The 123523-nt window shown below is 42.5% G+C and overlaps 1 protein-coding gene and 1 long non-coding RNA gene across 5 annotated transcripts; one reads left to right on the top strand and one right to left on the bottom strand.

Annotated features, from left to right (window-relative positions):
* Positions 1-10432: 10432 nt before the first annotated feature.
* LOC130593856 (uncharacterized) lies at positions 10433-94909 on the bottom strand. Of its 4 annotated transcripts, XR_008970897.1 has the most exons (5): positions 94177-94909; positions 50059-50205; positions 48921-49036; positions 41698-41776; positions 10433-10712 (listed from the first exon to the last, which is right to left on the bottom strand). It is a non-coding gene; the product is annotated as an uncharacterized LOC130593856 (long non-coding RNA). The 4 variants fall into 4 exon arrangements; XR_008970898.1 differs by lacking the exons at positions 10433-10712; positions 41698-41776 and adding an exon at positions 33172-34149 and having other exon boundaries at positions 94177-94903; XR_008970896.1 differs by lacking the exon at positions 10433-10712 and having other exon boundaries at positions 40865-41776; positions 94177-94903.
* On the top strand, positions 84206-110450 carry LY86 (lymphocyte antigen 86). Its single transcript, XM_057399300.1, has 5 exons — positions 84206-84481; positions 98345-98431; positions 99886-100014; positions 106757-106809; positions 109707-110450. Exons 1-5 carry the CDS (start codon positions 84361-84363, stop codon positions 109800-109802), a joined length of 486 nt encoding a protein of 161 aa, XP_057255283.1. The 5' UTR covers positions 84206-84360; the 3' UTR covers positions 109803-110450.
* Positions 110451-123523: the final 13073 nt, after the last annotated feature.

The following is a 123523-nucleotide window of genomic DNA, read 5'->3' as shown; positions in this document are numbered from 1 at the left end:
GGGCACATTTCTCTCTGCAATGGACTTTGGATGATGGACAGCCCTTCCTCCCAATCCCCACAGAAAACCCCTTAAATAGCTGCAAAGCTTGCACTGTAAAGGGTTATCCAAAATGCAGTTTCCTGTTGTTGCCAGCACCAGTGTTGCTCTGTTCCAAGTTTTCCCATGGCAGACAAGAGCTTGTGGGGGAAAAGATAAAAAATCCCACAAAACACAAGCGTTGGTAAAGCTGTACAGGCAGAGGAGAGGGCGTGCCAAGAACTGTCACAAGCAAACTGATCAACCAGGTGCTCACATATATGGGTTGCTGTGCTGTGTGCCAATGGCTGGATGTGAAAGAGATTTTGCCTACCACTATTGTAGCTACAAGCACTGCTCAGCACTAGCTGAGCATTGTAGAGCTCTGCAACAGGGTGGCTTCCTTTTTTTTCCTTTTTTAAAATATTTAAATATTTTTTAAATATTACTTTTTTGCCGCTTGCAGTGTCAATGGATATTCAGATGCACTGGGACATTATACAGCAGCAAATGCCTTAGTGTTCCTGTGAGGACATCATCCTCAATCCGCACACACAAGATACTTTCAACTCTGATCTCCTATACATAATAATATAACATTACCTCTCTCTTGTCTTCCCAGAGCTTCACACAGGAACCTGCAACCCTTTTTCAGATGATCAAGTCTGTCTTCTCTCTTCATCTGCATCAGTGCTTGTCTCCCAGAAACTGATGTTTTTCTTCCTACGATGCACTGCCTCACCAAGGCTGCAGGCAGAGGAGAGCAAATTCTAGCAGAAAACACGAAAAAAAGTTATTACTTTTAAACATAAGCAAAGTTCAGGAATGTTCATTTGATGGTTTTGTTTGCATGTTTTGCTTTCACTTGAAAAAACAAAACAACAAACCAAACAAAAACCCAAACAAACAAACAAACCCCCCAGATAATATATCTATCTGTGTGTAACAGCTCTGGCTACCACACACAGAGAAGTATGTTTTGAGTTAATGCTGAAAATTCAGGAGGCCTAGCTCTGAAGCATGGCATGGATACACATGTCTGCATGTGTGAAAGAGGGGCAAAGGCAAAGAGAGATAAAATGGTAGCTCTTCAGATGGTGGAACATTTGGAGAAAGGGATATAGGGCTAGATTTCAAAATATATTGTTGCAAATGTTTCTGTTGCGGAAAGAAAAAAACCATATATATATATTCATACACACATTCTGCAGGAAAATGTGGCTTAGGAAATTTAACTCTTTGAAAAATTGTTGTTCCAAACTGCAAGCCTAAATTCAGACTGTAGATCTGTATATGCATCTACATCTGAGCTAGCCATCTTAGGCTCCCTTTATCCTCCGCACAGATCTAGTCTAGGCAGTGATTCATCTCCTCCTACAGCAGACATGTAAATAGGTCAGATGAATCATGGCCTAAAAAATGCCTGTTCCCTGTATTGACTGCAAAGAGAGCTTGGTGATGGGTCCTACCATATGTGTCTATGCTGCCAGTGTCTACAGTGAGGTGAGATGAATCCTAGCCTAGGCACAGAAAACGAAAAACATTTTATTTTTGTTTTGAGGCCTGGCTTTCAAGTGCTAAATTATCCTTTGCTTTTATGGAAGGTTCTTCTGCAAATCATTATCAATGATACAGGTTATACACAGTTTTTCTCTCAGAATATGTGGCTGCCACTACCAATTATGCAAAATATATTTCTTATAAGAAGAGTCAGGTTACAGTAAAGCACATACAAGCTCATGAGTTCAGACTTGGGGAAACACATGCTTTTTTTTTTTTGTACTCTTCTGTGAAGGCTTTTTGCTTCCTCAGGCAGAAATACAACTGTGTGTGTAGCAACTGCAGCAAAATAAGAAAGTAACTGTACTGCCTGTTATGAACATGCAATCCAGGTTCCCACTCCTATTCTTACTGACATCTGAATCCAAAGCATTCAGTTGGTTGTGCACAGAGGGATGTCCTAGTTTCTTACAGGAAGAGTAAAAGAGAAGCCGAGCTGCGATGTTTATGGCAGGACAGGCTTGGGAAACTCAGGGAAGGGAACCTTAAAGTCTCTGCAAAGACCTAGCTTGAGTTTAAGTAGCTGCAGCCCAGTCCTGCACCAAGACTGGCTGCTTCAAAGTTGCATCCCACAGGTCCAGAGGGGCTCACTTGTCACACACAGCATCACATACAAGCAGGGTCATCCATTTGTGCTGTGTCCAAATTACCATGGCTCCTGGACAGCAAGGAGTTGTCTTGGATACATCAAGGCCAGAATCGATAAACCCAGGAAGACACAAACCACCTACAAGCACGAGCACAGAGTCTGTGCCCAGCATCCCTGAAGGACTCATGCCGAAAACCTAGTAAAATACACTTGAAACATCCCTACATAAAGCCATTTGGGCTGAGCAGGGTTTAGCAGGTCCAGCTCTACATCATACACAGATGAATATCCTTGTGTTAGTGGTAGGCTGAACAGCAGTGTTCATGGAGCATTACACCTCAGCCAAGAAGCTAGATCAGACCAGAGCTCTTCCTGCAGCCGGGGTGTGGGTAATACACAACCCAGGCAGTCCCAGCATGCTTAGTTCACAGTTGGTTCTAATTAATTTAGTAACATATGTGGACATGCAATGTTTCAATCTTAATACCACAAAGCGTTTCAACATTACTGACACACCATGTTTCAAGTACACTCAATTACAAGATTTCTGGAATTAAAGATTTCCTAAATTTCATACCAGGGTAAAACTTCCTGTTCCAGTTCAGAACAAAAAATACATTTTAAAACACTAGAATGTCTTGTAGAACAGATTTTCATCTTAATACAAACACAGATGTAGTGTGTAGGCCCATACACAACAAAACACTCAAGCAGATCTTAACTTCAGTCCTGTAAGTAATTCCATCTTTAGGCATATGCCTGAATCCTGTAACAGTCTTAGCTCAATCAAATCAAGGCTGTACTGTATCTGTTTGTACAGAAACACTGAAGCTGCCTGTTGATGTTGCACTTCTGCAACATGATGTTGCAGCTTAACAAGTCTAGAGCAACTGCTTCTCGACTTCTTTCAAGGATGGCTGCCAAACTGGGTTGTTGAGCCATCTTTAAGTCCCAAGACTGACCTTATCTTTGTGCATATGAGCTGAGTAATTGCTTATTTAAGGAAGTGTGCAATGTTTTGAGAAGTAGGTTCAAATATGGATTGTAAAACATCACAACTGGTTGGTTTGTTAATAGTGGATGTTCTGGAGGGAGAAAGGAAATTGAAAGGATGAATCATTATCCAGATGAAGTTCAAAAGCAATTTAAAAGTAATTTCATAATCACAGATGTGTGCCAAATATACCCACCCACCACAAGCTGTATGCTTTGATTTTTGTGAAGTCTGCAAGTTCTTTCCTTTGCTATTCCCACTATAACCTTTTGCAGCGTGGTTTGAAAAAGACCGTAAGCCAAAATTAAGGCCTTCTAAATGCTCCATATACCTGTTTCTTTCTATAGTGCTTTGCTGTATCCACAATATTACTGTCAATGTGCACAGTGGAATACAAATACTTTTCCCTTTGTGGTTGTATTGAGCTCGTGGTTGGAGTAAAGATAAATCAGATCAGCTGAGACTGCACCAGGATAACTCCAGCACTCACAGTAAGGTCCCTGGCTCCTCGGCTAACGTTAAAACCCTATATTACAAAGAACAGGCATGCGCAGTATTTGTCTCACATGCCCAGAGGCTGTGTACATTCTGTCAAAGTTATACAAAGTTCAAGGTAATAACCACAGACAAGAGATGCCCTCTCCATTTGACACTTATCCATCCTCTCCCACCCTGGTTGTGTGCCCCTAACAGGTCAACCACTATAAAGTTTTAGGCTGTGAGCCTGAAAGAAGGCATGCTAGGGCAAAACTCTGCAGGCAGATATCTTCTCCTTGGCTCCTTGGTCTCTCTCTGGCCCATCACTCTCAACTCTAATCTTCACAAGATCTTGCAGCCTCTTAAGAATGGTATGATCTTTCACTCTTTTGCTTTCAAGCCTTTTTTTTTTAACAACCTTGTACAGCTTTTGATTTTCTTTCAAAACATCAATGGTTTGTTGCTAGGGGAGCACTTACTACTTCACTAATAAATTGGAAACTCATCTGGAAAACAGCAGTGCAAAGAAAACGGGAATTGATCAATCTATCTCTTATATTAAATGATCATTTTCTCAGAAAGGCCCTTGGAATTTTTAATCTTCAGACTTGTAAAAAATTACAGTTTGTTCAACTCACACAAAAAGAAGGGACTCACTGGCCGTGGCTCAGGTGTCTTGACCCAAGAGCCTTGTTTGTCTGGGATTCCTCCTGAAACTCTGCAGTCCCTGTAACTTGGATAATTCCCTGGAGATGTGCATGAAAATGGGGTACAAGCAGCATGTTAGGAAACGATAAGGAAATTGGCAGTAACATTAGCTTGAAGAAGTAGCCAATGTATTTTCAAGTGAGAGCATAAACATGCATCAAAAGCATTCAATGGAATACATGGATAGAAATGGGCTCGTCCAAAGTCCTGTTGCTTAAAAAGTTCCATGTCACCATCTCGCAGTCTGCTTTCCCACCTCTTGCTTTCAAGTCAGACAGCTAATGAATGACCAGAAACAGTATCATAACACCATAAAAGCCAGTTACTAGTTCAGAATAATGAGAAACAAGTAACCTTGAATAAATTACTTTTGAGCAACCAATTAGCTGATTTTTTTGCATTATACTACAATAAATTCTAATCAAGAGCATGCATTTATAAAAAGCAAAGTTGATTTTCTGATATCTGAAATAAAAATTTGGGGGAAGTTGTAATGACCCATTTGTTTAACTTTTCTCATAGGTAAGGCCATAGCCTACCTAATACTTCTGTTCCATACCTGCTGACAATCATGTTCAAATGTTGAATCTATAGCTAACACCACTGTTGCCAACATTTTCTATTGCATACAATGGTAAATGTCATTTCTTGTGTCCATTATTTGAAATAGCAGTAGTGCCTCTTTAAGAATGTGACTCAAAGTAAAATAAGTGATTTCTGGAGATAAAAATCAGAAAACCCTTGGAATGCCTAGAAACGCTGTTGTTGCATGTCTTATCTAATGAATGCTACTTTAAGGTTGTGTTTATTTTCAGCAAAACCACAACCTTCCATGAAGATGACTGAAATACACATGCAGAGCTTCAGGAATAACGCAAATTATGATCTAAACTCACTGTAGTCATGATATTTTTTAGAATGAACTCCCATCAGAACTCTTCATCTTCTTCACAGCTCTGAAGGCTGAAAACATTACACCTTTTCAAGACTTTAACCATGCCAAAAAAAGAAGTGCTATCTCACTGTAATAATGTTGTCTTAATTATGTACAATACTTAGCACTAGTTTTACACTAGATGAGTCATAGTAGAAGCTTGTACTTTGCTGTTTGACTAAATCCCACAGCACTTATAACTCCCTGCAGTGAATGCTTACCAGCTTGTGCTCAGCTCTTCTCTCAGACCACATCTGTTGGATCCTGCAGCAGATACTGGTTTGAAGGGTGCTGCAATAGGATGAGCAGACACCATAGTTGGAAATTAGGGCTCAGAGTCATTAAGAATATGCCAGAGAAATGTCGTGAAAGCTGCTCAAGCGTTTGTGCTTCTCCAGTCATGTCCATTTTAATTAACAGGGATCCTAGAAACCATAGAGCTGTGTTTCATTCCTTTCTTTTTAAAGGCATTTTATCTTCTGAGTAGAAAGGTAATTTTTTGTCATCCTGTGTTGTGTGTTGTAACAATTAAGACAATGCCAAACACTGGAAGAAGTTCTCTACTGTCAGGGCGGTGAGACATTGGAACAGGTTGCCCAGGGAAGTTATGTCTGTCCCATCCATGGCAGTGCTCAAGGCGAGGTTGGATGGAGCTTTGAGCAACCTGGTCTAGTGGAAGGTGTCCCAGCCTATGGCAGGGGGCTTGGAACTAGATGATCCTTAAGGTCCTTTCCAACCCAAACCATTCTATGATTCTATGATTTGTGCAGATTTCTTTTCCTTCCTATGTGTCAGGGCTTGTTGAGCTCAGTAAAATCCCTGGTAAGCACTGGATCTTCCCCCAGGTCCCTCCATGTGCTTGTCTTTCTGCAAAACTTTCCATTCTCAAATCAGTTGTTACCTTGACAATTCAGCTCTCCATCTGAAATACGTGAATAATGTCATTTTCAAGCCTTCATAAATGGTGTTGGAAACTTCAAAGGAAAAACACTACGAGATAAATCTTTTTAAATGTATTTATAAAGTTCAAGAGCAGATGGACCTGCAGCAGAGTATACCGCAGTCTTCATTCCCAGTCAGCAGGAGAGGTATGCTCCAGCTTCAGGTTCTTTGAATCTCTGTCTGAAAGACCACATAGGAAACCTAGTTAGACATTCTGAAAAATTGCTCCCATCTGCCTCCCCACCTTCACCCAACAGATATGCAGAGTGTCTAAGTACCTGGCTATCACAGATGACTGGGAGGCAGTTGCTGAAGCCTCTTGTTTATGCAAATAACAAATATTCTATTCATTAAACATCCAGGTAATGAATGTCTTGCTATGGCACCTTCCAAGAGACTTTTGATTAATTGAAAGAAGTAAAATACTTTGTGTTGAAATAACAGCTGGTTATGGTACATACCAGTATCAGCTGATAATCTAGAGGAATATACTTCACCAGGAAGCTGTCACTCCTACATGTTATTTAAATAGAAGTCAGTTTTTGAAAACTTAGCACCTCTACACCAAAGTTTATTACATCTGGGTAGTAGGGTCTTTCTAGTTAACAATCAGTGTTTTTCAAAGTGCAATACCTGCCTCACCAAAACCTTTACCCAGAAGGAACCATGAAGTGTGGTGTGCACGCTATACTACTGTATGATGCAATGAGGATGCATCCAAGTGGAAGGACAAACAAATCAGTCTGCTCACGAAATCATTTCATTTCCATTTTAGCCAGGAATGCACTAAATAATGCATCGTTCCTCAGCTACTCAAAAGGTCACCTTTTGGTCTACAAGCAGCTGCAGCAGCTGTGTTCCCCTGAGACCCTACTGTGAGCACAGAACAAAGCATGAGAGCGGATGACAAGCTCAGGGATTGCAGACATGGGACAGGATTCTGGAGGCCTTCCAGCAGCTCCAGCTGAGAACCACTGCTAAATTTTCTTTCTCTCATTTTTTATTTCAACCCCAAATAGCCTCCTCCTTTCCCATTCCCTTCCTAAGTAAATTAGTTGCATGTGAAATATGAGAAACTAAACATCCAATTCAGATTTTGACACCATGCAGGGACAAGTATCCATGGAGATTAGGGATCTCCTATTCATCATTGATTTCCCATCACATTTGACAGAAAGGTACAACAAGGAGAATAAAACAGTCCCTCAGGAAGGCACTCTGTGAGGCTGAGTTCAGCTTAGAGGCTTCTGAGTCTCTTATTCCCAAACTATAATGCAAGCAAGCTGATTCTGTGACAAAAATACAGACACAGTACAAGCATCTGACCAGCAGCTGGTCTAGATATAACCCTGATATTTGAGACTTTCATCCAGTAGATCTGGATTAAAGAAATTGGTAGCTTCTTAGATATTATCACATTATCAGGTATACAGATAGGAGGTTTGCAGCCAAAAATCTATTCAACTTTCTAGAGCAGACTGTTGGGTATAATATAAGGTCCCTTAGTTTGGATGGAGGGAGTTTGAAGGAAAATCAGTGTGGATTTTCATTTAATTCGGAATCTGTTCTCCTAACAGGTAGGTCAGGGTGGTACAGAGGAGACATCCTGAGCAGGCCTGGCTTTCATTTGATGGTGGGTGAAGCAGCATGTTGTTCTTGTAGGATTTCCTCAGTGATGTCTTCCACAGACCTAATCCTGTTCCATTTCCTGAACACCTAAATCAAAATCACCTACAACAAGAACAGATTTATTTCAAATTAAATCAAACAAGCAAGGAGAGAAACAACAACTACATGAGAGAAAAACAAGCGTGTAACTCACTGTAAGGGCCATCTTGCATTGATGCATAGCAACCCCTCCTAGACTACAGCCTAGGGAACACTTTATTTTTAAAGTTCCAGCACACAATAACAGAATCATAGTAGGCATTCATCTAACCATATGCACTACTCATGTCTTTCCTTACCCAGAAAAGCAAACAGACTTTAAAAAGGGATGGGGGGGGGGGGGGGGGGGAACCCTAATGCACAAGCATCGAATTAAATATAGCACAAAAAAAACCCTCCAGTGTGTATGTATTCCTCAGCCCATCCAGATGTGCTTTCATTTCCCCCAGTCACTCACACATCAAGGCTGCCACAGACCTCCATAAAACCCCCCTGAGCTCTTGGATTTCCATCCCTGTTCCTGTGTGATGTAGGATTCACTAACTCCAGCTGCTGCTGTTAGCTTTTCCCCACTGCAATGGTTCAGCGTCACTGTCAGCCAGCACAAAACCCTGCCCAAAAGCACATGCCATGTGGCAAGACTCTGCAGTTCAGCAGGCTGCCAGCCTTGCAACCACAGTGGGCACAGCAAGGTGGCAAATACGAAAGGACAGGAAAGAGAGCAAGGGGTAGATGGGCCCATAGCATCCTTCAAATTAAAAAAAAAAAAAAAGAAAGAAAGAAAGGAAGAAAGAAAAGTACAATATTGCAAAGCAACCAATTTTGCCCTAAACTGTTCTTTACAATAAGGTGGACGTAGTGACAGTGAAAGCAAGAGAGGCTCTGCAGCTGTGATCAAACAAACTTCCTGCTTTTCATGTACACCTCTGCCACTGGCACCCAAAGACCCTGAAGAGTACTGCAAGTCAGGAGAAAGCCCCATACGCTTCTGACAGCAGTCATCTTAGCCATTTTTCAGGCACATTACCAACAGGTATGGTTCATTACAGGAATTCAGTCTGCACCAACATTACAGTATATGCTGGACCCACCATTTGGTAGATGCTCCAGTTGGGGCCAGGATACCACTGGGATTACTTAGCTCATCTGAGCCCAGTCTGCACTGGCTTAGAAAGAAAACTAAGAAAAAAAAGCAAGTCTTCTATGAATAGGCTGAATTTTTTTCAGCAGGAGCATGAACCTCCTTAGCAAAACATCTGTGAGCCTGGAAAGAACAAAAGGCTGAAGACACAGACCCGTCACACTCTGTTTGTTTAAAATGTGTGATCCCAGAAAAACTGAAGGCTGTTTCTAGCTAGAAATCCAAGCCAGAAAGCAATGGCAGCCCGCTGGCTGGCTGACAATCCAGAGTTTAGTACCAGACCAACAAAGAGCTGAACAAGTGTTCTTCCTAATAGCAAGAAAGCCAGGAATGGAAGCACACAGCCTTTGCACTCCAAGCTTTACCTTGAATTCCTGTGCTCAAAAGCCACGTGCTTTTGGGCTTCCCTAACTCAGCTTTAAAGTCGTTGATGCATTCTGAATTTGCTAAAGATCTTGACATCATTACCACTATCCTGTGTCACGTCCTTTCCTTGGGTTTTGCCTCTAAAAAATCCAGCTTCTTTTTGTTGACCATATAGGAAGCTTGGTAAAAGGAGTCTTCCAGTGAAGATGCCTGCACAAGGTGGGTAAAGCCAAGCAGTGACAACATTTCTTCTGCCCCCCTCCCCACTTTTACCCTGTTTTTCCCTTCCTGGATAATGAGACAATTTTCTTTGGCAAAGCAAACTGTGACCAACACAAAAACAACTGCCAGCCTGAAGTAAGAGTGAGTCTGCACTTCTGAATCAGGATGAGCATATTAGCCGTTTCCTGGCTTCACACTGAAGCAGGAGTAAGAGAGAGCCTGTGTCCTCCATCCCATCTCCAGGCCCCCAGGGGCAGGTGAGCCCAGTCTGGCAGCTGGATGGGAAGCCCCCAGTGCTGCAGTGAGCACCACGCTGCACATGATATCTGCTGGTCAAGTAAGGTACAACCATGGTAATTTGTAATTCTCTTGGGCGTATTTTCATAGCTGTCCCCTTTGACATATGTATTTAACGGGCTGCACACACGTGCATACTCTCACTGGCACCCAAGTACAAAGAGCTGATTACACACAGCTTTCCTTACAGATCTGATAATCTGGATAATTTATTCAGGTTGGCAAAGTTTGAGTGTTTTTCCATTTCTTCTGCAGAAGGGGAGAAATGTGACTGTTGCTGTGGTGATCCTTTCCTTAATATTTTTAGCCATGATCTGGCTTAAAGTCATGACTGGCTCTGGAAAGTGTTATATTATTAAGGCACAATATTAAAGTACTGGTGAATAGGCTTTTGGTTTTAATGCAATATTATATGTATGTATGTATGTATATTCATTGAAATTCAATGGAAATTGAATTTCATTTTTACAAATGAAAACATATAGATATTCCTTTATCATAAACAGGGCTGCTTGGCCTTTATTTTGTAACCTATGTTCTCCTCCATTCTGTTGGTCTAAATCTGCATAGTCAGAACCTCTGCTTGCCTGGGATATGTTTTCAGGAGGGCACATGCTTATTCAGAAACATCAATGCTGACATAAAGAGTAATTGCATGTATAATCCCTCAGGCATGGGGCTTAAAAAAAGCACCTCCTTCCTTGTTAGCGAGGTTAATGACTGCTCTGCAGAAGGGAGCAAGGTGATTTCATTTTTTCCCTTCATTCATGAGGTTGCAGAGCCAGCATTTATCTTTCTGGGGAGAGGACAGCAAATGTCAGCTCCCTGCCTGCATTTAAACCTTGATCAATGAAGCTGTTGGCAGGGAAAACTATTATGCACAGTAAGAAAAGAAGTACAAACCTTCTCCTACCAATGGAAGTGGCTGATGACAAGTTATTCCCATTTGTAGCCTGGGATGTAGACGTTCTTGCATGGCTCTATCAAAGTAAGGGTGGTAGCACCCACTCCCCCAGCCCAAATCTAAGCTCTGCCATTGTATGCTGGTGGGGGTAGAAGTCCAGCCACCAAATATCCTGTGCTTGCCTCCTTCACTTGGTGTAGCAAAATAGCTTTGTTTTAAAAGATGCAAAACTGCTTTCATTTGACTGTTTCCCTGTAACCTGCCTCATACCAAGTTCTTCCCTGGGATTAATCACAGAAAAAGGGTACCATGCTGTACAGATGAAAATAAAAACTGAACTGGGCCGGTGGAAAGCTGTCCTCTCATTTAGTCATGATTTTCTGAAAATTATTGTCTGAGATGAAATTTTGTTTGTCTAGTTTAAAATCCAGGATTAATCATTCAGGAAAGTTGACAATCCTGTTTCTCCATTTTGTATCTCCTATGAGTGTTTTCCAGCATTTAAAACAATTTCCAGATTCTTATTGTTTGAGGTGGGAGTGAACAAGGGGCTTGTTTACTTTCCATTCAGGCAAATAAAAAGTGACATTCTAAAAGGTTTTGCAATTTCCATCATTGTAACCAAATGTGCTTGGTATATTTGAATAAACCATATTCACATATTTGTTCTTGAGATGCACTAACAGAAGCTACTACAAAACTTTCTCTTGCAATGGGATTGCAAATACAGGTGATATGAAATAAAATATTTTCTTCATTTTTAACAAGAAAACTCCTAGGATCATAAGTAGAGGAAGTACTTAACAAACAGATGTGTATTCACACACACACATTTATTATGAACTACATTAAACATGATGACAGAATACAACAGCATGCATGTGCCTATGTCTCTTCTTTCTAACTGCTTCTCTAGAAATGTCAGGATTTTTCTGATTTCATCCACAAGTTTTCAGTAAGTGCTAGAAACTCATGCCTTTCAAAAAAGCAGTTCAATCCCCTGTGGTCTTAACACTCCCTGAATAGATGCTGGTAGATTCAGCAGCCTGTTGAGGCAGCAAATGACGTCAGAGGTGCAAAAAAAAACAACCTGTGCCTCACTGGTGGAATTAGAACACGTCTTCCTAACACCTCTCCAGTCTTTTCCAATTGTCAACAGCCTGGTGAGGACACTTGGACTCAGCTTTCCCACTGACCCCTAGAAGCAATGCACCAGACATGGATGACACACATGTAGCTGTACCTTGCACGATACTTTGGGGATGCCTGGGATTCTACACAGTGGCTGAAGAGGAAGGGTGTGCTTGTGTTCATCTGCACAATGCCAGCAGGCCTCCCATAGTTGCAGCCAGCATGTCAGTGCTCCATGCCAATTCCCTCACCAGGTCATACAAGGCACAATCCAGCTTGTGTTCTTGATTTAGCACTGACATGGGATGTCAGGATTTGACAGCTGGTTTGTTTTCATCTTGACCCTTTCCATGCCCTATCACATACTGTGATGTCACCACTACCAAAGTAATCTGCAGGCATGCATTTATATGCATTGTATACACCTGTGTTCTTGCTCACACTGTACCTTAGAAATTACACAATTCTGCAAAGAAAGGAAGTGGAAGCCCTGGAAACTGGGAAATAGCATACAGGGTCAGCTGAACCTCTTTTCTGGGTCATTTTAAGAGAGTCAGACTTCACTCCATACACCCACTGTAATTTAAGCCCAGTTCCACTGTAAGAGAAAGAAACCAAAGCAAAACAGACTGAGGGATGGAGCCCAACCTGCCCAGAACTACTTTTGACCCCTTTAATTAGCCATAAATGCCACGTCTTGCTTCCCATGCTCAGCCAAAGGTGCTGGATTTTGGCTCACTTCCCCTTAGCATGAACTAGGCCTGACTGAACTGAAGGTTCATGGGACCAGGCTAATCCTTCTACATCCCGCTCTTGCCACACTCAGCAACATTCCCTTGCAAACTCTCTGCATTAAGGCAACCTTCCAACACATACTCCAAGCAATTAGAAGATTTCCTGCTTGCTGTAAGGCAGCCTTATTGTGAGTGTATATCATAACACAGTTTTTTACGTGGTATTCCACACCCGGATTGCTGCCTTTGTTGCACGGGGCTGAGCTACAGCCCCTGCGGGAGCTATGAACAGTGCATTTGCAAGCAGAATGTAGGTTTCTGTGCTATTTCTGAAGCTCTGCAATTCACTTCCTGCCTTACACGCGGACTGGGGTTTTGCTTAGATGCAGAGCTCAGATTGAGCTATCAGTCACAGTATACTTCTCTTTTTCCTGTTTTAGAAAAGGGATTTATATCTGTAAAAGATGCACTCAGCTCAAAATCCTTAAATACTTTGGCTCTAGAGCGAAATATGAGAGATGAAGGTATGTGATAGAATTACGTCTGTGCTATAAAGCAAGCCTAACTTATGTCCAAATCCCAGCCTTCCTGAAGTACAGTCATCTCCTTTAGCTGTACTGGGCTTGGAATCAAATCCTCACAGAGCTTGACAAGAAGTTGTGCAGGTAAAAACAAGCTGAATTTTCTAACAGTGTATCTCCTAGAAATTTCAATGATTCCTGCTGACAGTTTAGTTTTAAGGACCAATTCTCAGACAGTAACTCATGACCCAATTCTGAAGTCAAGACTACAGTTCACAGATAATTTTCTTCATACATCCCTCAGCAATTTTGGAAGGAGAGGCTGCTAAAAGAAGGCTATAGTAAGCACAAAAGAGACAAAACCTGTTGGCCAGATACTTACACTAAATAAACTCAAGTTAGTAATAAATACAGATTTTTGGCAGCAGTTTTTGCAAACCCACAGAGGGGAGCTAAACGGCTTCTAAGTCAAGGCAGGTAAGAAGTTAGAGAGTCTTAACTAGTTACTGCCTTACCACACACCACCTGCTCACCTCCACCCCATGTGAAATAAGGCAGAAGGAAACTTGCAGTTAAAACGAGGCTGAATGCCTTCATTTCTGACTGCAATCCTCCTCCTTCCCCACTACCAAAAGGTGTTAAGATGTTATGTATCTTTAGTCAATTTGGTATCATAAAAGACACAGGGCGAGCTCAGTTTTGAAGGAGGGGAAAATAAAAATAGCAAGAACAGGATAGTTACTGTCTCACCTTTCTCCAGAGCTTAATTTTGAATTAGCTTTGTGGCTTGGCTAATTAGCCTACACATTGATATTTTAAAATGATGATTAATTGTTCCAGCTCCTTAGAATACAGGCTTAATTCTAGTAATCACAGCTGCTCATTGCTGCAGCTTGCTAATGCTTATTTAATCTTTGAGGCCTCAACTTCAAGCCTTTAAGGAGGAGTTATATACACCTCTGTTAAGGATTATGTCATTATAGCTGCACTTTCCTTCAGATGGAAAGATGCTTTAATGATCTCTCAAAGTTGTCTTCAGGGCTAATTTTCCATGACAGAGTCCAATCCTAACACAACCTAATCGCACTATTTCAAGGGAAAGTTACCCCATCCCAGGCTCCCGAGGACCCTCCTGCTTCTCTCCTGTTCATGTTTTAATAAACCCTTTCTCTGTAGCATGGTCTGACCATGAGAAAAGCAGGAAGCCTATCTTTGAGAAGCTACTTCTAGGCCAGACAGACAGCTTTCAGGTGACAGGCAGAGAACCAACAGCTCTGTCTTTCTATTGTACCATCTGTTGCATGTGATATAAAACTAGGATGTTTGATATCGGGAGGAGAGGGGTAAAACGGTCTCACACCAGAGTGTCACAGCAACTGGGTCTCTCCACCAGCAGACTGTTCAACAAGACAAGTTTGATCTGGGCTGGATCTGGGCAGAAGACTACATTTCCATCAAGTTAGTCGTAGGACTTGAGATACAGGTAATATCTGCTCTAGCAAAAAAGTTGTCATTGCCATTTCCAACCTCACAGTCTTTTCACATTTGAACCATATCTGAATGGTACCTGTGGCACCAGCACTCTGCATTGTGTGGCCACTATGTCTACAAACACTCCTGGGGATCTTTCTGTTAGGTTAGCTGTAGTGTCAGAGTCTAGTCTAAAAAGAAACAAGTGCCATGGTCCCCTGGCATTCGTGACAGACTTTTTGAGGCAGGTCTTATAACAGTTATGAATGACTGCAATTGCTTCTGACTCCTTAAAAAAAAAGAAGGGTCTGATATCCCCCCCACCCCTCCAGTACAATCCAATGGATAGTACTGAAGACTGTGGCATTCCTCCAAATGTATATGACCAGCAACAAAATCTGGCCAGATGACTTCAGGAACAGTTTTCCTAGTGGTATGTCTGTGCTGTGACCTACTAGGGGGAACAGGAAATCTCCCTACACTCTTTCGGTACAGCACACCCATTACACAACCCTAGACAGATGCATGGGACAGTACTGCACTAAAACTATGCACTACAGACAAGGTGTCAGAGGTAGGAAAGTAGTAGTGGAGAATAACAATTTCCATTTTTTTGGTCCTCTGGCTGATGTACTGTCGGCACTGAACTTTCCTTACTCAAGGAGAGGACCCACAACCAATACATTGCTGACCTCCCAGAAAGGTGTCCTTTGGAGCAGAGCATGGCGGGAACCAGCCCATGTCCAACTGTCCTGTCACCATTCTGCCAGCATAGTGTTTTAAATGGTAAGGTCTTAATGTGCTGTGTGCCCAAGTCTTCCCTGCAAAGGCACAATGCTGTTTATAACTATCATTTCACCAGGCTTTTGTCTATCTGCGCTGAAAAAATACATGGCACAGTCCCTCAAGGAGTTCAGTTTGGATCTGATGAGATATATCAGTGATGGTGCAGTAGTTCTCCTAGCATTTTGTAAGACCTTTGCTGTTGCTAGAGCATTGCCTGGTTTACATTTAACCAATGATCCCTTTATTCATTTCTTTGGTACCACATCGTTCTTGTATTTTAAAATATTCTATGATATACCTGGGTAGTGTTTTTATGCAAGCACATGCCCTTGTCTATTAACTTTGTTTCAGCCTGAGGTGTTAAGTTTTTCCTAGCATAGCTTTGGTCTCACTACAAAAAGACCTCACATATCCAAACCTAAAGGCTGCAGTATTTCAATGCTGTTTGAAGTCATTGTGTCTGTAACGTCATCCCTCCAAGCATCTGACAAAGGGTGTAGCATATACATCATTTTTTAAGCTGCACACCAGTTAGGGAAAAAAAGACACTACATGGGAAGTGGTGATGTTGTGAATTGGATTTATAACATTTAAAGAACCAACAACTGGACTGGTACTGTGACATGCCCACAAATTCAGATGCTAACTTCTCATGAGAGGGAGAAGTTTCCTTGAGTGCTGAAAATTGAATCTGTTTAGAGAACTCCTAAGTTTTTGCCAGCCTGACAAACAATAAACTTTTGACAAACAAGGAGTTACTGGATTTGTCAAAAATGTAATGGAAATCTGAGTTATCCTGGGAGCTACAACATGTAACGATGAGCTTCAGCCTAACAGCAAATGAAGAATCTGGCCTAAATATCTAAAAATCCATAAAGACAAGAGTAGTCTGGTCAGACTGTGGATGCTATACTATGAACCCACAGCAGAGACAGCCATTTAACAATGCGGTTTTGGGAACCGCAAAGCCACATTCCCTGCCTTGGGATGCCCAAGTACATTGAAATAGATTGGCTTTTGACCCCCTCTAAGCTTTCAAAAGAATTGGGGGATCTCAACTATGCCCCTCTATAATGAAAATGAACAAAACATAAAAAACAAAGCAAGTACATTTGGACTGAGATGCAATTTTGTTTCAATAGGGAGCAGAGCACAGTATGGTTCGGCTGCAAATAAAACCTAATTGCTCTTAACAGCATCCTGCAAAGCTGCTAAGGACCTATACATGGACAGCAGGATCAATATAAGCTAAACTTGCATTTCATAGCTGGAATCAGAACCACTTCATACTGATGAAATAATAAAACAGCGAAAGAACAATGAGACACTCTGGCACATGTGTACATTTTCTAAACCCGTACACAATGAAGGCTTTAGCAATGCAGAACTCAAACCTCCCAGCTCAGTTTTATTGGCCATCATCTCACTGGATGTGGAGCAATGGCTCTGAATGCAGTAAAAGACATTCATTTCTCAAAATATTTGTCCACATAACTGACAAATTTATTATTGTTATAAAAAAGGACAAAATTTTGAAATCCTCAAAGTGCCTGACTTGTAATGCTGCCAAATATGTTTCTCTTTATATTAGCTCTCTTTACATTAGCATTCAGGGATCACTATGCTTAAACCACCCTCGTCTACTTTTTCCACTCATATAGATGCAGCTGATGTTGGATCACCAGCCATCTCAGTTCCAAGGTAACAGCTTAGGACCAGAGCAATCAGATATACTGAGGGGCTGTTTCCAAATTAGAAAGGAAACTGCTAGACATCCCCAGCATAGCCTCCCACTGACCTGTTTCGGTATGGTGTGAACCCTGTGAAAATCTTGTGGCTACCCCACCTGCCTGGTTGAGAATTATAGACACTCCTCTCAGTTTGCAGATTGGGTGCAAGAGTAGATAAATTCAGAAATTCAAATAATGATCAAAGAACTCACAAGTGTTACCTAGAGCTCCTGAATGAATGTATTTTTCAACAGGCTTTGCACACCTTCCACCTCCATGGAAAGGTGAATGAAATGGCAAGCACAACATGTTCCAGGTGGTAACTGTCTGAAGAGGTCATAGGCAAACAAAAAACCCGCAAAACAATGCACAAATTAAGGGAGCATCAAGGTGCTTGGTTAGCCAAATTTTGCTTACACCAGGGAGAAATACTGTCTTCCCTTCATATTGGAATCCCTGTGAAGAAAGTAGGATCTTGGAGCCAGAGACCACTGCTTTCTCCTAGGGCTGTTCAGCTCTTTGGACCTCAGCACAATGACCCAGATCCCAACACCGCATTACCCTGAATTTATCTTTGATATCTTGTCTCTCTCTTTCATGAAGTCATTTTAGGACTAATACAAAACAAAAACATGGTTCCCCTCAGCTGAACATGCCTAAACTTCCCTTCTGGAATAAAGCTTCTTCAGGAAGGCTGAACCCATTTCCTTCTCTGACTTTGCTGATTCTGCTAGCCCTTTGACTAGCTCTTACACCCTGTCCTCTGGGATAGTCAATCTTCAGCAGGCAGTGCTATCACAGCAAATGACATTAATCCAGCCACATCCACACATGACATTTTACCTTACACAGCCTGAAGTAAGGATCTGTCATCTTTATGTCTATTTATCTGAACCCAGGACACCCATTTTCACTGGCACCCTCTTTTTTTTTTTGCTTTCTTTGTCACATACTCAGACCGAGACCCAGCAAGCCAGGGCTGGATAATTCTCCTCTCACCATAGCCACCTAGGAATTTGATATAGCCTAAATCAAATCAGTTGTCTATGATTTCTCTGCAGTAAATGAAGAGAGATGAATCCAGAGGGTTGCTCAGCTCACTGTATTTGGAGAGCAGGAGATTGGGCAACATGCTTTTAGATGAGAAGCTGAACATTTAGATAGCTACAGTTTGGCAGTGCCACTCTTCGAGCATGAATAATAAAGATTTGAAAGACAGACACCAACTGACTGATGGAAAGGTTCACTCCTTTGGAAACCCAGATGTCCTCTCCTTTACACTACCATCTTCAAACTGGGGGGTGGGAATGGTGATTTCTGGTGTCCCCAGGAGGTTGTCAAGACCATAAAGGGCATGTTCAGCACTGATCTGTGGAGCTGATTTCATTTCTGTGCAACACTAGGCTCAATGTTAGGTTATCATTTGGGTCAAAGCCAAAAATGTTTCTTTCAAACTTCTAGGTTAAACCTAGTTCTCCAGGATCATCAGCCTCCATTTAAGGCAAGCAAAACAAAGGAAACAGTTCCTTTGAAACTACTAATGACTGAAGCCTTTAAATTCTTTTTCTGTTAGCCATTAATTTCTACCCCTGTGAGCCTCAGAGCTTGCTGCTTTATCTTCTAAGCCTTAGAAGCCTTGTTTTCCTCAAGGACACCTTGGATGTATGAATATTTCTTTCTTTGCTCACCATGTCCTTCCAATTTTTTTTCAGAATCAGGAAGTCATTACAGCACCAGTTGATTCCCTCTCCTTGCCAAGTGAACCTTGAGTTTGGAAAGTGTTTTCTGTATGCAGGGAATCCTTTCTTAATTATTTCCCAAGTAATACAGAATGCCAATTTTAAGAAATAAATCTTTATATATGCTTACAAAACATAACATTAATAAAAAGAGATAAATCTAGATTGATCTTCCCACCCCAATCTTCAAAACAACAACAACAACAAAAATATCATTATTCAGTGAAAAGATTGCCTCCTTTGTAAATTAACAAATTCACCTTTTCTTGAGCCTGATTCTCCTTAATGTTCACATATATACTTTCCTCTTTGCCTCAATTCTTCTCTCTCTTCCCATTATCATTAGGAGTCTATTTTTACTAGGAATGTAAATGGGAATCTTGAAGACTTTACTGATGCCCACATCTATAGTCTCATTTTTCCTTTATGTCCTTCCTTATGAGACTGACCTAAGAAATGCACAATCAAGTTAGAGGCTGCATAACTTTATTGACAGCAAGTCCTAATTTAAAACACAAAAGAATTCAACCTCTTCTCCTGATTTCTAAACAGATATTCTTTCAGTTTTGGATATGACCTGATAATAGAGTTAAAAGTTATTTCAAGTCTCTCAGTTCTCCTTGCCAATTTGTACAGCATTTCAGGCAGACATTGTCCAAAATACTGTTCAAAATATCTTCTTCTGGTTGTTGAGACAAACCCCAAACAAACCAATTACTGTCTAGCCCACTGAGCAAACATGAAAAAGAGTCTGTATGACAGACCACCAAAATATGTTGTCAGACTACCCATACTGCCAGGGAAAGAATAAGTGCTGAAATGATGAACAAATGCCAGGCTGAGATACCATACGTGGTCTTTAGTAGAATCACGCTACCACTCATAAAGTGAAGAAAGAAAGGTTGCCCTTGTGAACCTCACTGATGTGCTGCGGAAAGCAACGATAAAGCAAAGGGCAGAGCCTGGCCACATGTGTGAGAACGATGGGAGCCCACTTGACCTAGAAGAGTGAGGCATTTCCTACTGCTGCATGTGATCAACTGTGAAAGACAGCCATGGAAGAGGATTTCTAGTGAGAAATCCTTGCGTTTACTAGAAGACTTGAAAGAGAACCAGCCCTTAGTGGGCTCATAATATTGTCAAAGAGTTGGAGGGAGAGTCTGTCGGGGGGGTTGGATAGGGAAAGAAAAAGAAGAGAAACTAAGAAATTCATGAATAGTCCATTTATCCCCAGCTTAAAAGCCCATCTTGCATATTGTTCCAGATCAAAAACCCAAACCTGCTTCCAGTGAATTCAGTGAGAGCCAAGGATCAGGGTCTATTCCAGTTAAGCATTTTACATCCTCAGAGGGATACTTGGAATATCAGCAAACATACAAGTTTCCAGTTCCTTTAAGCACACAAATGGCTGTGCTCTTTTAGACTATAAATATTTTAAAACTGTTGATTCTTGCACTTTGTTCTTACCTTTATTGTCTTCAGAAGCTAAAATATAACAATCATTACCTGCACTTATTTAATTAATTTAAAAACTCATCAGCTTGTCTAGCCAACACAGGTTCTCACATGGATGAAGCTATATTCTTTGGTCATTCTTGTGCTGGTTCTCAGATTTAATTCTTTTGTGTTTATAAGTAGGACTTGCTGTCAATGAAGATGTGCAGCCTCTAAATTGACTGTGCATTATCCAACTTAGGTTGGACACAGAAGGCACAGGATGAGCAGCATCCTGCATCTGAGACCTGTCCTGATCTTCCTGAGACAGCAAGGTATAGCAAGGCAGTGGTATCTGCATGGAAGATCCTCACACAAAAGGATCCTCATGACAAAACCAGTAGGAGATAAAAACAGGAAGAGAAGCAGAGCCCCGTGGCTCTTCTTCCAACAGAGTCCGTTTCAGAAACACAGGAAGAAGCCCAGCCTGAGGTTTAGCTAGGAAGGTCATGGGCAAATACTTGCCAGTTTCTGACATCTGCTTACATGCAGGGCAACCTCTGAAAACTACAGAGTTGCTCTTCATGATGAAACCCCCCACAAAAGCTCTCAAGGCTTACATTTTGTCCGAAGGCCTAGATTTCGTTCAAGGAAGAACAAAACAAAACACAAAACCAACCAACCAAAAGAAACCACCACAAAACTTTTTAAACAACTTTTCAAAGTCAAAAATTCCAAATATTTCATGAAACAAAATCCTCTATAAATATTTCATTTGAATGGTTTTTTTTTGAAAGCCCAAAAGGACTGTTTGGATAAAGTCATTATGTTTTTGACTTTTACATAAATGAATGGAATATATCTGAAATGAAATTGTCAATAGAGCCAATACATTTTTCTGTAAAACATTTCAATTTGTCACATGAATACTGCAACAGAAAGTTTTCCATCTGGGAGGTATACAAGTGGGCATCAGAAAAAGGGATTTTCTGTAACACAATTCAGAGTATTATTTAATGAAAAAAAAGTATTATGAACTTAGATATAGCAGTCAGACACACACTTTTCACCAAAAGGCAGCAAAAACTAGGTCACATGCTCTACCTGTGTCTCCTCCTGAGTGTTCTTTGAGGTGATAAGGAGGTGCAGGAAGGTTACAGCTTTCCTGATAGGCTGGCCTCAATCCTGAATCCACATAATTTATGAGAGCTGAGTCTTATAGGCTAAAAAAGGATGCACAGCAAATAAAGGCTGGACACCTCATCTTACCCTCTCCAGGAGCTTTCATTCCAAGTCACAACATCAATACTAAGTTGTGAGAGACAAATTCACAACAGTTTTAAAGACTCCTAGACAAAAAGGTTGTGGAGGAAATTGCTAACCCTGGAAAAGACACAGCCTATATGAAATTAAATAAAAATAAAAAAGAGAGAACTCAATGTATTGCTCTGAGCTTTGCCAGAACAAATTCATACCATCTTCAACCACTCTATTGATAAAAAAACCCAGGAAGATAATCAAGTCATCTCACTAAAGAAGAAAGTAACTCAGTGAGATTTAGAACAGCCTTTGCCCCAAACATATTTTCTTAAAATATTTTCCTGCAGATAAAAGGAATTCACCTCATAGAGCTTTACTTCCACTTCTTGGGCAAATGTTTGTAAACCAGAGAGAAAAATAGCCAGTAACAGTCCCTTGCAGAATTGAACTCTTTCGTTGTATATTACATGATCCTTGCTACCATGTGAAAATGATGTCCATACCCTTAGCTGTGATCACAACACAACAAATTGCAGGTTTTTAATACCTGAATCAATCCTGTGGCTTCCCCTCTCCTCTGTCTAGTCATCCATCTCTCTGTGATTTATAGGATAACACTTCACAGTTCTACAGGTAAATCCAAGTAATAGCAGTTTATAAATCAACGTAGTAAAGTTTCCCCCCTTTTTGCTCTAAATGAACTGCCTACCCTAAAGCCAAATAATTGGTAGTTTTTTCAGTTTCCTCTTCTCCCATTCTACCAACACCAAAATAAGTGCTCTGTGACAAAGGATACAGGGGAATTTCAGGTCTTGCAGGGAGCAGAAAGGACTTAGTCAAAATCTTGAGGCTTCAATTTAGTACCATGTGGTTACTTAACTTTTTCTGGGATTTTATGGTCACTTTTTAACTCCAAAAATTAGGACTTCTAACTAAAGCATTTGTCTTTATAAACAGATAAAACAAGTTCCTACGTATTTTCCAAATCTGTCTAAAATAGTTCTCAATTACTTCTACTGAGTTATGTTCTAGGAAAATCCATGTAGCTTATAAACTGTACAACTGGCAAAACCACAGCCCAAGTAATACACAAAATCCTACACCAGCTACAGCACCATGCAGTCCCTGAGTGACTGATCATGTTTGCATGCACATACACCCACAGGATAAAAGTACTCCAGCTCCAGCATCAATACTCTTTCCATACAGATCACATACAAATGCACAGCTGGTAACTAAACACACAGTGGCCATGGCTTGGTTTCTCTTTCAGAGTCCTCCTGAGAAATGCCTAGGTGATAGTACTGCTCATGGTGCCTCAGGAGCTCAGGGCACCCTGAGCAGAGCACCCAAAGAAAGGCAGTCACCTTCCTATCTCAGTGGATGCTGCCTATTCCATAAGTCTGCAAGACCTTGCTGCACACATGAGGAAAAAAACCAGCTGTCATACCCCCTAATTGGGGCCACCAAGGAAAAACTACAGGGAACTCAACAGCTCCAGGGACACAGACAGACATTCTTCAGTTGCTTCTCACACAGCCAGCCCTTCAGTAGGACTGTAATGCCCAGAAGAGACCTCAAATACAGCACCAAAAAGAGAACTGAAATGTTGCCCAAGGCAGGTTATTTAGTGAGATGCAAGGTCAGGAAAATCAGCAGTAGCAAATGGTAGCGAATGGGAGAAGTTCGTAAGATCAGGTTCCCTGTAGCTGTGCATGTCTCCCTGGCTTACGGTCAAATGAAATTTTCTAAGTGGAAATTCCATTAGAATACTTCTGCTTTTTCCTTGTTTCTAACTGCAAGGTTTATTGCTCAAGGGATCAACAAATCCAGCAGATCCACTGTAAATCTAGTTAGCACAGCAGCAACCATTATGAATAAGATGAAATTTTATTGGAAATTCCTATCACATTTCCAAAATCTGTGGGTGAAACTACAGGCATCTATTTACAATGTTCAGATTTGCATTCAAATGATCCAACTTCACCACTGTGAATTTTTTGCTTGTATCTTCAGGTTTGGACTGGAGTTCACAGAGATCACCTTCATTGAAGCCAGGTAGCCAGCCTGCCAGAGCCAGAAATCAGAACAGGCTTCAGTGATGACACAACGCAACTGAATCTTGACCTCAGGGCAACAAAATTTTCTGGTATAGCTACAGATCTGTGAAATGAGCAATTACACAAGAGTTCTCAGAGCTCAGGGCCGGTTAAAGGGAAAACACAGAGGTATCTTCCAGAAGTGCACCAGCCCTCTACCCTTACTGGGATGCCAAACAAGAACTTTGACATCAGCTGATATCCTCTTGTGCAGCTGGACTGACTGCTTAATTTCTTCATCATTCATTGAGCGCTTTGCCCTTTAGGATGTGGGGGAAGGAGACTGTGGATAGGTGTGAGAGTGTATGTGTGATGAAAGTGGGGATCATTTCCAAGAAAGAGAGAGATGTTTGCAAGGTTTGTTTTTTTTTAAAACCTCTTCCTTAATAGTTCCTCTTCCAATAGTTACAGTTTTCTCTCTTTATTTTGATCATATCAGCATAGTACTGAAATGTCACCACTTTGGCATTGAAATTCTCTTCAGAATGGAGAGGTGATGGTGAGCGTGTTGCCCATGATTTCAGTTCACCCCTTTGAATGCTTCTTATTCCAAGCTCCATTATCCATTTAGTTTTGAGTATTTCTGCTTCCTGCATCCCCTCTTATGTCTGCAAAAATGAGCATCCTCAGCTGTGTCTGAGACACATCAAGAAATCTGTGTTTAAAGCACAGGAGGTTTGCTCAGGTTTTGGGGTGTCTAAATATTGACTAAGAATAACAGCAAAATTGGAAGTCACCTTCAAGTCACCAAGCAGCTCAGACTCATAATTTTATCAGTCTCTCTCATGGCACTCCACCACTGACAGGATGAAGAGTCCAACTATCTTCAGCTGCTGCTTGTACAGAAGATGTTTCATACCTTTGAAGAGCTTAATCTTCATGATTCATATGAAATGTCTCCATACTTTTCCTATTCCTCCCCAAAGACTCCTTTTGTGAGCCCTACAAGCTACTACATGAGTATTTCTCTCACCACTTCCAATGTTTCTCTCGGGCAGTTTCCCAGAGTCCTACATCAGTGGTGTCTAGCAAGCCCTAACAGCTACCATTCAGGCAAGGATACATTTGAAGACTGTATCCCTTCAATTACACTATTTCAGAGCAGGCAGAGACAGCGTTATATCATAGATCCCCCACATGCAATGAGGTAGATTAACTGACCTGAGCTACTCTTTTTCTTGTCTTCCAGTCAAACTCCAGCTCTGCTCATTTCAGCCATCTTTTGAGCTGCAACTACCTCAAAGGACGTGTTCCTGGCAGCAAACTCCTCTCCAGATTACACCTGAAGTGTGGCTCTCCATTTCCCATCAGTGTCTAAGAAGATCCTTTGAACCACTCACTCTCCTCTGGAGGGTTTCAGGCACTCCTGTGATTTTCCAGCCACTGTATGCTCTGAACAGAGAAATTTCAAAAGACACATAGAAATAAGGAAGTGCTGATTTACAGGTACTCTAAAGCAGGAAAAGTAGGAGTATTTCTTTAGCCCACTACTGAAGCATCTCTCTCTTGCTTCAGGATGAATATGCCATTTTAAATCTCACATTTTGAGTCCATGAGTGTGTCAGAAATTCCTTCCTGATCTTCAGGGCAATGGCTATCTGCTTGCTGCCCTGTTACAAGCCACACATTATTCTCTGATGTCATTAGTCTGCAGAAAATCCTTTTCACACCCCTGATTCCTGTGAGATCAAGTCCCAATCCAGGCTGTGTCCGTAAACCCTCATCCTGAAAAAAAAGCACACTGAAGAAGTGAATACACAGTTTGGGTTTCAAAGAGCCTAATTTAGGACATTCCATTACCATACATGTAATGTTACTGATATCTTGGTATAACATAAAAGTAAATGCATGTAGAATGAATAAAAACACAGTAAAAAAAAAAAAAAAGGATGTCATATCTAAATATCTTCATACCCTTTACCTGAAATCCAAGCAATTTTTGTTTTTCCAAGAAATACATAATATTTAGCTTTTCTTTTGAAGTTCAAACAAATGCATTAGAAATAACAGAATTCCCTGTGGAATTAATATTTCAGTTCCTAAGAAGCCTGGGTTATAAATTTTGTATCTCTGTTTTGCTCGGTTTTCTAATAAGACCAGGTACTATTTAGGTAAGATACTGGATAATAAACAACTTTTGCAAAATAAATTATTAATATAACAGTAGTTGAGCAATTGATAATGATTGTGAGGCCTTTTGAAGGTAACTGAATTTTATATAGCAATCTCTATGCAAAGTAACAGTAAAAAACCAAACATGGCAAACATTTTTATCCCTTCAACTGCTCAATTTTCCAGAAATATTGCCAAATTAGCATTACCCGGTTCTTCAGAATTAGTATAAACAAGCTTTCGCAAAAACTTCTAAAATATAGAAAAATTTCCTTTCGCTTTCTCAGAAACAGAACTCAAACTAATGAAGTGAAATTCTCCTTTTTACCAGTTCCTATTTAGAGATCCTTTTGAATAGGCATCGTTCCTTCAAATGAAGCTTATTTTTCCATTTCTTATTTTCATATGTATGTATGCATGTATGTATAAAGAGGATTGAGCAGGGAAACAGCGAGGGAAAATGTCATTTAAAATAATTTTTCAAATTCAAAATTTTTTTAAGAAAGTCTTTTTTTTTACCTATTCTCAATACAAATACATGATGATATACCAAAGAAAACATTTCAAAATAACCTCTTCTCTTTTTAATTAAAAAAAAAAGAAGGAAAGAAGTGACATACTATATTAACGAAGGCACTTCAGGAAAATACCTGGAATCTGCCAAAAATTTAGAATCTAAGTTAAGGAAACAGAGTCACAAAGAAAGCTACCTAGTCAGAAGCCAGGGTACAGGTGGTATGAGAGGTTAAGAAGGAGGATATGAGAAGGTATGGAGACTTTCTGCCTATGCTAGCACCAGTAACACCTAGTCCCACATGTAACCTAGCTGAGCTCAACCTTTCAGACAAGGGCTACGTTTGCTCTTGGAAGCACAATGGCTTCTGAAAAAAGACTAATATGCCTTTTGAATTGCATGGTGCTAGTTAGAGTTGTGGAAAGCCTATTATGGCTACAGCTGTGGTTAATGTTGCACAGTCAACACCCAAAACAGACGTGCACAAAGGTACCTGTGCTCTGGAGAGGCATAGCAGCACCAGTAATACATTTATTGAGTCAGTAGTGGGGTGCTGCCTAAGAGGACTTGACAAATGGTGCTTCAAAATTATTATTTAAGACACAAGTGTTTCCACAGAATTCCAAAACCCTGGCCACCTCCTTTCACCACCTGCTTGCTTTCTTACAGCTCTTAGAGCTAAACAACTTTTCTACCTGAGATTTTATAAAAATGACTATCGATCACAAGAGGTGATAGAGGTCTGGGTTTTTTTTCTTTCAACCAACCATCGCAGTAATTTTTCTCCATCTGCACAGCACTGTGATATTAAGCAATGCTTTCTTGCAAATTGTGACGGTTGCATTTTTTGCCTAATCTTTGAAGCCTGTTATTTTCTTCACTAAAGTGCCAAGAGATGCAATTTCTTTAGAGATGACTGTTTCCATTAACACAATATTATCTGCTCAGCCAAAGACCTCTCCCTACAAGGCTCGACTTAACAAGCACCATTTGTATGAATCACCTGGAGGCTCTTAGTAACAAACCATATTAATAAATTCACCCCTTGACTACCGGTTTAATACGTATTTACATGAGATGTGAGAAAGAGAACACCAACCTGACCTATTACATAAACATATTTTCCTCACGTGGACCTCCAAGTGGGATTGTTACTGCCATTACAGCCAGCACTATTCAAAAGAGGTGTTCGAAGAAGCATTTCAGTGGTCAGCATTGGGACTTTGGGCTATTATCTTATTATCAGTCTAAGAACTGACCTAATGGTGCTTCCCTAGCTAGTTACAATTTTCTGGAAAAGCAAGAAATACTCTTTTTAGACTTCATACAAGACGAGAAAATTGAACAGGATATGCTGAGGCATCTCAGATGTAAAATTGATAAATGGCAATAAATGCGTTTCTAAATTTGTCTCCTCAGAGAAAATGTCTCTACTTTAAATCTGCTTCTCTCAAAATGATTTATACCCTTCATCTTCAATGGTGCCAAGATCTTTAAAAGATCTGAGACTTGAATTAGAAACTAGACACCATTGAATAGTGGCTATTTGATAGAGCAATGCTGCATGATAATTGTTTGGAGATATACTTAGACCTTCCATGGTTTGTACTACTTAGAGATACACTGCCATGGTGGAACAAGAGCTTGAGAAGGATAGTAATTGTTATCTGCCTTCACAGGTCAGTAAATGCTGGGATTGCAAAAGTCTGCTTTGGAACATGTACAGGGCATTTGCCTCTAACTTGTTCCAGAAGCGCTGCAATCCATCTTCACATCTCTCATCCCCTGGAACTAACTCACATTCCAGTTATGGCCAGAACTCTTTATGCAAGCTATTCATATGAGATTACCAAAAGTATTATCAAGAGATACTATAATTCAGCCCTGAATGTATTGACTCCACCAACTAGGAATCATCCCATTATTACTGTGCTAATAGCAGTCTTCATTATGACAGCTATAACATAATTTGCCTTCACTCTATTTCAGCATTATGCTGAAAGTGGGCTGGATAACCAAAATGGGAATTTGAGCAGGACTTGAGGCTTACCATAAGAGTAAGAGTTAGAAGACAGAATGTTTCATAGAGAAAAATCTTTGGTTTTGTATGTCTAGCATATCAACAAATACTTCAGCAAAGGCTACAGATTCACATTAAGACAAACCCCATGTTTGTTTAGAAAGACAGGCAGTACATAGTTTTTAAGAATTCACCCTTTTTCTCACAGAAATAGTGTAAAGTGCTTCTGAGAAACTGCAAAAAAAAGCCCAGCACAGCAGATTAAGAGGAAAGCTGTGCAGAGGCAGGGTGTTGTACCACCCAGGGAGATCTTGGGTACACATCAAATGAGCCCGACCTTCAGTGTGTGGGTGTGCTGAGATTTGAAGAGGTTTCCAGGGGAGGAGAAAGAGGAGTCTTCATTTTAAGCTAAGTGCCACATTCCGTGTATGTTTAGCAAGGTAAATTCCCAGATTTCAGGCAGCCTGCCCATGAAGCAGCTAAGGTATTTCAAAAGATACAATTCTCTCTCTCTCCATCCTGCATTTAAACTACAAGTAGCTGAGAGACTGACCTCCACTTTACTCATGGTCCTTGATACCAGCAGCATGCAGCACACAGCACAGCCAAAGACTGAAAGGTGAAAAGTAAGGTAATGAAGGAAACTGATCGCTGATTGTCACAAGGTTGGAAGGGACCTCAAAGATCATTGGTTCAATCTTTCTTCGCAAAAGCACAGTGCAGACAAGATGACTCGGTACCCTATCCAGCTGAATCTTAGAAGTGTCCAATATTGAGTAATCCACCACTTCCCTGGGGAGATTATTACAATGGCTGATTGTTCTCATTGTAAAAAATTTTCTTCCTGTGTCCAATTGGAATCTCCCCAGGAGTAATGTATGCCTATTATGCCTCATCTTTTCCATGTGACTCCTTGTAAAAAGGGAGTCTCCATCTTCTTTGTAGCCACCTTTTAAAAACTTTAGATAGGTCTCCCTTGAGCCTTCTTTTCTCAAGGCTATACAAATCCAGATCTCTCAGCCTCTCCTCATTCGACAGGCTTCCCTGTCATTTGATCATCTTTGTGGCCCATCTCTGGGCCCTCTCCAGCCTGTCTGCATCTTTTCGCATAGCAGGAACAAAAACTGAACACAGTATTCCTGACAAGCACTGAGCAGGATGATGACTTCTTTATCTCTGCTGTTGATGCCCTTGTTGATGCAACTCAGCATTCTGTTGGCTTTCTTTGCCACAGCTGCACCCTGTTCACTCATATTGAGTGTGCTGGCCACCAGGACCCCCAGGTCCCTTTCCACAGAGCTGCTTTCTAGGCACTATTAATTTATTAGCCGCACACCTAAATTCAAGAGAAGCTTGACTTTTTGGCATGCAGTCAGAGCCATGCCCAGGCTCCTGCTCGCCTTGCTCCATGGTCTCCCAGCGAACCGCCATGTCCACCTCGTGCACAGCATTTGGCCACAGTTCCTCTGCATGCATAAATGAATGCACAGGCTGAGAAACAAAGTGTGCGTGGAAATACTCAGACCTGTGGCAACATGTTGCTCTGCCAGCAGAGACAGAACACTGCAGCAAAGCTGTGAAAATCATTCTGTGAGCATCCTTCCAGAGCACAGGGAAACCTAGCCCTGCCCTGCCAGGGAGACAAATGGTAAAGCACGGGTCTCAGGCTCCTCATTTTTACACTCAAAGCTGGAATGGCTTTATAGCATTATGTCACACTAAATAAAGATAGGAACATTACTGACTTCCAATCTGAGAGCTATGAAAATGCTTGATAGAAGTCTTTTTTCCCTTGTCTCAGGACCACGTAAAAGTTAAGAAAGGTAAGTGCTTTCAAGTTCTCACTGACATACAAGTTGCGTTGTAACAAGCATACCCATCTATTAAAACTACCAACTTTTCCTTCATAAAACCAAACCATATAGCCATCATTTTGCCCTCAGAAGGGAAATATTCTGTAATATTAGCCAAAAGAGACTCATGTTTCAGGTTGGCACAGAGCCATACTTAGGTAACTTCAAAATAAAGCTGTTGTCCTAAGGTGGTAGAGACTCTGGCTCTCTTCCTCTAAGTACACATATGATCTTCTAAACAATGTTTTCTGGTTCTCATTCATGATTAACCAATGCACCTGATCCAGAATATCAGTGAGAAAATATTTGTGGCCAAACTACCTGTCACCCCAATATCCTACTTGAAAGACATGTCAGATCTGTTCTAAATCAGACTCTGCAGTAGTATTTTTTTAACTCATTTTATCACACAGACTGTGATTATCCACCAGCCCTTCTCTTACTTGTGCAAGTACACACACAACTTCTAGGTTTCCCTTTACGTCAAACTCAAAGGTTTCAGGCAGCAGCTGATTTATTGTCAAGAAGATGTAGTATTTCACAGGCAGTGTTCAGGTGGGAATCAAACCAGTAACAATGCTGAGTTACATCATCGTTCAGACCTCATCCCTTTCCCCATGGGGATGGTCTTGGAAATACAGAAGTAACAGTGGGGAAGGTCCCAACCCTGCAGAGCTTCTCAAGAATATACGCAGTGCTTCACCAACTCCACCAACTCCTCCATTTCTCTGAGGGTTGCTTCCCCCTAACCTAGCACTTTGGTACCTCTATTTCCACATGCATTTTGGTTCCCCACCTCAAAGATGAGTACTGTTCTAGCAAAGGCTAGTACTGATTCCTGGAACCGCATGCCAAGGATGGGACAGCACCCAAGAATGTAGCCTCCTCCACCCTCTCCACTAGTCACTAGTCCATGCCTGCAGTAACCAGGTAACCAAGCAACACAGTTGTGTCACAGCTTTTCCAAGAATGTGTAGAAAAACTGCCCGCAGAGAAACCCCTGTACTTAAAGCATGTGAAAAAATTGTACTTCTACCTGCCAACAGCAGTATGCTAAAATCTGGACTGAGACATCTTGATAAACACTGAATTGGTCTATTTTAACAGCTGTAAAAAGAAAAGCTATTAAAAACCTTAGTCTAAATAAGTGTCAAGAGATATAAAACATGGGAAAAAAACATTTAAAATTCAACAATTAAAAATTACATTTGTTGTCTTGCATCTTCATTGAACAATTACTCGGAAACTTCCAAAAGTTTAGACTGTAATATGAATTTAAGAACCACTTAATGACTTGGCTCCAGCTGAATGTACTGTCATTATGTAAATTTGTCTTCATCTGTCCTGAGTAAGTAACAGTTATTGCTATTTACCACTGTTAGGAGGAACAACTCCTAGGAGGGTCCCCTGTAAAACAGACATGCCAGCTGAACATACTGTCCTCCCCTCACATTGAACGCAGGCTGTTCGACAGGGTCCTTCTCTAATGTCCACAAAATGTTCAATCTGATACTCTGGTTATCTAGAAAAAATCCCATACTCAAAAAAAAATCTCACACCCAAAACAATGGCCCCAGTTGAAGCAAAAGAAACTTCTCCAAACCTGACATCACTGTCAGTAAAGACGATAAAGCAGACAGATATTTTAAAGGCTAAGAAAGAGTTAATCCTCATAAATCTCATTAAAAACCAAGATTTACCTACAAGTAGATAAATCACCAGGAAAATTGAAGATTTCAGTCCAGACCTTATGTCTCGTTGCTCTCACACAGGATAAGCCACAGACCATGAAGGACAGCTCACCGGCATGGACAGGCACTCTTGGCAGCTCTCTATGCAGGAGGAGATGTGCTATAGCTTCCACAACACTGTTATTCGACACAATGATATTACTCAAAATGAGGTGAAACATGGATAATACAGTACGGGATGAAGGCCCTGTGTTAAACTGCCCAACAATGGAAACACCTTCTGCTCTGTTTGCAGAGTGCCATGTAATTTAGAGTCACTGTTGTGAGTTCTTTGTGAGAATATTAATGTCCCCATTTCTCAGTAAGAAATACTAGAATCATTGCTACCATCTGAAACTGTAGATGACAGGCTGAAAAGAAAGGGGGTTCACTGCAAGGACGTTATTTCCTGGTTCAGAGCTGAGTGTAATAACCCTTTTCTTACGCATTTATTGAAATGGGCCATATTCGCCCCAAACTCAACACTCCGGCTGAGTGCCCTATTCACATCTATTCGTCAAAACCATATTGTTTTCTTTATTCATATTTGAAAGTGAAGAAAGCTGATTTAAGAAAAGTATTTTGTACATTTTTTAAAATATATTTGTATTTAAAAAAACTTCGAAGGACACAGACTTTTATTGGAAAAGAAAGTTTTGTTTGAAAACTTAAGATCTTTATCCAGAAACTGCTTTTCTAGCATAAAATAAAGTAAGAACAGAAATAGCTGTTCAGGTAAAGCATAGCTAAGCATGAATTGAGCCCCAGCATTATGGTTTTTTCTTTGCTTTAGTAAGGTGACAGTTTCAGAATCTCATTTGCTTCTGGGCACCTCGATCAACTTCATCAGCCAATACAAGGGGGTTTTGTGTTTCTGGTCAGACATTTCTCTCAGTGAGCAGAATATTACTTAACACAATTCATACCATTTCTGCATGCTTGGCTAGTGTGATAATGGCAACAAATTTGAGAGTGTTATCAGCAACAATGTTCTGCGCTTCTGCAGTGTCACTGGCTCCAGGTGATTAAATTTGGCCACAAGCTCTTGCTAAATGAAGGAGTAAATTTTTTCTTTAGCTTTTTAATTCCAGCTGTAACCATGTGGTCATGAAATGGGAAAGCTAATCAGCTAGGCAGAGCAGCAGACCTTCATTCTGAGGAAACTTTGCTATCTTGGTAACTCATCCACCAACTATACAATCAGAATTTCACAATCCCAACTATTTTATAAAGAAAGGTGTGTTAATGAGGTCTTTGTATTTTATTATGGATGCTGATACACTCACATGTTTAGCCAAGCTGGGAACTTAGTATGAAAAGAGAAATTTTAAGGTGATCCAAAACCAAAACACAAAAAAAAATGTAGCAAGTAAGAACTAAACCAAGTAAGGCTCGTGAAAACTTTCAACGTACGTTTCTATAAAAATACAAACCAACTACATTAACTTGAAGTGTGGGGACCATCCCAGTCCTGGCATAGAGCTGCTTCATATTAATGTGTTAATTTTTGTACTCCATCAGCAAACTGGCCCCAAAACTGCTGGTGTCTCACTTAACAAGGCACTAACAACAAATCAGAGAATGCTGACAACAAACTAATCCAGTGTGGGTACAGGCATTTCTAGGAAAAACTAGAAGCACAGAAGTGAGCCTGGAGTCTTGCTTGACCAAAGCCATGACCTGAGGAAGGAACTGGTGGAAATAGGTGGCTGAGCAAAGTTCAGTGAACAGCCAAGTCTGTACATGCCCAAAGATGGTTTGGACAGGATGATTCAATGTCTTACACAAATTGTAATTGCCAATACAGTCTTGCACAAAGATACTGGAATTCTTCAGAGTTGCAATACGCCACAGTTGACAACAAAAGACATCTTCTGGGCAACTAAAATCTTTACTGGAAGAATGGGCCACTTTGAGTGGCTGACAGCAGCTTTGCAAGACAGACACAAGCCACAATGTTAACTGGGAAATGCAGAAGAGCACTTGTACACAGACTATCATAGGCTCAAACTTTTCACTGTCCATGCCCCATGCTGGCTGGATTTGGAGCAGTAGGGAATATACAGAGCTTTCAAAGTGTGTGCAGAGAAGGTGTGGCTGTCAGCCGAAATTTATTTATGCAATAGAAGCAATTACTTCTGCTCCAACCATTCCAAACTATTTGGAATTCTTCAAGAAGTTTGAAATCCTCAAATTCTGGGGAGAAAAAAGAAGACACAACTGAAGAACCTGAATGTGGGGTTACATTATTCAAGGGTTAAATCTAAGCATTAGTCTAAAAAACTCACAGCCCAGGCGTGGGCGGTGATGGCGTATGTTTTTTTTTTTCTCTCTGAGCTAAATGACAGAGTAGAAATGCCCACTGACCTGCAGAAAACTTGCCTATTTCAGTGCTTAAATCAAGATGCCCGTGACTTCCAGTGACTGAGGACAGAATGAGCATGAAATAAGAAAGCATCAGAGATTTTTTATCTGAAGTTGTTGTGTTGAGGAGTCCTTTTTTCTTCCCACATGGCATAAGATACTGATCATCAAATATGTTTTAAAGGACTAAAATTCTTAAGAGCTTTACAACTAAGGTTTATCAGCCTTAATGTTCCTCTCTAAAATGCCCCTGCAGTGCTGAAGGTCACTTTGTAAATACAGAATTTTTGTGTGACATGCATTTCCCCCTTCACTTCTACGTCAGTTCTGCTGCATTTTACAATGAAACAATTTTAGATAACCAACAGCATGGCCATACCAGTGTGGCTTACCAAATACAACCTAGAAATATACATTTTGTTATAGTCAGAAATATTCTTATGCTCTTTAAAGACCATTCTGATAGCAGAAGAGAATTCCTACTTTGCTATCTAACAATTCAGCTTATTTATATACAGAAGAGCAAGGATGGATTGCAGTCAGCCAAGCAGGTGAGAGCAAAACATATCTGGAATAAATGCTTCAGGAAAAAGAAGCCTCTCCTGGTAATCACATTAACCTGAACTGCCAAAGGGACATTTTGCCTAAGCATCCAGCTGTGGAATTTCTTCGAGTTGTTACTCACCACTTCAGAACCTGTATTCAAGGTTATGTGTTCAAAATCAGTCACCTAACTCCACATTCGGGCTCACAAATAACTAGAATGAATGACAGAACTTGACCCTGTCACATTAACAATAGAGCCCACAGGGTTAGATATAATACAAGCTATAATGATACACTCTCAGCTGAAATATTCAAAAGCAAATTGAAGTACTTAATGACCGTCTTCATTTTCTGTAAGTGCAGAGCACTTGCCTTAAGTAAAACAGGCTTCTCTGAGAGCATAAGTTGAGCAATTGATATCACAGATGGTTTTTAACATGTTGGTCCATAGCCTGAAAAATGCAGTTTATATTTTTAAAACAAGGACGTATCTAATGAACTAATTTAAATATTAGGCAGCATGGCAAATATGAGGTGGAAGTCACAGAAGAGAACGTGATAGGATACAGACATAGAAGCCCACAGTGGGAATGTACTGCAAACCAACTCATAAATTTTGGGCCAAAATGTAGTATTGCCTAAAAACTGAGTTTTCATTTAACCCATTATAAAAATCCACAAAACTACAAACTTCACAATTAGATCTAAACCTGGGAGCAGGGCTAAACTTCTATTAAATTTACTGAGTTTCCAGTTCAGGCCTCTCATGAACACATACATGTACAGTAAATATATGCACACTGTTACATACTCGCTACCCACAACTTTAGCTGTATCTTAAAGAAGCAGAATGCTTTAAAAAATGCATTAAGCTTGACAGCTAGGAGGAAGAATAAAAGGCTGATCTAATATTTCCGAGTACACAAGGTTTTACTTCAACTTCAGAGATATCGAAAGTCTGCCATGGGAGATCAAGACTGTCATTGCCAAGGAATGGAAAAGCTTGTAAACAAAAGCAGAGTGGTTTTGAAATATTGCTAGATTATTAAAACATTATCTATAGTTGACCCACATGCAAGGCTCAAATCTAGAAATATGAGCTGTGTTGCAAGAACGGTATATTTTGTCTTAAACAGGGCTCAGTGTTACCTCTCTCCTTGGGCTGGTAAGTAAGATGCACTGTTTCAGTATGAAAATACTTCGGGGGCCGGTGGAGAAACAGTTCCTACAAAACTGAGGGTTTTGTCATGTTGTCACTTATGAAATCAGAATCTTGCTCTCCCACCCACTGTGAAGTATTCCAGGCACATCACTCCTCATGCTTCCATGGAGTTTTACCCTCGAGGCAGCAGTGGTTTTTCACTCTACTGCAGGGCAATGCAGCCAGGTTTTGCTGCAGCACGTTACGGTCTACCTCCAGAAACATGCTGTGGCAACACATCACAAGAGAATCTCTCATTCTGTGAGGCAAATACCGAAAGGTCTTAATCTCAGGAGTTAGGTCTACTAGCTCATAGCACTGGCAAACAGATTATTGCTTTATTGCCCTGCACAGCAGACAATGTGTTCAGTAGATTTGTCCCATCCTTCAGCTGCTTGTCACAAAGGTGAGCACAAGCTAGTATCATTCAAATCTTCTGATGTTCAGACTGGAGATAAGAGGATTGGAAGTATGGCAGATCAAATTCAGGTAGACTGACAGAGCCTGAAAATGCATGCACACAGCCTTTTACCTTAGGTGCACTCATTTCCAAAGTAAAATTATCAATCCTACAGACACCAAACTCAAAACATGCTTTGAAAAAAATCTAAATAGCAACATTACATCACTGCAGCTATTCCTGGGCTGAGAGATGCAAAAAAAGAACAGAATCAGAAATATCACTATCAAGCCTATTCTTTAAAACACCCTTGTCTTACCTCACCACGCGGTGCCACTTGGGATTAGCAAAAACAGTGAGGTTGACAGGATTAGGACACTCCCTTGGAACATGACTCTCTTGTTTGAGAGAACACCATGCCGTCTTCATTCTCTTTACTTTGCATACAGTTTCTTGGTACATATCTTGGATAAAAGTCTGCTGCTTTTCACATTAGTGTAGAACAGGAGTAAATACACTGAAATGCAGGCATGCCATTTTCAGAACTTTAACCTGTATAAGACTCTCAACTGTGGCATGCCAATTTCACATGCTACTACACCTGCATGTAGCCCACAGATGCTCTGAAGACAACAGCTCATGTAAAAGGAGGCAAGTGGGTTGCTCCTCAGCTCAGTAACTGGTTGTTCACCTTCAGACTGTACCAATACCAAAGAAAATCATGGGAATATGATAAAGGTATCCCACTTGACTTCTCAGAAGGGTATCCAAAACTGCACAAGTGACCAAGTCCACTAATGGTCTCTTGGGATTTTTCGTCAGACTTGGGGCAGATGGCATGGCTAGTGACTGCAGCTCTTTGGGGAACAGCAACTTGTCACTGTGTGAAAACTCAATTCTTTTCAATCATGTAATCACGCCCCAACAGAGCCAGAAGAATCAGTGCTGACTGCCAGGTCAAAGCCAAAGCCCAAAAAGACTTTGCTCATGTTCCATAGGCTCTGGGTGTGATATGAGGGAACAGAATACGGGGATGGAGTCAGTATTCCCATGGCTACTGATCCACCCCTCGCTGACAGACTGGATGAAATTTGAATGGGTAAGGAAGCCATGCTTTTCACCAGAGAACCGAGCCCAACTAGAAAATTAGATCTTACTTGCTTATGACTAGTAAGGCAGACATTTTCCCTAGAAACCACCTTCTGGTAGTGGGCAGACATCTTACTGCAGTCTTCTGCATGAGCTCATTTAAAACAGTACATGATGGGTCCTTTTCAGTATCAGTGTGATTTTTGACCTCCGAGTTTGCTATTTAACAGGTCTTCACAACACGACTTTTCTCCATGTCTGTAATACATGCATTCTAGTTCCACATTTCTGTTTTCTGTCAGTTGCCATCAAACAGCCCTTTTCCTACACCTCCAAAAAATAAAAATAACAAAGCCAACCCCGCTTATTTTAAATGGCAACTTCATGCAAGGTTTCAACCCAAGGTTATTTTTTTCTGCCAGTTGTTTCTTTGAGAACAGATGGCATCTGCAACAGTTCAGGATATATCCTATTTTTAAGTATCATATCTTTTTACTCTTCTGCAGTGGACTTAGCAATCAGAGGAAAATACCCCAAGAGCTGGGCTTTTTTACATGATGAACAAACCACACTGTCTCATGACACTCAGGAAATTATCTCCCATTGCAAATGCCCAGAAGCCAGGGTCTCTGTGTCCACCCTTCTGGTGTAACATTTCCTGCCAGCACTTGATAAGGAACAACCTGCTTCCGGCAGTGCCAACTCAGCAGAGCACTCAAACACTGACTGACACAACAAAACTGGCAACGAAAAAGTTCAAATTAAGGTTATGCACAATGGCCTGATCTCTAGTACATGGTGTCTCTGAGTTCCATTTTGCGCCACAAAATTCAACATGATGGGAATGTCCCATATGTCATTTGACTTTCCTTTTGGGATTTTCTCTTGTACATATCGTATTTTGACAAGGTAGCAGCTTCCCCAGAATAGGAGAAGCAATGAAAAATGAAGTCAGGAACTGCCATGCTATTTAAGTTTGTTGTTTCTTATACTTCAAATTCATAGGATAAAGTCATACTTACTTTGCAAGTAACTAAAGCTCTGTCTGCCTCTATTTTGATCCATCTGCCCAAAAGACCACTATTATAATGGAAAGCCAGCCAGAAAAAAAATCTGATCTTGAGCTTTTAAACTCTGACAGAGAGATCAGGCCAAGTTTTGGACCGCACTAACAAGGTTAAATGTCTGCTGGGTCAAAGCTGGCTTCTATCTAGGAAAGCAGAGAGGGCTCAGACAGGTTTGCAAAAGTCCACATGGATGTATCTGAAGTTAGTATTTGGAAGTAGTCATATGAACATGGAAAAAAATGCTGTTATGAATGTTTAAAAAAGGAAGATGCACAGCCACAGTGACTCATTCACCAAGGAAACACAAAAGCTGACATCCATAATCCTCTGCAAAGGCACCTGGGTTGCCTCTTCCACTGGTACCAGGAGCACCTCCACTTTGGTTCGTGGTCCTGACTGATTTCCATTTTGTTTCTCTGTCAGGCTGAGAGCTGAAGCACTAACAGCTCAAAGACAGCATTCTCTAAAGCAGCTCTGGCTGACTCTCTTAATACCAACCCCTCAAGGCTCAGCAAGCCCTACAGGGATCCATGCTGCAATGACTTGCGTCAGCAGTTTGAGGAAGTGATAGTCAACTACATTGGGATGTATCTCCTTCAGAAAGAATGGAAATTCAAGGGAAAGGAAAAGGAAATCAGTCTGGGATCAGACTTACTATATGAATCAAAGCATAAGGGAAGTGGGGAAGGGGACCTTTTCACACCAAGTCAGTGGGCTAGGGAAGTCTCTGTTTTCCGCTAGTTCCACGATTAAGGTATTCATCAGGGATGCTGAAGAGCAGGGTTCTCCTTCTTATTGAAATAGGAGCAGGATGTGACAATCTTTAGAGACTTTCCCACCTGCTAGACTATTTTGAAGTTCTGGCTTTTGAATTTCTCCTGGTTCCTCTTCTCCTAACATATTTAAACCAGGTGCCTGTTCCCTGCTAAGAGCCCTGGCTGGTATGATACCAAGTTATTCTCACTCTTTGGCCCCATCAATATATACAGTTTGCCAAAAAGCCAAACTGATCTTCAGCTCCGTTTTTATCCTGTCTCACAGAAAAATCTCAGATTTTTAGATGCCTACAACATTTGGAAAAACAGAATGGAAACATTTCTGAGAAATTTACTGTTTGCTTGCTTCTGCGCAGTTTCTTTAAATCAACATTTCTTATAACAGAGAATCTCAGAAGGAAACAATGCCTATTCCTAGAAAACTGAAGCTGAAGCAAGAGGTTTTATTATTTTTGCCTGCAATATTTATGATGAAGCAGCCTTATTTTGCCAACCAACTTTCTACTGAAATAGGAGGATTTGATAATCTTTGGAGATTTTCCCACCCGCTAGACTATTCTGAAGTTATGTCTTCTGAATCTCTCCTGGTTCCTCTTCTCCTAACATACTTTAAACAGGCATCTCTGTTCCCTGACAATATGCCTTATTTTTGCCAATCAACTTACATGGTCCATTCCGTTAATGCCAAAGTTTAATGTTTCTCTCACTAGACTGAGTCCCCAGGGTACGTCACAGTAAGCTTGAGTGAGCACATATGAGATTTGCTAGTAGGATAAATGGCCTTCTGGTCTCACATACACTTATTTTCTTGCTATTTTGCTACAGCACTTGAAACAGCCAGTCTGGCCAGATACTGATCTTCATACTAGTTCTGTTTTGTAGCACATTGCTTTGAACTTGTGAGGCTACTTGTCAAGGAAGGTGCTCAAGTTCAGCAATAAACTCAGTCTTAAGAAATCACATAAGCACAGAGAGAAAAAAAAATAAATCAAAGACTCATTTTCAGGCAGCTTGCAGAGGTCAGTTCCCTCCCTTTCAGAAAGACCAGGCACATAGTCCATTTTCCTCAGTTCAAAGAAATGAAGTGCTGCAAATGCTAGCCTCTGGGAGATGCCTATGCAAACCCTAATTCTTTCCCATGGATTGTATACTCCAGAATCCAACATCTAATTATATAGTATTTTCCCACAGTTTCCAATCTCCTTCAATGTATAGCATGAATTCTTTAGATGCAAAGAGGGGCATGTTAAAGTGGTCTCTGTTCTGACAGGATTCACAGTCACAGAAGTTGGGAGATGTGTGATGCTTCCCTTTAAAGTTAAACCTGGAGAATAAGGTGGATGTACAAATGCAATGTGTCAGAGACTGCCTTCCTGAATAGCCACAGAGCAGCTGAAGGCTTCCTAGTGTAGAGCAAGAGCCCCTCTTCTTGTCCCCTCTTGCAAGACCATTAGGAGTGTGTGGCAAAGCGGGAAGGAAAAAACACCTATGTGCCAAATCCTGTGGGTGGGAACCTCTGGGGCTGTGAAAGGAGCCCACAGGGAAGATACGGAAATTCTGTAGGTTTTGAAGAGAATCTTCCCTTGTCAGGCCCAGAGGTCCTCACCCTCAAACTCAGCAGTGGAGGGAGGGCTGACAGTAAGAAGTGCCCACACTGTCAACATCAGAGGGACGGGCACAACCAAAACACCTGAGCTGGGGACAAGCTGTAATTCCATCAGCAGTTTTGACAGCCAGATTGAGCTGTCTCTCAAATTGCCTTAGAAGGGGAGTTTGTAGTACTGGGTATTCTGTGTCACCCTAGAAAACAAGATTTTCACCCTTCCCTTGGGCACAGCTTTCTTGCATCACAGAGTTCTTTCCTAAGCCAGCATCCTAAATGTACCCATGTTTCATTTCCCAGGTGTCCATTTTGGGACATCTGGTACACGGATAACAAATTCCCACCTCCCACTGAAGGTCAGTGGAAGCTATGCTTTAAAGGCAAATAGAGGAATAAAATGTCAAGTACCCTGGTCTTCCCCACCCCCTGTATCCCAGATACAGAATCCAAAATGAGTGGGCATATCAGGCAGTAACAGCTTTAACATTTGCATCTCAGAGGCTCACATATGAGATGGAGCTAACACCACTTCACTTCAGTGGAGTGCTAGCTGAGGGGAGAAATCCACCCGTGTACATGAACAACAGAGAAACTATGATCAGAGCATTTGCAGTCCCTGAAGGAAGTTTGTATTCAGTGTGGGGTTCAGAGGATGGAGTAACGCAAAGGAAAATAAAAGGAAATGAAAAAGCACCAACCGCCTTGACTGAGGTGAGAAGTCCAAAGTGAGTGTGACCCCTACTTGAAGACTGTCTTAATGGAAACTCACACACACATCTGAGGGAAAGGATGGTGATACAAATCAGGGGTTTGGATGGATGAATTTAAATAAGGTGTATCTAAACATTCAGCTTTTGTTTCACAGGCAACACCACACACACAGAGACACAACCCTATGTTGAAAATTGACCCAGACAACTTCTACTGCCGGCAGTTAAAAATATATATTTATATGATGCCAAATTTGCAGCCCAGGCTACTCTAACCTTAGCTTTTCTGACCTGTGGACATAACTCATACCTGGTACACTCAAATAGCCCTAGGCAGCAAATTAAAAATACTGTTTTATTTACAATTCTGTAGCAAATGATTCACTGTAGATATATGTCAGACTTTTCATTAAATATTCACCATTCAGTTGTTTGCTCCTGCTGCCATAAGGCAATGCAGTGCCAGTACCAGTGCCTAAATAACAGTGACAACTGCCTTAGAATTACTGAGAGTACACTTCTCTGCAATAAGGCAGTAACTTGCAACTTATTTGCCAGGAATATACAATTTGAAATCTGATTTTCATTTTAAGCAGCACTTTGACTTAAAGTTCACCACCAGGTACTGAAGCTTCTTTGATGCTACAGTCATCTAGGCCACTCCTAGGATCGATCAAGTATCAATCTGCAGCAGTCCAAAGAGTTTTCAGGCAATGTGCACATCCATCAGAGATATATGGGCTTTTTCAGAAAAGGCACCACCTTTTTTGAGGGACCACTTTCAATCAGATACTTCCTACAATAAAAAGATTGCACATTTAAAGTAAGTATGAACCCACCCCACATACCATAATCCCAAAATCAAATATGCTCCCATTTATGTAAAACAATAATGTATGTAGCTAAAAACATATACTGCCTCACTCATTACTGCAGTACCAGTAAACAGCAGTTACATCTGAAATCTCACCACAATCAACAAAGAGCTCCAGTGACCTGGATTTTTTTCTTCATAACCAAAATGCCACATACGAGACTTAATATACTGAAGACAGTCAGGGAACAGTTTGTGCTAATGTTCTCCTAAGCAGCTGGGACAGGTTACAAGAAGGTATGGGTTCAGTAGCCACAGCTCAGCTGGCTGATGAGAGCTCACTTGGTCAGCCACAATAAACTAGTAATATGCAATGATACAAAATATCTCTAAATAAAGATGCGTAAGATTGCTGAAGAATACTCTTCCAGAACAGCAAAGGAGAAACTTTTACCTTTTATATCTACTAGAAGAAATTCACTTACAACCCTGTATTTGCCATTCTCTGCTACTCTGCCACCCCTTTCTGCCAGCAATACCACTATGGCAGTATCAGTTGACTGTTGTGACATTAGTAAGAGGAATCTGGGTTAAAAATGGTCAACATATTCCCCTGAACAAATACTTCTTTAATTATGAGGAAAAAAGGGAGGAAGTGTTTAGAAAGATCACCTGAGCAAGCCTTGCCTGGGATGTTTGTTCCAAGCCAGTTACAGTGCCCTGCACTGCCGCTTTCAGAAGTAACGACATCCATCCTACAGCCAATGGCAAAATTATTTCTGGCTTTCAAAGAAAATCTTTCCATTCTGTTCCTGAAACTATTCAATACTTGTGTATCCACACCTGGTTCTAATACAACTGCCTGAAGAGAATGTGTAGGCACTGGGTGAGGATTACCAGAAAATGTCACCTTTCCAGATGGAACATCTGCCCACTTCTGTTTAGCAATCTGCTTCAGACTGTGAGTACACTGCTGGGACTGTACTGTTTCACTAAGAGTCCTTACTGAAGAAAGAAGTCATGAAATTAGATGGTGAAAGTTGAACGCATCCTCCAGAAAGCCACTCTGACCTGATGCTTATGATATGCACAGGGCTCTGTCTCCAGAAATCACAGGGATGTTTCCCTAAGGAAAGAAATTAGGAAGAAGTTCTTTACCGTGAGGGTGGTGAGGCATTGGCACAGGCCGCCCAAAGAAGTGGTAAATGCTCCATCCCTGACAGTGTTCAAAGCCAAGCTGGGTGGGGTTTTGATCAACCTGGTCTAGCGGAAGGTGTCCTTGGCCTTGGCAGGGGGTTGGAACTAGATGAGGCCTTAAAAGGTCCCTTTCAACCCAAACCATTCTATGATTCTAACTCGCTTGCTGCGCAGTTCCAGTGCTGTGGCAGATCATGGAAGACACAACAATTTTGTAAAGGGGAGTCAAATGGTTGTCTTAACTACCAAGATTAATCAGCATGGACAGAGAGGGTCAAAGCAATAAGGAGTCTGTCCAGTCACAAGCAACACTGACTCCAGAATGTCAGGGTCACATCTTTGCAGGCCTTTTCATGAAGTTTTCTTCACATTACATGAGTTTTATGTACTGTAATAAAATTACTTTATTTTCACTTTGAAATTCACTATAAAATGTACTGACAACATCCACCATGTGCTGGAAAATATAACCATCCTGCCCGTACTGCAGAGCTGTCAGAGCTCCAAACTGTATCGCCACATCCCAGTCATGGGAACACCAGGCAGTCATACAAAACTCAGCTCAGAGGACAGAGGAGGATGAGGAGGGTTACTGCCTCCAGCTGAGCTGCCACAGGCCTATAAGCAGGAACATATCAGAGACTCTACCCATGCTCATAGAGGCTACAAGTCTTGCAAGATTTGAACAAGCCATCACAGTTGGTAAGGATTATCTGTATGTTTACTGGGAAAAAGCATCCCCTTAAATCATGACCCTATGCATCTCATCTCAGGCAGCTCCTGCTGTCAGAAGGCAAATTGCCAGGCAAGAGCAGTGACCACTAAAGGCAGCTGGTCTCAGTCTCACACACCCTGTCCTGGCAGCGGCAGCAAACCTGATTTCCCTGGGTGCAGGCAGAGGTAAAGCAAACAATGAAGACATGACCATTTTGCTGTGCCCTTGGCAGGCTGCTGCTGCCCAAGGCAACAACCTACATCACCTATGCTCCCAGTGGGCCCTGTTTTTCAGTCAGTTCTGCTATACCTTCAAATGACTCTATTAGGACCTCAAAAAATAAGTCATTTGGGCCCCACCTAATGTTTGAGAGATTTCAACAGTTGCCTTGACTCATGGATCTGCAGACTAATTGCAAGTACCATCCAGAACATTAAAGCCCCCACACAATTGTGACAACTTTGATATTATTGCTTAGAACAGTGCCCACTTGAATCATGCTTTGATTCAGTCACTAGTATTTTAATGGAAAAGGGCATATTTTCCTCCAGCCCCATTTCACAGAGTGGGAAGCACACAGGAAGGATTTATCCCACATAAAAATAAATTGCTATTTGCTTGTCAGAAAATAGCTCTGGAAAACAGAAAAACATCAATTATTTCAGAGTAGCAAATAAACAAAAAGGGATTTTTTCCAATTTTTAAAAATAAATAGTTTATCTGCAAGCAATGGCTCCATTTTTTTCCCCAACAAAGCAATTCCCGAATCTCCTCTCTATGGAGTTTACATATCAAGTCTGACACACTGGTCTGATTACTGTGAGAATGAGCAAAACAATCAGCTTGTACAGCCAAAAAGCCTTGAATCCAAACAGATGCCAATTCAACCTGTAGATAGATATTCCATTGCGCCGTTGAAAATAGTCTTTCACACTTTTTTCAAGATGGGAAGGGAGGTTTTCTCTTTTAATCAGTGACCTGAAGATGTCAGCTCCACTCTTGCACATTAACATGCCATCAGCACATAAGTTCAGGGCAATTATCTTGGTGAATGTGACTGAATACAATCTAAGACACCACAGTGAGAAAGAAGATCCTAAATCTCACTGTTACATTATTTTTATTGCTGTTGCAGCCAGACATGCCTATTGGGCAGGGATGAGGTTGCTGCCATGTTGCCTACATGCCCAGATTGTGAACAAGGGTCAGTGTCTTGGCCTCTCTGTCTTCTCTACCACTTTTTCCCCATACAATCTAGGACAAATAACCCATCCTGCACCGCAGATGCCCACTGATACACCAGGGCAGTTATTCCACCTTCTGCAATGAATAGGGTCCAGCCTTGACTCAGCCACCATTGTGAGGAGCAACAGCCTCTCTTCTTGTAGACAGAATGAGCTTACTGTGGATTTAGCTCATTTTTTCTTATTCTGGCAAGTTTTAATAAGACTGGGAAAAAATACCAAGCACTGATAATGAAAATGGTGGTTTGTGCATAGTATTAGTTTGACCAGGGAGATAAAATTGCACTCTGGAAGGTGGAGTTTTCTGCTTCATGATCTATTTTTTCTGAAGATGCAACAGCTAGCAAAGTGCTCATTAATGGATAGTGACAAGTAGTTTCCTGTGGTCCTAAAACAAACCATTAATTACATAGAATGTTTTCAGTTCTAGAGGCTAAAAAGCATTCAATACTGCTTAGCTGGTTGCATGTTTTTTCATGCAATTAGGTGATGAGAAAACCAAGAAGTGGAAAAAAAAAAAAACACAAAAGAAAAAAAGGAAAAAAGAAAGAAAAAGAAGCTATTGTACTTTCCCCACACCATCATGCTTCAAAATAGCCGTCAGCTGAGGCCTAGATATTCAATGTGCCTGCAAAACAAACGGCTTTTTGCAGAGATATAAGCCAGATCTTCATTTGACCTGATCATCTTTGTTCAGCAGTTCAAGTAAAGGGTTGGGTCCCATGAAGCAAAGCACAGAGTGGCAAGAAGGCCTTGTAGCTTTACTGGGTACTGCCAAGAAAGTTCATTCTCGTCCCTTTTTTTTCCATTTTAATCCTTATGCACTGACATGTCAAGAGAAGACTTCAAACTGGTTACAAAAAATCCCTGCACTTACAAAAGGTAGGAACTTTTCCGCCTCAGGAGTGGCAGAGAACACCCCATCCTCCTAAACCAGCCCGTTTTTCCTTCACTTGAAACGATCCTAGTGAGAAAACAGAAACTGTGTTGGCAAATGTTACAAGACCTGCTCCTCACCGTAATACTCAGAAAGGGGAACCAGTTGCATCATTGGAAATATGTGAAATAACAGCACCCCTAAAGCTATCTCACAAAACAGAGCATTGTACATTATGGGGCTTTTTATGCCATCTAATGTAAACCAAGAAATCTTCCTACATATCTTTGAAGGAAATTTACTGGATCTCAGGAATATCACAGCTACTGTGTTTAAGATGGTGACAGAAATGTGCTTCTGATCTGTGGGCATACAGTAAACTATCTGGGTGTTCAAGTACATCTTTTACGCAACAGATGTGAGGTTTGGAAAATGTGGCTCTAAAAAAGCACAAGGTCATACCCAAGCAAGGTCTGGTACTACAAGCTTTAGAGAATATTTCTAATATAAGAACTAGTTCTGAGTTCCCTTTCATAAGCAGATTGCAGCACACTATAGAGGTGGTTTGAGAGGCCTCTCCATTAGGCATTAGCTAACACTGTACATTTAGAAAAAAACTTTGACAGCACAACTAGTTTTGTGCATTTATTCTGTAGACCAGGAAACTTATAGAAAACATGGAAACTTATGAAACACAGCAAAAGGTGGCTTTCTGCAGGTGGAAAGCTCTCTCCAGGAACCTGTCTTCTTTTGACAAAGGTGCTTGTTTGCTTGCACTGTTGTGCTCCCATTGCATGCTCAGATGATCCCCCCATCCCAGCTGTGTGTCCATGCCATGACCAATAAAGTAGACCTGTCAAGCCATTTCAGATTCAGACCACCCTTATTATTCATCACAGTGGATATTGTGTCAGTAAGATAGTGGTTTCACAGGAACTGTATGGGTTATCTTGCTAAAGTATAACCATAGTACCAACCACAAAGAAAATATTTCTGCCCATAGAAATAATTAATACAAGCATTGTCTTCATGTAGAAGAAAGGATAGTGGGGACCTCTTTGAGACTATCCTGAAGCACTCTGACTACAACAGTATCTACTCACTTCAGTAGAGATTGTCCATACCTGCTATCTTCCAGAGCCAAGACTATAAGTTTTATGACCTTATTCAGGGTGAGTTTACTGAAGTCAAGAAAGAGATGCAAGGATTCCTATTAGTATGACCTATCTACATTTTGGGTCAGATCCCAGGAAAAAAAATAAAACAAACCAAAACTGCACTCCCTTTTCAGCCATAAATTATGCTCTTAATTATCCAAATGTCAAACTGTGCTTGCAAATAACTAGGAAGGTCAGATCAGAGTGACTTAGACCTTTAAAAGCCAGTTTCAGGAGGCAGCCCTTTCCATGGCAGACATGTAAGAATATTATACTTAGAACTCACTGTCACTTTTTGCAAGTTGCTTTACAAGGGCCATGAACAAGGAGTGAACTCTTCTTCGCACATGGAGCAGTTACGGAGCCTGTGATGCCAGGGTCTGTGCTATGTGCTTGCAAGATGACAGAATTTCAGTTTCAGGACTTTGCCACATAAACATCTAACCATATGAAGTAGGAGGTAACCAACTCTCTCTCATATTGTTCAGACTCCTCATGACTAACTACCATTTACACTCAGGATAATCTCAAGATGGAATAAACCCAACAGAGGATGGATTAAGGCTTAGGGTGTTTTCTTTTAACTAGTAGTCACAGGAGGAAATCGCCAAGTCAGTACTATACTGCAAAGGGCTTCAGGCAGGGACCTCAGGCCATATTATTTTGGCTGTGAACAGAGACACACTGAATTAAACTCATAATTGGAGTAAGCATCAGAGTGCAAGGGAGATGCACCCTAAATTTTTCTCTTTTGTTTTTCATGGCATGTGGCTACAAACAGACTGAGTCCAGCTCCTGAGATGCAGAAGAGCCCTCTTGACAGCACCACCTACCCTCCCCATGCACCCAGAAAAATTAAATCAGGTCTCAGTGAACCCGAATCAAACGCCCCATTTTCAGGTGTTTTAAGGGGCCATATGACTGACTGAAAAGATTTCATTGTGACTCAAAGTGAGAATAACATGCCTTCACCAAGAAAAAGGCACTGTCTTCTACCATTTTATGTGTAAATAGTTGCTGCCTCTGCTTCCACCAAACCTCAAAGCTCATTATAGCTGAAGTGCTAACCCATGAGAAAAGCCCAGAACACAGAAACATGGCATGGAGACATTACAGCTTTTATCCTTCATAGAATTAGTTTGTTTACTTTTGATGAGATAGAAGGGAAAATAAAGGATACACATGAAAAGACACCTTGTTACATCACCTCAGCAGTTCCATGAGTGTCTTTTCTTGTACTTTTTTCTTCCCTTTCTTTTTTTAGCATTTCGAGGGATCTCAAGTGAGTCAAAGTGTCCTTTACTCTCTCACGTACAAGAGGAGCTGCAAAACATGTCACAGAAGTTACATCTTTGAAGAGCCAGACACAAAAAACAGATTCTGCAGCAGCATTAAACATAAATTACACAGCACAAACCCTGAGCTTTCCCTTAGAGCTGGCATCTTGCTTTTCTTGTCTCCAAACATGCAAGCAACACTTGGATGTGCTTTGTGCACCCTTGTTATCCTTTCTCCTGGGGTGGGGGGAAGACAAAAATACAACTCAGCAGAGAAACTGTTAATTTAACAAATGAAGAACAGAGAAGGAACCTGGTGAGAAATGCTGGCATCAGATATGGGAAAATGAGAAGCCAAAAGGGAAACGTTGTGCAAAGCGCTTAAAGTGTTCAGGAGCAGTGAAGAAAAGCTGTGCAAGACCAAAAAGCAGGAAGAAACATGTAGTCTCTATGCATGCATGCATCGGGAGAGGAAACAGATGATTGCAAGGCACACACACAAACTTTTGTTGAGAACAAAGAGACCTGAACTCCTCTTTTTTGTTTTTGTAACTTTCCATTTCCCTTCCCCACCATGAATTTCTGCATGTGTTTGACTGGATCACTGAATCCAAAACCACAATATATGTATATGTGCTTACTCACATATACATTGGAATATGTGACTCTTTTCTCATAGGTGCGGGACATACAACTTTCTGTAATGATAGGCAGAGGATGCAGATGCTCACTATTTGCAAAACCATTGCTTTTCCACTTTTCCAACTAAATTGGTGCTCATCTCTGAAAATTTAACCTAGGGACTTTCATTCCAATCCGCTAGTAAAATGCATACAGTGAAGAGGTTCTTCAAGGAAGAAGAGTGAGGAAAAAAAACCAGCTGAATTTATCACATCCTTCTTCACTTTTTAATTAGGGAAAAAATGGAGGAAAGACACTGGAAGAAAAATCAATCTGCTGCTCTTGATTTAGCTCTTTGTTTAGTGACAATTTGACTCATAAGACCAAATTATCTCTGGGGAAATAATTTCAGTTCAAGGCAATTTCTCTGGTAGACAAGTTGCTTACCTTTCTTTCTTGGGTCTGTGTGCTTCCCCCCTTTGTTCTCTGAACCTGAGAATATCTTTAATTTCAGGGCATTTCTTTATCAGCCTTTCAAATGAGATCTTCAAAGTGAGAAGCATTTTCTCCATACAACTAAACTTTTCTTCATACCTATAATAAGGTTTAAAGCAAATTAGAAATTCCTTTAGCTGCAAAACACCAGGGAAAAGAGATTTTCGAATACACAGCATTTTCATTTGAAGAAAGAGTAAGTGAGACACACTGACTGATTTGAAGTCTATGCGATAGGGGAAAAAAAATGACCTTTCATCAGACCCGTAATTCATTAATACCGTTCCCCACCTCCCATCTGGAAGCCAGTCATATCGCTAAATATATTGTGCATCAGCACAACTGTTTCAGCCCTCTTACCCCAAATCACGATAGAAAAATTGTCATTTATTTCTGCTATTTTTTTTTTTTTACTTTCCCAGGGATTTAATTTTATTTGCGACTTAGGTAAAAATAACTTCTGAGGATCCCAGCTGTGGGTTTGAATCTAAGCTGTTTGGAATTTACGTTCTACTTCTCATTTTCAGCCCTGGTATTTCTTTGCAAGATATCTCACTGGGAAGCAACCAGAAAAACATTGCCTTATTTCCTTTTTTTTTTTTTTTTTACGATTTCAAAAGTCATGTAAGAAAGATAAAATGACCATCAACAGCTCCCAGGGGGAAGACTGGAAATACAGGAGATTCATGAGCAGTCCTTAATGCATTAGCTTCTCCCACACATTCAAAACCCACATGAAAATCAGAACCCACACAGTAAAAGCCCTCATGAATACGTGCACCACTTCGAAATTTAAACAGGCTTCTATTAAAGGCAAGAGTGCCCATCTACCAACATAATGTTTATGCTGCTCAGACTGCTGGGGCTCTCTATTTTGCTATTAAAGCCCTTCCTGCTTTTTTCTTTTGTGTAGCACTGAGATGGAAGCCTAACAAAGGTGTCGTTTCCCAGGAGGGATCCCTGCTTCCTTGCTTGCCTGTATTGAGGTAACAGGGAAACACACTGATGTAACTCCTACGCAATGGGGATGAAATGCTGTCAGCATGACGAAATTATTGGGAGCTGATCCACTGGCATTGCCTTTCATACCTCCACAGTCCTTTCCCATTTGTATTTACTAATCCAATTTCCACTTCCAATGTGGGTAGACCCTCTTCTTCATTTTTTCCTCTGACTATCATCACCTCAAGGCTAACCACAGACCAATTGCTATCTGCAAGGACCAAATCCACATCTCTCTGTACCCTGAGAAATGCCGTAAAGAAATACTCCCATCCATACCAAGGAGATACACTGCTACTAGAGAGCAGCTGCTGTAAGAGCAGTCCTCATCCTGGTGAAATGTGGCTTGAGAAACAGCAGAAACACTCATCTCACCTGAACGTTCAGGACAGTATTTCTGTGTCCATCCACTTTGCATTCCTGAGACAGGCTGAGAGTTTGCATATCGTGAGTTATGATGGCTTAAGTGATGAGTGACTGCCTCAGTGGCGAAGCAGCACAGGCCACCTGAACCCACCCAACATTTTGCTGCCACTGTTGAAAAGGGGAAGTACTACACTCCCCATATCACTCTTAGACATGCTCTCTTGCTTACCTTCCACCAGCTCTGGTGCTTGCTGGGAGCAACTGAGAATTGATACAACCCAGTAATCCAGCAGCAAATTATCTCAGAAAAAGCAATTTATTTTCTGCCAGTATAGGTGCGAAATCGGTTGAGTAAAAAGTTTTACAAGCTGCAGAGTCAGCACAAGACTGAGAGCAAGAGCAGGGGTAGGGAGGACAAGGAGGAAGAGGATCTCTCCCTCTCAGCAGATGTAAGTTGTTTGTAAGACTCAGCCATAACATGCAACTTCACCTTTGGGATCACTCAGATGTTGCCTCCCATCACTATGAAGGCATCCAAGCAGAGTGATGAGAAAGGAAGGGTAAAAATTCTTTGGAGTGCACTTTGACAGAAAAAAGAAAAACGTGCGAATAGAGTTGTCCAAACATACATTTTTGGGGGAAGAAAATTGCAGGATGTGTATTTTAGGAGAGATGTTATTTTTAAACCTTTTTTATTTTTTATTTTTATTCATTAAATCTGCTTAACATTAATCACAAACAAACATTTGGCACAAAGGATAGCCTTATTAATGATTCAGTGCCTTGGTTCTTCCAGTGAGGGAAGCACTGAAATCCAGCATTTTACAGGGTGGAAAACAAGCTGTTAAAAAATAACTGGGAAAACTCCTAACCTTTTGAGGGAGGCATAGAAAAGGGAAAGGGAAAGGGAAGAGAAAGGAATAGGTCATTATACATCACAAAAATAGATCACAGATTTTTTTTTGTTTTAGTTCTTTGCAGGTTTCTTTTCAAGTAAAGGACACGACTTTTAAAAAGCCTTTAACAGCACTACTTTGCACTTTTAATAAAGACTTCTTAAAGACATTAACTTCCACATGGCCCATAGCCTTTTCCTCTGGGGCAGACATGAAATGGCTCTTCTGGCAGCAACTAATGCTCCCACAGCCAAACATCTACACCCCTGTAATCAAGCATAGTTGGGTTCTTAAACAAGGGCAGTGCCCTCAGGGCTCCTCTTCTCAGTCTGACTGCTGAAGCACAGACGATCAATGACTATTACCACCACACCAATGAAGTCCTCAATAGTCATCCCGAACCTGGGAATCAGGCCTGTGAGGGTAGAAACTGCATCATCCAACAGTATGAACCTACCCACACTTAGGGAAAAAAATTATCACAGTAACAGCTCAGAAACAGAGACAGGCAGCCAAAAGTTTCTCCCTGCAAACCTGTTTCATGGGTTTATATCATTAATGGTCTCTTCCTCTCATGGACCAAACACTGCACAAAGTGCCCCCAGTGGCCTTCAGGTATATATTATTTACTGTGATCCTCAGGAGGTCCACGCTAAAAACAGCCTGGGAAAGCAGACTATATTTTATCCACCACATGACCTAGTTTCAGCAGCTCTGTCAAGCACTTCTGTCACCAGCAACAGGGCTGAATAATGTTCAGTGAAGTAGGTGATGAGTTACGTGAAACTAGCTTCCAGAGGAAATTAATTTCCACAGAGAGCTCTGGCTACTTGAACTTTGTTTTAAAAAGCTGTGTTTTATTGCTGTCAAAGTTAATGAAGAAAGGTAGCTGACAGACTGCTGCACAGTCTGCGTTATCTCACAGCCACCTTCCTTCCAGCAGCAGAAGCAGCAGCGGAATAGGAACATCCACTGAAATGAGATTCCATGTGCACCGATTTTACTGTTTTTCTTGCAACTGCCACATCTACTGCCCTAATATTGCCATGAGAGATAATTAAACCGACTTCTAATACAATGCTGTGCATATGGCATCTCTGTCAAGACCATTCTCAAGCAGGAGAACAGATTGCAAAAAAGTACTGCATGCTCAGCCTTCTGCCTGGGAATGTAGGTAGGAGATAACATAAAACTCCCACCACTCCTTACAAGCACACGATCTCCAAAAGAAGCTATTTTTCTGCTTTTATTTTGCCAGACTTACCATAGTGGATCCCCCTCCAGGGTTTCCAACTCTCTGCCCTGCACTTGACCTAGTCTTTGCATGCTGGAAGATTCTGGAGGCCCTTGACCGAGACCTTAATCCATACATTAGCATAAAGGTAGTATTAAGTCCATCAGTCTGAAGAAAGTATCCTCCATATTATATCCACACTGCAAGATTTACCCTAAAATTAAGGACAAACTACTTTGTGGAAACTACGTACGGTTCATTCACACCCAGGTAGGTTACTGCTTCTAATAGTGCTTATCTCAAACATCTCACAACATCTGTTGTCTCTCATCATGTTCAAAAGTATGACTGTCGACATTTCAAAGATACATGGGAAAACGTGGGAAAAATGCAAAAGAATCTTCTACTGTGGAGTGGCTGCTATTCCACACTGTTAATCTTAGCACAGAAAATCAGGCAACTTATCTGTGCTCAGGATCCTTTGCATGAATATTGCTGGAAAAAACACTTTGATGTGATCAGATGCTTCATAGTAGTTCTTCACTGAGTATATCAGGAAACAGCAAATGGGTTGAAGGAAAGACTTAACAAGATGGCATCTGCTGGAAGGACGGTACGGCCCGGCACAAGCAATCCAGGAGGTTCCTTGATTGTGTAGAAGACAACTTCCATATGCAAGTAATAGAGGAGCTGACAAGGAGAGGTGCCATGCTTGACCTCGTGTGCTCGAACAGGGAAGGGCTCGTTGGAAATGTTATGCTCCAGGGCAGCCTTGGATGCAGCGATCATGAGATGCTCGAATTTCAGATCCTCAGGACAGTGAGAAGAGCGTGCAGCAAGCTCACTGTGCTGGACTTCAAAAGAGCAGACTTTGGCCTCTTCAGGAACCTGCTTAGTAAGGTTCCATGGGATACAGCCCTAGAGGGAAGGGGGGCCCAAGACTCTTGGTTGATATTCAAGGATGACCTGCTACAAGCTCAGGAGTGTTGCATCTCAACTAGAAGGAAGTGCAGCAGGAGGGACAGGAGACCTCCTTGGATGGATAAGGAGCTGCTGAGGAAAATTCAAAGGAAAAAAGAGGCTTATAATGAGTGGAAGCAAGGACAGGCGGCCTGGGAAGAGTACAGGGATGTTGTCCGAGAAGCTAGGGACCAGGTTAGGGAAGCTAAGACCCAGTTAGAATTAAACTTAGCTAGAGGTATTAACAGGAAGGGATTTTACAAGTACATAGCAAATAAAAAAACAGACTAGGGAGAATGTAGGCCCCCTCAGGAAGCTCTCGGGAGAACTGGCTACACGGGATTTGGAGAAGGCTGAGGTTCTGAATGACTTCTTTGCCTTGGTCTTCACTGGCAAAGGCTCTGACCAAACCACCCAAGTCTTGGAAGGCAGACACAGGGACTGTGAGAATGAAGACCTTGCGCCCACTGTAGGAGAGGAACTGGTTCGAGACCATCTTAAAAATCTGAACGTGCACAAGTCCATGGGTCCTGATGAGATCCATCCGCGGGTCCTGAAGGAGCTGGCAAATGAAGTTGTGAAGCCGCTGGCCATCATATTTGAGAAATCATGGCAGTCAGGTGAAGTTCCCGACGACTGGAAAAAGGGAAATATAACCCCCATTTTCAAGAAGGGGAAAATGGATGACCCGGGGAATTACAGACCAGTCAGTCTGACCTCTGTGCCTGGCAAAATCTTGGAGCAGATTCTCCTGGATGGCATGCTAAGGCACATGAAAAACAACAAGGTGCTTGGTGACAGCCAGCATGGCTTCACTAAGGGGAAATCCTGCCTGACCAATTTGGTGGCCTTCTATGATGGGGCTACAGAACTGATGGACAGGGGTAGATCAGTTGATGTCATCTACCTGGACTTGTGTAAAGCGTTTGACACTGTCCCACACGACATCCTCGTCTCTAAATTGGAGAGGCATCAATTTGATGGATGGACCACTCGGTGGATAAAGAACTGGCTGCATGGCCGCACACAAAGAGTTGTGGTCAATGGCTCAGTGTCCGGCTGGAGACCAGTAACGAGTGGTGTCCCTCAGGGATGGGTTTGGGACCGGTCTTGTTCAACATCTTTGTCACTGACAGGGACAGTGGGATTGAGTGCGCCCTCAGCAAGTTTGCTGATGACACCAAGCTGTGTGGTTCGGTTGATACCCTGGAGGGAAGGAATGCCATCCAGAGGGACCTTGACACGCTTGTGAGGTGGGCTGATGCCAACCTCATGAAGTTTAACCATGCCAAGTGCAAGGTCCTACACCTGGGTCGGAGCAATCCCAGGCACAGCTACAGGTTGGGCAGAGAAGAGATTCAGAGCAGCCCTGCGGAGAAGGACCTGGGGATGTTGCTTGATGAGAAAATGAACATGAGCAGGCTTCAGTGGGCGCTTGCAGCCCAGAAAGCCAACCGTATCCTGGGCTGCATCAAAAGGAGCGTGACCAGCAGGTCGAAGGAGGTGATCCTGCCCCTCTACTCTGCTCTTGTGAGACCTCACCTGGAGTATTGTGTGCAGTTCTGGTGTCCTCAACATCAAAAGGACATGGAACTGTTGGAACAAGTCCAGAGGAGGGCCACGAGGATGATCAGGGGACTGGAGCACCTCCCATATGAAGACAGGCTGAGGAAGTTGGGGCTGTTCAGCCTGGAGAAGAGAAGGCTGCGTGGAGACCTCCTAGCAGCCTTCCAGTATCTGAAGGGGGGCTATAGGGATGCTGGGGAGGGATTCTTAATTAGAGACTGTAGTGACAGGACAAGGGGTAATGGGTTAAAACTTAAACAGGGGAAGTTTAGGTTGGATATAAGGAGGAAATTCTTTCCTGTTAGGGTGGTGAGGCACTGGAATGGGTTGCCCAGGGAGGTTGTGAATGCTCCATCCCTGGCAGTGCTCAAGACCAGGTTGGACGAGGCCTTGGGTGATATGATTTAGCATAGGGTGTCCCTGCCCACAGCAGGGGGGGTTGGAACTAGATGACCTTAAGGTCCTTTCCAACCCTAACTATTCTATGATTCTATGAATTCCTTGTGGTGTTCTCTATCGAGATTTAGCAGAAAAATGATGAAAAACTTGAAGTTTTTTTACTTTACATGTCTTTGAGGCCCCATGTGCTTGCCAAGAATTGGGTAAAAAAGCATGTGCAAACTGAAAAAAGAAATTTAGAAAGCAATGCTCAAAAATACCAGAAACAGCTGTTTAGGCATATATGTTACCTGAGATGAGATACAGCCATAGGCAAGAACAAAAGGGATCTCCCACCTACCTTTCAGGTGCCCAGGGAGTGCAGATACAAGACTAACAACTTCTTGGTCTTTATCTATCTTTACCTTACACTTTCATGCAGTATTTTACATGTTTGGCTAGACACCATGGAAATGTCCCACACACTTCGTTAGCTGAAAAGCTTCTCAATAGCACAGTCGTGGGGTCTCCTACAATGAAACTCAAATGTGCATCTGCTTTTCTTAACATTTCTAGATCTTCTGATCAGTATTAAACTCAGCCACATCTGATTCATAGGGGTGTATACCCAGCCTTCTCACCAGTGCTCACCAGTCATTAGCATACAAAATTAATGACTCAGTTCCTCATCAGACTGCTTTAGAAATAGAACAGTTTTTTAAACAATTATGAATTTGGAGGAGATTTGTCTTCAGATTTTTTATGTTGATCAAACTCTTCTTTGTAATCACCAATATCAGAATCTTACTTTTTAAAAATAGAAATATGAAAATCATAAGAAAGAGCATGGCTGCAGATGTCCATGTTACGCAGTCAAAATAAATGCATAAAGCTTGATAGCTTCTTTCCACTTGTTAACTTCACAAGCTTTGTAGACAATCTAGAACAACCCGTCAGCACCAGATATATAGACAGCCCTTGGTTTTGGAGGGAAAAGAGGCAGCAGGAAGGTGAGAGATCCCTGCCCTTGAGGGTAGGGAAAGCAGCAGGTAAGAGTGGAAATGCATCTCTTCACATGAGCACCCTGTGGAGGTGCAGAGAAGAAGCTGTACTACTTGCAGCTATAGCATGAGGTCAGTAAGCAGTACACTTGGTCCCTAAGCTTCAATTGCAATGAAATCAGAAGCAATATCTGGAAGTCTAAGTGAAGGACAAAATTGTGATTGTTGTCTTTGACTCTAGGCAGTAGAAATATGCACACAGACCTAAGTCTTGATGTCCCACAAAACACACTAGATGCACAGGCAGTAAAACGCTACCACGTGAAAACTAACTTCAGATCTTGGGAGACCTCTTGTACTATTCTTCCAAGAACATATTCACGCCAATTAATTTATTCCTGCTCTAAGCCCTATTAGCTGCTAAAAAAGCCAGAGGGTAGGGGATACCAAAGCTTGTTTTATATAAGAAAAAAGAATTCTTCTCTTCCATTCCCCTTCTAACTAGGAACATCTGACCAGTGTTGTCAAACTAGACTATATTTACTTCCAAGAAAAAGATCAAGTTGGATCTTCACTGGCAGCAATAAATGGTCTCAGAAAAATGTGTGAGTGACAAAATCAAAGTAAAACCTGAAAAGACACAGAGAGCTAAAATCAAAATGTTTGTCACTTCAGCCTTCAGAGTTTTTCCTTTCTTTCTGCAGGTACCTCTCCATTCTCTCAGCATTTAACTACAATTGCTATTAAACTGGGATCTGTCCTTTTACATCTGATGTGAGAAGAGGTGATAGTCCTGCTGCCTGCCTTGTTCACTATAGAACTGTGGTGGCAAAACAGCTCACAAGAGACAACGCAGTTCCAGCTGGGTACTGTAATCGGGTGGGGTGCTAAGACAAAAATGCTAAAATAGCAGCCCAAAGTGGAGGAGTGAATGAATACCCTGCTGCTATGCCAGATATATCAGAGGGTCAGGAGATGAAAGCCTGGGGCGTGCAGGCATGTGCATAGGCATCAGAAAAGAACATATGTCCTAAAAATAAATTCCCTCTCATCATTAAACTCATCAAAAGTACTTGTGTGTGCTGAATGATTATTTGCATAATCTTACCTGCACTTCTGTGCTGTGCATCAAGTCTGGTCTGCACAGCAGGGGCAGGTCACTTGGATAAAACCCCTGACATTTTCCAACTTTTTTTAAGAGTCTGCATCCACGTAGGGACTGTGACAGCTGCTGGACTGACAACCCTGAAGCAGCATGTTACTGCAGCTTGGAGCAGCTGCGGCGCAGTGGTCAATGCTGTGTGTTCCCCTTGGAATCAGCCCGATGCAAAGGGATCACAGCAGAGGGGAGCTGGACTTAGAGCCGGTGTCTTTTTAGCTTCTCCGCTGAAAGGTGCCAAGTTTTCAGTGTTGATTAATTGTATGCAGGGTCTCCCCCCCGGGAAGGGGCCAGAGCCACCATCTCATGTCACCAGCTGGTGAGCAGGCACCACAGATTTGTACCAACAGTCAAGAAGTGCAAAGGCAGATCCTGCTCTTCGCTGCATGGATAGAGAAGAGATCTGATCCTGAGAGCAGCCTCAGCCTGTCCCTTCAATCCCGGCAGTTCAGAGCCTCTTCTGACAAGACAAATGTTGCATTTGCATTTCCCTTTCCCACGTCGGGTACTGGGAACATATCGCTGACAGCAATCATACAGGCTGTACATCACGCAGCGCTTCTGAGGTCTCCTTTTGTGTGTTCACAATAAAAATAACATGAAAATCCATCGGCACAGGTCATCCTTCAAGTCGCAGTGTTTGCTAAGTGAAGAGAAACATATGCAAGGCCTAATGTTGTCTCATTCAGGGCAGCTCTGACTGCATGCTGGAAGCTTCCTCAGCACAGTAATTGCTAACACCCCAGGTTTTTTTACAAAGTGTTGAAACTGCAGTTTAAGTGAAACACATCTGCTAGTCAAGATATAAGCCATTTTTGAAAACACAGTATATGTTACAGAGCCAGAATATACTGCCATTGTATCACTGCCCTTCTTTGTAAGGTGAGTAAAGGAAAGGGTCAGCCTTCTTGATATAGCAAGTCAGCCATACAGCAGAATCTACATTTACCATGTACCAGCCTCCTACTGCTCACTCAGCCTCCCCCAGCCAGGGCCTCATTCTCAAACACCTTTATGTCTGAGAGTCTGCATCCATCCCCAAACCTCTCTGCATATGAGGGCCTGGAGGACGCCAGCCCTGCCACAGCTCCTGCCAGAGGTGCTGCCTGTCCCCCTAAAAGCAGGCAGAGGAGCCACGCGTTGCTCCCTCACACAGAAGAAAGCTCCTCTGCTGTGCAGAAGAGCTGCCCTTTAATAATTTGCAACCCCCAGGAAGCCCAGAAGCAGCTTTCTCCTCACCTTTGCATTGGGTGCTATTAAAAATAAGCATGGACCATAACTTCTTTACAAATGCAAAGTCTTGATTCTCTGTTTGAATTTGCCTGCAACTCAGAAACCATCCCGTCACTTTGAAAGCTAACAGAGAAACTGTGAAACAGTACAAATATCATACATCTCCAAATATTACCTGTGAGCAGCTAGTTGGAAAGGAATAGAGTAAATGAGATCTCCTGGGCCTGGGAACTTGTATCTGGAGAGCAAAGCAAACAAGCTGCTTCCCAAAGGGCCCTTTGCATGCAAGTTTGAAAGGAAGAGGCTGAAAATCAGCATAGGCAAAGGAATCTTCTTTTTTCAGATTAGTCCTTCAGTTGTGGAAGTGCAAAGATACATTTTCGGAAGTACTGTTGTGGCTTAATCTTCCTAAACACCATTTCACAAGAGGCCAAGCACCCTGCATTTCTAAGAAGAATTCATAGACTGTTTATCTTAATATAATCTCCCACAAACATTTATAGGGAGAGTTTTATTTAATGCAGTCTGTGATCTATATAAACATCACTGGTATTAGGATAACCAGGCTCTGAACCGGACTGGAAGCCATGTGGGAGCTTTATTTGGGATATTAAAGTAGCACAGTTCAATATATTATTTCATTTGCAGTAGACTGCTGGGAATTAGAGGTTAGTCATATGGGGATTTTAACTGTTGTGTAGTTACAAGAGGCTGACTCAATGGTTTTCCTGTTGTAAAATGTCATCCAACTGTCTTGTTACTTCTAATTACAAGATTAAGAAGTTAAATACTTAAGTCCCCAAAGAAAGGCTTGATTTTTTGTGGGACAGCAAGAGAAAAGCACAGAAGGAGAGCAGAAAGGTATCTGCAATAACAGTTCCACACTTTTCTCACAAGTAACTAGAAAAATTGCACTAGTGATTCCAAATTTAATTTTCTCTCCATGACTCTCTGTCAGATTCAGTTTACAAGTCGATTTCCTATGATTAATTGTCAACCTTGAAAACTCCACTTGGGATCCACAAATCAAGTTGTGTCTCTTTATGCCTCCTAAATCACCATAATGAAGATTCTGCCCTTTGTAATTTACCTATTGGTGCTTTGGAGAAGCAGAACAGCATCCATCTTACTCACCCCTGCAGTGCCTGTGCATGCTGGATCTTTTCTGAAGAAGCACTGTATTTTCCATGGTGAGGAGACTAAGACATTTCCCAAGTATCCTCACATTTTTTTTATACTATCTGCAAACAGTCTCTATATATGTTGCATGCATAGTGCTGGGATGCTCAGAGAATCATGAAAGATAGGTCTTCAAATACTGGAAAAGCTGCACACAGTGAAGGATCAGATGTGATTATCTACTGCTTTGCCCTGATCTAAATGTGGACTATCTTAGTAAACGGAACAGGCAGAGGATGAAAATGAAAGGATGGGGAAAATTTGACCACCACAGAAGCATTTCAATATACCCTGCATTCACTAGGTTTTATTTCCTGCGCACACAGGAATCCAGGTTTCTGTGACATCCAAATTCTTTTTCCACCAGTATCGGTAACTACTATTTGTTATTAGCAGAGAGCACTTGTCATATTAGAAGTCCATCTTTCTTAATATTCTGGACTTGGTATTGATTTCACAATCACAAACATACTGTCTATTTAAGCTTGTACTTTTAGGAAAGTGATAGTGCTTTACTTTAGGAAGTGTCACTTGCTAGATTCACATATGGCAATTGCATGGTGAGTTGAAAAAGAAGCAATCAAGGGCTGTGTGTAGGAGTTCCTGATTTGTGCCTCAGAGTTACTGCTTCTCTGCCAGGTATAAAGGCAGAGACAGAACAAACTCTTCCAGCAAAAATAACACTATTTTTGACTGCTCGCACATAACCAAGATCATGGATCAGATTTCTTATGTCAGTCATGCTATCTTATTAGCCAGCTCTAGAGTCTGTATTGAAAATCTGTATTTTACTGCCTGTGGTCCAGTTTCTGCTAATCATTCAGATAGGCCGAAATTATCTGATTCCAGAACCTTCGTATTTACTGTCCCAACCACGAAATCAACTCAAAAATCCATATATCAATCATAAACCTAAAATTTTCTCATACCAATTCACAGGATGGAAAATTGCCAAGAAGTTTGCGATTTTCACTCCATTTGTTCATGAAATTCTTGTGATGGTGAAGCCAGGAAGAAGAAAATAACCATGTAGCCATTAAACAAATGCCAAGGAAAACTACAACCTGTTAAGAAAAATTAGCTATATAAGACTTCAACAAATATTGAATGTGGTCCATTCTCTATAAACCAAGACTCTCCTTACAAAAACACATTTTTCCTCAGCAGTTGCTTGAAAGACAGCCTTTTACAGGATGTTTAAACAGTTGCAGAACTGAAGCCTCATATGTAATGATCTTGGCCGTATCTCATTTTCCCCTTGCCTTTGTTTACAGGGGTCCAAAATAGCCACTGTAATTCAATAAGCAGAGCAATCCTGATGTAACTTTAACCTCAGGAATTCCCGAAGCTCCTGAATGTGGGATGCAGGGGAGGTATGTCAAGATAGGCACCTATCTCTGACACACCACAGCATGTTCTTACAGTCTTTTCAAACAACGGTTGTGATGCTGTTCTCCCCCTGGGAGACTGAGTGAGCAAATACACCTCACAGCCAGTAGCGTTTTGTGTATTTCTCCCTTGCTCTTCAAAGCCTTAGCTTAAGAACTTACACTGTGTAAAATGGTAGTTTTACTGTCACAGGTAGAGAGAGCTCAATACCTTGAATAATCTAGTGGGTTACCCAGTGATGCCAGCACCTACTCCTAGAAGGACAAAGGAAAATAATGTCTTATTCTCCTTTTGAGAGGAATAACCCATCCTTACTTTCCTGATTTCCAAATGCTAAAACCCTAAATCATTGCTGAACTACTGTCAAGGTGATTACCTTCATCCATGTCATCATTTTAACTCCTTTTTAAACATTTAGTCTTGCTCACACTTTGTGGCAATGAGTTCCACTGCTTATCAAGCACTGTGGGGAGAGTTCTTCCTTGAAAACCTTGAGTTTCAATTTCAAACAGCGAATTTCACCAGGTTTTACTGCATTATGGCAGCCCATAGCAGTTCATTACTCACTTTCTCCATGCTGCTCACAACTGACCTCTATGGCACCCCTCAAATGCCTCCCCACAGTCACATTTTTTTCCTTGACTGAAGAATGTGACTTAGTCTCATGATATATAAGCTACAGCATCTATCCTTCTCCTTGCCCTTTTCTGAACATTTCCAAGTCCTACTGCATCCTATTTGAGATGATCAGAACTGCATAGATTTATATAGAGACATAATGATATTAGATCACCGTTCCTTTTCTGATCATGTCTAGCCTTCCATCATGACGTCACGAGAGAACTGAAACAATAGCTGTCATAATGCAGAAGTAGTATCTTCAGTGCCCCACCTGAAACAGCTTTGGTTACAGTGGACCAGGCTCAGATGAATGAGAGGATGTCCCCAATAAAAGCAAAAAAATAAAATGAAATAAAATGAAGCAGTCAGGTTAGAATTTATTTAAAAAAAGGAGATAGTGAGATAATGAAAAATGTATGCAGGCTTTCCCAGCACAGCGCTTTGGAAGGGTGGGAAAAAAATCCTATTTTATTTTCTAGCTGTGGTTTGAAAAAGTGCCACTGAGGAAACCATACCAGAAATTTAGGATATGTCTACGCTGCACAATGCTAATTTACCCAGCTGAGTTCTGTGCTAATGCAGCTATATTGCTTACAGTATTTACTGCTAACTAGTTTAGAGCTCTCTCTAATATCTCTTCACCAAATTGCACTGTACAATGGAGAGATACTTTTTTTAGTCTTCAACAATGCAGGACACCTTGAAAAGGCAGGTATCACACTATCTCCTCTATATGAGCAGAACAGTGGCTGTGGTACCCTTGCAGATATAGAATGTTAAATATACCTCGCAAAAAGACCCCAGGACAACCTTATGCAGCTTAAATGAGCATAGATGAATATGACTAGAGATTTCAACAGAAGTGCTCTCAGGCACAAAATCACATCCAGGCATATGGGTGTTCTGCAGCAGTAGAGCCTAGAATTTGTAAACCCCTCATGCTAGAGAACTAGCTCTTCAGAACCTGTGTGTGATATTATGCTATTGGGTGACAATGCCAAACACAAATGAGTGTTGTACCTTGAACACAGCTCTTACCACACACTTGAATGTATCGTACTGCACACAGGCTTAAAACATAAAAGCTGGACTGTGTCTCGCTGTGTTAGCTCTGATCTAAAGCGAAAAGTTATTTCTGGCCATAACAACACGGCAACATCAACCTGTAGACAGAGGGTTGGTGCTCTGTCCTTGGCTCTTGAGGGCCAAGGTCTTCCCCTGGAGAAGGGTCATATATTGTTACAGCCTTGCTGCTGCTTTTACCTAAAGCCTTTAGCCAGAAGAGATCCTGTGGGACATCCCCATCTGCCTTGTGCTGTCTGGTATGACCCCAAATCCATAAGGAATGGAAAACCTCAGGCTGCTGAGTCCCATTCAAGAGCATGCAATGACACAGCACTGAGCAGAGCCTGGAGGGGATGGATCCAAACATTTCTGAGTAGCTCTTCACTGAAACAGGCGCAGAAGAATCACACTTCCTGGACATGGGGGTAGCTATCTTCACAAGCTGGTCCGGGAGAAACGAGTATTAAATTAACAGCTACCCATGACACACATAACTGACATGATGGCTGGTGTATTTTTGGCCTGATTCCTGTCTGTCAGCTCCCTTTAGTGAATTTTCTCCTTAGCTAATTTTAACCAAATTTGATAGAAGGGCTGCAGTCTCACAGATAATTATGTTTTTATAAGTTTCAGGGATCTGGCAGCTGGAGAGGGAAGAAAGACCAAAATTAGTACTTTCCATTAAGGGAAAGTAGGCAAAACTCAGCCACTATATATTTCAGCTAACCTCAGACAGCCAAACCCATATGTATTCAGTGGCAGACTAGCATCACTGGCGTTTGCTCTTGCCAGAGCTGCCAGTTTCGCACTGGTGTACAGTTTAGGACACAAACTCACAGACATCCAGTTTAATTAGTTCTGCTATTATCATAACAGTTGCTATTATTTTCTTAAGTTATTGGTAACAGCAGAGCATCCACTGAAATAAGGATGATCTGTGAAAGAGCGGGCAAAAATATCTATTTTATTGTAGAAAAAAAAGAGTAACGACAACATCTCAGCTGTGACTTTTACTCTCCTCGAGCAGTGTGTTTTTCAACTTTTAATCCTAATGTTATTAGAAAGTAAGATTGGCAGTGAATTTTGTCATTATTAGAAACAGAATTCAAAGCATCTCAAGCCAATCTTCTGTTATGCATCAAATTAAGGAAAATTGTGTTTTGCCTTTAAATTAAAAAGAAAAACAATTCTTAAGAAATAAAAATGTCACTGTTCAGGGAAGAGTAATAAAGTATGAATGCTTCTCCTTCAGCTGACTGTCTTTGTAAATGAGCAAAAACACTGAAGTCAATAAATTGCCATTACCCAAGCTTCATAAATCCTCAGTGGCTGGATCTCACCACATAGTTTAAGTTACAAGACCTGAGAAGAGGCTAAGAAAGATTCATTGAGTGTATTTATAGGCAGAGACCTGGTCTCCAAACTTTATCAATTGTTACTTGCAGTGTCAACATGGAAAAACTTATTGTGGAAATTGCTGCTTCTAAAACACAGCTCTCTGCATGTGAAACCATAAATAAAGGCCTATCGCTACTCAGTAGAATGAAGGTTTTACCTGGTCATTATCAAGTGCAACTTTGCTTGCAGATTATCTGCAAAAGGTAATAAAAAACGCAATACAAAACTGAGTTAAAAGTAGGGCCAGCATGCATACAAATAGCAAATATCCTTGCAACTTGGAGCTCAGGGTAAAAAGTGGGAATGTTGTCAGAACAGGAGGAAAATATGACCATGGATGCACTAAGTTGCATGAATCTTACAGGGAGCTATCTGGGGATCAGTGACTGCAGATGGATCTCTCTCATAAGGATTTGGCCTCTACATGGAACAACATGCAGAACTGTGAAGGATACGTAGCAGCACAGTTTGAAATGGAAAGATCAGAAAATCAGAAAAAATAAAGTCTACGTTACAAAATTAAATGACTGCTGAAGAGTACTTTGTGCCTTGTGGAAAACAAGTCTAAGCTTGTCTGCAGTGTCCTGTGACTAGAGCGTGGGGGGAATATCTACATTTGAGTACAGCATCCTGGAAAAAACCTGGTAGTCTACATCTTGTTAACTATCAATGGAATTTGGTACCTAAATTTGGAGTTTGTGTCATTTACACGCTTCTGATGATTTTTACTCCGAGCGAAGTAAACTCAGCAGGCTAGGGATTGTATTACATATTTATCTCTTTAGCTGATTCCAAAACACAAACAATAGCTCTCCATCCATTTCTACAACACAAAGAGACCTCTATGGCAATCGACAAATGAAAGAAAGCCACCATGCCTGAGCTCAGATACAGACCAGAAAGGGACAAGGGCTGTAGGAAAGCTGTTGATTAAACTTTGCTTCTACTATTAATAGGCTGGTGGAGGGCAGCATTATCAAAAGGAAACGTGCATCAGTTCCAACAAGCTGTTTCTTGTACTTGCCCAGTTAACAAGGAAGCTATTTGAGTACGTCAGATTAAGATTACTATTATTTGCTGTCACGGGGAGTCCTTGAAAGCAACCTATGAGCTTAACAAAACATGGTATATGAAAGCATTCAGAGCACAGCTTTTACTGTTCCCGTGCCTTTGAACAGCACTTGGTGACCTTGACTATTCTGAGCAGGGACACAGGAGGGCTGTATTAAGAAGGAATTATTAAATTTTTTATTATATTTTTGTGGCATTGGGTATCAAGATAGACACCAGAAATCCATCTGTCTAGCTGAAGCTGACCCAGAAAGGGTGCTTCATCAAGTTCAGGTCCACAGAAAAGGACACAGCAAAAAGTTTCCTGCTTCTTTATCCATCTTATAAAAAAAAAAACTAGGTGGTCTTTGTCAGTGTTTGGAGCAGATGCCTCAAAAAAACTTCTGTAACTGGTGTTAGCTCAGACAGAGCTAGACAGACTGTTCTTCTACACTCTCATCACACATCCATTCACTCATGAAAACTCATGAAAACAGCCCTAACACTGGGACCACAAAAAGCTTGCCAAGGAGAACTTTGCAAGTGCTTAGGCAGTGCTCAGGGACTTTGCTGATCCAAAACCTGGCAGTTGTGTGGCTTTCTACAGAGCACAGGCCTTAATCTTTCGACCAGAAACTCCTGGGTCAAACTCAGTAACTTGTGGCGGCTTTCTGCTAAACTGGCATATGCTGTAATGTTCCCAGCTCACGGCAGCTTCTGAAAGAAGGTGCAAATTTAACATATCACTGGATGAGATCTCAAACAGAAATCTTGCAGTTTGGTACTTTACTGACTGCTAACAAGAGCAATTTCAGCAATTGCTTCTCTCATTCCCACCAGATTAACAAAAAAACCCTCCATGTTCAGCTCTGGATTTTAAGGCCAGTGTGACTTTGCTCAGAACTGTCTGAGTTCCAGGGCTGAAGACAAGGAGGGTGCCAGCGCTTGGGATTGCATTGAAGCTCAGCTGCAACTTGAACTAGTGTACAGTCTTTCTGGCACCTCCAGTGCTACCGGATCCACTTTACAAAGGGAAAGCTGGAGGACATTTTAATGACTTCCTCAAGCTGTAGTCAGATTGCTCACAGTTCTCTGCTGACAAGGCAACATACTCCTTGGAACTAGGGCTTCAGCTTACCGAGGGCTTTTTCCAGAAAATCTGCAAGAACTGACCTCTTTGAAAGAGTCTTAGCCCAAAGAGGTTGTGCAGTTTTTTGCCCTTGAAGGTTTTAAGGATCTAACTAAGTAATCTGGAGTAACCTAGTCTAACCTCACTGCCTATCCTACTTTGAGCAAGAGTTGGGACTACAGATTTCACAAGGTTAATTCCAACCTCAATTATCCTATGATCCTGTGAAAATGTGGAAGACTTGTGGATAAACAGTCTTCTATTTTTTTTTTTCTCCTATGGAATAAGAGATGAGATTTTTTCCAAAACTTAAAGAAAAATTTCTATTTCCCCTGTGTCCTGTTCAGATACATTGGTACAGACTAAACAGTATTTGGCCGACCCAAAGCATGGATCCGCATTTCAACCTTGAGACCGCAGCCAAGTTCTCTGTTTCATTTTAAATGTTGACGTAATGGTTTTGCTCAGTCTGCTAAAGCCTGGTGGCCTAAAGCTTTGTGGGGAAGGGGGAAGAAGGGGAGAAAGAGGAGAGAGTTCAATGACATCTGTTGGTGAAAAGAGAGAAGAACCCTCACCTCACAGGTCCGTGAGTAAGACTTGCCAGAGGAAACAGCTTTCCATGAGAATTTGTTGAGGAGCACAGGAAATACCTGGAAAGCACTGGGCTGAAGTTCTCAGGTGTATTTTCTACCATTTCAGGCTCTTTGTTAAAGCAGATTTTTTTCAACTGGAGATGGGTCTAACAGCCATTTTCACATGCAGGAGAATGCAAATTTCAGTGTACACTGGCAGCCTACAAAGTTGTGGCAAAGCTGCACATGGAGCACAGAGATGCTTACTTGGAAGCCTTTCTAGTGCATTACAAAGGCAGTACAGGTTGTGTAAGATACTTGCTCAAATTCTTGCACAAAATCATGGAACCACAGAATAATTTAGGTACAAAAGGACCTCTAGAGGTCACCTACTTCTATTTGCAAAGCTGAATACCTCCAAAGATGAGATCCCACAGTGTTTCTGGACAGCTTCCTCCAATGTTTGACTACCTTGTTTATAAAGATTTTCTTCCTTATATCTAGCTGAAATTTCTCATTCTGTGACTTGTGTTTGTTGTCTCTTGTCCTTCCTCTGCTTCTCCTTGTATGTCATATGATCCACCTGCCTAACACCTCTTAGTAGAGTCACTCCAACTTGCCAATATCCTTCCTGTGCTAGAGACTCAGAACTGGGCACAGAACACCAGCCATGGCCACACAAGAAGTGCCACAAAGGAATATAACCACCTCCCTTGACCTGATGGACGAGATCCTGCTAACACAGCTCAGTTTGCAGTTGGTCTTCAGTATCACCAAACGCAGGGCTGACAGAGATGAAAGTAGCCAAGAAGTCTGTATGAGTTGGTAACAGGAAGAGAATCAGAGGGAATCCCCCCACCATGTTTCTTTGGGATTCTTACTATCACTCCTGCCTGCCCAACCACTGCCTTGGAAACAGCCAAGAACAGCAGAAGGACTCAAGCCAGTTTACACTAAGGTTTGAAACATATTTTGTAGCACTGGTTATTTTATTCTTTCCAGGCTTTCTTAAGAGATGGACAAGCAAAGACATTAGCTGGCAGATGGACTGACAGAGCACACAGCATCCATATCTGGAGAGAAAACTGAATAATGGAGGACATGGACAGATGCAGCATCTACTTTTTAAGTAAAAAACTAAAATCTCCTATATTTACTTTTTTGTGCAATATCTGGACTGACTTAGCTCATGGCTGAAGTACTGTAAAATCACAGTGTGAAAACTGGGAAATGTCAGCTGTGCTGCTGAGAAAACCTACCCTGAATCAAAATTTAGACACTCTGCCTCAAATAGCAATTTCCATTGTAATTGCCCTCCCTACACCAAGTTTCTCTAGCATGATATTACTTCTTTCTTCTCCTAGAGCATAATACAAGTTCATTCCCTTGCTTTCCACTTTGGAAACCAACGAAGTGTTATTAAAAATGACCATATTTGTTCCTTCTTCAGGTAGAATTTCTGTCACTTGTATTTGTAGTAAGTCATGTTTTGCCCTATGACTAGTCCTATTTATTTCTGGGATGACAGAAGTGGCAAATTTTGGCCCATAATATCTGTGTGTATCAGAAAGAGAGAGTAGAAAAGAGACAGCAAGAAGTGATTCGAGTACCATGTATTCTCAGTAACCACCCACATACGCCTGCACCCCCACAGAAAAGAAGTATCATTCTACAAAAAGTTATTAATTACATTTTAAAGATCTACAGGTTTTGTAAGATCTGGCTACAGAATCGGCCTCATTATAAACACTCAAATCCAGTCATATTTTTTTTTAAATCTACTAAAAAGCCCAATAAAGGCTATGATGGGGTCTAGGATGCCCTCACATTTTTTTCTACACTGCCTGCTTTTATTGCATTTCATGAATATTGGCATCAAGTTCCCATACGCTAACTTCCAAACTATATCCTCCTTTTACAAGCTGGCCAGCCCTTCAACAGTTTACAGTAAGCACTCTGTATCACAGAGTACCAGCCCAAAAAACCATGACGACCTGAGCAAGGTTTAAAGAAGAAAAAAACAAAGGACAAACAAAAAACCTTCCAAAACCTACTCAGAAGTAGAGATGAAGCACAGAGGAGTTTAAAGCAGTTGGATATTCGTGAAGCAGACATATTAGTGAAGCTTCTGACAGACAAAGATTTTTCCAGTCACAATAAGTCCAGACCAGCCTAACCCTTCTTCTACAGCAATGTTCACTGTCCTCACTGAGTTTAGGCCCTTTCTGGGGGGAGAAAACCCCAGAAACCAAAGGACAGCTATGACATTGCACTTAGGATAACCAGACCTTTCCTGGTTGCTTTCCAAAACTACATCAAAACATGCAATAAGAGAAAACATAGCATATATATATATATGTACACACACACACACCGAGGCACAGACAGACTTGAATATCGCAGTGGTGGACTGTCCATCCTATAGAGACTTGGCAGAGACTTCTAAACAAAACAAAAAATACCCCAGAGTAAAAACCCCATGGATCAGATTAAAACTCATTCCAGGTAGTTTGGTGCTGAGGGCCAGCTCAGGTACCATGAGTTCACACCAGACCCCCTTGAACAGCATGACTAGACTGCCACCAGCACAAAACTCCTGCTTGGTCCCAAAAATCCTGCAGACTGGGGATCACTATGCAGAGTCCACATCTGCCCAGTTTCCAGATCCTGTCTCTGTTCTGCATGGTGTATGGCAAGAGTTTCACTCAAAGCAGGGCACCCAACCAAGTTTGCAGGACCTTACCATAGCACAGCATGGGATGGCCAGCTGCATAAGCACATGCCATGCCAGACGAACTGCAGTATCAAGAGCTGTGTGAACCATGTAATACAGACCAAGCTGAGATGGAAAAGTGAAAAGAAGAGGAGCCTATCTCTTCTTCTTCAGAAGAGTTGTGGAACCTACTTCCAAACTGCCAACTTTTCGCCTCTGCATATCAAGATGACCCTCTACTTCCTACACAGCTACTCGATACATTCACAGCTTCTCTCCTTTGCTCTCATTCGGAAGCACCATACTACCTGCCAGCAGTGAATGAGGAACAGTCACATTTTGCAGCCCATCACACTGGTTGGGGCAGCAGACAGAAGCTTCTGAGCATGCAAGGAAAGATAACTTCCGAGTATGTGACTTTCTTTCCCTTTTCTCTGTCTGACACAGTTACAATAACATTTGCTACTGGCAGACCCCTAGAGCTTGACTCCAGCACTACCAAGGGAGAGGGCTGAAGAAAGTTACAGGACCTCATCAGCTGGATTATTTTCTCACTAGTGAGACGCAGTGTGCCCTAACGTTCTCAATAGCACTAGTTATCAGAGTGAGATGACATCCACCATGAAAGATGCACAGCCCAGAAATCCATACAAACTGGTTTACAGGGGCACAAACAACACCCTAACAGGAGAACACCTTCCCACTGGCTTTTCCCCTGTCAGCAGGTGAAGTGGGAGCCACTGCCACCAACACATCTGAGCCATCCAGCTGGAACTTTCTGCTGCCACACCATTGCCATGGTACAGCAACATCCTCCCTCTCAGCTGGCAGCTCCTGGGTAAACTTCCATTATAGACCCAGGCTGCCCACCGTGGTACTCTGTCTCAGCCTCTGTCTTGAACAATAAAATACCTAATGATGCTAATGCCTGAATTACCATGGGAATACAAGACAAATGGCTTGGGTCTCCCTCTGCAGAACTATTGCTCCAGGCTCTTTGGAGTCTCAAGGAGGCATTAACACCAGCACACATCCTCTGCACGCTGTGCCCTGCTTACACCAGGATGTTCTGCATCGAGATAAATCGGTCTCACCACCTACTCTGCTGCAAGTAGTCACTCTCCCTGGCACTTACGAGGGAGTCGCTGAGTCCAGCAGAGCCTCCCTCCAGGAGGTGTGTCACTGCAGGAAGGAAAGCCAGCCTGGCTATTGCTCTTAGAATGAATGAGGAAAGATGGCTGCTCTTGCTATTTATTTCACCGAAAGAGCCTCTCCTCCGAGCAGCGCTGATTCCAGGGATATCTAAGTAGAATCAAGGTGAGTTAAACAGTATTACTGAATCAACACATATATGCATTCCTTTCCCTTTCACCAACTTAACCTCCCCAACATCAGCAATTAGCACGTCTAATGAGAGATGCAGCAAGGAAACAATTTCAAGTTGAGTGCATCATGTACTGACTCACTGCCATGAAGCTCTACACTTGAACAGAATTCCTGGTGAATGACGATGAAATATTCATCAGCTCATATTTGTAAATGGCCCAGCAACATACTGAGTAAATGACCTCTGACGAAGTGCCTTGCATTAAAATGGAAGAGCAGCCAGCAGAAGTGAGGGAGCTAGAAACTATGCATGTTTTGTCAGCACAGACAAGCAGCAAACACAAACAGAAAGATATCTAGCTGGACTCATCATCCTGACAATAAGGAACCAGCCTGTTCACTTCAGGGGGACCCACTGGCTGTGCTGTCTGTGACGGGAGCGAGTGTGGCAACCTGGGCTGTTTTACTCACTGCCAGAAAATGACCCAGGCAAGGCAGGAGGGTGAGTTGTTTTGTTCCCCCCCACATGTTGGCTCTGGTTGTTCTCACTAGTCACCCCCATGCCCTGCACCTAAGCTGCAAAGCACCACACCACTTGCCCTTAACTGAGGGGCTTTGTCCCTGAGGTGGCAAACACAAGCCTATGCCTTCCAGAGCAAATGGGGAGCCCTGCCCTCCCAACAGGCATCTGATGCTGGGTGGGAGCATCCCCGCAGTGTGCATCTCTTGCCTTGCCTGCATGTTTTGATGTGAGCCCCTGCAAAAAGGGAGCCAGGTTTGCAAGGGGGACAGGCTGTGGGGATGGGTATAACCAAGCACTGCTCTGTTTGGGGTGGTGTTACCCAGTGCTGCTGTAGGGAGCAGAAGGGTGGATTTTCTGTCCTGCTTTCAGCTCTCATCATTATTCAGGACGCGTGATTTCCAGGGAGGTTGCCAGCGCTGCACTGCACCGCTTGTGATGGTTAATCCTCGCACGGGAAAGCTCCACAATGGAAACTGTGAGGAGAATACAAAATAAACGAGGAAAACCTAGCAAGCTGTCGTCAGCCTCCACAAAGGGAAGAGGAACCCAGGCCTGGCCTCTCCCAGACCTTTTCCAAGGCGCTCCTCTGAAATAGAGCTTAACACGCCCACCTCTTGTTGCTCCGGGGTCTCACAGAGAGGTGAGCTCCCACTGCCAGAGCCAGGTGGGCGATGCAGACCTTCTTTTATCGTTTATTTATTAATTAAACGCCCTGTGATAAGGCAGATCTACGTGCAGGTCCACAGCTCTGCAGGCTAGGAGGGCCCACCGCGGCCAGGAACTTGAACAAACAGCACCATCAGGTGGCTCGCCTGGAAATGAATGTGCGGAGCCATCCAGGACAGCTCCTGCCGGACCCGGCCATCCCTTCACTCTCCTCTACCAACCTTAAAAGCAGGGTCGGCCCACAGCCCCTCCTGGGAAAATCCGAGTCCAAAACCGTAAAAGAAATCTTCAGGGGCAGAGAGGCACATCCAGGAAAAGCCTAAAGGGAAAACTTCCAATGTGCTCCTTCCCCCCTGCAATGCAAGTCCTCAATGTCTTGTCCATATATATATCAGCTTTAATCAGGTAGTCTAACTGACTTGTTAACAGGCTACCTGCTCTGGCATCCAGAGAGCCTGTCTAAGCAGAATACAAGTCTTCCTTCCCTCCCTCGGCACCTTCAAATTTCGGGAGCACTGGCAAATCAATATTTTCACCTTGAAAACTACTCCCCGTGTACAACCCCCCTTTCAGCCATTGCCGGCGTCCATCTCTTCCTGCCTGTATAGAGAAGAGGAGGGTGCCTTGTTCGGCCTCAAGCAGGTGATATTTCACCAATGACTGCCTTTGAAATAACTTGGATCCTTCGGCATCTTTGCTGCCTTCTTTTGCTGCTCGCATATTTGGTTAGTGCAAACTAGGAGCAGAAGTATTTCCGCTAATGAGGCAGAGCCCCTTCCATCCCCTGAGAGTCACATAGCAGATACAGTCCCAACACACAAAGATAACAGATGAGAACTCAGCTCCCAGCCTCCAGACCTCAGGCGTGTCACAACCTCTACGCTCAGAAGCCTGCCTGCCACCCTTACCTATCCTCATAAAGACAGGAAAACATTGGATGAGACAATCAGAAGGAAAATAAAATACAGTTTCACCCACAGTGCTGCAGCATCTACTATACCCATACTATTGGCATGACTACCAAGGGAGGGACCCGTGGCAGCTGTCTCAATTGCTTTTCTCTCATTATAAAATCCTCATACCTGGATTTTAGAATATTTCCCTTAAGGGTGTTCTCCACTCCAGTGAATAATTAGGTATTTCTAATAATCTCCTAGCAGACCATTTAAATAGAAATGCATACAAATAATTATGTTTAGCTGCGTGTTTATGTATATTTATTTGTTTATACATATTTTAACTTATGGAAGTTGAATATTTATGTGTCTTATATTTATGTAAGATACAGAAACAAATATGCAAATAAACACATATACAGTCATGTTCACTAATTTAAAGGAAAACTATTCAAATGCATGGTTACTCAGTTCCTTTAGGAAACACCACAGCTCAGAGTTGCTGCCCACAGTTAGATCTGAGAGCAGCAACCCCCAAAATCAGGACCTTCCACAGTTATGTCTGTGCTTCTGCATATAAAGGGGTTGATTTACACATCTGATTTCAGGCCTCTCATTTTCAAAACTTTGTGTCCCAAACAAAGTCCCGTGTTTCTAGTTATACCACCCCAAGGGGCACTTCTGTAACAAGGGGCATCATTCAGTCACCTAGAAGGGATGTTATAGCATTACAAGCTGTTGACAGCCCATCTCAAAAATCTCTGCCTTCTGTAATAAAGTTGACTCCCAATTCCCAGATATGCTCAATGCAATAACATTTCTGAACATCCTGCATAAGGATGATAACAGAGCACCTAACACAAAACTAAAAAAGAAGAGGAAATGAGGTTATATTTCCCATCATGGCATCTGCATTAAGCTCAATAGCTGCTTGTTTCTACTATAATTGTGCCAAAGTAATTTTGAATTTGTCTTTTTTTTTTATGCACCTTGCTCTGAAGCAGAGATAGTTTGGGAAAAACAATGCACAAAACGGCACTTAAATGCACACAGCAACATCTCACCAGTTGCTACTAATGATGTCAGAGGAGGTCAGGTGGGCACAGAAGTATGAATTGTCACTACATTTGTACATTTCTGGGGCAAATAAACAGCACCCAGGAGAACCGAAGTCTTCCTAGGATAGTAGGAATACAGAAAACTAAGAAGAAGGAATGTCTTTTTTACTGCCACCTTCATTCTCCTTGATTTCAAGCCCTTCCTCAGCCCTTGCCTTTTATTCTTCTGTAAAAGAAGAGCACAGTGCTAAGGAAAGTCAGCTTGCAGCAGCATTGGTTCATGGGAAAGCCTGCAGAAGACACCTCCAGGCACTTCTGTAAGTACATTTTTTCTATCCTGGGCTGTCAGTTGTGCTGCTCTATTCTAAGCATAGAGCCATGGAGCAAGATGCTTGGGGTGGATTTGTTGGCAGATCGGTAGGGACTCATGATATTCCTGCCAAATTCATTTTCTCATGTGACCTGAGCTTGACTTGGAACATGGATTTCCTACAGAGACAAGTTTGAGCAGTGCCAGGAATTTGAAGACCAGGTGGTCTGCAAAGCTTCTCCCCAGGCTCTGCGATCCTATTTCCTCACGTCATTCTTTCCAGCCGGCACAGAGCTCAGGCTGGGGTGCTCACAGCAAACTGAGTCCTTAAAACCAATGCGATTGCTCCTTCCCACCAGCACCAATCCTCTGGAAGAGACTGCAGCAGAACTGGGAGGAAACATGAGCACGTTTCTGCTAGGAAGCAGATTCAGACAGGCTTTGACCAAGACTGCAAGTGAAACTTTTCTCTGCCAGAGGAAACTCAAAAAAAAAAAAAAAATCCATTTTTTTCATCTCAGTAACATCCAAATTGGGCTTAGCTAGTCCAAACTGTCACATCCTTGCTAACTCAGCCTGTATTTGCCTACCTGGAAGGAAAGCGATCATGCAAAACCAGATACATCTATCTGGCTTTTCTGAAGAGAGCTATTGATAGCCACATCGGTCTCTTGGGACAAGAAGGTCCATACATTAATTTTAGATCTCTGGCAATCTGCATACTAGAAGTACCTTGTGGCTCTGATCCATACTGACTTCTAGTAAGGAAACAGAAGCTAGAATGAGCTGGAAGCTCTCCCAGATGATGCTCTCTGAATATCCATTGAGAAAAAGCAGCCTACCTTAGTATATCACTTGCCCCATCCCTAGAAACATGGACTATTACAGAAAGCAAGTTTGGCTTCCCAAAGAGGCACAATAGCATTGTTACCACTGTAATGTGATATCAGGCCAGGACCTGGACCAGAGATGCTGCTTTTCTCTCTGTTTTGTCTCAGCAGCAACCAGGGGTATTGCACACATTACGATTGTTTGCTTCTGGACATCTTCATCTTCTCATGCCACTAAAGAAGGATCCCTGCTGTCCCACCCTGGACACAGAGCAGTGGCAGTCTCATCCTAAAATGGCTCCTGTCATTCTCTTTAGAAACATTAGAGAAGTGGTAATGGCCCTCCACACATATAATCCCATATCTATAACTGCTGCCTTGTTGGCAAATTCCCATCACAGATTGCACTCAGCTCTATCCCACCCTCACATCAGATGCATTCCACACCAACCTGTTCCTGCTGGAGTGCCTGGCTGATGCAGCAGGGTGGAGAACAGCTCACTGCACTGGCTGCCCTCAGGAAACTGAGCAGAGGACTCTGATTTCAGCAAGTCTGAGCCCCACACACCTTGACTGAAGCCATCCCTAGATGCATCCCAGAGCTAGCAGCTCTGTCCCCTGAGGAAAGCATGGATGTAGCAGGTCCTTTCCGCCACCTAGGAGGAGAAGCCTGTAGCACGCTCTACTCCCTCCTGTCAGGTTTAGATTCAGTTGTAGCAGCCAAGCTCTTCCCTGCACAATTACAAGAACACTCAACACGGAGGAAGCAATACCTTCCATCAAAGCAGTATTCCAAACAACAGCACAAGCCACCAAGACACTGATCCCTCTGTGTTCTCATTGCTGGCATTGTGCTGATGACAAGGGGACACCCTGTGTTTCTACAGTCTAAAAGCAGCAGGATAAACTCAGGAATAGCTTCACTAGGAGCAACTGCAAACTCCCTTAGCAGATATGCTTCTGCTGGAAGAATGTAGCTGAGAGAACGTCAGTGGCAGTTATGAAATTCATTTGCATTAGACAACTTTCTAGCAGTAGGCTGACCAGTCTGCAATTCACTCCTAAAATCCATCAGAAACCAGTTTAGTCCTCCTTCAGCTGTAGTTCCTCCACCTCCGTTTTCCCTTGCATCCAAACAAATCCAATCTCACCACCCAGTAGTCAGACAGATGTGAGCAAATATAGGTTAGGGAATGTTCAAATACCAAAAGGGAGCAAATAGCAAAGATGGTTGATTAAATTCAAAATTCTTGTCTAATTTAAGCCCTACTTTCCTGCATGGAAGGGCCAAGCTGCTTGTTCACAACATCTGTTGCTGGTAAGAGGCCTCTACTTGGAGCTGCTCTCCCTTCTACAGCATTCTCAGTGAACAGACACTTCTTTACGTACCTGCCAGTGTATGATAGTTATAACATTTTTAAAGATTTCATGTCTGGAAGTCAACTGGATCATTTCAGGAGAGAAAGACTATCAGTGCTAGGTGATCCAATAGAACAAGGGCAGCTATTTCTTATGTTTATCCCTGCTTGTGGATTATTATTCAATCCAAAACCCTGCTAGAGTTGCCAAGTTTCCTAAAACACTACTTACGCGACTACGAAATTTCACATCATTCCACTGTGTACATTTGGCTATAGATACTCAATATCAATTCTTGCCCTGTTGAGTCACCTGTAAATAGAATTTGTCTGTAGGGCCAGAAACTCTGTTCCTTACATCAAACATTAACTTATTAAAGTCCTTTGCTGACTCTGCTCCATTACAAGGTCAGAGGGGGTATTATGAAAAGAGAGCCAACACACCACTGAGCATTTCTCAGGCAGCAAACTAAATTTATTCTACAGAATCACTTCCTCATGGACAGAAAACTCCGTTAGCTAGGATGGAGAAACACCCATTTTCACCAGTTACAAAAGCCAACACCATGCCTCAGTTTAACTGTCCTGGTGTGCTGCTCCTTACTGCCTACCCAACACCAATCTGCATTGATCCAAAGTTGCAAACCCGCACTGCAGTGTTGGCAAACAAATTCAGTCCATCCAGTAGGGCGACAGGGTTTTAATAGAGGCCATTGATCCACCGTGATCCTGATTTAAGACCGATTTAAACATATTGCCTGGTCAAAGAGCTGCTCACAAGAGCAGCCATGAAGTAACCCAGGAGAGATTGATTCCTGATATAATGAGACCTGCCAAGTTCATGCTAAGCCAGAGGCTGTTTCCTTAGCTAATTAAAGGTTGCTTAACAAAGCAGTTCCTCCCCATATTGCTCCTGCTGCCATGCACTGAGAGGCCGTTCGCTGAAGGGACAGCACAGCAGCATGAAACACCCTTTCTCATCCCTTTGAAGCTCGAGGTTTCAAAGCTTCTCCCATTCTGAGCTTCATCTGAACAAAAGGAGGCAACCTCCATGGCACCTCAGTGGCTGTTAGCCCAGACGTCAAGTCCCTGCTTTGAATTCCAGCCTCCCAAGAAGTAAAAGTCCCTCAACCTATCCAGGGTTCCTTACTCTGGAAAGGGAGCTTTCTGCTAACTGCAGACCTTGCTCCTGGGCCTGAGAAAACTCCCCTGCTGGCATGCACATTCCCACCATGTTGTACCAGCACTTCCAAAGAAGCTTTGGACTCTGTGAAGTGGTATTTTCTGAGAAGAACAGTGTTCACTAGAAAATTCCCACCCACCTCAAAACCTGTCTGCCACAGTAATAACTCTGCACAGATACTGAGATCAGTTGGTGAAACAGAGGAGGGGAAACGCAGAAGCAGATGAATGCTTTTCTCTTTGAACCAAAGCTCATTTTGTCACTTCCACCCTTACTATGATTTGAGAGACCACATGATTCCAAGGCCAGAAATTCTTTTCAGCCTTAGGCTCACATACATTTCCATCATAAACCTGTAATGCAAACCACAAATAAATGTGCACATGTATCATTTCCTCTGCTCTAAGTGGTGCTAAGTCTGCTTTCTTCCTTTCCATTCCCTTATTCAAAGGTGCACACTGCGGATGAGTCGACAAATGCAGCAACGCTTGTCCAAGAATAACATTCCAAACTCTCAGTCACTCACCCTGTACACGGACATATGTCACCTTAGCCACATCACAAGTATGGCTATCCTCTTTAGAGAGCATCAGAACAAACTTGTCCCACATTTTCTTCTTTCCACTCACTCCTCCCTTTTCCTGAAAGCTTTAATTTTAAAAAGAGCAATTAAAATTAGCAAGGTCTCTAACATAGTAGTCTGCTACTATTCAAGGTGTCAAATTAAAACCTGACCTGTATAAGATCACGTAGGCTCATGCTACATACAAACAGCACCAGTGTTTCACAAGGAGCAGATTCTCCTGAGGAACAACAATTCAACCCTACAGCCACAAAGGGCTTGTGCTGAGACCATGCCTGGGCTCAGGAAAGCTCAGCTTTACAGGACTCGGAAAAAGCATGAAACAGCAAGTCCTGTTTGCACTAAACTTTGTCACTTTGCAGCAGTTTCAGCCCCAGCTCTTGGTTTGGTCCTGGAGTATTTGCAGGAGACAAGGCTGCATTGGCAGCCAACTGGGTTGGTAGGTCCCAGAAACCTTCCACCCCATGGAAGAGAAGCCTCAGGGGCTCATAGCCCCCTGGTCTCTGCTCCTGCTTACACAGTGCATGAGCCCCTCAAGCACGCTGCTGACAGCACAGCACTCCAAAACCCCCAAGCACTATGGAAATCTCATAAAACAAAACTCATCTTCTCTCAGGTGCGCTGGAAAGGGGTGGTGACAACACATAACCTTACGTTGCATTTCTAGGCCTTGTTGGTTTTAACTGAAATATTAAATACACTATTAAAAGCACAGTAGGAAAAGTTGACTTTTCTGGAGAGTGAAGTTATCTCCTTTGAAAAGTCTCATCTGTCTGCTAAGAAATTTCCGCTTACTGTCTTTCACTAGCAGGAGACCCTGTTGAGAAATATGAAGCAGGCGGCTTTTGTTCAGAGAGAATTGCAAGAAAAAGGAAGAGAAATCAGGTAAGGTTTTAATGTGAAGCTTTCCCTGTGGAAACATTTCATTGTATGACACGGGTGTACACAAAGACACCAAAGGCAAGAAAAAGTAAGTTTTGGCTTGAAAAAGTGAACTTGAACTTTGATTAGGACTCACCTTAAAATGGACTTGTGCAAAAGAGGGGAAAAAAAAAAACCAACCCAAACCTTTAAATAAAAGAAACTTCTAAGAGGAAACCCCATTGCTGAGATGAGGTAAAGCACTATCCAGGTCTATGTTTGAAAAAGTTTTGCAAGACACAATTACTTGGCTAGGAGCATTGGAAAAACAACATACCCTTAACTATTTTGGCAAAAATCATAGTGTAGGTGCAGTTGTATGCATTCAGGCGAGAGGCCCTGCTGGAACACTGAGCCTCGTGACTAGCTAAACCTCTGCAGGGAACCCAGGGAGTAATTAAAACAGTTCAAGAGCAAGGATGCTGTGAGCACAAAACATCTACTTGGGGATGGGGTGGTGGGAGTGTGTTATTTGCCGATACAGTTATTTCAGCAATCTTGTATCAGCCAACCCAAGATGTTACAGATATTGATGTATGATTTATTTCCTTACTAGTTTGCTATCTTTGTATCTTTTACTCTTTCCAATTATATTACAGATATAATAATCTTCTTGATAAGGAACAAGAGGCTTCTCACTCTAATACTGCATAAGCATCCAAATAAGGGGAAGAATGCTCTAGATATACAAAGCCACTGCCCTTCCTTAAGTAAGTAACTTCTTTTTTATATGCATTTTTCAGCTGCTTATCTCCATGGTCAAAGCCTTCAATAAGACAGATAAAGAAACACTCTTGTTGGCCAGCTAAGCAACCTGCCAAAACAGAATTCCCACTGCCAGCACTGATACCACTTCGTTTAGATGTGGTTTCTCAGCCCACAGGCTTCGGCTGTTTGAAGGGAAAGCAGTTCTCAGAACAGATGGAGTTGGTAATAAAGCTCTTTCTAGGAGATACAAGGATTACGCAGGGAACGAAATGGTGAAACAGTGTCTGGAGTACATGTTGTAAACTTGAACCAGTCAAAGTAAAATTCCCTTCCCACTGAGAACAACATGGTGGGACAAAGCAGAAGAGACAGCATGGCTTTCCAAAACATTAGCTGTCATGGCTGTTTCCCCTCAGAACACTGGCTACCTAAAAACTACTGGAGACACACTTTCCAGCCTCGCACTCACAAAGAAATCTTATGACTTGTCATTTTGAATCAGTATCAGGAGCACTGCCAAAAGAACGGATAAAGTAGCTGTCTCAAAAGAGCAAAAGAGTCTATGTAGCAGACGGGAAAATAGTGCAGGCACTTGCCTGTGTATAGCAGAGCTCCTGAGCTCATCATCTACAAAGTCATATTTGGTTTCCACTAGATCTACCCCAACCATCCTGCTTCCAGTGAAGAAGGGGAATGTGTCTTCCAGAAATCCAGAGCTGCTTCACTTTCCCAGGCTACTTGTGCTTAGACTGAAATTTCTGCAAGACAAGGCACAGACTACTGGATATCTGCAGAGCAGCTACCACAGAGCTTCTGCAAAGACGAAAACCAGCTTTGAGTCAGCACTTTGAAATCCATGAGCATCAGCAACACTGTTCCAACAGGATGGGTAGGCAAAGGGAAAGTAAAGAACAAGCCCAGGTAAACCTGAGTTTACCAGGTGTCAAGGTAAACCATTCCAGTCCAGATTAAGGCCTCATTTAACCCAGTAACCTGTTCCCAGCAGTGTGGACAAGCAGAGAAGAGAAAGAGCAGGGCAAGTATGTATGGTATTTCTCCTGCTTATTTTCCCAGCTTCCGATGATCTTCATCTCAGGAGAGGTCCTGAGTCTGATTAGATTTGTTTATTTAGTGATCCCCAGTGGGCGTCTCTTTGAAGCATTTGCCCTATCATTTGATTTACTTTGTTCATTGTTATTGAGCATTAAGCTGATATTTTAAATGAAAGACCTTGGTGATGTCATTCCTAAAAAAAAATCTGGAGGTTGTATTCCCACAGTCCTGATCTGAAGTACTTTGCATTTTGTAATAAATTGCTTCATCAAATTTTCACTCTCTTTGTAGATCTTAGCAGGAAGAGACTTTCACTTTATGTGATTACAGTTTAAATGTATTAAAGTAAACTAGACTTGTCTCTCCTTATAATTGCCTTTGCAATTGTGCTTGTTTTCATCAACTATCATAGAATCATGGGTACAACCGAAGTCCAGTCAAATCAGACAGATCTGTAACCCAAATCTCTTTACCTGACTTGTATATGTTCCTTGCCTAAGGACAGTTGCCTGCATTCTCACCCAGGCCCTGGACATATAATTTACTATTACGATAGTATCCAAACCACAAAGCAGGCCTGAGCCTCATTATTCTAAGCAAGGTCTCCTGAACTGCATTGAATTGGCTTTTAAATTTAATACATCATGGCTGAGACCTTGGCCCCTTCTTTACTCTAAGGGATTACCTTCATTCAGGCCAGTATTTTGCCTGAGGAACAGCTCTAATGTTTAGCATTATTTTGTAATTCTCTTGTTGGGTGCTTTCTTGCTTGCTAAAGTATTTAAAGGCTTTCCCCTCTTCAGTTTTACTCAGTGGCAGAGGAAGTGATACTCACACCCTTCAGGTCAAGAAAGGCTGAGATGGCCAAAATGATCTTTTATCCAAATCTGTCATTGGCTCTGTTGAAGCCAATTTCTCCTCGCCTCCAACTCAGAAAAAAACTATTGCAGATATTTGCTCTAGGGCTGAATTTAGCTTAAAGCTTTTTTCCAGTTGGTGCTATGTCCAGAAAAGACCTTTTTGGCAACTGCAGTTTGAAATCCTGTTCCAACCCAGGGTCTTAAACTGAACAGAAGAAGTTTACTGGAGGTGAAGCAACCTTTCTTCCTTTCCTTACTGATCATCCCCTGATGTCTGCAATAGCCACTGACTGCTGCATAAGGCACAGCTTTGAAAAAGCTAGTGCAAATAAACACACAGTGTCAATAGTGGGCAGTTAAATAACCAGGAAGACCAAAGGGAAAAAATTAAGTCTAGGTTTACCTGATTGTACTGTTAAACAGAAATAATTGAACAAGATGAAAGTAAATGTGTTATTTAGCATAGTCAAGCGGAAAGGATTCATTCCTGAAAGTTTCAAGAGTTGCTTTTTTTGGTGTCAGCTTTATCAGGCACACCTCCATTCTCTCTAGCAGACACACTTGTTACTGAGAAGAGCATAGAAACCAAAGTGTCCATCTTGCAAAATTTGGTCTGACTTTGTGTGATTAAGATGGGGTGATTTGGATTGCAGTGTTTTGCAGCCAGAAGGGCAAATTAAGCCTGTCTGAAGCTTTGACCCAGATGCTTTGACTTCAAGAGAAGAAACTGGCAGCAAGAGAAAAACTAAACAGTTTGCTGCATTGTTCCAGCAGGCACAGAGGAACAGCTATGCTGTGCAGTAAGTAGGTATGATTGGCTCATTTGTCATTAGTTTAAACTAACATGAAGCAGAAAGCGGAAGTCTAAACACACGGAAATAGCACCTCCCAATTCTGATTAGCCTCTTGTTTATACCATGCTGTAGTACGGCTGCATTGGCTCACTTAACCCTTCTGCAGGCACGAATGTTGTAACTCCTGTCTCTCTTAGAAAAAGGAAGGAACACCTCCCTCCACAGAGGGTTAGCAAGAGACAGACAAATAATCCTGCAAACTACCACCACCACCATGAAGATATCAAATGTTCTTGTTCTCATCTTAGTCCTGCTTTACATCAGTGCCAGCACAGAATGGCCTACGCACACAGTCTGCAAAGAGGACAACTTGGAAATATATTACAAAAGCTGTGGTGAGATTTTTAAAATTTCCATTTTCCTTTTAGCTGGGCAACAAAGTTGTTCTTATGCAGTGAGAGATGGTTGTAATCCAGGCAGTGAACGGAAGGGCTATGCTCCCAAATGAGCACTGGGTTTCGCGGCTAGAATATTTTTAATCTTTCAAATACAGCTGGCTTGGTTGACACACACACAAATCTAACTGCATTTATATAGGAGATAATAAAGAGAAAATAATGTAACCTAATTCAGAATAATAAACAGCTGTCAAAAATCCAGTTTGTGTGAAAGAGATGACTACGATTTTGATCTCAAAGTTAGGTCAAATAAAAAGAGGAAGACCCTGGATCTTTATCTTTCTTTTTGCCCCAGGATGAAACAGATTCTTCAATGCACTGATCTATTGATTTCCTGATGTGCAGCAAGGCTGTGGTGATATGCTCTCTGTCCTCCTACTTGGAGTGACAAGGGACCCAGCATGACAGTGGGAGAAATTCATGTTCTCCACCATTGCCACTGTGCTTAGTGAGACTTCAGCAGCAGCACTTAACAGAGGCATTTCCCAGGGACCATAGGGTTTTGTTTCTTCTTTGAATCTGTAGAGAAGAAAAGGAGGAAGTGGCACTGGAATGACTGAAAATAAATTCACTGAATGGTGCTTGCTTTCCACCTCTTGCTTTGCTGGCCTTGTGCCTTTCCTATTGTGCTGATCTGCTTTACAACTGGGACAAAGGGAATTAGATTCACAGACGACTCATTCATTTTCTGCACGTGATGTGAAAAGCGATTCATAGCAATTGAGCACCCTAGAGTTTGTTTTTCCAATTCATCCTGATACAAAGGATTTCCCAGGGGGCTTTTTCTCGCTGGTAGATTTCATGCGGTTTTGCACACCCATTAAAATAAAGCCAGTGAGGGACAAGAGAAGCAAATAAATATTTGTAATGGCTTTCTTTACTGGCCTGCTCCCAGGAGACTAAAGTCAGGCTTCACGTATTATAAATAGGTATATTGCATTAGGAAAATATTTAATTAGATATTGAATACACGTTTCATTATTACCTTTATTTTAGTAAGAATTCATTGCATAAGTTAATTCTGTTCCCTGAACAGAAGGTCTCAGTTAACATGAGATGCCTTGACACAGAGGCACAAGCTACAGCTTGAGTCAATTCAAATGATGATGAAATTTATCTGCTGGGCACGTGTCAATCAGGCATTGCTTCTTACCATGCACACCAGTGACCTAGCTAACAAAATGCATTTGTTTAGAGCTTGTGTGTCACTTATTCTGATTTGCCACATGCAGAAAGTTAAAACGTACGTTCATTCAGGAGGAATTCACAGCTTCAGAAGCACAAGCCAGAGATCGTGCAGGTCAGGGCCCAACAATGAAAGAAGATTTCTGTTCTCCCGGGCAAAGCTATAGGAGATAAGATTACACAGACATGGAAATAATGCAAGAATTAAATCAGATTCCTGACTCCCTTACAGCTCTGGCAGGTTCAGTTGTGTCAACACTCCCAGCTTCTGTTAGTGTTCTGCCCTACCTTTTTCTAGAGGCTACCACACCTGCAGCATCAGACCAGGATGTACCATCTGCATCTCTGCTGATGCAGCTCATAGTCTGGTAGCTTCCAGAAAGCAGAAAAATACAAGGTGTTTTGGGCTGAGCCCAAAAACTCTACAGGTTGGGAGGATAAATCTGCATACACTACTCTCATTCCCTTCAGAGAAGGCATTGATCTTACTGAGCCTCCTGGCAAGCTCACAATATTGCCAAAGGTGCAGATCACCTTTTCAGGAATGGGGAAGCTTTGTCCCCACATCATTTCACTGTAAGCCACAAGTAGGTGGGCAGAACATAGCTTCATTCTTCAGCTATGGGTAGGTGGTGTCCCACCTATTGTTCTTAACCCAGGAGAGGACAGACAGGCTAATGCCTAGGTTTAACAAGACCCTTTGCCAACAAACCTCATGACAACTTTGCAATGTCAGCAAGCACAGAGTCAGTGCTAGGCAACTGACCATACTCTCTAGCTATTTCGGGGAAGACTGCTCCTCATTTGCCTCCAGGCTCAGAAATCCCCATGGTATTTCCTACTCACTGAAGATGCCAGAGGATGACATATTTTTGGGAATACAAGTGGCCACAGTGAGGTATCTAGGATGAAATCTTGGGTAAAGGATTTCCAGTTGGATCCAAGAGGGTCAGGATTTCACCTCTGATAGGCTCTATAGTAACTCCATAGAGAGTTACTATAAACTGGTATCAGTGAATCAGGGTTGAATCAAGTAAAATTTAAGGAAGTTGAGAGAATTTTTGCCAAGTACTTGACAACTTTATTTCTGGAGCTGAATGCCCTCTATCAACAGATTAATAGATCAGTCTGAGCACTTAAAAAGGAACTAAGTGTTCATTTTTAGTTTGCAGTTTATCAGATCCTCTCCTATAATGCAGTAAAAATCTGACTAAAGCCAAAAATATGAGCCAATATAACTGTGATAAATGTATCAGAGAAGCTTAGGTGGATAACTGAAGAGAGACAGATAAAGCACATTCCATACTTAGCCAGGAGCAAGTCCCAGTTCCCTGTTATAAGCACTTGCTCTAGCTGCATCCTGCCCCTATAGCGCGTAAGATACAGGCATGCATCAAGACCCCAGCCTCAGTCCATGTTCTGGATCCTATAGATCTGTCCCACCCAGACATGTCAGACTAAGCATTCAGTAACAAGGACACCAAAGTATGCATCAAAAGAAAGGGCTAAACAAAATGCTAGTAATCAATACAATGCACTTGTAAAAAACCCAAAGTAATCTGAAAAAAATCAGACAAAAATTCTCAGCAGCAAATCCATGGGGAGAAACTCAGGATGAAAGAAGTTTGGTCTAAAAGTGAAGCAAATAGACACTATGCTGCCTCCTTTATACAACCACAGGAGACATAACACCGAGACAGTCCATAAATAGCAAGACATTTCCCATCAGCGCCGCTCTTCCTCCAAGGAAGAAGTGACAAAAATGAAGGAAGATCTCAAATGACCATAAATCACTTTAGAAACCTGGGCAGGGGTCCCAAGATAAAAGCAACACAGGTTGACATCTCTGACTGAGAAGAGAGAACCATAATTGGCAAGTCTATGCAGAGACATGAAAAGAACCTGCTACACAAATGGCTGATTCCTATCCCTTTTAATTTCACAGTGATTTTTACAGTAATAACACTTTTGATCTTTCCAGCTACATTTTAAGAGGCAATTGTCTGAGAAGGGAAGGGCGGAAAGGCAGAGGCAGCAAAATGCCCCAAGCAGATTCTACTGTTATTTGAGTGTCAGGCATCCATCTCAAAGTGCAAAGTGCAATGCACTCAGAGACTACAAATTGTAACTCCTCTATGTGTCTACCAGCACCTGCTTCTATTATTCTACCTGCTATTCATGTAAGCCTAATTGTCTTAATTAGCTGTGAAAACATTCTCCCAATATAGTGTTCAAACGGGGCCCTCTTCATAGGCTAAAGCAGGTGATTGCTGCTGCAGACACATGGAAACTATTTTCCAACTATTTTTACAGCTCTTTCTTGAAATGTTAGTTGGGCCTACATAAAAACAGCATTTCAGAACGTCTGTTTTTGTTTTGACCAGCAAACCCAAACCAGCATGCTCAGTGATTAATAAACTTTACTTTTAGATTAGGACCTCAGATTTCAGCAGTACCTGGTGCTTGAAACTGTATGTTTCTTGACAGTGCAGAAAAGGTTACTGATACAGCAGAAGGTTCTTAGAAAGGTTCTTAGAAAGGGTCTGGAGAGCAACAACCATTAATGACTTTGTCTTCTGTGTGAGAGTAAATAACAAGGAATTTTGGGGAGATCTTCAGGAGAATCAAGCTAGTAGTATTTGAAGATGACATCTTGAGCAATACTCGTTGGGCTTTATAAAACACTGTTCAGACACGGGATTTTTTACTATCAGACAAACATTTCCCAATTCACGTCTGACTTCGATAGCTTTTTCTGCTTTTTCCATCTGAAGCAAGGTTAACAGCCATTAGGTGAACTTTCAGAAGGAGCAATCAATCTGTATTAAACTCCAGAACCTAATATGTAAACAGTGCAGCCAGTTTCAAGTTTTATATCTGCATATCCACAGATTAAAAAATGTAATAAGTTTAGGGATACGGGTAACAATTTGCTTTATTTAACATCTTCTGCTACACAAAGAAGCAGGGCCCTCTGGTCATCTAGAGAATTATTTTTACTTGCCAATGTCTCCTCCTAAGCAGAGCAAAGAAAGACTCAACTTACATCCACTGAGCTCCATGACTGCTTGCATAGCTCTATGTCACGCTTCCAGCAGGGTAATTTCTGTAAAGCTTTTTTCTGCCCTACATTGGTACAGTAGGAGAGCAGCACTGCCCACTTCAGTATGAGCTTGCACTGGATTGCACTTACAGGTAGAGAAACTCTCATTTGTGTGGCTTTTCTTTAAACTTGTGAGCACAGGTTTGATTTTCCATTAAAATGGCACCTTAAAGTCGCCAAGGTTATTATGGTACAGAACTTGCTCTGGTCAGATACCACAGTATAGATACCTTCCTTTTAAACATTGCTTTGAGGGAACTGTTTGTGCTTGAAAAATGAAAGAAGAAAAAGTAGAAACTGGTTAGATTGCAATCTTCTGATGATCTGTCTGTCCATGCTGAAAAGCTGCAGTCTTACTCCCCCCCCACACGCACACACTCAGCCCATCATATCCTTCTTCCTACATACTGAGAAATCAAATATTCTATTTATCTTAAAATCCTCTTGTTTCTCTTTTAAAAAATAGACCTGTAACACCCATCCCTGCTCAATCAGCAATACCAACTTGTAAACAGTCCCACTAAATTGTTATCATTGCAGCGCGAATTTTACAGCATATCACTTTGTTTTCTATGTCAACCAATATTATTAGGCCTTTTTCTCCCTGGTCACACACTTATATCCTTTATTTAAAGGTTACAAGTAATCCAATAGCTTCAGCTGGCAAAGAAATGTCTGCAAAGAAAATCTCACCTCGTGCTTCTTCAAGGCAAATGTTCCTTAGACACTTGGTAAAAGAAGGTTCTTTTTCCATTATTCTTTGGGTTTTTTTTGGCAGAAAGATTGAGCCAGATGCTTCTCTTGAACTTATTTATTTCCCTCAAGCAGTCTCCAGCAATTGCTTCTGCTTCTAAATTATTTAAAGCCACACGACATCAACTGCCATCTGATCTTTTGTTGCATAGATCACTAATGGGCAAACAATCAAAGAGCTTAAGAATTCCACTTGAAAACATTTTTATGCTGTTTGCTTGCTCTGTCCAAGCCATCTTAGTGCCATAGCCTTGATGCAGAATTCATCTGCTATATCTCACTTACTCCAGGGGAAAGGCCAGATGTTGACACGCATATTTCTAGCACCAGATCCTAACAAACAGCAGCTATCATTAGAATGAAGGTACCATAGATCTGAGTGCACATACAAATCTTCTTTTAAAATTTTGGTCCCTCCATGAATTAAAACTACCTCATCTATTTCATTCTCTGATTCACTAGAGAGGATTAAAACCTTCTTTTCCTATGTGACTTCTTACTGATGGTTCTGATTTCATTTTACCTCTTCTTTTAGAGAAGGGAGAGTATTTATTAAGCTTTAAAATGTAAATGGTAAAGAGGAGAAGGAGACAATTTCATACCTCCAAGGTAATATGGCAAAAACATTAGGTTCAGCATCTAGACTTTGAACCATTTAGCAAAATCAATATTAATGCTTTCACTGAGACTAGTAGTGGAGAGAATTAACCTTGGCTGAACTTTTCCCACCATGTTTTAAATTTTCCCATATAATTTACTTCTCAGAGGTTTTCTCATAGCGCCAATTTCTTCACCAAATCAATGAAGGTCCTGCATTGTGGACTGCAAAACAGGGTTGTTTATGTGTGGCAGCCCCTCCTGCTTATCTCCAGATGCTAAATCTAAACTAGTAGATATATTTTCCACCTATGACTTCTGCCACATCTTCAGTTGTTGTGGCCACTAAGTCACCAAGGTATTACAAGCAGGAGGAGTAATGGCCCCTGCTTCTTCCCTTTACAAACAAATAGGAGAGGCACACCTAGAAAAATGTATATTGCATTACAGTCCAGAAGTACTGTGGGCAAGGCAGAACTGTCATTTGCTGCTGCATGCTGAATGTGAGCCTTTATGGAGGGAGCAGTCTAATATATATGAAACAGGTGAGTCACAGCTGCATTAACACTTTGATAAAAACTTGAGATTAGCTCCTGTATTTCATAAAGTAGAAATTATCAAAAGGCACATTCATTGCATAAAGTCAGGAGCAAGAACAAACCACAATTGCTTGTAAGTGTTCCAATGTAAAGCTTTCTGAGTAATCATATGAAAAAATTGCTAGATTTCCTTGACAATGCCACATCATCTCATCTAGAGCTGTCATCAAAGCCTCAAAAATGGAACCTACAACGCTTACAGTTTACCAAAGAAAAGAGGCCTGTGTCAGGTTTTTGCAGCCATTTAACATCCATCAGCAAAAATATCCCAAATAATTTAAGAATAATTAACACACCTCAGAAAAATGCAAAAACTACTTTAACATTACTATGTGCTCATGTCACTGCACCGACTTCAAGGAGGCTTAGGCAGCCTAAAACTAGGGAGGAACAATGACCATCAGGGACAAGACATTCAAATCCATGGTACAGAACCACCACATACCAAATCCAAAGCCTTTGATCTGTCCCAGATGCTACTTTAAAACTCAGGAGAACTTTGAGCTGTGAAAAGCCAGGACCTTGAAAGCTACCACAAATTAATCCAATGCACCAGGTTCCTCTTCAGCTGAAGATGGATGGCTCCTGTCAGATAATCCAGCTGTGATCGGGCAGACAGGAACCCAGCTAGTTTCCTCTGCAGAGCAAGCATGCCATTCCAATGACAGTGCACTGCCATGCTCCTGTGGTGGATTTCAACCCATCCTGGGAAAATGGGAACATTTAGCCCATTTGTATGCTGCTGTTACTGTTCTGTATAATCAGTGGTAAAGCCTGCTATCCCAGAGCATGGCATGTGTCTAACAGCGGGGCAGTTTCTAGCAATGTTTGGTTCTATTTCTGACACAAGTGTACAAGTCTGTTATGAATCCCCAGTCATACTGGCAAGCACTGATATCCAAAATATCTATCTCAAGTAGAGCACTATAAAGAATGATTATTTTTTTTTTTAAACAAAAAGCAACAAAATCCCCACAACACATAGAGAGAAGAGACAGATCTGATTAAGAATACAGGCAGTTACTATATGCATCTTACTCATGTAGGGCATGGTGTTTACTTACCCACAGAACTGAAGAACAAAGACTTTCTATCTCTAATACGCTCCCTGCTGGGCCCAAATTAATGCAGGATTTTCTTGCTACACTGCTGTAGCTGTAGCCTGCCCTGCCTGCCTGTCTCTCTCAAGCTAACTAGGACAAATCAGGATTATCAAACACAAATAAAGATCTGTATGTGCTATCTCTCAAAGCTGGCATCTTTCAGTTTTGTCTTCTCAAACAGGCTCAGACAAAGATTTGTCATACCACACAAAGCACAGAAACCCCCCTTTCCAAATACCACTGCTGGCAAAAGCAATGAACCTTCAGACTCTGGGGCTCCCCTTGAGCCCTGGCAAACAGCTCTAACAAGCCTGCTGCCAAGAAACATGGTTCAGGCAGGAAAAGGCAAGGGGACTGAGGTCAAGCCTTCTGCAAGGCTGTTTTGTGCATGCTGGTGGCACTCATCCCCAGACATAGCCCTCCATCTGCAGAGAGCCCCTCAGACCTGCTGTCTTTACAAGGGCTTCCTCCAGCTCATCACACTGAACAGCTCCTTGTCCAGGCCACCAGTAGCTCCAGGAAAATCTCTTCCTCTCTTCTCCATCTGCCACACCTCATGCTCTTTGCTCACAGGCTGAGCCCTCCATCACATATCTGCTCCTCACACGCTGTACCTACTACTGCAGTCAGTGCCCCAGCAACATGTTTGGAGAAACTATCGGCCTTCTGAGTTAGTGAATATCTGCAAATTTGGACACTGGCTATACTCAGCAATGACTTTTATTTGAATAGCAAGAGGCAAAATCTTCATCCTTTCTTTAAACTAATTCTGCAAGATGTTAGAGTCGTCTTGCTCCAAAACTAGGGCCATAAACACCAGCCAGCAATGCCCATACCCTAGTCTGACCAAGCAGCATATAATTGCCCTTTGCATTACCAGTGTTCAATATCCTTGAGAGCAGAGTGGAAATCATTTAAATATTGCACAAATACTTTTTTAAACCATATTTTAAGTTTATTCTGCTAGTGTTCTGGGTTTTTTTTAGCTTATAGATGATACCGAGACCAAATCTTCAGGCTTCCCTCTACAGCCGTGTAAGTTTTATCAGAAAGGAAGCAGAGTTATTCACTCAATTGGACATCTCCAAAAGCTTCAGGTTTAAGCAGACCTCAGAGACTATAAGTTGATAGGGGAAAGGGGAATTCTCACAGTCTGTACCCCCAGGACATTAAGGATATGTGAACTCTAATCTTCCTATTCATCCACCTCCACACTGCCTAATCAATCCAGAAAGGTACAGGCGATAAAAGATGTCATGACCCCTGCAAGGGAGGTCAGAGTGTCTTTCTAAACTAGGCAAAAGCCTGGAGCTGATCATATCCAAGGTGAGCATCCTGAGATAAAGCATCCTCATGAGAAGCTAGGAACAGCCAATATGAGTCTTAAAATTTGTGTGACTTGAGTCTTAAAATTTGAGTGACCTTAAAAGCAAGTCACTCTGCTTTTCCCAGAATGGCGCATAGTGAATGCAGGCCCAAAGGGAAGTTCATTAAACTGAAGGTGCTCAGTGAAATTTAGATGCACAACTGAAAACTGCTAATTCACCTGATGCTTCTTCCTCAGTGCCTTATAAGTAGATTCCAGTGTCAAATATAACCTTGAGCATTCAGGTTAATTTATTTAAACAGACATTAAAGGAAATTGTTAAGTGAATGCATGAAGTCTGAGATACCAAACAGTTCCTCATTCTTTCCCTCTCCTTTCATCACCTTGAATGTTATAAGGACTAATGATTTAATTTTATTAAGAGCTTTGAAGGTGAGAAGTGTTGGGTAATTACTAAATATGCTTCTTCCTTGTTCTAATTTCCAGCTCCTCTAGCACCAGTCTATCCTTGTTTGACCCTAGCCAAGTGCAGCTATGTCATTACCTTCAATTCTATGGCTTATTTTCTCCCAAAAGTGTTATTTTGAAACACCCAGAGCTTACCAGTTTGGAGAGTCTTCTCACACTGCAGGACTAACTTATATGGTCTCCTACAGGCAAAGCTTCCCTGCTTATTGCTCCTTTAACTCATACCACTGGTTTTCACGCTCATATGGAGACCACATGATTTTCAAGCAGATTCAGATGAGAGTAAAGCCAGTAGAGGATAGTTAACAAGGTGTGGGGAGGGAGAGAGAAGAATAAGAGACAGAGGATGTTGTACACCAGCCCAGCAAAATTCCTGTAACAGATGCTTCCCATCTGCCCGTGTAATACCGTTTCTGTAATGCCCAGTTAGTCATGTAGCAGCTCAGGCTCTGAGGGACATATTCCCTGTGGGTTAGCACACTATCGTTTCCAGCTACCTGCTTCATCTTCCTGCTGGACATCACCTCCCAGAGCACAGAAGGCTGTGGGGTGTGAAGGCAGCCCCAGCTCACAGTCCTGTGGCTTGGTGCACATCCACGTTCAGCAGGAGCTTGAGCTGGTGCACCCAGAACTGCAGTAACTGAGGCATCAATGTGTGTTCCCATCTGTTGTTCCTGTTACCAGGGTAATAATCTCCATCAAAGGTACAAGGCTTGAAGCTGGGAGGGTCACTTAGATACATGACTGTAAATGTGTTTGAGCTAAGTTACCTATGAACCTTCTGCCAAGAGCAGGAAAAGAAACCCTAGGAAGAAATGTTCAGGAATTTGTTGGAGCTTTCAGGATGTACCGCACACATCTGCTCAGTCTTCTAGAAAAGCCCATCCAAATTCATTGCTGTGAGCACTCCGCAATAGTAAGCCAGGCTGAAGCCTTGCACTATGGTGCCGCTACAGGTCATGTGCAAGGAGAACCACATACCAAGCCAACATAGCCATAAATCTTCATTAGGATACTTGGGTAAGGGTGAAATGGGAGGTGGGATGCATGGGGTCAGCTGGCACTATGCCATGTAAGAGGCGATCCGTGGCAAGATACCAGGCATTGTCCCAAACTTACATCTCACAAAGCAGGTCTCTACTGCAGAAGCCAGTTTCAGTGGGAGCTGTACGTTCAGCACTAGATACAGTTGAAAGCTCAGCATCAGCCACAGCACCAAGTTCAAATAACAGGTCTAAGAGATCTGAAAGTTCACCGATGATTTACAAAAGCCTCTTTCTCAGAGCAGTTACCTGAAAGATTTAGAGCTGGCTACAGAGAAACTTGAGACAAAACACTGCTCCCAGGCACCTTCATGTTAGCTCTAACATTATGTTGCAGCCCCAGCCCTTCTCACTAGAAACACAAGGACAAAAAAAATGCCCTTTCCTTTCCCTTCCCCCCCCCCCAAGCAGATTTTTCACTGATAAACCTCAGCATGTTTGCAAAATTTCCAGCAACATTGTGAGTGTTGGTGATATATCAAAGCCGAACTGGAAAAGCAGAACTCTGCAACCAGTTGAAGAGTTTCTAGCTTTAATTATGGAAGAGGGAGCAGATTGAAGGGAGTGGGTGGAGGGAAGTCTGGGAACATACAGTACTGTGCACTATGAAACGTTGCAGGGAAGAGGAAGGCTGAAGGGCAGCCCCACGTATTTTAGAGATTTAACAGTAAATGTTATTGCTCTGCACATGTGAAAGACATAACATGTATTTTTTTTCCAGTCTAACCAGCTCAATTCATATTGAGGCAAACAAGGAAGAATAAGTATTAAACCTCCATAAGAGACACACAATGACTCACAGTTGTGTATCTGAGATGAAACAAAAATGGCAGTTGCCTCGAGTTGCCTTTGCCACACAAGGGACTCCTCAACGTTTAAAGCAAAAGATGGGTACGGCACACTACCTTAGTCCACAGCGCACAGCTGAATATACAGACACCTTCACTTATCAAATGGTTAAAAAGAAATCACTATTTTATTTAATTTCCTTTTTGCAGGAACCTTTCTGCCTACATTGTTTAGAATCCAGACCCCCTGGCACCATTGCTTTAGCAACACTGCCATCCTTTCAATTGATTTCAGCAGGAGGCCCCACACACATCACAATATCTAAGATGTTGGATTGCAAAGTCATAGCCTGAATTTCCACAGGGAGATGGTCAGAAAATTAATTGGTGTTCCTTTTGCCAGTGGAAAAGTTTACATTTCTCAGCACCAGAGTTACAACACAAAATCCAAGTGCTCTAATTCACAAATTCTGCTGTAATTTCTCATGTAAGTTCTTCCGCGCTCTCTTCCTCTCTGGGGAACAGGCAACACTTCTCTGAATACACCAAAGTCCTACGCTGCATCACTAGCAGTAGAAAACACCCATGGCTACAATGCACCATGAAATATGTCGTCTGACAAAAGAGCTCAATCCATAGAAAAGAAACCCAAAACATACCACACACACAAAACCCCAAACGCAATAGGCATGAGACATCCAAACTAAAACAACCCAGAGGTCAGGTTCATTGTAAGAACCCCATGCTTTCCAGAGAAGCTTGGTTTCTTGAGCATCCCCTTTCCATCCAAACAGATATTGATGACAATGAACTAAAAATTGAACTCCTCGCCCTAATACCATGATTTAATTTGTTGACTAAAGCACAGTCTAGTCTCTTTGAAAAGAGAAAAAGCATCGTATATGATGCAGTGCCATTTGTGACCATAGCTGTCTTTGGAAATCATGGACCTGACCAGTTATTGACAACCAGCACTGTTTGTAGGCATCAATGCCCAAATTTCTCAGAATCTGAGCAAGTGCTTCCTGGAGCTTATCACTGTACCACACACAAAACAGAAACAAGAGGGGCTCTTGCAGAAGTCCAGAGGAAAGCAGAAACCAAGCCCTGCGAGGTGGTAGACACCAGAGGGGAAGCAGGCGTAACGGTCCAGGAGAAAAGAGAAGTTTGACATGCTTTCCATCTGGAGCAGGAAACTGCTCTCCTACCCGATTGCAACAGCTTCTGAAGCTGCAATAACAAAACGAGAACTGACAAGAATATGGAAATGGAGGAAAGACAACCCTCTGACTCTTGTCACACTTGAGCAGATAAACAACTGCAGGCACTAACTCTTTGTCCCAAACAGATCATGCAGATGCAGAGGCTGCTTTAGTGGTGTGAAGAACAAAATCCATCAAGGGACACAGCTGTGGAAAATACCAGTGCTTTTTATCTCCCTCCTTTAAACAGTGATTTTAATTTAACAGACCTTAAGACTCAAGAGCTCCTTTTGGACCACAGTGATAATCCATATGCCTGCAGAGCCTGGCTTAAAGTCCCAGCTTCTCCCAGCACTTTATTTCATGCTCCCCTCTAAGTCACCCAGGACTGCTCTCTGCTAGGTGCTACAGCTGTTGGGCACTGCTGGAAAAACAGGATCAGACTACAGAGATGCTAGGTCAGCCCCAGTGTCACAGAGACATTCGTGACGAGTTACACCACAGCAAAGAAAAATTCTCCCAACCTATTATTTTCTATTCAGCGAGAAGATTACCTCAAGCAACAATAACTTAAAACCAGAATTCTATTCCCAAGTCCGTGCAAATGGGGGAGACTACAGCTATTTCTGCACTTGCCACAGTCTCTTCTCTGGTTTCCACAAAGAAGAAAGTTGGATGCACAGACTGGCTGGAAAGCCACCATGAGGGACAAACCTATGCCTAATTTAAGCCGTAAAGCTCAGGATGATATGTTTCCAAACTGGCAAAATCCTTCTCCTCCAACCATGGTTCTGGAACACTTTCACATGCCTTTGGTTGTGGGAGCAGAACTGTTAGTTGTCACTGCTGCCTGTCACCAGACAGTGACACCTTAGCAAGCCTCCAGGCATAGCATAGAGACTCATGAAGGCTAGCAAGGAAAAAGGTAGAAGTGAGGGGAAAGCAATTTTGTTTGTACAAGAGTTTTGGAGCTTGATGTGGATAAATGGATAGTGTAGGAATTAGTAAGAGCCACATTCATATCAGTCATGGGCTGTAGGGCTTCCCTTTGACTACAGTCTCTCAGAAAGGGAGAAGAAATGTAGAATATTTCCTGGGTTATAAATATCACATGATGGTGGACCCAGCATGAAATACTGCAGGATCTCAGTTACACATTTTATTTTAATCCTTGGACTTCTCATCCCACTTCAGGATTCAGTTTTGCAATCAGCCTCACCAAGCCATCTTGCGATACTAATGAATTAAAACCCATCATCATAACCAATTGCTCATCAGTGCTGTGGAAGGAAGAGTGATCCAAGATCTCGGGAAGAGCAGACGTGCTAAGTCTTCACTGCTGAATGAGTACTAACTATCCACCACTGCGGAGAATTTGCCTTCCCTGAACTTGGCTCTTTTTCACCACACAGTAGGTTTTAGCCATATATACGCTATCATCTGAACATGCTTCAGATTGAAGTGGCAGGAAGGAGAGAAGTAGTTATTAAGCACGGGGTATGGGAGCTTTGAGCACATCTTGGAGATTTTTAAGGAATATGAAATCTGGTATTTACAATACTTCCATATTTTATCGCTGTCTTCTATACAGTCAGTATCTCATTAAAAATGCAAATTTCTGTGTCCAAACAGATCCCCACCAAGATTTTGCTTTCAGCATTGACCATTGTTCTGATGTCTCAACCCACACCTTTAACATCAGAGCTGCAATCTTGCTAAGTAAGTAAATTGGTATTTTCTCACACCATAAACATGTACCTCATGTGTGAGTGCTGGTATTAAGCAAGCAAGGGTGACAACCTCCTATGAAACAGGAAAGGGCTTCATGTCTGAGAAGCTTCAAAACCTGTGCAGGGCTACAGAAATGTCAGTTCTGATATCAGCTTGGTCTTAGACTATGTATGTCACTCCAACCAAGTCATATCAGCCCTCAGCCTCTATTCCTCTCCTACCCTTCATTAGTACATATGGATACCCAAGGTGGGGGGTGCTCTAAAGCTTGTCTTCACAGCCAAATCTTCTGGGGAGCATCTTGCTGAACGAGACAGCTACAGCAGCCACAGTCTCATGGCAGCACCAGCAGTGCTCACTAAATTGTCAGGGCTGACCCTTGCAGGTGGGAGACTGAAGGAACTCCCACAGAGCAAGGTGGAGACATCTCTCTGTCCCACCTGGGCATGCGAGAAGGATGCTAGGAGAGTGCTGGGGAAGCATTAGCCTGAGGCAACACAGTCATGCCATCAGCTCGGCACCTGTGCTAGCTGAAATTATACCCTTCAGCACTTGACTGATCAGCAGTAAAAGGTCAAAAGCAGAACTGCATTTGAGATAATGGGCTGGGTGTGCAAGTTAGTATTAGCCATAGCTTGCTTTGTGACCCTTGCACAGGAAAGCCACCTTTTTGCAACCCCGTTGGCCTCATCAAGAACCTCTACTACCAGAGCATAAATATGAGAGCACTGCTGTATGCTCCTAGTGCTGAAAGTAAGTTTACATGCCAAGTGTCTTTTAGCACTGGGAATGCTTCCTTGCATACAAAAGTTCTCCCTCCTGTGAGACATGCTGCCCTTTTGCCTAGGAGCAGCAGTTTTCAGGTGGCTGCAAAGTTAAGCATGCCTGCAAAATCACATTACAGGCATTTGCAAATACTTTACCAACTCAGACTACAGAATCTCCCTCTAAATCCAGTACCCTCACTGGGTATCTGTGTTAGGAAGCCAGGCACAAGCAGGAAAGCTCCCATCACTGCCAGGCTGCTATGCTGGTCCCTGACGCAGGTTTGGCTCAAACACAGGTTTGAGCTATTTTCCCAGGCAGCAGGTACAGGCCACAGGCTGCTCCCAGGGGTCCACTGGACATGGTGCCTCTGCTAATTAGAGTAAGAAATTTAGATGTGAAGTCACTAGATTTATGATGCAAATTGGCCTCAAAGTTAGAGAAAGGTCATGGGTGCATTTATTAAAAATAAAGATATATGCTATTATGTCCCTCCATATACCTTAAGGGACTTAGGGACCTGTTCCTGAAGCATGGATTTCCATGTATTAGGAGTCCTTAGTGAAGACATTCAATGGCTTAAACAGCAGGGGAAAAGAATACAAACTTTAAAAATAAAGTATTAAACCTGTTTACCCTTGCACTTTCTCCAAGCTCTCCTTCTGTTTTGTGTGTAGGACACAGCATCAAGGAACTGTATGTCAAGCTTAACCTCATCGTAAATGGGAAGACAGTCTTAACCTACTCCGAGACGCTTTGTGAGCCGGGTCTTTCTAAGCTTATTTTCTGTGGAAAGAAGAAAGGAGGTAATTTAGGTAGCACTAAGTGTTTGATGGCTACTGAATACTCTAAGCAGGATGCACCCGCTGTGCTGTTGAACTCACCGATACATCGTAATGTTCTGTTTACTCCAACAGCATGTTAATGGATGACAGAAACACAGTAGGACAGAGACATTTTAATTTCAGAAGCTGTTTTTTTCCCCTAACCTGCTTGCTTTTCTTTTAATCACAGAATATTACATGCACATGGGATTTCAAGTCCATAAAAAGTAACTGTGGTAATGTGGCCCCATCCAACAGCACAGAGGTTCATAAGCCCTATTTATAGCCACATGGTTGTCATGTGAGCAAGAAGTATGACAAAAATAAAAGCCAGTTCTAGAAAATAAATGGCTGAGCAAACAAACAAGCCATTCTGAACATGTTCTTTACTATTAAGCAAGTAACACTTCCTGTCCTTAAAGGCAGTTCTTAACTCACTTTAGGAGAAATTATGCTTGAATAAGGATATTGGGATCAAAATACTATTTTATACTATCTATGGTTTGCATCTTGTTTCTGCTCAACACATGCCTATGCAGCAGTCAGATGATTTCAGTTCATGCCAGTAAAACTGCCAATTGATGCAGACTTGCACTAGTTGGTTTACAGTGGTAATAGCTGCCCCCCAAAAGCAGGCATCTTTGGTCCCATGTGAACCTGGGCACCTCGCGGTCCTGTCTGCCATGACACAGGTAGTGAAAAGGTAGTTATGGTATGTCTGGAAAAGCTATAGTCATCCCTCTGGACTGTAATATCCACGTATCTTAAATGGTTATTTTGAATTCCCTCTTACATCATGATCATCTCTTTAGGCTGATTTTAAAATAAAGAGGTAGAGCTTCAGGGAAGTTTCAGAGTTGTTAGAGCATCAGTTAGTTTCAGAAGCTCTGCTTTCCCTTCACTGACTTGCATCTCCATCCTGATAGTGCTGCAATAATTCATGTGCAAGGGCTATGAGTTTAAAAACCATTCACAGAACTGCTGCTAAGACAGCCCCTGGAAAATTACTAAGAAATTTCAGAGAGCATAGAAATATCACAGAGAATAATAGAGAAATGCTGCATGAGCAACCAATTATGTAAATCCTGTAAGCCAGATAGACAAAAAATTAAATTCAGAGATTTCTTCAATTGTGTATTGAGTTACAAGAGGGAAAAAACCACCCACAGGCCTACTGAAAAACTGTCTTATTCTGGTGAAGTACTAAATAACATCCTTTAGAGAATACATTAAGGAGAAGTAGAGTCAGTCCTGAGCTGAGCACAAACTGGTATTCACGCATTAAGCCACAAAGCCAAAGCCTCCTGGGGTTTCCAAGTCCCTTAATCTTAAACTGACAGGTGATTGTTTCTACTAATTGAGGTACATTATGATATAAAGCCATAGTTGGTGGTTTAAATAATACTATATATCTTCATTTAGAAGCATGCCTCAGTTAGTGCAAGGACCTCTGCCGCACACTTTAATACATGACCTTTTGTTCAGTAGCTGTTTTTATTTAGCGATTAAGCCACAGCAGGAAAGAACTAAACTTTCTCAGACTAAGGTTCAAACTCAAAATGTGGTATTTTTTAATTACATGACATTTGATTCTAACCTATGTTTTAGGACACAGAAATCAGCTGAAGGCCAATATGAGGCAGTTCAGCACAGCCACACTTGACCATATTGGCACAGCTCTAAATCTGACCTAATAACTATGCAGAAAGGACAATATTGTGAATGGCCAAGTATGCAGCCTAGCAAAGGTACAGAGGAGCAGATAGCCTTTTCAACTGAAGCTTTTCATGCCGAGCCCCTTTTTCCATGTAATACGGGCAACATTTCCAACATCTGGTTAGACCTAACCCAAGTTTAAATATAGTTCCACACAGCATTTGCTTGCCTTCCACAAGGAGGCCAAGTATTTCCTGTTCCTCCCCTTCCCAAAGTGAGACAGAACATAGCTCTGCTACAGGCTTTATTGGTCCACTCAGCCATGTGGACAAGTAGAGCAGAATTTGGAAGGAAAAGAGACTTCTAAGAGCCGGATGTAAGAGTCTTTGGTGTTTGGGGTTGTTTTATTTTTCTTTGCTCTCCTATAATCCTACACTTTTACCGTGACTGGAAATACTTTAGGGGACTTGATATAGCTGGAAGTTTAACGTTCATCATAACCATGTAGTATTTACTATTTATGTTACACAAAATTCACATCTGGCACTCCTAAATAGGATTCCAGGATCTTTTTCTTTGAGCTATATGCCTGTTGTAAAGTTGTTAGCTCAAAGGTTGCAAGGAAATGGGCTGCTGCCCATTTTAGAGCAACAACAAAACTGCTAAGTTCTGAGGTATAACATGAACTCAGGTCTTTCTCTTTTTTTAGTAGAAGGATCTGGTTATTCCCCATTTCCTCCAAAGGAAAAGGTTACATAAGATCTAACAGATTTCCCAACACAATCACCAAAATCAGAGAAAAAGACCTGGCAGGGTAATATTTAGCAATGTGCCAACCACAACTTGCAGGCTTATACAAAGCTTCCTGACAAAAAGATAGCTGCATCCTTTGCAAGTCCGCAAGTTTTCTTTCAGGCTCCACTGATAAAGGCACCATCAGAGCACTTGCACAATTCCTTGTGCATACTCCCAAACCATGGAGAACCACCCCCTGTGCTTGCCAACTCCATTCTTTGCATTATTGCCTCTTTTGGCAAGTGCTACAGTGAGCAAGTTTCTAAACTAGCATTTGTGAATAGAAGTAAAGAACATAACATGAATTACAGAACTGGGTATCACATTGAGAGTTCAGGTACATGTTTCTGAGAAAGCCGCTACACCACAAAACCAGGTCTTTGGGCTGACATGCAATCCCTTTCATCTCATTTCTTCCTCCTCAGTAAAAAGAGAGAGAATGTTTCTCACCTGGCTATGTATTTATGTACATTTTTCTCACTCATCTATACAGATATAGCTGGCAGTTACTCGGATCATCCCTACATGCCTTAAACTCAGAGAAGTTGTGTCAGTTGCATGGGTGCAAGATCGTGTCCTAGAACAACTCCAACATGGAGCATTTAAGTTCTAAAAAGATTTAAAACAGAAAAAGGAAGAGGTGGGTGCAGATGTACAGGGCCTTTATATAGTACAAGAGTGTGAGAACGTATAAAAATTTTCAGTGCAGGGAAGATTTGAGAAAGAGGAGTGAGAATTTCATTATAGGTGTTTTGTCAGGAATGAGAGGCATCTTCACGATAAATGATAACCAGTAACTTGAAGTAATCCTCAGTAAGTTTTTTTACACATTTGAAAGCTCTGCTTCAGATTGGAAACTACTAGAGGCCTGCTCACCTGCAGGGAAAGGGACTGAAGTTATTTTCGGCAGAAACAACAGTGAAAAGCTGTTACAATAAATACAACATCATCACCTTGAAACAGTGGTACACTAGAAATATTTTCCAGCATGCTCTACAGAAATCAGCTTCAGTTAAGTCTTTAATAAAAAGGTCTGAAAATAGAAGGTGGATTGAAAGCCTATCATTGATGACAACATGCTTGACAGATATCATAACTTACCAACAGACTAATAAAGACATATGAGAATTTTTAATTGGAAAAATTCACTCATGTTTTATGCTGTTCCCAATGTCTGTACATTTTTTTGCAGCTACATCTGGGTTTGCTCCAAAAAGAAACCACAGAATTTTTTCAATGAGCTTGGCTCAGTGTTTGTGACAGTTGCACTTACTGCAGCAGATGTGTTCATCCTCTTTCAATGGAGGATTATAAAAATGTATGACTACATGGATAAAAATGTATATGAAAGATGCTGTGATAAACTACAGTCCTTAAAGCCTTGGAGGATGTTTACACTTCTGGAATTATAGCAGAAATCCTCATGTGAGAGGAACATTGAACAGGCTTTGAAAAGCCTGATGCAGCCAGCATAGGTACTGAGCAGGTTGCCATGGTCTGAAGTGAATATGAATAAGATTCAGCAGATCTATGCATCCATATTGTTTCCTGGCAAGTCTCAAGTAGCTGAAAATGAAAACTGCCCTTGGTTTCCCCTTGGGACATACTTTCAAAACAGCAGAGTCCTTCCCCTGCCCCCTTCATTGTTGAGGCAAGGTTGAAAAGTCTCTCTGAAGGTCATTTAGTCCAGCTCCCACGTACTTCACCCAGGACCATCTACAGCTGGTTGCCCAGGACCATGTCCAGGTGGGGCTTTTTAATACATCCAAGCGTGGACACTCCACATCCTCTCTGAGCAACCTGTGCCAGAGCTCAGTTACTCTTATAGTAGGGTGAAACCTACTGAGCTTCAATTTGTGCCTACTCCTTCTTGTCCTGTCACTGGGCACCACTGGGAAGAGCCTGGCTCTGTCCTCTTTACATCCTCTCTTCAGGTGTTTGTACATATTGATAGGCTTTCCCCTAATCCTTCTGTTCTTTAGGCTAAACAGTCCCAGCTCCCACAGATTTTTCTCCTTGAAGAGATGCTGCAGTCACTAAAAGATAGTACAGCCCATGAGAGCAATTCCATTGATGAGTGAGCAAAGGCATAGCTACCACACATCAGGGAAACTATGGAAGACTTCCCAGAGAGGGCTGGAGCAGAGCCCCAAGACTGCATCTATCTAGCTCTGATGTAATTGTTACTTTGTCACAGCAAAACAGGGGGGAAAAATAGCTTCTACCTACACTCAAGGAGAGAGATTAGCATTGCCATCATTTCAGAAGCAAATTTATGGCCTGACGACTCCTACTTCATTTTAAAATATAGGCTTTGCAGAGCTTGAATGCTGCATCTGTATGTTTAGATTCTGGATGGCTTTCTGACGGTGTAGGTGAGTCTGATGAACCGCATGATCCAAGAGTTTTCCCCACATCCCTGTGGAGAAGGACTTTGGGGAAGGGTGACTGTTCACAGCCCAGGGTCCTCTCCACTCTCCTCTGCTGCCATGCAGGATTTTCTAGACTTAGAGTTGATTGAAGGAGAAATAGTCAAAGAAGGCTCTCTACTGAAAGAGAGGACACATTGCATGGTCCACACCACCCTGAGGAGGCAGCTCACAGTATGGCTTAGCACACATCAACACATACAGCTCAAGTCCCACGGAGGACACTCATCACCCAGATCATGCAGTTTGCAATGCCTTTAACTCCCATTTAGACTCTATTAAAGTTGTGAGCTGAGAAGTGGGCTGCTCTGTATTTTTAAAATTCTTGAGTCACTGCTCTCTGCAGTGAAGATGTGTCAGACTCCAGGGCTCTGCTTCATGCCCAGAAGCAAGCAGCAGTGGTGACTGCTCTTTGAAAAGACTTCTTGGTGGACAGGTGAAATAGCCAGGGACACAGAGAGGAACGAGTACTGCAGCAGAGCTGATCAGTTTGAGAGTTACAAACCAAAACATTCTGTTCTCCATTTTGGCATTAGGTTTTTCAGGGCAACACTGAGAGAAGTTCAGCATCTTCTCCACCTCCCAGGATCATCAGAGCATTTAATAAACTCATCATTAATGCAAAGGTGTAGAACATAGGTGATGTCTCAGGTTTCTCCTATTCTTTTCCTGCTTCTTTCTTACAGTTATGATTCTTTCATACATGTTTGCTACAAGGCACTAACATTTCATAGCATGTGTAAGGAAGACTTTCTGTGGACTCTGTTCCAAGTCAAATACCAACTGCACGGTGGGATGGACCACATGACACAAAAATGTTGTTACAAACATTTTATCCACTCTTTCACATGAAACAATTTAAACCAGCACAGCGAGACTGGACTAAAACAACTCTCTAGAAGCGACAGGCATCAGTACACCAGCACATAGTCATATAAACACGAAACACTCCTCTGTCACTGTCAAAGTAAAGACTGTTCCACGACACCTACAAAAGAGAATTCTTAAACAGTTCTTAGACTTTTCCACAACTTGTGGAGGGCAAGTTGTGCAAGAAATTCTGAAATACTGTAACATCTACCAATTTTATTTTCAGTCAAGTCTGCACAGTTTAGCCCAGTAAGCTATGAAAAAAAGTAGGAGGAACTGCAGAACAGCTTGCTAATTCTGTCCATTAATGCCAAAGTTGCCCTTTCTTCCACAGCAAAGAGCAAGCACGCCTTGCTGTTAGGGAGATGAGGATTGGAAGCTGGAGCTCCTGGGCTCTATTCCAGTCACCAACACAACTTGTGATGGCTTTAGCACATCATATAACTTATCGGTGAAAGCTCCCTCAGCAGCGAGACAGACATGTTTTTATTACTTCATGGTCACGTTCAGCAAGCAGTCAGAAGTCCACACCTACAGAAACACTCAGCTCAAATTGTTTTTAATTAAAGTTACCAAAACAGTACCGTTCCATTATTGCAGATGCAGGAGGTTAATAGATCATGCTAAAGGACTTATTTCTGGCAATTCCCCCTCCCCTTTCATTTCCTCATTTGTGGGATTCATGCTGAAATGGGAACACCCACCTGGTTGGGCAAAGCTATGCTCCCTGCTCCACTCAGGGGCTGCAGGTTCTCCTTGAGCCCAGGCTCAGCCCTGCTTTCTCCATAAGGCAGCACACGTCCTGATGTTTCCTCAGGAGGGCTGTTACAAGGCTCTATAGAGCACTTTGCAGTTCCATAACACTTGTCACTGGAGCACTTTGAAGCACTATTACAAAAAAGCATCTACGATCAGCTGCTTGTTTCCTTCACGTGCTGCATGTCTAACCACCTACCACCATTTCTGCTTTTCAGAGCACCTCTACTATGAGGGACCAGTCACACTGGGCATCAAAGAAATCCCACAGGTAAGTTCTCCCAAGCAGAGGGGCTTTCCGGATGAGGTATAATCAGAGGACTACCAGCAATCACATCAGCATATTCCAAGCTCCCCCAGACTGCACACTGGATCTGATAGTGTTTACATGACTAATCCTTTTTAATATGAAATTAAGTTGGCTTTGCTTAAAGCATTATGGAGAGATAGACAGGTTTTCTTAGGATAGCAGTCCCCTCTGCCAGCACTAAGTCATGCAGCCATACTGTTCTTTAGTAGGCTCCCCCTCTGTTTCTCTTAAAATAGCAAGAAAAGCAGCAGCTCCAGGAGACTCCTGAGAGACCAAGGCTGCAATTCAGCTCACTCCTTAGTGGGCTGAACAATTTGGAGAAGCTCATTCATCCTCACTAGCTATGAAGGTAATTTATTCAACTGTTGTAATTGTATGAGTTCCACTGAGCATATATGGTGTTAGATACAGGGACAGAGGTCTTCTAGGTTGCAATTGGAAGTACAAGTTTATTAGGCCAGGAACACTTTCTCTAGACTTACAGAGTCTTAAAATAATAAGATAATTTTTTAGGAAGGTAAGAAAATGAGCAGTACTCTAGTCACTGCTCTGAATTTCCTGGCCATCCGTTACAGAAGGTCTTTACAACCAACTTTCTCCATGCTGAATTAAGTCTTCTTCTAGAAGGTCAACCAAATCACACTGCAAAGCAGAGATGTCTCAAAACATTTAATGCACCAGAATCTCTTAACTGGGCACAACATGAAGCCATATTTGACCAGTAAATAACAAAGAATTTTTAGCCACATGCCTGAAGAGACTAGACTGAAGGGGAAAAGGCAAGATCTGGATCATCGAGGTATCTGAGCACATGGTGAAGGAAGCATCACAGCCACTACTGCAAATGCACACAGTTCAGGTGGTCAGTCACACACTCCTTAGGTTTACTCCCACAAGAGAAGCACAGCTTGAGCTCTCAGTTCAGCAGCAGACATAAAACCTATGTCAGAGCCTCAGACATGAGGTCTGGGGCCTGCTCTGCACTGGATTGGTTTAGGTGCAGGAAAAGACAACAGGATCAGAACAAGGATATAGAACAAGGACATTGAGTCCAAGAGAGCCTGGCTTGCCAAGGCTGGAAGAGGTGATAACAAGGATATCTGGCTTTTTGGGTGGATTGAGCCTTTCATAACAGCTACTTTCTCATATGTCTCAGTCTTCCTTGGTGATAATAGCAACCACAACCTTCACTTTCCAAAGCTTTCACGCAGGGAGCTGGGGCCCCTCATGCAGGCTGTTATCCTACCCTTACCAGCCTGCTTCCCTAAAGGCTACGCCTAAAGATGCTGTGTTGAGCAAAACCTTTTGATCTCTCACACCAGAGTGCCCAAGCTCATATCAGTCAGCATCATGGTCCAGGAGCATCTTTGCTAACATACCAAGGCCTTAGACAAACAAAGGCATAGGTCTTTAGACCAAGAGAAATCCCTAGAAACATCCACAGAGACCAATAAAACTCCAGTTCTGGGTAAATTAGCTGAACTTGGAGCCAGGAATTCTAAGACTGTTCACAATCCTCTTTTAATAACAATTTTTACCCATGAGCAAAAAATTATTCTGGAGGAGAAATAAAAAAATCTAAATCACTAATGAGCAATGGAAATGAGTTATTATAAACTCCCTTCCATGAATAAAACTAGAAGCTTTTGGGGAATTAACATATTTGTGAGAAAGGGAATAGGAAACCTTTTTTGTTAATTAATCAGTCAGGCAAATAACACAATCCTTCCATGCCAGCAATAAGGAGTTATCCCAAGCATTAATCATCTTCTGCTCATTGTGAAAAGCAGCCTCATCTGAGCAGCATGATGGGCATTTGCACAGTTTGCACAGCAATTACAAGGCTGTATTCTCATGAGCATGTTGCTATTGGGCCTCTCTTTAAATTTGGATGTTACATTTGAGCCTCTCTGTCAGGACACAGGCCACTTATTGCTTTAGAAATCCCATGGTAAAAGGCAAATGCCAAAAAACCTGACTCACTCGAACTGTGTCTCTTTCCATTCCGCAACCAGAAGAGTTCTGAGCAGGGCAAGAGCTTTCTGTGGTTCAAAGCCAGAAGGCCACTGCTGCCAAGCTCTTCTCCCTCAGGTTTTGCTCCCCTCCATACTCCAGAAAAAACAGAAAGAAATGCTGCAGTGCCAGTAATCTAGAGGGAATGACATCTAGTTCACCTCTTCTCCAGGAGTTTAATAAGCTTTGTTACCTTCTCTGCCTAGTGCTGCTACTTCTCCAAGTGTCTGGAAAGAGCAGTTTTGACCAATACAGAAAACCCATAGTTTCAAGTTGAGATTTTTTTGCACTGCAACAATAAAATGTTCTCCCCAAGTAGTAATTTTAACTACACAATTTGAAATTAAACTACCTCTTGTTTTATTATATAGGAATTCATTACAGATTGAGTCATCTATACACACGTATCCCCCAAGCTCATAAATGTTATATTGATAACAGTGTACGCACTGAACAATAAGATCCAAGGAAGAGAAGTGCCAGACAGAACACCTCTTTCCCTTAAGTTACTAAACAGCACAGGCCGTATTGTGCTTGATCATAAGAAACATGAAAAATTACACAGATCTGAAATGAATTTTTATGCATCAAAACATTTTGTTCCCCTTGCACTGTTTTAATTTTGAACTTGTGCTGTCAGCATTGACATCCCTGATGACATTATTTTGGCAGAAAATATGGGCAAGTCCTTTACGAGTTCTGAAACATTTGGACAGGAAATGTTTTGGGGAAACTGGATTGGGAAAGTGTTATTCTGTTTCCAGGAAGAGGGCTCCCTCACAGAAACAGCAGCAGTCATAAACTATTGATGGACTAATCTCTTGCTTTGTGTCTGTCTCATACAGGGAGATTACGCTATTTCAGCAGAGCTGACTAATGAAGACCAAGACACTGTCGCTTGTGCCTATGTTACAGTGAAAAATTATTTAGATTATTATTAGCAACAAGCCGATTTCATGAGAGCTACCAAAGCTATTCAAGCCGAGTGAGCTGCTTGCATGCCACTGTGATTCTGAAGGAAATAATCCCCACGTGGTGGTTCGGATGCTATTCCTCTTCATAATTCACTATTTTCAAGATGTGACTAGACCCCCTAGTGGTAATTTTCCTCTCTAAATGCACACTGTAGCCTACTTTTTCCTTCCAATATATACAGCTGCAAGTAGAAAGTATCCGATATCAACATTCTCATCTTGGGATGAAAATAGCGTGAGGCAGAACAGGCAAGAGCCTAAACTTCTCTTTTTTTCCTCAGTAAATTATGGAGATATCATTTCTAACAGGCTGAAGATGACTTTCATTTTTATCACATATCATGCAGTTACAGCACTCAACAGTTTCAATCTTCTCCAGAGCCTGTCTGGAGCTTCCACTAGTATAGATTTTGTTATACCACAGAACAAAGACCACATAGTATGAACATGGATTTTTCCCAGTGATCCATGCCCTGTTACCAGATTCACATCACTCAAGTCTTCTGGGGTCTACCCAGAATTTCACTCTTTAATGTCTTTTAAGTGACATGTGAATCATTCTGCCATGTGTTACGTGCTCTTCTTGCTTCTCAATAAATTCATAATGAATAGAAATTTTCTTATTTTTCCTCATGGTTCTAGATCTATCCAAAGCTTAGAGTAGCGAAAAACAGGAGGGGAGAAGAGATTGAGGGAAACAAGCTACATGAGCAGTTCAATATGAAATATCAGACATGTTGACAAACATTTTATGCTAGCAGAGGACAAAGTGTTCCTTGCTTTGAGCATGAAGCCCCAGGAGAAGTAAACACTAATTACACTCCCAGGTGCAGCACATCCCCAAACCCTCTCATTCCAGGAGCCTTTGCAGCTGGCATAACTGATGGGTAGGTGGATAACCAAGCACAGGGCAGGACATACGAATAGGATTTTGGCCTGGAGAGTATGGACACCTGTTTGGGAGACTTGTAGTGTAGGGGGAGGATCAGGAGTAGGGTTGAGATCTAATCCGGAAAGGTATGGGCAGGAATCAGAGCCACAGGAGCGTTCTGCAGCTGAGCACAGGCTTGTGAAGGATGGTAGTGAGCATTGGGCTGCATGCCTCCTCTGGGAGAGGTTCAACATGTACAACTAAGGCATCTGTGGCTCACAGCTGGCCACACAGGAGCTCTGACACATGGCCTCCATCCTGCACGCCCACATGCTGCAGTTCAAACAAATTCCTGAGCAGCGAGAGCATCTCTGCTGCACAGATGACCAAACTGCAGAGCAGCCAACAGCTAGTGGCAAGGGAGCGGCCCTCGTTTCCCTTCCATGCAGCTAAATTCTCGCCTGCCATCCCAGCAAAGGCAAGCAAGTCTATGAGGCCCTGACTCACATGAGGGAGGCTTACCACTGTTGAACAGGGACCAGCAAGTGCCACAGAATGGGATACAGCATGTTTAACATACTGCTGTTTCAGCCCATTTCCATTACGCCCTGTTTTGGAAGCAGCTCATCCAAGTCACCACCATTGCCGTGTTTTAGCTCTTCATAACTCATGAGAGCATCACAAAACATAAGCAAGCTCAGTTTTTCTCCTTAGGTCAGTAGCTCTTCAGACTCACCTCTCCCCATGTTGTATCAGAAAAGCCATACCTTGAGAAGAAGCTAACAAAACTGCATTCAACAGCAGCACAGGCACAAGTGTCCACTTGCTCAGCTCTGCTCCACCGCAACCACACAACAAAAGCATGACTAAAATCCAAATTCCTGCCACCAAGCTTCTTGGTCTGTTATCTGATGAAACACTCGCCAGACGAAAAACAAACCCATGCTAGTTTAAGCACTTCTACTTGAAATCAATTCCATAGTAGTCAAGATCCACTTAGCCAAATTTTCCAGGCTCCTTATGCCCTGGACAACAGCTCAATGAGCCCCCAGGCCCACCACAACAAACAAGCCAGCCTTCTCCTCCACATGGTGCAAGGGCTCCCCTAGAGCATCTGTGGCAGAAACTGCTTCAGGAGATCTCAGCTGCCCAGAAAATGTGAATTTAATCTCTAAAGCACCAGACTTCTGACCCTCAAGATCTTCCATCATTGACTCTTCACTGCCCAGCTCATACACAGATATTGCAGAGCTTCACCCAGCACCAGCTGAACATTTAGCTTCCTATCACAAAAGCTACTTGCCCTTTTTGTCTTGGAATTAAGCTGAAGAACCAAGACTAAATCTTAAACCCATCTTAATCCAAGCCTTAAACTGGAAATAGCAGGAGAAAAAGTATGCTTGCCATACTACAGAGCCATGGAGCTTCGTTGTCCAAAAATCACTCAGGTCTTATTTGCTCTCTAAAGTATAAAGGGCTCTGCCCCTTCAGCCTAAGAAATGTCTCAGTTTCTTCCTTGAATTCCTGTTTCTAATCAGACACCTTTGTGCCTGGTCAAGCAATAAAAACAGGGCTCATCTTCATTGATCCCAGCACAACTAAATGAATCCCTTGCTGTCCCAGAAGGTCTGTGGTGTATTCATACTATTATACCAGAATTCAAATCTATTTTGCAGATGTCTTTCTGAAGTAGCCTAAAAATGCTTAGTAAAGGCACTGTAGCAACATCCAGGGTCTGAACATAGCTCAACTGTGCAAGGGCGAGAGCAACATGCTCCAGGGATTTGCAGCCCGAGCAAGGAGACAGTTGTGTTTTGCTAAAACAAGGATCCACACATTTCCAGCCAGCCCTCCTTGAAATCAGGGGGATGAGGCATAAATGAACCCCATGGCCAGATTTTGGGCTTTCAGCCCTTATTGGCAAGATCATCTGAACTGGAAGTGTCTTTATGCTGTTACTTCTGTTATGTTGAAAGATGCTACTTTTTCCCATAAAGATTCATCAGTTATATTTCTCATACACCATGCCCTGCACTCTCCAGTGTAGCCCTAAAATAGTCAGAGGGTGGCTCCATTTTATCCTTTTAATGGTGCTCTACAGCATGAGAAAGGGGAGCAAGGGGAACATCTAAAGGGTGTCATTCCAACAAAAATCAAGTTTTTGACCCGGAGGACACTGGGAAGGTAAAGACTGAAGCTCTCATGCAATGGTCTATGATGAAGAATCTGCCTAGAATATAGACCCCAGTCTTCTCAGTGGATTATTCTGAACTAACTTTTCCAGGACTAACAAATGCTTGAGCAAGACAGATGGGACTGGGAGTCTGCTCCCCAGGAGCTCTCATAGAGCTCAAGCAAACACAATGATCAGCAGGCTACAAATACACTCACTAATCAGTTAAAGCTGAGATAAAACAGCTACTACAATGTTTCTACCAAGTCATGCACAACCTAGTCAGAGACTTCTGTATCTCAGCAAAGTCCAAGACCGCCAGACACTAACAGATATCCCACCACTCTGTTACACCAGCACACCCCAAGATCAGCATGAAGGTCCACCCACAAACCGAGCTCTCACACAGCCAGCTTCATTATGTGCTGTACACTGCTGATACCCTTACTTCTGTGCAGCAGTAGGAAGGGGCTCCTTCAGAGGGCAATTTTCAGACTAACGTGGCCCCCGCCACGGCCTCCAACCAGCCTTGAATAGGAAAGCCTCCCTGGACCTCATGTGGTGGATGCAGTACTTTCCTCACACAGCACAGAGGAGCTGGCTGTGGCAAATATGAGGACAGAAAAGTCACACATGGTCCACTGGGGGATGGCAAGGAGAATGTCTTGATTGGATTGCTCTGCCAGCCTTCCAGCTTCCTCTCAATACCCACACCTCCAGGGAGGCCCCCATAAACAAGTACCCTAGCCTAGCTCTGGCTATGTAATGTAGAGCCATTTAAAAGTAAGAATTGTAAAAAGGGTATTATGAAGCAATACTCTGCAGACCAGCACCCAGAGGATTAACTTCCTACTGTCTGATCTCTTCTCTTGCTGCTCAGCCTGGCCTCCCCTTCAAGGCAAGGACATTCTGTGGTTCTTCAGCACTACCCTCACCCAGCAAGGAGAGCCACAGTATAGCAGGTACATTTAAGCCCAGCTCCCCACTTGCCTCTCTAATATAAACACACTAGGAGCTAGCCTTGAGCTCAAGCACAGTGGCATCTACAGCAATCACGCCACAGAGTACGAAAAAGAACAATACAGAAGAGACAAAAATGGTGAGAAAAAAAAGCATGAAAAGTCAAAAATAAACCTGCATTTGTTCTGTTCTGAATATATAAGGTAAGACACAAGATGTTTGCACAGAACATCCCATTCCTGAGGCCTTAAATCTTTCTCCTCTCTCTGCCTCTCTCCATAATGCTCATGTGCTCCTTGCCCATGTAACCTCCTCCCAGAAGCTCTCTAAGTATCTCCCCAGTGAGACTGAGCAAGAGCACCACATTCACCAAGTGAGCCCACCCCACCATACACCAACCATGGAGCCCGCAAGGATCAAGAGGAGCAATTCATTTTAGCCAGGAGACTAATTGTCAAGAAGGATTCAAGCATCTCTAGCTGGGGGAGAAGGGCAGCCCTTAACAAAGGGATCAGACAGAGAAGAGGCTCCTGAAGGGCCAAGCCTGAGGCTCAAGGTGATTTCTGCCAGTGGGGTGTTTTGTTGATAAGGGCTGCAGAGCTACTGAGCCTGCTAGATGGTAAAGCATTCCCTGTTGGCCCTGGGATAATGCCTGTACTATCTAGTTATACAATAAGCCTTAGGTTGTTTTCCTAAACCAGGCAGCAGCTGGCAAAGCTAAAATAAGCTACTGTTGTCTCACACTGCAGTAAAGCAGCCTCACACATACTTTCCTTCTCCTTACTGATACTTTTCTTCTTCCACTCAGCTGCACAGAGGATACTGATGCCATCAGTGCAAGGGCAGGGCACTCCCAGACTGAGCAGGGAACAACTTAAAAGAGGTTCAAACTCCAACCACTTTGATCAGGAGAGTGGCTCCGCCAGAGCCAAAATAAATGTTTGCCGATAATCTCGTGCCCTCTGTTTGCCTGTGTGGCTCCCATTTTATTAGCTTTCCTATGGTAAATTTTACAGCTGGGGTTAGCAGCGTGATAAAATGCACAGATTATTCCTCACTGTTGCCAGTTTGCTTCTCCCCAGTTTTATGCAGCTTTACCTTGAAAAACCAAATACTTTGATCCAGGATGCTCTCTTGCCCCTTGCAAAACTTCACCTCCTTCTACCACTTGACAAACATCAGCTTGAAAAACAGCCGGCTGCTCCAGGAGCAAATCGTAATCAAGTTTCCGCACTGAATGCTTGAGGTGCTCTTTACTAGAGCACCCAAATCAGAGATCCTCCTCAACCTTTGCACCACTGTGCTGACAGTGGTTAACACCCTCTCCCTCCCAGCAGGGCTCTCTGCCTGGCCTCCTACAAGGCAGCTCAGATGCTGAAAGACAAACAGCTACAGGACTGGGACCACAGAAAGCTACTGGCATCCTACGATTCGATTTCTCATCCCATCATCACCAAAGCAGAAACTTCAGTGGCTGCACAATAGCTTTTAATTCAGCCCAAAACACAATGCCATAATTTTCATCTGCTGTTTCTCCTTGATTTATTCAAGTTATGCACCAGCTATTTCCCATTCTGAAAGCCAAGAGAGAAGCCAACAGAAGGAGGGGAACTTTGTTTTGCCTTTCTTTTTTCAAGTTCAAACTGCTCACATTGGAAACTATACAAATCTGCATCATTTAGCTGGAGACACCTTTGTTGTACCTAGATAAAAAAAAAATCAAAGCTGAACCAATGTATTAACTGTGTCACAGCAAAAGCTGAAGAAGCTGTCAGTAGCTTTCTAGTCCCAACATGGAGTTCCTATTGCTTTGCATGGCTAAGAAATTACTACTCAGTCTTCACTGTTGAATTTTATGAATGGAAAGCAGTTTTGCCCCAGAGCTTGTATTTATTATTCATAGCTTGGTTTGTTCCCTAAGAAACAGGAAAGTAACATGAAATTCAAGGTCTCCCTGGATGTTAGGGAACTGCAGATCCAGATCAGGAATACACAATGTTTTTCCAATCCTAATTCTTTCATCAACATCTCCAAGGGTAAACACAGAACAAGAGAGATGAGAGTTCAAAAATACATCAGTACCTTGTGGATGATGAATACAAGTAAACAAACAGGCCTAGAGCCACTACTACAATGAACTGTGGTACTGCAATTGCAGAAGGTGGCAAGCAAACAACACTGCAGGATTTTTGCACCTCTAAATCCCTGCTGCTTGCTCACACAGTTCTCCCTTACTGCAGTGTCTACAGTAACAAACTACTCCCACCGGCCAGCAAAAGAGCTGCGTGGACACAACCCCCAGGTACAGCCAGTGTAGGAAACTTGGATTCAAGTAAACTCTTGGCTATCTCTGGCTTAACCACACCAGAGTATTCTGTGGCAAAAACCAGTCTAGTGCACCTGTGACAATGATTCATGGAATTTTTTCTGTGTTGGCTTGACTGAAATAATCCCTGTGCAGACCTTTGCAGAACTGATATCACCACCAGGACTGAGAGGGATTTTCTCTGCAAATTTTCTCTGTATTTTTCCTTCCACTCAGGATGAAGCCCCAAACACACGTGAGACAGGGCTAACAGACAAATAGTGAAGTCTGAAGATTGCTCGGTGGCAGGGGATGCAGGCAGACAAAGCAAAGCACTTCATCTGTAAAGGGTGGTGTCTATAGGATGGACTGAACGGAGGAGCCTTCCAGACAGACTGGGATCACACAGCAGAAAGGCCTGGTAGTAAGAATACTCATCATGAGCTCTTTGGAAGAATGTCCAAAACTACTAAGCTGTATCTTGGTGATATGGGGGTTTCAGTAGCAAAATCGGCTGAATCAATTCCTGGTCGTTTCACCACACTGGACTTGCAGTGTAGCTTTATTCACTTATTTTAGGCTCAGTTCTCTGGTCTGGTTCGTACCACAGATCCTTCTGCCCAGCTGAAGAGTTGATGTCCCAGGACACAGCATTCCTCACATCAAAAGCATTGCTGAGGTTTCTGCATTGCCCCACCACAGGCTGACGTGCTATGCAGGAGGCACTACCACGCTACCAGGTTTTTCCATCACAACCATTTCGAGATGTGCCTGCCACTCCCTGCTTCCTCAGTAGTAACTACACCCACAGGGAACACCGTAGGATGAGATGAAAGCGAGGAGAACGGGGAACACCATGAAATACAGATATAAATCCCCAGAGGTACAACAGAGGGAAGATTATAAAGCTGGTTGCATAAGTGACTATATTTTTACCATCTAGAGCTGGAAAAAAATAAACCACTCCATGCTATTACTGGAACCTCTACAAAGATAAATTGTTCGCTTAGAGAGGGTAAATGCTGCCTGTAATGTCCTGAGCCTCTGCAAGTGCTCTTGAGAGCACACGAAGCAGCTGATGTGCCTTAAGAAGTATACCCTGCTACTGAAGGCCTGCCACAGCTGCAGGGCAAAGCAAAGCACTGAGGCCACTAGAGCTGTGCCTGTGCTCATGCCACCTCAGCTGTGCATTCCCATCCCCTTCCTCGCACCCACACTAGCTTCACCCTGCTCTGAGCCACACCAGCTGAAAGCTGCTCACCTCTGCCTTGTGCTTTCTGCAGGTTTAGCTTCTTGAACTGGCTGTGTTGGGGTCGCAGGAGTGCCATAGCCCAGAGTGGGGTAAACAAGGTAGGAGGTTAACAGCTGCCTGAACTGCTGTGGGACTGACACCTACGTGCAAGGCAGTCCTGGATCCTGCTCAGCTTCATGGACACTCAAGTGCAGGCAGTGAAGGCAAGGCTGCAAACCCAACCCTTTGGGGAAATCCTTTCCTCCAAAGCTGATACCCTATTCTGCTGCCCTCCCTAGGGGCAGCCTTCTGAATAGTACCCTAAGCTCCAGCTTCTTGATCCCAGGCAAGTCCTTGCTCTGCAGCTGGAGGAGGAACACAGCTATCCTGCCATCACACCATCCTGACTCAGGAGGCATTTGCGCCGCATCCATTGCTGCCTGGCTAGACCAGGGCTGCCCTGTGCAGTGACCCATGTCCTGCTCTAATTGGTGTTAATAGATCAGGGGCAATGGATACCCATTCATACCAGGAAATCCCATCCTGTTCCTAAGGAGAGACCTTTAAACCAGTGCTATAAAAAGAGACTTTTCATTTCAAAGTACCTTTATAACTGTTGCCTTTAATTAACATATTATGAAATTTAAATGTCAGCATTTGGACAATTGATCTGCCCCTCTATAGACCAAAAGAGCTTCACGTCCTGAGCCCCCCACCCCTGGCAGAGGAGGCGAGATCAGGACTCCTTTTCATCCCGTGCAGATGAAAAACACCAAAGACTTGTGGTGTCTGCATGAAGTGGAAAAACGTTGCATGGGTCAGCCTTTGCACACCAAAGGCCGCTCCTGGCGGCTGCACTAAAGAGCTGTAAACTGCAGCTGATTTTCCCCTTTGCAGCCCCGCACCGTGCAGGGGCTGGCGAGAAGTCTGAGTGTGCGGCTTCACGACTGCTGCTGCTGCTGCTGGTAACTGGTAAGTGTTGGACACGTCAGTGCACACCGGGACATCCCTGCCGCTCACGGCCATCCAGGAGGTGGCACTGTTAAACTACTGAGCCTGGCCATCAGCCTCCTTTCCCCCCTCCTACCTCCTCCCTGTAAGCTTTTTTTCACTGCCTTGAGGATGACGATACACCAGTGCAAAAACGAGGCTGGAAATAAATAAAAGCTCCTTAAACAGATGATGTTCTGACTGCACGAGTGTTTCACTCGCATCGATTTTAAAAGGCTGGCTAGATAAGATGGAGATGTTTACTCGATGTAAGGTGATGTTATACAGCTTTTTCCCTTCAGCGACTGCGGGGACTGCTCCGATTTAACCCTCTGGCACCTGGACCCAGCCCATTCAAAGTCCCTTATTTAATATCTTTTACAGCCTACACCCTGAACGCACGACGCCAATGCAAAACACCTACCTAGCTCTGACCCAGCAGGCAAACAGAAGCTCTTTATCAAGGGACACGTTACTGGCCCGACTCCCGCTCCCTGAGCAAATAGCAGCAGTGGCCAGGGACAGCAGCACCCCAGTGCCTGGGCTGCCGGACAGAGCAACAGCACAGCCCTCCCCTCCTCAGCAGTTTGCGCTAAGATTTGCTGACCCGAGGAGACATACGCTTTTCTGCTGGGACCCAGCGTATTCCTAATCCCCAGGGAGGAGGCAGCAGTGCTGTGGGGTTTCCCAGAACTCATCTGTCGGCACTTTCATGTCCCAGCAAGGCCCCACAGCAGCATGGCTTGCTCACTGAAGGGAGGTGACCGAACAAGCTGCTGCAGTTCACAGCAGTGCTCTGACTGAGCGTGAATCTGGAATAAAATTCAAAGTAGGAAAAACATTGCCAGAACATCCTGAAATTACCTCACACTCTTACAACTGCAGACACCAGCTTTCTTCACAAACAATCCCCACTTGCAACACGTGAGTTGCAGCGCAAAGCCCCATCATCCGGGAACTGCTGATATTCCTGTAACCATGTCATTGGTTTTTGGCAGGAGAAAGATGACAATGAGAACTTATTTTTGCTGGATTTTTACTTCTCAAACTTGTTCAGCAGCACTGGAAGTTGCAGGTGGTAAGAAACTGGTCAGCCATGACCTGCTACTCCCTAAGCCACATCTGTCCATGGCTGGAAGGAAATCAGTGGTTAGAGACTCGGCATGGGAACTGCTCACCTACACCAATTCTGTTTTCAGGGCTTCAGCAAGTTCACAAATGAATGCTGCTCCCTTGAGCAAGGAGGTCCACAACTGCTCAGCCTGCCTTTTTCAAGTAACAGCCCAGATGAGTCATAACAAAGATTGCAGTGTCCGTGCCTTTTTTAGCGATTTAGAAGTTCTCATAACCACTTTTTCCTCCTTGAAACTTGGCCCTTCTCTGCCACAATTGCAGAAACTACCAGCAAATGAGGCATTGCAAGCTACAAGCTCTGGGACACTGGTACCCAAGTTTCCAGCTAGAGACAGGCCACAAGTTCCTCTCACCACACGAGTACCACACACCTAATCTTTTCTGAACAGCACATCACACAGGTGGCAGAGCTGACTTGTGTACATGCACTCAGCTCAACACCTCTCAGAAACATTGCCTTTGCTGCAGGCATTCACTCAAACCTGTACCACCCTGCTTCCCACCAACACCATCAGGAGAATGGTTCTGTGCTGGCGATAACAGTACACATCACTTTCTAAAAGCTCCTGGGATTCATTAGAGGAGCTACCCATAAGCACCACTTTTTCTGGAAATAACCCAATTACCAGCTTTCCTGAGGACCTGGTGGCCCCTTCTCTCCCACAGAGAGTTCACACCTGGCTTCCTGATACAGAAAAGACTATCATGAAACACAGATGGGGCTGCAGTGCTCAGCTACTTACCTCTGCTGTCACCTGCAGTGCGAGAGTGGCCTGCTGCCTGCTTTGAAGGACCCTCCAAGACAGGCAACAAGGACCAAGCCACAAGCCTTACAAATTGCCCCGCTGGGCCTCTTGCTGGGGAAGTCTAGTGTTGTACACCAACACAGTGCAAGTGCTTGGAAAACAGAAAGTTTCCAATCAAGCAATCATCTTGATTTTTATCGAAGCCACCTTCTTAGGACTTCACTATGCAAGATATTTATCACTGAAGTCTTAATGGCTTAAATATCATCCGTGTCCATAGCAAGATATTATTTTAGCCTATGTTAACTAGGCAGAGCTTCCTTGTCATTAACCACAGCAACACTAACCCCAGCACAGTGCTACTGTTATCCCTTCTGACCCCAGCAGCCAGCCAAAAATGTAGCGAGTGGTATATTTCCGTTACAAGTGGATTTGGTAACTGAATGTGTTGTTCCCTCCATCCCTTGCAAAGAATTCATGAATTCCTTTCTTTTTCACTCCCCACCCCATGAACACAGCAGAGATCAAACAATGTGAAGCAATGTATTTGCTCGCATTCTCATGTCACCTACTGAAATCCATACACTGTTTGAAAAGCCTCTTCAAACCTCAGCAGCAGCATGGCTATTCTTGCTACAGGACTTGAGGGCACTGCCAGCTGTGGCCACCAACCCCTCCTCTGCCGGAGATGACTACAGAGGGGACAGCCAAGCATGTGTACCTGCTCCCAAGCCACCTCCAATAAGAGGCTGGTGCACTAGCAGACCTGTCAACACCAAGCATTAATATAGCTGCCCATCCACAGCTAGGTCATTAACAGCTTCAGCTGCCAACACAAGACTCAGCAGGTTTTTATTCCTTTTCTCCCGAGAATTGCCCTCAGATCACTGCCTCTTCCCTCCTCACAACACCCATCTGCAGCTGTGCTTCTCTCTCAGGTCAGTACGTCCATCCCTGCCATCCCACAGCAAGCTGGTCCTACTGAGGAAATAAATAAACAAAAATCACTGCAGGGAAGGTGCTGGGTCTGTTTGTGTCTTCCCAACTTGGGAGTCAGAAAGGAGGAACAAAGGAAAGGGGATGGGTTCAACAGCTGGTAGGCATTAGGACAGCCTTACTCTGTCACTAGAAGGACATCATCACTTTTCCCTGCTCTTCCCAATCCTTTTGTATTTTCTTCTCAATCCTTTTGTATTCAGATGGCTGAAGCCTTTGCTGCTGTTGCAAGTGTGTTTGAGGCAGGGGCTCCAGTATTTCCACCTTTCAAATACCCTTGGCAACCTTACCTGTTTCCTACTCCTGCCATAAACAAGGAGGAAGGCCACAGATTCTCCCTCTACCACCAGTTTCAGCAATGTTTAGCCTGTCTGTGATTTCAGTCTACTAGTGTCTACAGCAGCCCTCACTGAAATCATTAGGAAAGAGCCCATTTTACTCATTAAGGTGGGAATTAAATTCCTTCTCTTCCCAAGCAGCCTTAAAGCATTGCTTTCTGCTCTTCAACACTGCTGCATCCTGCCAGGAGGGGCTGAAATGGCCCTTTCTACTTCTGCTCAGTTTCACTGAAGTGAAACTGGGGAACAATGAGTCTGATCTGAAAACTGTACTCTAACCTGTGTTTCCTCAAGTAAGGTCAAAACAGTGTTTTCAAGAGGTTTAATTCTGTCTTCTCTTGCCGAGATTTCAAGGCTGCTTGCAAAAACATCATTATTAAATTGAGTTTCTGGTCTTTTTCAGGGAGTTTCTTGTGGCTTGATGAATACTTAATCTTCTCCCATTGGGGAAAGTGGGAGGTATTAAGCATGCTTCCTTTCAGGTTTGGAGGGAGGGATTTTCGCCTCCTTCCTCCAGCTTTAGGAATATGAAGAAAACTAAACATGGCCTTCCCTCGTTTTGCAGGCATAAGATGCTTTTACAGCCGAGTACCAACCATTCTCAGGACTTTTGTGAAAGAGTACTGAATGCTTAAGAAAGCATCCCTCCTAAATACTTGGGCACTAGAAGCACTTACTGCGTTAGTTTCCTCATTGCCAGGATGCCTTCTGGGCTGGTCAAAACCTCTGTGTTAAGATTTAATAGCAATAAGGACCCATTTTAGCACATCCTAACACAAAAGGGAATATCCTGTTTTTTCCCCATGACTGTGGTACAAAAGCTTTAAAAAAAAAAAATCTTAATCCTGCTTATTCTTACATTGCACTAACAGCTGACACAGAAGACTCTCAACTATTTTGTCAATTGATTGTGCTCAGTAAAATAAGCAAGCAAACTACACAACAAAGAGCTTATGTGGGATCCCTAGATCCCAGGTTATTTCCATTCTAGTAAGTGCCAGTGTGGCTAATAGAAACACAAAACAAGCGATAGTCCATGAATGCTCCCTTAAGTAACGTTCAATATTCCAGAGCTTGAATTTCATGATACGGTAGTTATTAGACCCATCTTGCTTCCAGGGGAAGCTGAGGCCAGTAGCACTGCTGGGAGTCTCTGACACTTCCAGGATGCCAGACCAGCATCCCCACTGGGAACTCACCGTCCCTTTCCTGTTTCTAACATAGCGCTGGATCATCAAGCAAGAAGTTGCCCCAAGAGCGAGCAAGGAGCCAGCCTGTGACTCAGCTGCCCCCAGCCTAGTTTCATCCATCTCCCTCTTCCAACGAGGGAGGAGAGGGGCTGTGCCACCTCCCCACCCGCACAGGCTGGGGCAACATGAGATGTCAAAGCTGTGTGAGCTCGCAGGCCTGCTTGCAGCTGGAGCGCCCGTGAGCCGCAGGCACACCATCACAGGGATATGCCAGCAAACACCAATGTCTTTCCAAGTCGTTGCCAGAGCAGACAGCACCAGGTGTGCTGCTCAACCAGCCCGGGTGCGGCCCTTACCCATTACAGCCAGCCCCGAGGTACTTCACCTTGAGTCAGCCACTGGCAGGGCTCCCAGGGAGGCAGTCTGCTTTGCATCGTCCATCACAGGCAGCCCTGGCAGCTTGGAGAGGATGGGCATGCAGTGGTACACCTCTGTTCTGGGACAGCATTACATCTCCTTTGTGCTTTTATAGGAGTAAATAAACAAGTGTGTAGAAGCAGTTGAACCAAACAGGGTTTGAACCCTTTTGGCTAAACAGGCACAAACCCATATGAATGCACTTAAGCGAGCTGACAACCGGTTTTTATCTGGTTAGCGCTCATCAATTAATTACCAACCAGCATGTCCACACCATGGTTTCTCTGTGATGTAGCCAAGTCAATTTTCCAAAGTATTTTAACTAGCCACTCACAAC

Source organism: Pezoporus wallicus, unplaced genomic scaffold, assembly GCF_028554395.1.
Source record: "Pezoporus wallicus isolate ANWC-B61680 ecotype Strahan unplaced genomic scaffold, APGP_CSIRO_Pwel_v1 contig_818, whole genome shotgun sequence".
Lineage (NCBI taxonomy): Eukaryota > Metazoa > Chordata > Aves > Psittaciformes > Psittacidae > Pezoporus > Pezoporus wallicus.
Note: the sequence above shows the minus strand (reverse complement) of the source record. Positions and strands in the feature narration are given on the sequence as shown.

Excerpts from the sequence above, each read along its gene's own strand:
- LY86 (XM_057399300.1), top strand. The coding sequence starts at position 84,361 with ATGAAGATATCAAATGTTCTTGTTCTCATCTTAGTCCTGCTTTACATC. Across the intron at positions 84,482-98,344 it reads AATATATTACAAAAGCTGTG|ATCCCCACCAAGATTTTGCT; the intron begins GTGAGATTTTTA and ends GTGTCCAAACAG. Across the intron at positions 98,432-99,885 it reads CAGAGCTGCAATCTTGCTAA|GACACAGCATCAAGGAACTG; the intron begins GTAAGTAAATTG and ends TTTTGTGTGTAG.